The following is a 142,208-nucleotide window of genomic DNA, read 5'->3' as shown; positions in this document are numbered from 1 at the left end:
TCCAATAGTGTAAAGCTTACTACCTGTGATAGCTTGGAGATACTCGATTTTGAACCTATGACTTTTCTGCTGCTAAGGGACGGGATGCACGTGCTGCAACCCAAACCAGTGTAATTAATTTTGGAGGAAAAAGTTATATCTCACTGCGTTTGATTTGTTGGTTTTAAAGTGACAGCTCTTTGAAGCTGCTCAGCAATTTGGAATGCTAGAAATAGTCCCTGGGGAGACAGATTAAAGCGGGCAGAATACAGATGAGGGAAGGATGAACTTTGTCACATGAATATCACTACCATTCTGTCTGGTGTGCATATACGACCGTGGAGCAGTCATGTGACCGTCACATTTTTACACGCTTCGTCTAACGGTGTCAGACCTAAACAACCTAAGAGTGCCCCTTTAAAATATACCATGCAAGTGTTCTAGTCTGAAGGTTATGCTAAAATGAGGCAAGAACTCCTAAAAATCAACAAATCTTCCAACTAGAAATCCCAAGGAAGTTAGAAGGATAAACAAAGGAATTGTTGGTTTTCCTATACATACAATTTATTAAACATTGTGATAGTCAAGGAATGAAATATAAACATCTGAAAAAGTATTTTTTCATATTTAAATATTGTACAGAGTACTACAGCAATAGCCAGAGTTTCCTTCAAAGAACAGCTTTTCACACCTTTCTGAACAGTTGTGTAAATCTGAAGTATTAACTCAATGCTTAAAAGTCAGATTTCTCTTTCAGAGAACTTGCCATTGGCTAAGGATTTCAAAACATCTCTTGGAGGATAGATGGACACTGCCAGGTTGCATAGGTCTATGATGTAGGTTGTTTAAAATGAAATTAAATAATTGGTGAGCAGATTAACAAAAACCTAATGGACCAAATTCATACGTGGTATAACCAGGTACAATTGCTTTGACTTCAAGAGAGCTACATCAATTTATAACAGGTATGAATTTGGTGACTGATATATCAATCACAACATTTTCATGAGGTTTACAAAAACATGTTATTGGGGGCATTTAAACATTTTTCTGCAGTGCTGGGAACCAAAACCCAACAACACTAAATTAATACACAACTAACCAGAAAGTGAAAACGACTACTCCACCTTTAGTTGTCTAAGATGAATGAAATGCAAAATATGAACCAACAGCATAAATGGTAAATAAACTAGATTTTTTTAAAACTTTCTCCCTACTAATAAGCTACTAGTAACGGGGGAAGAAAAAAATATATATGATTTTTATTTTGACAGTGCCCCTCTACAACCACCAGATTTTTCAAGCAATCTAGCATTTAAAGAAGAAATGTAATTATCTGCATGGAATTTAACTTATTGTGACTGTGGCTAAGTATTTTATATACAATAATGACAATTATTTCTTAAAGTAATAATGTGGAAATGCATGACTGGCTTCCTCTATCCATTTATTCAAGTTTTAGTTTTGATATTTAAAAAAAAAAAACAAAACACACAAATATTCAGAGAAGGATTCCTTAATTAGGCATATTTTACAACCAGGCTATTTTCTCTCTTCTTTTGGCATATACACCCTTTACTCATCCACTTGGTCTTGAAAATATTCATCTAAGGTAGCAGGTTTATCTTCTTCATTTTCCTGCCACAAAATAAACGAAGTAAATATTGGTTCAATTTTTTTTCTATGGTTACATCTATTCTATGGCATTTTTATTGCAACAGGAATCACAACATTCCTTAAAACAGGTAACAAGGAATACCAAGAAGCAATCTGGTTTCTGCAGTCCTCTTAGATACTATAGATCCAAGGATTAGAGTGTAACAAATCTGAATCCAGGCATACTGTATATTTCGTTACAGTGTGTATGGTAACACCCATTGTTTCATGTTCTCTGTGTATATAAAATCTCCCCACTGTATTTTCCACTGCATGCGTCCGATGAAGTGAGCTGTAGCTCACGAAAGCTTATGCTCAAATAAATTTGTTAGTCTCTAAGGTGCCATAAGTACTCCTTTTCTTTTTGCAGATACAGACTAACACGGCTGCTACTCTGAAACCTGTATATTTAAAGAGTACTGAACAACTGATTTCAAAATGGAATAAGAAGGGCAGATATTTATTTCTTCAGGATTCATGAATATCTGAATAGTAATAAAACTAAGTATGGCTTTGATCTGAGTTTAATGCATCTGTCTCATTAGAGTCTATATTTTAGATATTATTCTATAGCTCAAACAAAGGGTATGGGCTTGATGCAGAAATTGTTGGGTGGGATCCTTTGGCCAGTGTCATGCAAGAAGTCAAACTAGAAGATCCCAAGGGTCACTTCCGGCTTTAAAAATCTAGGATTCCATTAATTTGAAACCTAGTTTGATGAATAATGCAGCCCACAGAATGCATTTTTCAAACTTGCAGAACTATGCCAAGAGAGCTTTTCCGTACCCATCCATTTTCATTGCAGGGGTTAAATGTCACAGTTAATTCATCAACTAAACTCTGCCCTGCTCAGTGCTGAAAATGCTGGCCAGCTCCTCTTCTGCTGCAGAAATCCTTCTCGGCAGTGTCAGTGCCCATGTTTCAAAGTAACACCAACCCTCTTAAACTCAAAGAATTACATGTAATTGGTTGGGTTGAGTTTTTTTTAAACTTTACATTTTAAAAGACGAAAGTGCTTTACCTTTGGTTCTTTAAATTCTAGGTCTTCCCCGTACTGAATGGCAAAGTCTATGTGCTGCAGCACAATATTTATGCTTTCCTCATCAGAGTGATCATAAGGTAAAAATCGAACCATGCTGTAGTCATCAATCTGCAGGACGGTTTTCAAAAGGATGACTCTTAGAGGATGTGTTAAATAAATAGTAAAGAACACTCAATACTTCAAACAACAAGCATTACTCCACACAAACTAACAAGACAGGGATGCTAACAGATCAGTTGCTTTACCGACGGGGAAAGGAAGATAAAAGGCCACATAGCAAACCCGTGACAGAGTCAAGATTCGAATTCTGGAGCTCCTGGCTGCCTGTCCTCAGTTCAATCCACTACACTGCTTACACATCAGGATCACTTAGATGTTATCTTGACTATATGCTTAACTTATGAGAGAGTCTGAGTTTCAGTCTAGCATCCAGTGATGGTGAGAGACTAGGCTTAAAAAATCCAGTTTGTCAGCATTTTCACTCATAAATCTGAGAATTCCCTAGGTCAGTGGTCTCCAATTGGGGGTCCCCGGACCTTTCGGGGTTCACCATGCATTATTCGGGGGTCAGTCCCTAAAGCTAAGGCTGGAATGCACCGAAATAGCATTCTGGCACTCTTGCAGCATGGAGGATGCCATTTTGTTCTCAAAATAGCATCCTCTGCACAGTGTAACCTCCCATGCAGTGTGTGAGAGAGGTCACGCTGGCAGGTGTGTTCCAGGAGCACTGAAAACGGAAGGGGTTGAGGACATTTAGGGTTGGATGCTAAAGAGGTCCTTGATGGAAAAAAGTTTGGGAACCACTGCTCTAGTTCCCAGCAATACTAGTAAATCAGTTGTATCACAACATCATTTTTGAGAAAGATCTAAATATTTTAGAAACTATAAAAATAAGCATGTTCAGAAAAATTAACCCTGATACTGTAATATTTGTAAATCATAAAGGATTGAATTTCAAAAAGTATATTGCACCAGTTAGGATAAAACACCAACATATCACTTACCAATCCACATATAGCTTTAGTCAGTTTCTTAAACATTGTGCTTTTTAGTATATTTGCAGAATCTTCGATCACAGAATACGTATCAGGATCTAAATATCTGAAAAAACATTAGAAAAACATCTGTCAAGACTTTGAATTATGCATGGTACCTTCAAATCATTGCCACCATTGCTTGTGGTTTTGTACTTTTAATTAATTAATTTTAGGCGGGAATATATTTGCAGATGCTATTTTAAAAATAGAGTTTTCTTACGTGTATAAACATCATGGTTTACAAGATTATGATTTCTAGTACCAAACTCACTAAAGTTTTAATTTTCTACTTATAGGTTAGATGAATATTTAAGTATTAGGGGGTAGCCGTGTTAGTCTGTATCCATAAAAACAACGAGGAGCCTGGTGGCACCTTAAAGACTAGCAGATTTATTTGGGCATAAGCTTTTGTGAGTAAAAAACCCACTTCTTCAGATGCAACAGATTTATTTAGGCTAAAGAAGTGGGTTTTTTTACCCACGAAAGCTCTATGAATATTTAAAACGTTTTTGGAGAGACTATAGGAGAAATGTAGCTCTTGGTATTTGCATATAAAGAAAAGGGACTATATTTTCATTGCTATAAACAGTTACAATATGATGAAGCAGGAGGACCTCTAATTTAGGATTTGAACTACATAGGCAAAATCCTCTGTAAATGGATTCAGAAGGATCTTACAGTTCTCCAAGACAATTCTCTATCCATGTGTATACACACATAGATGCAGAAGATCATCCAACAAAGTTAGCTGCAAATTATCAGAGGCTACATGGTAAATGTCTCAACAATTTAACAACTCCATCTGGCTTCCGCTCCCCACAAGCTGTCCCCAGAGATTCCATTTTCACTTTGGGAGGACATAAGATTGAATTTGTCCTGAATCTTGCCTCATGGTGTCAAAACACAGAATACATATTTTTCAAAACTTACTTTTCAATTTCCGTTTTAGCTTTCTTGCTCAACAAATCCATTTTGGTCATGATGTTGATCTGTGGAATCTCTAACGATATCATTGCACTGAGGGCTGCCAAGACACCAGAAATAAACTGACAAAATAAGAAAAGCGGCTAAATTAAATACAGACAAACAAATATACAGCAATAACTTAAGAGTTTTTAAAAGGTACCCAGTAAACACTGCAGTAAATATACTGCTACTGCATTGCAACAGTGCACTAAACTTCATGATATAAGGAAGCAGGTAGTGATGCTGCCCTCATAGAGCTTTGGTGTCGCAACAAAACCGTAACAACTCCACCTTCCCCAGGTCTAGAATCTTTGAAATAGTTAATAAATGATGAGCACAGGTGTATGCTCTAAATGTTATTTATTTTTAAAAGGGCAAGCTCCTTTGTAAAGCACTTTAATACCTTCTGTCTGAAGATCTTACAAGTGCAGAATGTAAGTGGTATCCTAAGGACTTGAAAAAAATATAGCAGACACCTTCTAGCCAGGATAAAACGACCCTTACTTCTCTAAGCCCCACATATAAAGTGACTATACTATGCTCTCTCTTTTCCTTCCCTAGGATAGATAATTTTGTGTGTTTCCTCTTTTTCTTCTCTTTTCCTACACCCATTAGCCCTCTTTTCCTGCTTTGTATTCTTAGCCTCCTTCCCTATACTTTGGCTACATCTACACTATGAGTTAGGGATGTGATTCCCTTGCTCACATACACATGCTCACCCTAGTTCTCATCAAGCTAGCATGACTATGAACAGAGGCACAGCTGAACAGTGTCAAGTCTAAACCCACCTAAAATTGGTGAGTATGCACTCGGCATGGCTCAGCCATGTCTCCGCTGCTGCTACCTGTGCTACTGAGTTTACACTGCTATTTATACCGGCGTTAACTTGGTGAGAGCTAGCGCGAGTACGTGTACATGAGCAGGGGAATCACATCCTTAGCTTGTAGCGTAGAGACAGCCAGTGTCTCCAGTCCCCAATCTCACTTCCCCGCCATTCTGCACTATACCTTTTTAACTTACCCCGTCAGTCTTTTCCACCCAATCCTATGCATCTCCACACAGCTCACCCCTACACCCTCATTTACAGGAACTGGATATTTTTACCAGAGAGGCAAAACTAGCTACAGATAGATATGAAACTTAGGAGACATTTGTTTGTCCAAGAACAGTGCCAGGTCAGAAGCCAACCCACTCCTGGAGGGGCAGGGGTTCGATTCCTATCTCAGTGTGTCCCTGAACCTTACTTCCACAGCCTCATTTTTCCAAGTGCCAATTTTCCTCATTTTACAGGTTAAGCAAGTGACAGTGTCACACTGCAAGCAATATGAGATCTGGGAAAAAAGACGCAGAATGCCTGACTCCCACTTCCCGCCCCCCCACCCCACCCCCCCCGAACCATTAGGCCATAAACAATATTCAGGTTTACAGAAATGTAACAATGGAGAGTTCCAGATAGGTGAAAAAACATTATGATTGCTTTTGAATATAGTTATTCACTTCCCCAGATTAATTGTTCTTCTATAAATTATAAACTTCATTGTTACAATCCATTTAAAACTGATACCTTAAAAGATTCCACCATAAACTGAGAATCAACAAGAAAAACTCCACAGACACGGAATTCCCACTGCTGTAGCTGCTCCACCAGCTGTTTCATCACTGGCAAATGAGTATAGAGTTCAATCTGACCTAGGACACATCCATAATTAGTCTGTAGGAATGTAAAGCTAATGCAGAGACAGTGCCAGTATGTTAGTTCATAATCAAATATCATTATAACAGATAGACATGGGATATTGCTATTAAAATTAGTGAAATCTAGCACAGAATGTGTGATCTTTCTTTTTAGATAATTCTACTTGATCTTGGATAGATTTATATAAAAATAATAAGTGACTTTTTGGCACTGAACAACACAACAGTACAAAAAAGACTTTATCTGCAAATTACCATTACAAGCAAAAATCATCTAAAGTTACACATCAGATAAGAAAAAATTAGGGCACCAGAGCACAGAATTTTGTTTACCTGGACAATCAAAGAGTATGTAGTCATCCTCCACATGGCCAAGACAATCCTCAAGCCAGTCAAAGTTATTGGCAAAGTATTCCATGCAAAATACTAAACCACCATTGGGGCCAAACCTTAAGGAGTCATCTTCCATAACATCATCCACTTCAATTAATTCTCGAATGTCTACAATAAAAGATGCATGTTGTGTGTGTTTGTTTTTTCAACACTGGGTACATACGTTCCAGAGGTAAATTCCTACAACAAATGTAATTCTCAAAACAAACATGACCAACTAAATTTGTTTCAGGTGCTATACCAGCTCCCCCATCCCCACAAGCCTTTTCACAATTTTTGTGATTTCACAGTCACAAATTCCTACTTTTTTTTTTTTAAAGTGTTTTTCTTTTCCCTTTTGCCATGTGAGAAACCCCTCAAACAAACAAGAGAAACTCACTGAATATACAGGGGAAACAGTAAAGCTGACTATTTCTAAGAAGTTTGTTAAATGCTGCTGTAGATTCAGGAAGAGTATTTTTGTAGGTCCTACTAATACAGTCTCCAAATGCCTAAAATATGTATATATTGCTTCTTGACTTAGATTTAAAAAACAAACAAACAGATTTAGAATCTGGAGAACGCTGTCAATAAAACCAGAACAGCTTTGATATCAAGACAGGTTAAATTTAGACAACTAAATCTGAAAGTATCTTATTAAAAGGTAAGAAAACTCAATCTTCAAGCCTGATTCATCCTGAGTAAGAAGTGTTATATCTTTACCTGTTTTCAGCAGTTCTGAGAGTACGGGAAATTAAGAAAGTGATCCCAAGCACAACTCACCAGCCATCAGAGGATAATTGAAGAATTCTGCTGCAGGGTCTAGGTTAACAACTTGCACAGAGCGGTTTATGGCTGCACAATGCTGGACCATGGTGGAACAGTAAGTGCTCTGCAATTTAAATAGAAACCTTATTACACAGCTGAAAGTACCTACAAGGTGTTGCAATTTTACACCTGAAAGGAGAGGCAACTATAGCAGTCAAAGCAAGGGTCTGGGAATCAGAACTCCCAGGTTCTACTCCCAACTCTGCCTGTCTTACTGCATATGTTGGAAAGTTACTGCCCCTCTATGCCTCAGTTTTCCTGGCTGTGAAATGGGGATAATACCTCCACTGTATAGCACCTTCCAATCCTCAGAAGGAGCGATGCAAGTGCAATGCAAAGGGTTATTTGTAGGTTATTTCAAAGGATTATTTTATCTGAAGAGCCACCACCGCTTTACATCATTTTAAATTGCAACAATCTCCGACAATGGCACATGGCAACTTCCACTTCAGTTACCACAAACCCCGTTACACCCATGCCCCCAATTACCCCAACTACCCCTTACCCCCACACTCCCCAGTTACACCCCCAAATACCCCCCCGGTACAAGGCAGGGAAGGGCCGGTCTCACCTTCCCACTGCCCGCCGGACCCATGACCAGCTGAGCGAAGCGAGGCATGGCTGCCTGCTCCGTTCCCCGAGCCCAGCGCAACGCAGAGACAGCGACCGAGCGGCAGGAATTGGCTATTCCGCGATCCCGTAGCGTGGCAGACAGACGCTGCACACACACGCAGTTCCTAGTATACGGAGGCTCGCAGGGCTCAAGCTTCCTGCAAAGGCTGAATCGCGCTGCTCAGCCCAGTTCGCCCCAGCGGAGGAGCCTGAGGCCCGCTGAACTGATATCTTTGCTGGCAGAGGGGGATAGTTTGGTGACATGCATGGAAGGTGAAACAGCCAAGGCCTTTATGGCTGTTGGCAGAGCCAGCCTTAGCCTCCGAGCTCCTGGGTCCCCGGCCTGTGCTCAGCCCAGTGAGTCACAGGTTTGTTCAGCAAATGTCAGTGTAAACTGACTGCACAGCACTGTATGCTGGATTTGTGCTGGAAATGGCCCACCTTGATTATCATACACATTGTAAGGAGAGTGATCACTTTAGATAAGCTATTACCAGCAGGAGAGTGGGGTGGGGGGAGAGAAAACCTTTTGTAGTGATAAACACCCATTTTTTCACGGTTTGTGTATATAAAAACATCTTCTGTATTTTCCACAGTATGCATCCGATGGAGTGAGCTGTAGCTCACAAAAGCTTATGCTCAAATAAATTGGTTAGTCGCTAAGGTGCCACAAGTACTCCTTTTCTTTTTGCGAATAGACTAACACGGCTGTTACTCTGAAACCTATGCAAGACTGTACATCCCCGTGACTGGGAATCACTGAACATCTAGAGCCCAGGGCCGCGGGGGATAGAGAGCAGGGGATTTCGCCAGGTTCCTCTTATCAATACATCACTAAGTGGTTCCAGTAACTGTGTTATACTGGGGGTATTTGAATGTAGAGAATGGGCCAAATCCCATGGGCTGAGACTCATTGGCTTCAGCAGGACTGCTCACATGAGTTAGGCGAGCCGGATTTGCCTCAGTGTTTTGCCTTGCTTTGATGAATTTCTGATACATCCTTTGGGCAGCTCTCCATGTCATGTCTTCTATATACACACTTGGGACCCAATCCCACAAGGTTTTACTCATCTAAGTAGTTAGTACAATGAAGCGAATTGCCTGGGTAAGGAATGTTCATGTGAGTAAAGATTTACAAGATCAGGCCCCCTAAAACAGACACCTTGACTAGGAAGATCCTTATAGCCTCCTTTGTTCCCATTAGCAATTCTGCTGGGAGCTGGGTCTGCCATCTACCACCCTCCCTTTTAGCTCACGTGCACACTGCTACCGGAGGGAGCTCACTGAACAATCTAGCACGCCAAGCAAGCTTACCTCTGCCCCTTAGCCATGCCCCACCCCGCCACATGCTATATATCTCTCCTATAAAAGAGAGTCAGAGATATACCTTAGTACAGTGGTCTGGCAACGCAGTTGAAGAAAATTGTTGATGCCCACGACCCAACGGAGCTGAGGCTGAGGGGCTTGGGGTGTGGGAAGGGCTCTGGGCTGAGGCAGGGGGTTGGGGTGCGGGTAGGGGTCAGGGCTCTGGGCTGGGGGTGCACGCTGTGGAGGTGGGCTTTGGGGTGCAGGAGGAGACTCCAGGTTTGGGGTGGTCTTAGGACTGGGGTAGGGGATTGGGGCTGGGGCACAGGCTTACTTGCGGTGGCTCCCAATCAGTGGCACAGCGGGGGTGCTAAGGCAGATTTCTGCCTGTCCTGGCACCATGGACCACGCTGTGCCCTGGAAGCGGCCAGCAGGTCTAGTTCCTAGGCAGAGGCACGCAAGCGGCTCTCCGCAGCTCTTGCCTGCAGGCACCGCCCCCCCAGCTCCCATTGGCCAGGAACTGGCCATTGGGAGTGTGGAGCTGGTGCTCAGGGCAGGGGCAGTGCGCTGATTCCAGTGGCCCCCCCACCTGGGAGTGGGACCTGCTGCTGGCCGCTTCCAGGGTGCAGTGTGGTATCAGAACAGGTATGGACTAGCCTTGCCTTAGCTGGACAGCACTGCTGAGGGGACTTTTAACGGCTTTGGGAAAGTCACTTCACCAGCCCCTGCCTCCTTGTGTAAAATGAGGATGACGATACTTTACCTGCTTTGTAAAGTGTATTGAGACCTGTGGACAAAACGTACCAGAGAGAAGTTTTTGTGTATTTGCAAAAAGAAAAGGAGTACTTGTGGCACCTTAGAGACTAACCAATTTATTTGAGCATAAGCTTTCGTGAGCTACAGGAATGAATCATCTATCTATCTATTTAGGATAGATAGATAATCATCTATCTATTCAGGATAAGTGAATCATCTATCGGATGAAGTGAGCTGTAGCTCACGAAAGCTTATGCTCAAATAAATTGGTTAGTCTCTAAGGTGCCACAAGTCCTCCTTTTCTTTTTGCGAATACAGACTAACACGGCTGCTACTCTGAAACCTTTTTGTGTATTGTTTACTATGGCAACACTCTGCTTGACTTTTAAAAGTCTGAGCGGGTCAGACTGTAGTTATCCACACTCACAAGGGAACAGGAGGGTGCAGAGATCACAGGTATGCTGATCCTGTAGGATGCTAGATCCCACTCTTACCCAAGGTGGGGGGCACAGCACACATCCCTTCTCCCGCCTTGAGGTGCCAATAGACCCAGCACTGAAAGAAGCGCCCCCAGCTGACTCCCTCTGGTATCAAGAACTGTCTCCCCTCCAGGTGCCGAACCTAGAGAATGCACCTTAGCTTCCTAGACCGCCCCCACCCAAGTTCACTCTACGGAGGCCCTAGTAGCTCAGTAACTTCCCACGGCGAGCGTCTCACCCTCACGTCGTCCCCTGCAAAACCAGGCTCCTCCCTTCCTTAACGTCACACGGAGCGAAGCTTGGCGGCGCCTGTCCCTCGAGCTCTCGCGATAAGGCGGCGGCGGCGGCGCCCCGGGACGCTCTCGCGGTGCTGGTCGGGAAGCTGCATGTGCTGTTGGGGTCGGAGGCAGCAGCAGGAGGAGGAGCCGCCCCCTCCCCCCGAGACTGCGGCGTGAGGGGCCAACCGGGTAATGAGCCCTGCGAGGCGCGGGGGCTCCCCGCGGGGCCCTTCCCCCAGTCTGCACCGTACTCCTTCCCACCCCGCCCGATATCCGGCACCCTTCCCCGTCTGACCCTCCTCACTCCGTCAGACCCCTCCCGGCACCCCTCACCTCCCGGCACCCCTCACCTCCCGGCACCCCTCACTCCGTCAGACCCCTCCCGGCACCCCTCAGCCTCCCGGCACCCCTGACTCCGTCAGACACCCCTCATCCCTCCCGGCCCCCCTCACTCCCTTTGACCCCTCCCGGCCCCCCTCACCCCGTCAGACACCCCTCACTCCCTCTGACTCCTCCCTTCCCCCAGCACCCCTCACTCCCTCTGACCCCCCCCCCCCCCGGCATCCATCCCTGTCAGATACCCCTCACTCTCTCTGACCCCTCCCGGGACCCCTCCCCTTTAGACACCCCTCACTCTCTCTGACCTCTCCTGGGACCCCTCCCCTTCAGATACCCCTCACTCCCTCTGACGCCCCCCCCCCGGAACACCTGCCCTTCAGACACCCCTCACTCTCTCTGACCTCTCCTGGGACCCCTCCCCTTCAGACACCCCTCACTCCCTCTGACACCCCCCCCCCGGGACCCCTGCCCTTCAGACACCCCTCACTCTCTCTGACCCCTCCCGGGACCCCTGCCCTTCAGACACCCCTCACTCTCTCTGACCCCTCCCGGGACCCCTCCCCTTCAGACACCCCTCACTCTCTCTGACCCCTCCCGGGACCCCTCCCCTTCAGACACCCCTCACTCCCTCTGACACCCCCCCCCCGGGACCCCTCCCCTTCAGACACCCCTCACTCCCTCTGACACCCCCCCCCCGGGACCCCTCCCCTTCAGACACCCCTCACTCTCTCTGACCCCTCCCGGGACCCCTCCCCTTCAGACACCCCTCACTCTCTCTGACCCCTCCCGGGACCCCTCCCCTTCAGACACCCCTCACTCTCTCTGACCCCTCCCGGGACCCCTCCCCTTCAGACACCCCTCACTCTCTCTGACCTCTCCTGGGACCCCTCCCCTTCAGACACCCCTCACTCCCTCTGACACCCCCCCCCGGAACACCTGCCCTTCAGACACCCCTCCCTCTGAGACACCCCTCCTTCCCTCCCTCTGAGACACCCCTCGCTCCCTCTGACGCCCCCCCCGCCACCTCCTCCCCACCCTGACTTTCACCCCTCCGGTATCCCTCCCCACCCTGACTTCCTGTGAGCCCCCCGGCATCACTTCCCTTCAGACGCCTCTGATCACTCCCCCAGCACTTTTGCCCTCCCGGGACCCCTCTCCTTCAGACACCCCTCTGACCTCCTCCCGGGACCCCTCCCCTTCAGACACCCCTCACTCCCACCAGCACCCCTCCCCTTCACCACCACCTCTCACTCCCTCTGACGCCCCCTGGACCCCTCCCCTTCAGACACTCCTCACTCCCTCTGACCCCCCCCCCCGGCATCCATCCCTGTCAGACACCCCTCACTCTCTCTGACCCCTCCCGGGACCCCTCCCCTTCAGACACCCCTCACTCTCTCTGACCCCTCCCGGGACCCCTCCCCTTCAGACACCCCTCACTCTCTCTGACCTCTCCTGGGACCCCTCCCCTTCAGACACCCCTCACTCCCTCTGACACCCCCCCCCCGGAACACCTGCCCTTCAGACACCCCTCACTCTCTCTGACCCCTCCCGGGACCCCTCCCCTTCAGACACCCCTCACTCTCTCTGACCTCTCCTGGGACCCCTCCCCTTCAGACACCCCTCACTCCCTCTGACACACCCCCCCGGAACACCTGCCCTTCAGACACCCCTCCCTCTGAGACACCCCTCCTTCCCTCCCTCTGAGACACCCCTCGCTCCCTCTGACCCCCTCCCGGCACCTCCTCCCCACCCTGACTTTCACCCCTCCGGCATCCCTCCCCACCCTGACTTCCTGTGAGCCCCCCGGCATCACTTCCCTTCAGACGCTTCTGATCACTCCCCCAGCACTTTTGCCCTCCCGGGACCCCTCTCCTTCAGACACCCCTCTGACCTCCTCCCGGGACCCCTCCCCTTCAGACACCCCTCACTCCCACCACCACCCCTCCCCTTCCCCACCACCTTTCACTCCCTCTTACGCCCCCTGGACCCCTCCCCTTCAGACACTCCTCACTCCCTTTGACACCCCCCCCCCGGAACCCCTGCCCTTCAGACACCCCCCTGATGCCCCTCCCTCTGAGACACCCCTCGCTTCCCTCCCTCTGAGACACCCCTCAGTCCCTCTGACCCCCCCTGCCACCTCCTCCCCACCCTGACTCTCACCCCTCCGGCATCCCTCCCCACCCTGACTTCCTGTGAGCCCCCGGCACCACTCCCTTTCAGACGCCTCTGATCACTCCCCAGCACCTTTGACCCTTCAGATGCTCCTCACCCCCTAGCCCCTTCCCACCCTGGTTCGTTCTAACACTCCCCCTCCCCCCAGCACTCTCCACCACTGCCAGCTCTCCCCCTTGACTCCATCTCCACCCCCACATTCATCTGATCTGATCCTGCTTCTGCCCTGTCAGTACCTGACCCTCGGTACTCCGCATCCTGATCTCTCTGATCCTCCCTCTACTGGCACTCCTCACCCCCCCCCCCCCAACTTGGTTTGATCCCCCAGGTATGGCTCATCCTGTCTGCTTAGGGTGACCAGATAGCAAGTGTGAAAAATTGGGACAGGGTAGGGGGTAATAGGTGCCTATATAAGACAAAGCCCCGAATATTGGGACTGTCCCTATAAAATCAGGATATCGGGTCACCCTATGTCTGCTCCACCCTCCCTGGCATGTTCCACATTTCCACCAACGCGCCCAGGCCCCACATTATTTTCCACTGCCCCTCTAACCCATATGCCCTCAATTCCTGGATGCTTCATGTTTCCTACAAGCACCCCGACATTTGTCCCAATCCCTCTAATGCTGACTATAACCACTCCATCTCTTGATGTACCTATAGTCCCCTCAATGCACCCACTATTCATCTCGACTGTCACAGCACAACACCCCACATCTCACTTCACTCCACCCCAGTCTGCATGTTTCACTTCCGCCCCTCTCCTTTATATGCTGTGTATCTATGCCCCTCCTTATATTTCATTCTCTGTGCACCCACAACCTCATGACACCAAGTCCCCATATGTTCCTGTTGTTTGTTGTCCCATTCCACTCTTTCCAATTGCTCCCTCCCCCATCCTTGTAGCTACATGAGCTTTAATCTCTGAGCCTCTGTAGTCCTCTAAAATGGGCACATTAGGGAAGATGACTTACTCTTCATCCTCCAATATTTCAGCAATTTAAAACAAGAATTTGTAGTTATGTTTTTTCCTCTTGTGGCCTGCAGGTTTGTGAGATGGCAACGGATACAGCTGAGTCCACAGTCCCTGACTACAAAGGAGACCTAAGGAGCAACGCCAGGTCAGATGCAGACTATCCCCTCCGGGTCCTCTACTGTGGAGGCAAGTGCTGAGGAGGCACTTACATATGATGCCTCTGGTGTTGTACAAATGATGATAGCTCAGTGCAGGTGATGATAGAGAGATCCACTTCCAAGTCATAAGTCTCAGCTTGCAGAACTGGGGGAAGGGTCTGCTTTTTGCACTGTGCAGTCTCCTCTCTGTAATGCTTCATGCTACAATATCTGTGTGTTTACTCTTAACCTAGCGTTGGTATTCAAAGTACTGTCACCTGGTGTTTACAGAGAGCATTTGTGACAGTACTTTGAATTTGTGGTGGGTTAAACAGGACTTCTCAATTGGCATGTCTGTTTATGGCTTCCTATTCAAGAAGAAGGAGTTGCTCTCTTAAATTAATGGGCATCACACTTGGATTGTATACGCTTCTGGGCTGAGACCCTTTCTGTACAGAGTAAAGTGCCTATTGCAAAGCAGCTCTGATCCTGACTGTGGCATCTAGGTATTACTGTAATACTAGTAATAAAACTAGAACTAAGGGAAGGAAATTCTCTGTACAGTTGGGTCTGCCTGCTTTATCCACTGTTATATGAGATCAGAGTCAAATATTATGGCCAGATTTAAAAAGGGACTGAATAATTTTGAGTTTGTTTATACATATAATTAGCTCATCTTAATTAATTAGTCTCTTACTCCACCTTTTCATGTTTTCTCTGTGTGTGTGTGTGTGTGTGTGTGTGTGTATGTATATATATATGTGTATATATATATATACACACACACACACACAGAAAACATGAAAAGGTGGAGTAAGAGACTAATTAAGATGAGCTATTTTTTATATATATATATATATATATATATATATAATAATATGTGTGTGTGTATGTGTATACTTCTTACTATATGTTCCATTCTGTGCATCCGATGAAGTGGACTTTAGCCCACGAAAGCTTATGCTCAAATAAATTGGTTAGTCTCTCAGGTGCCACAAGTACTCCTGTTCTTTTTGCAGATACAGACTAACACGGCTGCTACTCTGAAACCTATATATATATATATATATATATATATATATATATATATATATATATAAAATAAAATTAAAATAAATTAAAATTAATTTAAAAAAAATCACCTAGTTGACTAGGTATATTTTGGGTCTCTACCCTTCTCCTTGGATATTGGCTTCTCTTTGGGGCAGCAAAATTAAATAGATGATCCAGTAATCTCCTGTGGCAAATATCATCTGCCTCAAGGAGAAGTGGTGTCTCCTTATTTTGCCTGAAAGATCTGGGCACCCTCTGCTCGCTCTTCTCCCTGGCCATAGAAATTACTCTCATGCTGAGCCTTGATTCTAATGCACAGTGTCTGAACAAATGACTAGTAAGAGAAAACTGAAACTCTGGTTGACCTAAACAAAATAAACATCATTTTTGCGGCAAGGGCTTGGTGATTATTTCACTGGCCTTTCATCCTCTGGATCCTGGGTTTAAAAGATGATTTAGTTCTGTAGCACTACAGATGTGTTTATGACTTAACAGGAAAAAGCCCTGTTGAGGTGTTTCCATTTCAAGTAAAACTAAATGATGTCTAAATCTTGACTTTGGTCACAAATTAAAATGTGTTGGACTTCTTAGTTTTCACTCATCTTGGAGTACCTCACAGAATCACTTCCTAGCTTGGCACAGCTCAGGAGGGTCAGGATTGCAATACTAGGGTTGCTTCATGCTAGAGTGGCATTCTTATTGCTAAGCAAGTGAGAAGATTCAAAGTTGTGGTCACTCTGTGCACTCTTGAGTTAAGGAAGTTTTCTTGTCCTCAGGTGCAAACTTCCTGGCTTTTATCTTTTTATGTTACAGCCTCATAATACAGCTATAGGATTTTATATGTAAAGTATCAGATATTAAAGGCTATTAAAAATTGTAGTTGAGACACCAACTGTTCGACTGCAGTAGCTCCAAGAGATCCAACCTCACAATTCTTGATTCTGTATTATGCAGACACCGATGTTATTACTTATTAGTATTAAGAGTACATATGAAGAAAATGCATGGTGTGTATTCTTGAAAGCTGTGTATTATGATGGGCTCGAGGGGCAAACACCCACTGGATCACTTTGTCCATCCCTCTTGCTAGGGCAGGTTTGGTCTCTACAATGCATTGTGGTCTGCCTTTCCTGAAGTTTGAATTTAGGGCATTCAGGCTGAGACAAATTCATTGCCTTAGTGTAAAATAGATGCAGAATTATAGAATATAGATTGTGTATTCACAGTGGCATCTTCATTTTGTTATTTCTGCGTGTCCAGTACTAGGATTATAGGTAGGCAGCATGATCCAGTAGTAAAGAAGGGTAACCACTAGAATGTAATGGATAGGGAAAAACAATAGTGAGAATATTTTGGAGAGTTGATAAGACAGAATATACTTTCTCTTGTTTTTAGGATATGATTTAGTAGATATATTTAGCAGAGAGGTACAACATTTTGGTACTTTTTCAGAACTCAGGGCTGGGTGCTGAGTTGCTAACAGAGCAATGTGGTTAATAGATGTCAACTTAATGGCATAAAAAGTCACCCAAAGATTAAAATGACAGATTGTTCTTGATATGAAATATTAATGGGTGAAGAATTTAAATTTCTTAATAATCTCCTTCTTTTCCTTCCCCAGTCTGTTCATTGCCAACAGAGGTGAGTTCATTTCACATTTGGATTTATTCTCCCCTCCTCCAACCTGGTCCTCCATGTACCAACTATGGGGATTTTTGCTGCCCTTCTCCGCTTGCTATAATTCAACCCTTAAAGTTCTATGCTGCAGCCACTATCTGGCTGAAGAAGAATGTGCAGAGCTCCCTTGGAACCAGTCAGTGTTGATCTAGGAGACACCATTGAGCTATACAGGACAACTTTCCTCCAGCCTCCTGGGTAGCAAACGGACAGTCTTCATAGTTTGTCTTGCCCAGCCCCTGTTGGTCTGAAGAATTGAACATGTCTCCTGTAAGGTGGTGCACAGCACAGTCACTAATCAATTAGTCTGATCATAGAATATCGGGGTTGGAAGGGACCTCAGGAGGTCATCTAGTCCAACCCCCTGCTCAAAGCAGGACCAATCCCCAATTTTTGCCCCAGATCCCTAAATGGCCCCCTCAAGGATTGAACTCACAACCCTAGGTTTAGCAGGCCAATGCTCAAACCACTGAGCTATCCCTCCCCCCATGATCCTATGTTACTTGCTTCTGCTTTTTTTCCTGCACCCCATCCGAACTTCTCCACAAATCCTGCTTATACACCAGCTCCATTTCACTCCATAATCCAGACCTAAAACTTTACTGCCAGTTAACAAATGAAATCAACTGAAGCGCATGTCCCCAAGCAAAATGAAGAAATAGCTTGCATTTTATCTTGCTGCTAATTTGCCTGTTAATCAGATTCTCACTGTGTATTAGTGGTATATTTTGTAATTTCTCAGATAATTTATATGTGGCCTTTCCCCACTAGTACTGTGAATACATGCCTGATGTGGCTAAATGCAGACAATGGTTAGAGAAGAATTTTCCAAATGAATTTGCAAAACTTACTGTAGGTAAGAATCTTTCTGTATTTTTCCAGTTGATTAGGGCTTGTGACCTAAAGACAGAGGGTTGCATGTGTAAACAAAACCCTACATCCTGTGAGAATTATATATTATCGTACACTGCTGAAATTGAACATTCTACTTCTGTCCATTCTCTGATCCATGTAATTGTACTGTAATAATCTTTACCACCCTACTATTCATCTCCCTTCTCTGGTCATGTCAAGTCTAAAATTTAGATTAAGCTGCCTAAGGGAGGTGGTATGATGTTTTACAGCTTCTGTGAAGGCCTTGTATACTTTTGGGTGCTGTGAAATAATAGCTTGACAACATGTGAGAATACGCTATATTCTGTCAAATAATGTTTAACATGACACATACAGCTTCCTCCCAGGGCTACACAGAAATTTCTTATTGTACCCAGTCATCTGTTCAGTTAAGATTACATCTAGAATTGCTATTAACTTGACTGGTGAGTTAGTTCAATGTTAAACTACCCATAGGTGGAAAAGTAATAAATGCTATCTATTGGGATTCTAAACAAGAAGTATTACTGGTGAAAATAAATGTTTAGAGTGGAATACTAATGACAATGTTGATACTAATCTCTCTCCTAAAAACTATTATATGGAGAGGCTACTTTGGAAAGAATGTAGCCTGAGGCTAAGGTTTCTTAATGTTTGATGTCTTATTTGTGCAAATGTGGTGATATAATGCCATGCACAAAACAAACGTCTGCAGATGGGATACTGCATTGATAGAATAGGCATTAAAGTAACATCTTACTAAGCCTGAGAATCACCTTGCAGATGCAATATGTCAGACATGTGGGAGTCCTACTTATTAAACTTTTATTTTTTTTATGTAATAAGAAAATTCACCAAAACAGGAGACTGGATTTGGAGAAGGTCAAGGAACAGCAGGAGAAGAGGAGGAGAAGAAAAAGCAAAAGAGAGGCAAGGTCTAAATAGCTGATTGTGGTATTAATCTAGCCCATAAACTTAGAACCTGTCTTACATATGCAATTTGTAGAATCTTTTTGTCTACTTTGGGACAGTGCACTCTAGCACAACTTCTCAACCTCTTGGATCATTTTATAAAACTAATTTATTAGCTGTTGAGGTAATGGTGCACAGAACAAATCCTGTACGTGAATATTCCTGCAAATTGGTGCAGATATATGGTGCCCAGTGCTGAGAATGTCAGGCAGCCTGGCAAAAGCGTCAAGGTATTAATGATACCAAATGCATATAAAAGATGCAAATTGTATTTCCTGGTCATTCAGATCATTGCTACGTCATCCAAAGGGCCCAGTCAACACTGGGGCTCCCTTGTGCTGGGTGCTGTACAAAGATGTATGTGGCTGACGGTCTCTGGCCCAAATAACTTGGTCTAAAGGCTCCGTGTGTCTGCGTGAGATAAAAGGGCTTCAGTAAAGCTGAAAAACCAGGAAAATTTGTAGTCATGTATTAGACTGCAGGGTTGACTAAATCCACTGTGAGTCCTAGGATAGTGAAAATGTTACCTGCTTATAACTATCAAAGGTTTGCTGTAAATGCTGCATTTTAATACAGGAATTAACTCTCTCTGATTGGCTAGGTGTGTGTGTATATAGTACACAAAACTATTTTAACACTGAGTACTGAAGTCCGGTTTCCTGCATCTGTAATATTTTAACCCTTCTCAGACTTAATGTCCTTTGGTCAATACTGTCATAAGTAGGAATAAGAAATAAAAATTAATGTTTCATCCTTAGCTGACCGTGTATTAATGGTTCTTTGTAATATTGTAACTTTATGGCATGATTAAGACAACTGTGAGATATGTTATATTATCAATATAGCTACAACAACGCTGCAATGTTGTAGCTATATTGATATAACCTATTAGGCAACATATATAATGTTTATTATAATTTAAGTGTTGTATGGGAATGTATAGCTTTACAAATGGAGGTAAGGGTGACAGCAACTTTTTCAAAATTACTAAGTGAAATTTTTTTTGCATATTTCAGGTTCTTATTTTTCTGACGTGCAAGCGCAGTATATGAAATGATTACTTAGATACTGATTTAATTTTGTCCTGTCTCAAAGGTGGAAGGGGTCAGATAAAACAGAAGAAGAAGACTGTACCACAGAAAGTTACAATAGCTAAAATTCCTAGAGCAAAGAAGAAATATGTCACAAGAGTGTGTGGCCTTGCAACTTTTGGTGAGTTTGCCAAGTGAACACTTCGTTATTCTAACTGCATTTGCTTCTGACCGTTGAGTTATATTAACTCAACATTTTTGTTGGTTCATATTAGCAGGAAAAAATTCAGCAACAAACTTCTTTTGACAGGTTTCAGAGTGGTAGCCGTGTTAGTCTGTTTCAGCAAAAACAAGGAGGAGTCCTTGTGGCACCTTAGCGACTAACACATTTATTTGGGCATAAGCTTTCGTGGGCTAGAACCCACTTCCTCAGATGCATGGAGTAGAAAATACAGTAGCAGGTATATTTATACATAGTACATGAAAAGATGGGAGTTGCCTTACCAGGTGGGGGGTCAGTCTAATGAGACAATTCAATTAACAGTAGAATACCAAGGGAGGAAAAATCACTTTTGTAGTGGTAATGAGGGTGGCCCATTTCAAACAGTTGACAAGAAGGTGTGAGTAACAGTAGGGGGAAATTAGTATGGTAAAATTAGGTTTTGTAATGACTCATCCACTCCCAGTCTTTATTCAGGCCTAATTTGATGGTGTCCAGTTTGCAAATTAATTCCAGTTCTGTAGTTCACGTTGGTGAACTGAACTTTGACTTTGTCCTCACCCACAACTATTTCAGATTTGGGGACAATTTATACCTTCAAGTCAGCGGGACTGCTATGGTAGCCCACAAAAGCTTATGCCCAAATAAATTTGTTAAACTTCTTTTGAGTCACTTTCTCTTCCTGCTTTTGATTTCACTCTACTGTCCTGCTATTTCTGTGCTCCTGTCTCTGCTTCTCCAGACCTCTCTCTCCTTAAAAATCAACTTCAAGCAATTTTTTTTTCATCTCTAACCAGAGTTATTTGAGATGGGTTCTGCCCAGGCCCACTTTTGGGATGCCCCAACCATGCAGCATTGTTTCATCCCAAGAGTGGGAACTTGTAGCGACCACTCAGAGAAGAAATATTAGAGAAAATTAAAATGTCCTCTGAAAAGTTATGCCAAATTCAGAGAATAAATGGTCCTGAAATGTTACACACTTACAGATCTGCTTTAACTAGAAACCTTGGCACAACCTTAACTATGATGAAACTAGTTGCTACTGATATCTTCCTAATTAAATCCAGGTTTAAATTTTGTGTGTTTAAGCTAGAGAAGACATTATGATACTGTCTTAATTCTATAAATTTCTTCTATGTAAACAGAAATTGATCTGAAGGAAGCACAAAGGTTTTTTGCTCAGAAATTCTCTTGCGGTGCCTCAGTAACAGGAGAAGATGAAATCATAATTCAGGGGGACTTTACAGATGACATTATTGATGTAATCCAGGAGAAGTGGCCTGAGGTAAATGTGACTTATTTTTATCACATCATAGTCATGAAATTACTAGTTAAGTCATAAGGCTGTAGCCCATGCTCTTCTGATATGATTCTGAAAATTGTTTTAGTTTTCATTTCCATCCTGGCCACAGGTAGAAATGTAAGATACCAAACTAAGAGGGCCAGTGGTCTACCTTGATATGTCCACTCCTAAACAGTACCTAATCCTTCATAAGAACCTGACACCCAAATATCCGTTTATCTTCCAAAAAATTACACAATTATCTGCTGCTAGGTGCTTGGATACTACAGTGATGAAAGACACAAATAGCTGGATAGATATAAACATCTCCATGACTTCTCCCACATTTTTCCTTGTATGTGGAATGTTTCCCCAACAGATCGAGTTCCTTCTCAACCATATGTCTGTTGCTACCTATGAGAAATTAGTTAATGTTTAAGTAGTTGGACTGAGATTCAGATGGTTCAGAAGTGGTTTGAGTTCTATTGATGTAATTATAACCAGACATTTTTATTGGCTTGTATCTGTGTCTCTCTCCTGCCCTTGTATATTGACCATTTGTTGGTGCCCATTATGCAATGGATTCTGTGACTGGCCTTGTTGATTTCAGTGGGGCTCTATATGGACCCAGAGATCCATTCATGTAAAATTCATCACACGGTGAGAGCCTTAAATGGGAAGCTCGTCAGAGAGTGACTTTCTGTAAAGAACCTAGCACAGCAGGGCATAGTGAGGAATGCACACTTTTTTTCCCCCCACTTAAAGTAATATCTGTTTGTTGTAGGTGGATGATGACAGCATTGAAGATCTTGGAGAAGTGAAGAAGTGATTTTGAAAGACTGCCTTTATTTAAATACATGGTTATAGTTGACAGAGCCAAAGCGAGGCTTCTAAATGCATTTACTCTGCAGTAAACTGTAGGGTGTCCTTACCCATGGCATTATCACCATTCTATATAGGCTGCTTGGTTTGTTTTTGTTGTGACTTTTGCCAAAGTTCAACTGGGGGTTCTATCATGCTCATGCATGAAGGTAGGGATTTAATTAAATAAAGTTATTGTTCCTCACTTACCGAGGTTATTGTGTCTTTACAGCTGTTTTTATTTTTGTAACAGAATTTAAAGAGTTTTAAGACCTGATTCAGTAAAAAATAGGGCTGTCAAGCGATTAAAAAAATTAATTGCGATTAATTGCACTGTTAAAACAATAATAGAATACCATGTATTTAAATATTTTTGGATGTTCTCTACATTTTCAAATATTCAATTACAACTCAGAATACAAAGATTACAGTGCTCACTTTATATTTTTTATTACAAATACTTGCACTGTAAAAAACAAAAGAAATAGTATTTTTCAGTTCACCTAATACAAGTACTGTAGTGCAGTCTCTTTATCATGAAAGTTGAACTTACAAATGTAGAATTACAAAAAAAACCTGCATTCAAAAATATTTAAAACTTTAGAGCCTACAAGTCCAATCAGTCCTACTTCTTGTTCAGCCAATCACTCAGACAAACAAACAATTTGTTTACATTTGCAGGAGATAATGCTGCCTGCTTCTTGTTCACAATATCACCTGAAAGTGAGAACAGGTGTTCTCATGGCACTGTAACTGGCGTCGCAAGATATTTACATGCCAGATGTGCTAAAGAGTCATATGTCCCTTCATGCTTCAACCACCATTCTAGAGGACGTGCATCCGTGCTGATGACTGATTCTGCTTGATAACAATCCAAAGCAGAGCAGACCAACGCATTTTCATTTTCATCATCTGAGTCAGATGCCACCAGCAGAAGGTTGATTTTCCTTTTTGGTGGTTTGGGGTCTGTAGTTTCCGCATTGGAGTGTTGCTCTTTTTAGACTTCTGAAAGCATGCTCCACAACTCATCCCTCTCAGATTTTGGAAGGCACTTCAGATTCTTAAACCTTGGGTCAAGAGCTGTAGCTATCTTTGGAAATCTCACATTGGTACCTTCTTTGTGTTTTGTCAAAACTGCAGCAAAGTGTTCTTAAAATGAACAAGTCCTAAGTCGTCATCTGAGACTACTATAACATGAAATATATGGCAAAATGCAGGTAAAATAGAGCTGGAGACATACAATTCTCCCCCACGGAGTTCAGTCACAAAATTAACGCATTATTTTTTTAACAAGTGTCCTCAGCATGGAAGCATGTCCTCTGGAATGGTGGTTGAAGCATGAAGGGGTATATGACACTCTAGCACATGTGGCATGTAAATACCTTGTGACGCCGGTTACAAAAGTCCCATGTGAACACCTGTTTTCACTTTCTGTAAATTGTAAATAAGAAGTGGGCAGCATTACCTCCTGTAAATGTAGACAAACAGGTTTGTCTTCATGATTGGCTGAACAAGAAGTAGGACTGAGTGGACTTGTAGGCTCTAAAGTTTTGCATTGTTTTGTTTTTGAGTGCAGTTATGTAACAAAAAATCTACATTTGTAAATTGCACTTTCATGGTAAAGATTGCACTACAGTACTTGTATGAGGTGAACTGAAAAATACTGTTTTTACAGTGCAAATATTTGTAATAAAAAAGTAAGCAGAGTACACTCTGTATTCTGTGTTGTAACTGAAATCAATATATTTGAAAATGTAGAAAAACATCCAAAAATATTTAATAAATTTCAATTGGTATTCTATTGTTTAACAGTGTGATTAATCAGGATTAATTTTTTTAGTTAATCGTGAGTTAACTGCAATTAATTGACAGCCTAGTAAAACTGTGTTCTCACTTGACCCTTCCCCCTCCCCCCTTTTAGATGATCCAAGTGGAAATCAGTTTGATGCACTTACACGGGTGTAACTCCTCTGACTTTAGTGGAGTTATTTAAATTGGTGTAAATTAAAAGTGAGATCAGAAATGGGCCTCAAGTTCCCAAGATCTGTTAATAGTTTCATATTAAAAGGGTTGATAGAGCAAGGAGCACTGAAAGAATGTAGGACAAGCTTTTTGCAACAAATACTGTAAGATAAGATTTGCATGACTCCTACCAGTCTCATGCGATATTGGCTCATAGGGTTAGTTCACTTAATATGTACGAGTCTGGAATAAACAGTATCTGGAAATCTGACTTATAGTTTGCTGCTAGTATTAAACTGATAGAGTTCAAACCAGGACTATATGCTTAAAGATAAATGTTTGCTGAATTTAAATACAGTGCTAATTAAGAAACTGAATATTAGGAAAAAGTATTGTGAATAAATGTATCAACCTGGCTGAACAACACACCCTAGCTCTTTTTTCAGCTTTATACTATGAAACTGTAACTAGTTCTGTCAATTAAGTAATAAAAGATGAATTATCTTTAGAAAGACTTCAGCTGATTTCTTAGTAGTATTAGCATGTAGCTGGCTTGAGAGAAATTCAAATTGTGGTTAAACCAAACCACCTCTAGGCCTAAGGGCCAAATTTCTTCAATGTAGGCATTATATTGATGTTGAAAGATATTGTTTCATCTGATTGTAGCCACACCTTTGTGACAAATAACTAAGTAACTTCATACCAAAGACTTTTCCTGCTAAATGTTTTAGCATAGGTAGTCTGTAAATTGATGGGCCAAAATTGATGTTGGTACTTGAATATTACGAAATTTCTCTTTGCAACTGTTATGTTCAAATTTTTAATAAAGGGGTGCTACTGTGATGACTTGCAATATATATACAGTAGCAGCTAAAGCTTCTCTGATAAAGTGGTTTTAAATACACCTAACTTCAGTCATCATAGCATATAAACTGATTGTTTTAATTAATCTTATGCCCTGTATCTGACAAGCAACAACTGCCCTGAGATGTTCAGGATATTAGTCACCTTCATAAAAACACCCCTTCTTGTGGCACCTGCATATACGTGCCAGGTTTTGTTAGATATGTCTTATGAATTCAGTTTCGAGCATATATGTTTTCTGTAATTTCACCCATTACACTACTGCATGACAGCAGAAAAGCTCAATCGTTCTAAATCCCTAAAGTGTATTAAAGTACAATAATTTTATCATGACAAGTTTCATGTAATCATAAAATCAGATAAAATGAAGTGCACTTAGAGTGCACAGAAGTACTTATAAGTGCACATAAGTAGCCACTTATACAGTACTTCTAAAAACTAAATACACTTCCTCTTCAAGCTGTGCAAAAACCAGATATTTCAACCCTCTCTCCCCCTCCGCACTAACGAAGGGCAGAAATGGAGTAACTAACCCACTCCGTTCCCGTTCTCCAGGGCAAAAGACTCTGCGTGTCCCCGAAAGGGGGAGAGCTGCACCCCCAGCTCACGCGCCTCTCACCTCACCCCCGGTAGCTGCCGAGCCAAGGGGCGGTGGCCGGCCGGGCAATTAACGCCTATAGGGGGGACTGGAAAAGTGGCCGGCAGGGGGCGGCCGTACCCTAGCCCCGCCCCCCTCCCGCGCTCCTTCGCCGGGCACCGCCCCAAGCCGTAGAGCCGGAGTTCCGAAACCCTCCCCCCCCGAGGTGGCGCTTGCTCGCGACCCAACGGCTTTAACCGCTCGCGCGGCGTTCGAACCTCTCCAGGTAACGGGTCCAGCGCGTGAGCCGAGTGACGCAACCGATAGGGTGGGGCTAATGGAGGCCGGAGGGGGGGGGTCTGTGGGCCGGCTGAGGCGGGAGAGCTGCGATGGAGTTAAGCTAAGCGGGATCGCGGGGGATTCAGCCGCTGGATGGGAGACCACACGTCGGTTGAGGTCCGGGGCTTCGTGTGCTTCAGCTGACGATGGAGTGCAGCCAGGAGCTGCAAAACACGGCACGACCCGGCTGTGGAACTAGAGCCGGCGGGGAGCGGGATTAGGGTTTCCGATCGGCTGGGGCGGGGCCCTAAACTGGAAGCTCAGGACGGGAGCGGCTGCACAGCGCGGACGCCGCCATGGTATAAAACTCGCCAGGTGTCCCCGATACCTTCCCAGCAAGGTGGCGACCCTGCCCAGCAGCCTCCGAACGGGGGCGCCTCTCGGGGGTGGGGCTGAGCTCCCAGCGGTTCCCTCGGATAACGGGCTACAGGCTCTGGAGCCGAGCCCAGCCGCAGGGTCCCTCCGAGCGCACGGAGCTCGGCGGCGGGCGCGGGTTTCCAAGCCGGGCTCCGGCGCTGCCGGGGGGCGCCCGGGCTTCCCCGCCCCTGAGGAGCAGCCCTGGGGGCGACTTGGGACGGAAGCGCTGCCGCGCCCCTCCCCCCCCCCCGCGAGCGGCGGGACGGCCAGGCGGCCCCATCGGCCTGTGGGAGGCGGCAGCGCGAGCTTGGCCTGAGCCCCCGGGGGAGCGTTTCCCCTCAGACCGCCTGGCACCCCCAGCTCTGGGGCTGAGCCCTTAGTGCCGGGGGAGGGGGCGGCGAGTAGCCCCTTCAGTCCCTCTGCCCCTGCGGTGGGGGCTGGGGTTCTAGACCTTGAAGTGTGATTTAGAGAGGAGAATGGAGGCCTGGCAAACTACCGGCAGGGAAGTGGTGCCAGGGACGGGAAGTTGCCCCCCTGGGTGCGGAGAGAGTTAAAAGTCCCTGTGCTACAGGACAGAATTGATTGGCAGCCCGTAAACAGACGTCTCTTACCTAGTGACAGGTTTCAGAGCGGTAGCTGTTAGTCTGTATCAGCAAAAACAAGAGGAGTCTCTTTTATGTTTCCTCTGTTTCACTGGATGACTTCAGAGTATGCTTATACCAGTATTCATTGATGTATTTTTTAAACTCTTTTAGCGACCTCATTGTACAAACATACCTGCCCACCAAGACCTACAACGCTTCAAACTGAATCTTAAAATTGTAGAAAATATTTATCAAGACCCATTAGTAAGTGGTGAACACCTGATCACAGAATACCTATGAGTTCATCATTACCTCTCTCAGCTTCACCCCAGGTAAAAAAACCAAACAAACAACACTTTAAATATGTAGCATATATACAAAAAGAAAAGGAGTACTTGTGGCACCTTAGAGACTAACCAATTTATTTGAGCATAAGCTTTAGTGAGCTACAGCTCACTCCATTGGATGCATAAAATGGAAAATGCAGTGAGGATGTTTTATACACACAGACCATGAAAAAATGGGTGTTTGTCACTCCAAAAGGTTCTCTCTCCCTCTACCCCCCACTCTCTGGCTGGTAATAGCTTATCTAAAGTGATCACACTCACTCGCCATTTCCAGCACCTTGATTATCATACACATTGTAAGGAAGTGATCACTCTCCTTACAATGTGTATGATAATCAAGGAGCTGGAAATGGCGAGTGAGCGTGATCACTTTAGATAAGCTATTACCAGCCGGAAAGTGGGGGTGGGGGGAGAGAGAACCTTTTGGAGTGATAAACACCCATTTTTTCATGGTCTGTGTGTATAAAACATCCTCACTGCATTTTCCACTTTATGCATCCGATGGAGTGAGCTGTAGCTCACGAAAGCTTATGCTCAAATAAATTGGTTAGTCTCTAAGGTGCCACAAGTACTCCTTTTCTTTTTGCGAATACAGACTAACATGGCTGCTACTCTGAAACATAGCATATATAGTTTGTTTAACAGGAAAGCATTCATTGAAGTGCAGAGAGCTTCAATCAAAACTGCTAGGTATTAGTTTTTCTTCAAGTCGTACATCAAAGTAAGATGGAGAATAGGATAAAGCATGCTCTCCTACTTTATACATCTTTGTAAAAAGAAACATTGTAATCTGCTCTAATTTAATGTTAGTAGAATCCTGGAAACCTGTAATGGTACAGAAAGCTGAATATCTCTGGGGATTGTTGTGTAGATTTAGGCCCTGATCTTACAGACACTTACAATTTTTGTATAATTTCTTCAAGGAGATATCCTTAATTTTACTACCAGGAATAAAATTAAGCGTGTGTGTAAATGTTTGCAGATTGAGGCCTGAGGTGGTATAAGAGGCTGAACTGTTGTTTTAAGTTACTTTATTCTTCATCAGATAGTTATCAAGAGTTAATAAATGTCAGTGTAACCAAATAAAAGAAATAAGGTTTGAATACTCCCCCCAAAATGCTAAACTATTTGTGTATTTATCAAAGTGTAAACAAGAGATCTCGGATGATCTGATTTCAGATGTGAAAAGATGATGTTTAATTTTAGATTAAATTTAAAGATGCTAACTAATTAGCGTGGGTGATTATTGCCACATTATCGATTCTTCTTTTAATGTTGGAATTTGGTTATTAAAAGTAAATTACTATTTAGCTTTAAGAGTAGGCTTTAATTGAGCTATAAAAATGCAATTTCTGATTTTTATATTGAAATTTAGGAAGGCTCTAGTGCTCTCCTTGGGTTTATTTTTGGTGATTTTAAATGGCTTATTGAAATGTTTGTTTTAAAAATACAAGTAGCCACCTCACAGCATTATATAATGACATAACATGTTAATTAGATAGTTTTGTGATTAATTTCTTGTTGCTTGTATATGATGGAGCAGTTTCTTTCTGTAGAATCCTCGCACAGACCTTGAGAGCAGCACCATTCAGAAACAGAGGAAAGAACTCCAGCTGTTAATAGCAGAACTGAAAGATCGTGATAAGGAGCTCAATGACATGGTTGCCGTGCATCAGAGACAGCTACTAGCCTGGGAAGATGATCGACAAAAAATACTGACTCTGGCAGAACGATGCAGCAGGCTAGAAAGTAAGTACTGTACAATGTAAGGCCCTGGTCCTGTCAGCAGATTCTTATGGGTAGATGTTTGTGCCCTTGCAGAGCCCCCTCTGTGTGTAATAATGTTACAGCACGTAAAGGATGTTTTTGATTTTTGATTTTTTTTTTTTCCATCTTTCCAAATGTTGTTGTCAGTATTCTTTCAGAGACAACAACTTCCTCAGTGGTACTAAAATTGTCTGATTATTGATTGGAAGGAGATGGACCTGGTAATTTGATAATCTTTTCCTTCTCAAACCGCATGCTGATTCCATGAATCCTTACTAGTGAAAAGTATCATTTAAAAAAATTGCATCATAAAATATGTAGGAAAAAGCACATAATGTTGTAAATCATATCTTAGGAGTGTTGTTTTAATGTAATAATAAACTATAGCAGAGTGTCCTTAACTTGGCTATTTGGGATTGTGTGTTTTTTTTTTTTTTTCTGAACCTCTCTTGTTTTTTAAACATTCCCTGGATTATTTGGATTTTACCATCTCCCTTTCTGTCCCACAGAAATCTAGCTGCTCTTCCTATGATATCCTTATAATCTAACAGCCACTTTTAACCTGATTATAAAAATAATTTGGTCTATTGAGTATTGTGGAGTTTAATTTTCAAGTCACAACCTGCTACTGAAAGGTCAATCTGGTTGGGGTGCCCCTTAAATCGTGACTGTCACTTTTTGTTGTTCATCCCTTTGCTGTCCCCTTATCCTCAATGGTGTGTCTTCTTCTGTCAGCCCCACAGGGTACTTATTTTTTACCTCTTTCCTCACTAACTTTTTCCTCTACATTCTCTGAACATTAAGAGTGTAGGAATTGTTGCGTTATTTTAACAATGAGATTTTAGCTCTGTACCATCAGGAATTAGGGCACAGCTGTGACATCATCAGGAAGGCACTGCCAGCCAATCAGAATGAGACTTTGGGCGATCTGTCCCCTCAGCCATGTTTAAATGGTATCTCACAACAGAATGAATATTCTATGTGTCTTAGATTACCATGGAAATACTAGAATGTCATGGAGGGAAGGATCTCTTTAGAGCTTATTAAAAGATGATTTGTTATAGCAACTCTGAAAGCAGCGAGATCCTTTGCACTTCTGAAAGAAACTATTACCTGAAAACAGTTATAATTTTTTGTTTTAAGGACTGTAAATTTACTTCATTATTATAACCTTTTAACCTGTGTAGAATTTATATAAAATACATATTGATAACTCTCTCTGCAAACTCAAAAATGTACAATTAAGTAGGGAAGAAATATGTCAGGTAAAAATCAATACGTCTACTTCAGGATTATGCCACTGTGCATCCATTTCTAGAAATTAAATGTTTTTTGTACTTTAAAATGCTGTGTTAAAGTACTTCTACTTTTTAAAAGATGGTGTGCGAAAAATCATTTAAACTATTTGCTCACATTAGATACCTGATCTCTTTCCTCAGATGAACTACACAAAAGAAATGAGATGATAAGAACACTAACACAGAGATTAAAGCTCTTAGAATCTCAGCAGAATGATCGTAGGACAACACTTGAAAATACTCAACAGAAGCTTCAGGAGCTGTCTCAAAAAGCAACAGATACAACTCTTCATTGTCAGGCCCTGGAGGTAGGTATTGGTTGTGTTCATGCAACTCCCACTGAAGTCTGCAGGTATTTTCTGTATATAAGGACTGCAGATTTAGGCTTCTATATTGTTCTTGTCTTTGGGTCAAATAACACTAGGTTAAGGTATTATTCTAATAAGGTTTTGTGATTGCAGTCTCTATTTGATTGGTTTCTGGGGAGCGCCACTTACCAGTGAGGGGATGCCAAAACTGCAGCCATTAAACTGACCAACTGCAGTACTTGCCATTTTATTATGAACAGTTTTAGAAAGCCATTGCTATAAATTTAACTTGCTATCATGAATTATAAAATCTTGTCATCAGTTTAAAGATATGTAAGTAATTAAAACTGCAGTTTTTTTCATGTCTTTTTGTTCATTTGGCAATTATAACTTTATCTATCTAAAACACAATTTAAAAATACTATTACAATGTAGTTCAGTAATACTTTGCATTTTCTATATCCTCTCTTACCTGATCTTTTAAACGTTAAGTGTCACACAAGCTCTATAAGGCTGGTTGGTGGTAGCATAACCATTTTACAGATGGATAAGCAGAGGCACGGATTGGGTAAGAGACTTGGCTGTGATCATATGAAAGAGCTGGGAATAGTACCCAGGAGTTCTAACTCCTAATGCCCTGTTCTAACCAGTAGACTATAATACAGAATGGGATATCCATAAGTTTAGCTCTGATATATACTAGCTGAACAATGCAGAGCTGCCTCTGCTGTATCTTGTTTTATCCCCTCATTCTCTGTTCCCTTCCTTGATCTAGAACTCTTTGGAATAGTGTTTCCCAAACTTGGTGTTTCAATACTTAGGAATTTCTGAACCTTGCTGTTAATTCTTTTTTTTTTTTTTTTTTAAAGGTAAGAACAAAAACAAAGTGAGCTGTTAATGGTATTAAGATTTTTTTTTAAGAGTCCTATTTTATCCCTCCAAAACTTGTTGCTATTTAAATAGCGATTTATGTCTTCAAAGCCATTTATAAATTCTTTCACCACCCCTCCTCATTTTACAGATGGATAATCTAATGCACAGAGAGGAGATATGACTTGTCAAAAGTAAGAGTGTAAATTGGAGGACAACCAGGATTAGAATTTAGGAACAACTGGCTCCCAAGCCCCAGTTTCTACTCTCTAAACTATGTTGCCTCCCTCTTGACATTTATTTAAAGTTGTGCATATATTTATCAGAAGAAAGAGCCCCTTGATGTTGCATTACTGAAAGTTTATTTAGTAACAGTGTAACTAGTCACTAGTTGATACTTTTTTCCTTCCTATTTATTAGGAGAAAAATCAAAGTCTCAACTGTTCAGTGTTGGAGCTGTCTGCTAAAATAGGCCAGTTACAAGCTAGAGAACAGGAACTCATTACGATGCTAAAGCTAAAGGTAACATCTGTCATCTTCTCACTGCATGCCAAAGTATCTGAACAAAACTCTAATGCCATTACCTAATGTGGTGTGATCAGATTGCTGGATGGTTGACTTGACTGAAAGTGGAAAAATCTTCAACAAACCAGAAACCCATGTATTCAGAAAGCATAGTGGACTTCTGTAAACACCATTTCTGATTGTCCAGAGTTCAGAGCAAATCGTCTTCAATTCAGCATGAGACTGTTAGTAGAGTGGGAAGCTTTCACTATTGCATCAGCATCTACCAGACAAAATGAGAAGACCTAGAAAAGAAGATAAAAGAAAAAAATATTTAAGTATGCTTTATTTTCTTATTTTTGTAGGACAAAGATATACTTGAAGCAACCAATCACATTACTGAATTTACGTCTAAATTTAAAAAGTTAGAAAGTGCATTGCGTGCAGCTAAGATGGGGGAATCCAGTATCAATAAAGAAAAGCAGGATTTCAAACTGAGACTGAAACAACTAACATTTGAAATGAATAAATTAAAAGGTAAGTAATATAACTGACACCTACTCCACTGTAAATCTGAGTGTATACCTTTCACTCAAGAACACACTTTATTTTAAAGATGACCTCAGTGAAAAGACAAAAGAAAATAATGAACAGCGGGAAGAAATCATACGCCTCAAACAAGAAAACAACTACTTGAAGAATGAGCTTGTACTTAATGGTGAGTGAAGGGCTTTAGTGCCCAATTCTCGATGGGTCAGAGGTTTTCAGATTGTGGTCTTTGCAACACTTGCTGGTGATCTAGAGAGAGCTATCTCATCGTATCCTTCCCTTTATTGGCCCCTGTTAAATTATATTAAAAGAAGCTAAAAGTATATTCATAGTATTGCTTTTCTACTAAAGCAATTTATGTAGTTGCCACAGGGATCTTATGTGAGCATGAATGGGAGGGAAGGTGGTTATTTGGATTGTGAATGGGGGGGATAGGTGGTACAGGGGTCAGTCTCTGTGTTAGTGTTTGAGAACCTCTGATCTAATGTATTAGTAACATAGGTAAACATGAGTGACGTTTTTCCCCTTCTCTCACAACTGCATAGAAAATGGTGAAACAATTAAAAACAAAAAAATGACTCTTAAAGCTAGAGCTAATAAAAAGACAAGAGTCTGTAACATGGCTGAGGCTGAGCTTGTGAGGTGCTGAATGCCTTCAGCTTCTCCCATTAGCAGTAAGCAAATGTTGGGAAGGAGGGAGAGTGTTCATTTGGCTGCTATTCTCCCGTAATGAACTCTTGGTTTAAAATGCCCTAACATGAAGACCTGAATAGCAAAAAGGAGTGAGTGTATGTCTTGGCATGTGCACTTTGCATTTGTGTGTAGATATTGCTGTTACTGCAGCAAAATAGTACTAAGAGAATGCTGCTCTTCCATAGTTCAAAATGTACAATTTGCCAATGGAGGTTGAAGACTAAATAAGAGATTCTGTCCCCTGTTGCGGGGAGCTTTAAGCCACTGACCTCCCCCATCTCATCTGCACCAAGCATTGACCCCTCGTGTGTTTAAAACCATACTTGCAGCTGTTTCCCCCACACAGACACAAAGTTGGAATTTATTTCTGAGTTTGCTTTTTCATAAAGGAATCTTAAAAATATAACAACAAAGATAAGCCAGTGAGTGATGGTAATATGAAATGTATTTTAAAAATATTGCTAAAAGTTGGGTGCCTGTTGAGGTGAAAAACCATACCTGAATGTTTTATTTAGTTGGCCCATGAGTTATAGAAAGAGGTGTCTGTCTTGTTCATGAAAAAGCATTGTGTTGATCTTGAGACTTTTTAGGTTAATATTACTTTTTATGACATTCTCTCTTGTGTGTATTTGAGATTTCTCTTGGCTGTATTTCGTTTTGCACTTTGATTTCTATGGGGAAAATAATTGTTTTAAAACAGTTGAGAAAGCAAATAGACAAGATCAGCTTCTTCAATCTGCCAAGTCTAAACAAGTCCGGACCAACACAGAACTGTCCAATTTGCGGCAGGTATGATCCTCATTGCATTTCTTTTCTGTGTTTATGAAGGCAGTTTTCAGTAATAACATTTGTCTATATAGAACTATATACAAATAAATAGAATTAACAGTTCAATTAAGTAATACATTTTGTTCACTATTGCTAAATCATGGACCCACTGTAGATCTTGAGCTGCTTATGACTAGCAACCTATGGTATAAATCCCTATTTTTTACATACTGATTATAGTAAGTAAAGGTTAGAGCACTGATTTTATGTCAAAATGTTTGGTGTTGTGACAAATATGTTCCATACCCACACAGACTTAGGCATGTGCTCAGCTTCACCCAGTGGGAGGAGTCCCACCTTGCCAGTGTAAAGTTAAGCACATGCATGAGTTTTTGCAGAATTGGGGCCTAAGTCTAGGGGGGGAAATGACCATGAATTAAAATAAACAACTTTACCAAATATGCATTGCTTTGATATTTAATAAGATACATTTTCAGAATAACTTGTCATTATCTGTGGAATTAAATTGTAAAAATTTTGGGCCTTGTTTTCTGAGCACCCACAGTTCCTATTAAAGCAAATGGGAGCTGTGAGTGTTCTACACCTTGGAAAATCAGATCCTTTATGACTGAAGTGAATTCACTTGGTATTAAGGGGCACTGTGTTGCTAGATGTGCTGTCCTTTTTCAGAAGAGAGTTAAAGCCAATATCCTGATGACCTGGAATCTTTAAATGATCACATGGCACTTTTTGTAAGTGTAGCAGTGTTTAGTCTGTGTGTGTTTTGACCATAATCCAACTCTGGTAACTTTTATTCTGTCTATACAATTTCCACACAGTATTAATTGAATATAGTGTTCTGTACTTCTTGCCTTACAGTGTTGTGTGGTATTGTCCTATTTTGCTAAGCAGCTACTGTTTTTTTTTCAATCAGGGATAGCTGCATTTTTAATAGGGTTTAAAGTAATTCCTAGGTAGAGCCAAATCTTACATTCCCATTCACCCCAGACTCCCATTGGAAATGCAGGATCAGACACTTTTTTTTTTCTGTTTGAATATCAGTGTTGGATTGTAAAATGCTCTGGAGATCTTTTGAGATGAAAAGCAGTATATTAAAGTAAGATGGCATAATATTCCTTGTTCTTCAGCGTTTCACTAACTGTTTTATCACTGTCTGGAAGTAGATCTATGTAAAACAGCAGCATGATCTGCAATTTCTTCATTTCAACTTGGAGAGTTCTCAAGAATTTTGGCAGAAACACAAGGGGGAGGCACACGAAACAAAGTAAGCTTGGTGAAGTGGCTTTCATAATTGTTTAAGGAGAGAATCAATCATGTATGACACAGTTAGTATTCTAAAAAAATGTATACTTCAGCACTTTTATACATTAAAATATGACACCTCTGGCCTGTGAGCCACAAATATGCAATACTGTTCTCATGTAGTTTTCGGTTATGTGGTCAAGAGACATAGTGTATGTTAGTCACAGACTAGAGCATCGGCTGAGTCAGACAACAACTACTACTGTGTAAGAAATAAAATTTTATAAAATCAAATTACATAAACTAGTATTAGAGTAAACATAACAAATCTAGTCCTAAATGTTTCTAGTAAAATAAGCCATAGTAAAAATTACTATTATTCACTATACTATCTTTTTATGCCTGCTTAATCATTCTACCTTGTAACATTTCTTTAATGAATTTGATCCTTACTAGTGTTTCAGATTAAGTGCCTGTCAGACTTCTGGGGCTTCCTTGTTTTTTTGTTTTTGTTTTTAATTAGTCAACATTAAGTTACTGTGTCTACAAAAAAGTAGCCGGGAGCACTTTAGAAGAGTATGCTTCTAGTGGATGTACCTTATGCTATTCTTAGCCACGTACTTTTAGCTGCATGCTTTTCCTCAAAAACGGTGTAGAATTCAAACAACTATTTTTTTTTACACCAAATGACTTTTATTCCTAATGCCTGTTGTTTGTACATGTGGTTACATGTACAGTATAAAGCTTATATTTTCTCTCACCTTTAATATTTTTTGTTATTTATATTGAATGTTAGCAGTGGTTCTCAACCTGTGGTCCGCAGACCCCCGGGGGTCTGCAGACTATATCTAAGATTTTTCAAAGGGGTCTGGCACCTCCATTTGAAATTTTTTCAGGGGTCCACGGATGAAAAATTTTTGTTGACCACTGTCCTAGATTAAACTTTCCTTGTTTCCCAGCATGAATTCAATCCTTAGACTGATACGTTGGTGTCCATTTCTCTCTCTCTTGTGAAACTGCTAAAGAGCGGTCTGGAGATATGGAGCATCATGAAACTGGCCTATTAATATAGTGTCTAATTTTTAAAAATTCAAATGGCTTTTGTTTTCAGTCTGGAAAATCGGAGCACAATTTATAGATTCAAGTAGAATTCCTACAGTATATAATATGGGTAAAATATAAAAACTCTCTGTTCCTGATCCTGCAATGTACAATGCATGGATTGACAGCCCCACCAGTGTGCCAGTGGGGTTCTGTGTGGGCACAGCTCTTTGCCTTTGTATCACACATTTAGCACAGGATGAAGCCACAATCCTACAAAGTATGGTTTATTACCAAATACAATTCAAATATTAAATGCAGTATTTATAACTAGAGTTCTTTATCATGCCGTTGTAGTATCGGTTTGGTATTATCAGACCTTGAAAGTAGCAACGAAAAAGACACAGTTAGCAGTGAAGGCACTCAGAAGATACCTAAAGAATATGGGACTACGCAAACTCAGAAATGCAGTCTAAAAAAAATCTGTAATATGTGTGAAGCAAAGAATAGCCAGCTAATTAATGTGTCAGACATGGAGGAAGGTACCTTGGCTCACTTAAATCAGCTTCAGAAAATCTGTAAAGGTTTATCACATGGACAAAAGACTTTGTTTATGGAAGATGAAAAGCAGAATGCTTCAGTAAGCACAGATGAACTAGACAGCAGAACTGTATCTGATAGAAACAGTATGAGGTCTGTGGAAGGCAGGGAAACATCTCAAACTTCACAAGATGTATTTCTAAGCAGAGACCAACAAAACTTCAGAGCATCTTTACCTATACACGAGCATTGGCTCAACTTCAGTCCTCATTTAGATTCATTGAATTGCTGGCATCCTGGGTCAAAGCAGTCTGACAGAACTGATATTGAATGTAATGATCAGACAGAGACAGTGGGAATTTCATGTGACCGAAAAAGCAGAGCGTCTCCTGGTACACTTCCCATAGATGAATCTGGCTTCTGTACTCTTAACTCCATCATAGATAAAGCTGCATGTTATAAGCCACTAACAGATCTGGAATGGATGCAGATTTTCAGACCCATAGAAGGAGATGGAAATGTGTGGTGCAGAGCAATTTGCAACTGTCCCAAGACTGCACATGGAATAAAAAGTACCAGCTTAAAAAGGTTATGTATTGTTACATTTGAAAACCCAAATCTATAGATACAGCTATAATTATGTAGAGGCGAGTGGGATGGAGAATGAGTTTCTGCATATTAAGAAGTTTTAAAGAAATACTGGTATATTTTGCAGGCTTTGGGAGCCCCCTAAGGAAACATTTATGTACGTAGTGTTATGCTGACAATAGGCAAGGAAATTCAAAGCTCTGACTATTCTGATGGATGTACCATGACAGCAGCTGTTCACTGAAGAGCACTTCGCTTCAGTTTCCCTCCTCAGATTGCTTAATTTTTTTCAGTTATCAACATTATTATACAAGGACGTAATCCTTTGGATCACTTTACGAAGAATTCATCCCTGTTCCCACTTAGCTCTCCACTAGACACAGAAGAGGCCCATTTCTTCAGCTGGTGCAAATTAGCTAGCACAATTGATTGCAATAGATTTACACTAGTTGAGGATCTTGCCCAGAGACTATATTCCAACATCCAATTATATGAACTTTATGTAGGGGCACGTTTAAAGTACTGACTCTTTCTTGTTTGTTTAAAACAATACAACAACAAAAGTTGTATAGGTCCATCTCCGTTCAGGGACAAAAGCTTGATGAATAGACATCCGTTTGAAATGGAATGCTGTTCCAGAGCATTCCCACATAGCTTAGTTTTTGCACTTGTAAACCAGCTTTTTCATTTGGTTAGAGTTACTTTGTACTGTCCATAAATCATCTCTCCCCATCTACTCCCCTTTCTTCTACCTCCTCCATCCCACCCATCCCAAAAACCTTGCATCCTTTCCTAGAAACCCTACACTCCCATTCCAGTGAATTCCTGTTTGAGAATTAGTTATAAACTTTGTTAACTTAATCACCTTGCCTCTGCCCCCCAAAAGTCTCACTTGGGAACAGATTCAACCTTGGTAGTGCAGGGAAGAGTAGATGTCACTTCCTTCTGCCAGTGAAGGCCACTCTACCTTGCATGGGATTTGCTCTGTGAGGTGCTTCTACTGTTGCCCTCCCATGAGGATTTTTCTTCATAGGAGCCCAACTGATGGAAGATGTGCTGTCCTGGCCACGTCCATTTCCCAGCCAGTGCTATCCTCTTTTGGAATCTGCACTAAATGCTTATTCGCTCCTTGGATGAGGGGAGGTTGAAGGTACCTTTTGCCACCACAAACCCGCTCAGTGTGAATTTACTGTTGCTTGGGGTCTTTGCTAGGGTTTGCACTCTTATCCAGGGCTTGACTCTTGATTCTGTAGTCTCTTGGTGATAGCTTAATTGGGTATTCAGTCGGCAAAGGAGGGTGCTTCCCTTGTCAGTCCATCTGACATTTTGGCATGAGTCATTGCCGTTTTTGTAATAACTGTCGAGGGATCTTAACTCCGCTGATGAACTGCCATATTTTTATCAGGAGAGAGTGTGAAATTTTATATTGATGGCACAATCTCCATTTTACGGACTACAGTGACTCTTTCTGTTGTACTAACAGTTGCTGCATTTTGTTTAATGGACGTGAATGTGGGTTATATTTTTGAAGTTGGAGCACGAAACTGGCTGGTCACTGTACTGTTGCTGGCCTGCACTCCATTTGGTTTGAACAAGGCCCATTTGTATCTTGAACCAAACCACTAATGCCAAATTCAAGCCTGTTCATTTCCTTTTCCCATTCCGCACGCTGTCATCTTCAAAGCTGGATCACTGTGTGGCATGACCTCCTAAACCAAGAGTGGTAGGCCCTCAACTTCTCCTCATTCATATCCCTCCTAAAGGCTCACAAATGTTAGTGCATGTCAATCAAATGCACTCTGGACCGTACCATTTTATAAGTGGGTAACTAAAATTAAACAAAACAGTTCTGAGATAACTTCTTCCTTTGTGTCTTCCAAAGCATCTTTTTTAGATTGTAAATTCTTTGGGATAGGGACCGTCTGTATTGGCCCTGTAAAGTGTGGTGCTTAATGGTGGTCCTTAATGAATGTCGGGTTGCATGTAAAAATGCATTTGGTATTTGGTAATTCCCTATAGATGCAGAAATGTGTCCAAAAAGGTGATTTTGCTTATTAGAGAGGGAGGATCATAGGAAAACATGCTGAGAGATGGTCAATTCTTAATTTTTAACTTTTTAAAATAAGAATAACACAACATTTAAAAAGCTCCATTAAAGTGAAATTGATTCATTTAGCAGCTGGAAATAAACAAGTGGTTGCACAGCTAGAAACTACTAGTAAACCCCTGAGCACACATGTAAACAACTGTGAATAAGCTGCAGACTACACTAGACATTCTGTGTAAGCAGACCACAGGATGCAGGTGATCCTATTTATTGTTTAGAATCATTGCAACTTGCTGGCTTTCTAGCAATTATCCCAGTTCAGTGTCTCTAACATCTATTTAGAGCACTAGTACAGTGTGTTTCCTGTGCTGCCATATGTGAATAGACTGATTTCTGGTTGGCTGAAGTTTTTATTATTTTTTGTAAAACTTCTAATTAGTATTAGTAAGTGGCTGGTCAAACTACAGAGCAGTCAGAGAGGTTGGCATAGATTCCATGTGGTGTATTGCGACAAGATGTTTGTAGTTTTCCCCCTATCCTTGAGCAATATTCTTATCAAGGGTAGAAAGTAAAATTAACTTTTATTAGAGAAAGAAAGAATATGTGTAACATTCAGTTCCTTGATGGGCATATTTTGGGAGATCCTATTGTTGAACTGAAAGTAAGTGTGCTAGAGAGGGCTTTGTGATGCTATGGTTGAGTATCCTGATAGTAGTGGGTCAGCGTGCTTGGACACTGGTATTGTGTTGGGTGTGACTATTACCTTAACTTACAATTCAATTGCTTTTTTAATATGTGGTGGTGTGAAGAAATATACTTGAGCAACCTGAACCCTAAATTAATCTTTTTTTGTATGTGGAATTATGTATAGGTTGAAGTCCTTTGGCATAAAAAAGCTTTACATACATATTAAAATATTAGCGATATCAACTTTGGAATTTTCTCTCTTCTGAGTATACTACCTGGTCTAAAGTTCAGCAGAGAAAGCTGAAGGTATAAAGAGATGATGCTGTATGTGAAGTTCTAGGCTGAACAGGTCTTGCATGCTGTTGGGTGTGTGTCCAAAGGTCAGGCCTGATCCTACACTGCCTGATGTTTACCTCCTGACATCTGAAACAATACACCTTTAGCTCCACACTCTGAAACCATATCCAGGCAGTTGAGTTTTAGCTGTAGTTACAATTTCATGAGAAATTGTATTTAAATTCTGTCCCCCCTACCCACTGTCACCAAAAAAATCCAGTGTAGAGAAGGGTGGGAGGAAGCTGACCAGTGATGTCCAAAGTGGGCAAATAACTTTTAAACTCTTAACATTTTCGCTTTAATATTTAAAGCTACATTTTTAGACTTGTTTAAAGGAGGTTTTCAATAAGGGAATAGGTGGAGTCAGAGTATGAAAGCATGGGGTGCTGCCTTCATTTAGATATTTTGAGGAACCTTGATACTTTTTGTGCTGTCATTTAAGGTAAACATGCTAAGCATATGGTAGTATATCCGCTTCTTCGTGAAAGTATTTCAGGATTCCTCTCTTGTATTCAGAAAATTAAGGCTGGATCCATCAAAGCACTTAAGCATGTAAATAACTTTAAGAGAGTAATGTCATTAACATAGTTAGTCACATGCTTGACTGCTTTGCTGGATCAAGGCCTAAGTGTATTTATATTGCATTATGACTTTTCTTAGTGAATTTACTGGTGATATTGTTTCAGGAAATATCTTAATTATATTGACAGTGAGGAACGTGTGGATCAGAATTCCTTTTACTCGGACTCTCCCTGTTGTTTGACGTCCACACAGAAGAGAGATGGGCCCCAGAAATGTGAGAAATTCTTCGATGCAGACCTCCCTTCAGAGATCAGTAACTTATCAGTGATTCAGTCAGCAAATAAGTGCACCAGTCCTACTATCAACTATGTCAGTATCTAGCTTCATAATGTGGTACATTTAGTTTTAGGATGGCTAAAGTTAGAGTGAATGTACTTTCACAAAAGAGTGAGTTTGCGTCTGGTTTTTATTCTCTCCCTTCTATATATGAAGTAAATTAGACTTTTAAAAAGGGTTTTAAAGTGTATAGTCAAGTCACAAATCATGTATAAAAAAGCTGATTTATTTTTTTTACACTGAGTTATAGATTATTAAAACTGGAATCACTTTAAAAATCTCACTTGCTTGTCATGTCTTTGCCTTTTAAAAATATTTTAAAATAATAATTAATTTCACTTCCAGTTTCTCACCATGAGTTAGCATGATATTGCGGTATTTAGGTTGCAAATGATGCAGGGCAAATGATGCTGGCCTTATTGATGGTGCCAGCATAGGGGGCAAAGCCAGAGGGTCTCCCCTTTGCATCGGGGACCAGGTAATAGCAAGCATGCTTACATAGCGCTAGTCACCATTACTCAATCCCAGTAAATCTTGGGATCTGAGATTAATTGGGTGCTGCTATTAGAGGTTGATGGGCAGAGGTTGTTCCTTTGTTCTGCTTGCTGACTGGAAACTTCCCTCCTTCCCATCTCTCTATTCATATTCTTCTTAGTCATTACAATATTGCTGTTGCGTGGTTATAATCTGCTTTTGCACTGTCTTGATTCCACTTGTTGCCAGTCTGTGTTTGCTTTTTGGGTTGTGCAGATTGGATTTATTTATAGATTGCAGGAAATGTTGAGCAGATTTCTATTTGCACCTTTTGTGGGTTTTGTTCTGTCCATCTGATGAGGATTGCAACTCAAGTTTGATCCTAGGAGCAGGAGGATAGTTCACCATTCCCACATAGGAGACTTCAAATCAGTCATTAAAACTATTGGGGCAGGCATGAATTGTCTCTTGGTCCCTCTCTGATATGGTATATCCCCAAATTCCCATTCTTTACATTATTAGGCATCAACCCACCATTCTGTTTCAGTATCATTTGGGTCTGTGGGAACCCCGTTGTGTGAGAAAATGAGCAGTAACCCAGCACAGCACCTTTTGCAGTGTCATTTAGGCTAACTGAAGACCTAATAGGCCTAGGATTAGGATCTGGGCCTAAGAATTAAGCATGCCTCTCTAAACCTGGAGATATGCTGCTTGTTTATAAGTATAGAAATGGGGGAAGATCACATTTTCAGTTACCACCAGCTGTCTCTCCTTTCAGCAGCTGCCAGGACAAGTTGCTTTATTGAAGCTAGTAAGAAATTTGCTGCCTTTTCATCTATTTGAAACACTAGCTTTTGTTTCGTCACTGGCACCTGTCTTTAACAGTAATGGAGTGTGTATGTGTATATGCATAGCAAGATGCAAGCTGTTACCCTGCACAGACCTTTCAATGGAAACGGTAGCATTTAAATTTGTAACCATTACAGATTCTGGAATGGCATTGTATGTTACAATGTATTTTCAAAGTTAGGGTTTTTTTTGTTTTGTTAAATAATGCCCAGTGGTAATTCTTCACATTTGCAATCAGTGAACATGTTTTAAAATGATCATTTAATAACTTTGGTTCAATTTCTGTTTCTTCTAGGACTCCTGTTCACCAACAAGTAAGCTCCAGCGTTTGCTGGCTGAGTCTCGACAGATGGTTGCTGATCTGGAGCTTAGCACGCTGCTCCACATTAACCCTTGTTGCAGTCCCAACAGCAGCAGTATTAATATGGTATTTATCACTTTCATATGGCTAGATTTAGAATGTTGGGAAGAGTTACTGTGAACATTCTTTTCCTTTTGTTTGGCTTGTACTATGACATAGACAATGCACTCTTAACACTTTACTGATGGAAAAATGATTGGATATTTATAGTGTCTGAGCTAAACTTGGCTCAGTCTTGCACCCCTCTGTCTTCATATGGTCAGGACAGAATTTGGCTCCTGTGTCTAAACACAGGGAAGGAAGAAGTTGTTTTGGAGCAAGTTGTGGCAGGACAGCAGATAATGAACATAATTCTGATCTTAACTCATCCTTTTCTTATGCTTCGTATCATTTGCGGGGAGGAAGGTGATATCAGAGATTTAATGTGTGGTATATATGATCTGTTCTGGTACAGACATAAATACTCATTTTTAATAGGCTAATTTCTTTAGTTCTTTCATTGCAAGATTAAAGATAATGTATTAAGTCTCAATGGAAGTGCATGAAAATAATCTGTATGCAGTTATCACAAAAGTAGATCTTATCAGCGTGCCCTATTAGGAAGATTCTGTACACAGAATATTGATATATTAAACTTTGAAGTATGAGCTGTCTTCAAACATGAAGATGAAAACTTCGATCTAGTTTCAAAATAGTTTTTAAAAACCATATTTAACAGGGTTTATCTAATCTACACTGGCCAACTAATTTGGTTTGAAACTGAGTTCACTGAGGCTGTTTTTAAATTGGGCTTTATACCATTTAAAGCTTGATTTTAAAGGATCCAACATAAGCCTTTGACAGGTGTATGTTTGTCCCTGCTGGGTTATGCGCTCTCTTAATTTTAGTTATTTTCTGCTGTCAGCTGGGGGGACAGTTATAGATGGATTATAATGATTGAGATTATTTTATTATTCTAGGTGTAAATGAAACTCTTCCCCTACCTCTTTGCCTTATGTACTCATCATCACATTTCAAATCTCATCTGAAAATTTATTTTTCTCCCTAGCCTATACCTATTAATTTCACGCTCCTGCTACAATTTTATTTTTACATCATAACTGTATTTTTTTGCATGAAAGACAATGCTATTTTATAGAGACTATTAGATGCTGTCTTAGTGGTAGATTGCTCAGTTAGGGCAGATAAATGCATATGCATATCCCTGCTTCTCGGGTGAAAAGAAAAAGGTGGGAAAGAATGAGATGAGTTGGAGAGCACATAATTACTTTTCTCCAGTTTTGAACTCAGCAGCTGCATCAATTTTTATGATCTACTATGACGTTTTTAAGTCTGTACTTAATCTTTTTATTTTATATTATAGACAACAGAACTTACAGAAGCTCTTTGCAAAGCGCAGCTGCCAGCTATGGAAGAAAGTGAGACAAAACTTTCGCTGTTTTCTTTATGATCTTGAGTAAGTCTTATTTTTTATTTTGTAATGTTTACAAATGCAGCAATAATATGTATTCTTATACTTAAGATGGGCCTAGTACAAAGCTCTAAGTGCATCTACAATAAAACCCATATACATGAGACATATAGCAGCAAACCGATGTTAGCTAATGCAGCCAGTAACTCCTCAGACATCTCCTTCCAAAAAACCTTGGGCAGTTAAGCCTTGCAACTCAAGCCCTGATCCTGCAATTCAGTCCATGTGGGTGATGGTCTGTGCCGCACAGAGCCCCACTTAAATTAGTGGATCTCTGGGAGGGCACAGCAATTCTTTCCATGTGCAACAGATTACAGGATGAAGGCCTGAGGCATTACTGGACCAAAGAAGTGGGGAGTGAATTCTGGAGTCAGGGGTCCTTTACTGAGAATGCTTTGTCTCCAGCTCCGAGAACTGCAAATCTAGAGATGATCATATGGAGCTGGCCTCAAGGAAATAAGGCTGACTCTAAAGTATTATTTGATAGTATTTTTGTTGTTCCACGCCTCCCCTCCCCAAAAAATTCCCACTGTCCAGCACCACCAATTGGTGTAGGCAAGGGACTTGCAGCCAGCAATTTAAGCACCATGTTGTCTAGATCTATTCTGAGCAGGGTGAGGTGACATGGTTAAATGCTGCTTGGGTATGAACCAGAGTTAGTAACAAAGGAAAAATGCTGAATTAAAAAAAGCCCACGATAGATGCAGCCAAAGATGTATAGAATCTTTAAGCCATTGTGGGCTTTATATATCAATACCAACAGCCTGACTTGCATCTGGAAACCAGTCAGGCATGGAGTGCTGATGTGATATGCTCAGAGGCAACGCACTGCAAAATGCTGAGCAGCCTGAGCCTGATCCAGCAGAGCACTAAGAGACTGTTTAACTTTAAGCTTGCGAGTGATCTCATTTACTTCGGCCAAGAAAGAACTGAAGAAAGGCACTTGTCCACAATTACTCACTGCAAATCCTTAACAAATACTCCTAGAGACTGTTGCATAGTTCCTATTTAAACTCCCTTAAAAATTGATATAACTGAATCCAAAACAATCATCACAAAGTTTATAGCAGACCAGAAATAACTTTTAATGTATGTTTGTACATTTTTATTTAAAGGCATAATCAATTAATATTAACTGCTTTGAAATCCTTAGCTGGAAGGTGCTCTGTCTTAATTTCCTATTTAATTGCCAAAGCTCTGGCCATCTTGGGCTTCATCAGTCTGTCATTTTTCCTCTAGAAAAGAGAGAATAATTTGGAGGGAGTCTAAAAGCCCTAAAACAGGTGAAAGCAATGAGAAAAATGATACTCTAAGGTCTTGGTAGCTATAGCATGCACCATGGCTTGTAAATCCTGACTCTCAGGATTACATAGGGCAAAAAGGAGTAGTCCTTGTGCAATGAGAATTGCAGACCTGTTAAGTGTTTACACAGAAATGAAAAGAATCTATGTAGCGACCCTCCAGTCATGTCCCTGAGGGAGACTGCTCATATGCACTTCACTCTATAAAATAACTTTTTTTTTTTCCCCTTGACATTTCATGTCTTTCCTGGTATTTCTATTTCTATTATGCCATGAAAAAAAAAATTTAGAGTTGTAGTTTCAGTTTGTACTATTAGTAGTAGTAGTCGTCACTTTTCAATATGTTTTTAACTGAGTTTTCCCCCCCTCCTTTAACCAGATTCCTTGCATGTTCTCTGGAAGAAACAAACATGACATCCTGACTATCTGGCAGGAACAAAGAAGATGTTGTCCTTATTAATTAAAATACATTTTGAGAACTGAAGATCATTACCACATTTCCGCTACAATGGACAGTTACTAAACATTTGGCTCTACCTCTCATGAATGTTTGAAAATTTTGCAAGTGCCAAAAAGATGTGACCGTATTCTAGAATGTATTCTATATTTGTGAATAATAACTTAGAATTACGCTAAGATGAAAAACTGCTTTTTTTTATAGATCAGTACTCAGGTTAAATGCTAGGGTTTTTTTTAAAAGTAACAATATAAAATGCGTAATTCTTTACTCCATGAAGATGAGGTTTTTTTAAAATATAGAACTATTATTATTACTACTTCCATAGTTGTGCATAAATATTTGGTATTTACAGTGTATAACAGCAGAGTGTTCACTCTGTTTTAGTTCCGGACATTTTGCCATGTAAATAGATATGAATAATGTTTATAAGAAGTTGCTAATTAGCGAAGTAACAAGGATATACCTCCTACATTGCTGAAATTGATGAGACCCTTCACCCACAAGATGGGCAAAATAACTCTCCCCAGTCATGGGCTATTTAGTCTAACACAAGCGTCTTAAAGATCACGAGTTGATATGGATGTTTTTAGTAGTATATGACATGGATTTAAAGTGTAGTCTTTTTAAATATTTTAACTATGCCTTTTGTATCTGTGACTTATCGGAAAAGTAGAAATGATCCATTATAGCATTTGAAAATATTTTTAACAAAAAAAGGCCATACAACCTAATAAATTCCATTTTTTCACTTCTGAATCTCTTCCTTACATCTTAGTTTTATGACATGTAACCAGTTATTGACCACGAATGTACTAGGTCTCAAATTTAGCATCACAGCTCCTATCATGCATAAACCCTGGCTTGCTCTGTGGCACGGTGGGAGGGAGGGATCCCTGCTCTGAGATTTGCATGACAAGAACTAGTATAAAACAAACTTCCAAAGTAATTTTTAAAGCAGCTGAGACTCAAATTCCCTACCTGTTAATGAGCACTGTGGTTAATATTCTCAAGGTCTACTATTAAGTGTAGCATTGGAGCGCATACACGGTAAGATCATGATGCTAGCACTAAGGCCTGGTCTATCCTCCATCTTTACACCAATTTAACTAAATTGGTACATTTAAAAAAGCTATTTTAAATTAAATCAATGCAATCTCCTACTGTGGATGCGTTTATCAGTTTAAAGGTATTCATATCTAACCAACTCAAGCTAAATAATATAAACTCTTTGAAACTTGTACATGTGTTCATACCAGAGGGGTTGTACTGATTTTCTTTTAATTAAATCAGTACATAAAACTGAGTTTAGTTAAGGTGCAAAAAACTGTGTAGGCAAGTGTAAGAGTTAATGTCCTGGTCATATTATGCATGCTTTATTAGTGCTGCTGTATTTGTTTGGATTCATGTCTGGCATACTCACACACACCACTGTGTCTTAATCTTGTTCTGAATATGGTTTTCTTTAGGCATGAGATGATTTGGAAGATTGCAACTCTCAAACTGAAAGAGAGGTGAAATACTTGGGTGAACTTATTCATGAACTAACACACCTGCAAAACAAACAGATCATGCTCTGAGGCTTTCTATGGAGATTCAAACTAAATCAACTACCTAACAATACGTTTCAGAGTAGCAGCCATGTTAGTCTGTATTTGCAAAAAGAAAAGGAGTACTTGTGGTACCTTAAAGACTAACCAATTTATGCAACTCTTTGAAACTGCATCCGATGAAGTGAGCTGTAGCTCACAAAAGCTTATGCTCAGATAAATTGGTTAGTCTCTAAGGTGCCACAAGTACTCCTTTTCTTTTTACCTAACAATAGGGATCTTTGGAAACATACTATTAAAAGAAATTAGACTTTTATTTAACTGCTTTCAGCTAGAGTGTAGGTGTTTCCAGCTACTTGGCCTTTCTAATTAGAGGTCTGAGAAACAGAAGAAGATAGCAATGAGCTTTTTGAACTAATATATACATTTTCTGTTAATGTAGTTTTGTATAGAGAAACAAGCTTGATTTTAAAATAAAACAAAAACACACCTGGATTCAGGAAAGCTTCATCAAATAGAAAACCTGGAGAGAGTTAACAATTACACAGTACAGACAGAAAAGTTAACATAATTGTCTCAAATATTTTCCTTTTCCCTTAACAGATAAACTGGAACTCTGCTAATTAGGGCAAATCCTGCTAAAGCCCTGAAGGTAAAGTATCTCAACTCCTAAAGAAAGCTGGTATTTAGATGTCTATATTCAAATATCTTACAACACATAACTACACTATTCTTGAACTAATCATAACAGCTCATGGTTTCAAATAATTACTTTTTCTGTATGCATTTAGTTTTGGTGACTAATCTTATGAGAAAACATGTATAGGATCATTCCAATTCAAATACTTTGTTCTATCTATAAATGTTGTAATAGCTTAATATATTATCAGTTAATTTACTCAGCAATTTTTCTATTATAGCTCACTTACAGTGCTTAAATGAACTAGTCTGTTGCAGGAAAAAAATCAATGTCTTAGATAATGAAGAACTTTTAGTGAAACAAAAGAATAAGAAAAATTCCTCTTTTAACTCACTTCAGCTGTGCTGCCTGTGAAAAACACTGCCAGTTGTTAAGACAAGTAGTAAGTTTGTTAGTGTACATCTAGTCTACATGAAAATGTGTTTGTGGTATTGGTATCTCATTCTCCCAATCCCCCACTATTACCCTTTTGTTTGCCTCCCATACCTGTTATATGTTGTTTTTAATGAAACTCTTTAGCAGAGGGACTCTTTTATGACGTGTTTGTACACTGCCTATCACATGGGGCCTTGATCACTGTTTGCATGCTCTATATGCTACAGTAGTATAAATATTTATATAGCTGCATACACAATCAAAGAATCCTAAATGACATCCACATGAATAGTACAGCAGCATTTAAGTTTTTCAAAAAGAATGGAAAAAATCCAGTTTAAAGAACAAAATCTATTCAGGTGTGCCTGCGAAGGTTTTTTGGTTTTTACCAAAACACGGGTTCTATGATGCATTACTATGCGCTGTAAAAGTGATTTAGTACCTTTTATATAGAGATGGGGGCAAGCACAAAAGCAGCCAAAGAATTTGATGGGTTTGAAATCAAACAGCAGTGGCTTCTTAAGCTTTTTCAGTGTGGCCCACTTCTTACTAGACAGAGCATCACGACCATTCCATTGTTTGTCCTTATCTGCATTTGCAATTAACTGTTCAGCAGTGATTCAGTTACTGTTTGTTGGTAGACAGGCTTCTGTGCACAAGTGTCAAAATTGAAATGAACCACCTATACTTTTATTCATTACAACATTTTGTTAAAGCCTTCAGACTTAAAATGATCTCTTGGTGTAATCAGTGTGGTAAGCTGTCCATCAGTATGCTCCAAGTAAGAGGATTCTATTGTATTTATAAGATCACTTTAGCTATTTTTGAGTTACACAAATAGAGACAAAACTGGCTTTAGGATAAACAGGGTGTATTATGGACTAGGGGAGGGTTGCAGTACTAATGCTTATCTTCTGTTTTCATAACAATTTGACATGAGTGAATGCAAGTGAAGGTGGAGTGCTAAATGTTTAGAAACCTGCTTCCTGACCCAAATCCTTCTCTTGAAGTCAAGGAGGTTTGTCATTGATTTAAAGTAGATCAGGATTTGGGCCTCATTGCATAATTCACTCTAAGGAAATCAGAACAGTTACTGCAGTCTCCCTATGAATTCTGTATTACCCTACTGGGGAAGAGGAGTAATTAAATACAAACAATCCTAGTTAGTAAACAGGCACTGATCCCCCTCAGCCTTTCGCTGTTGGTATCATTTCAGGATCTTCCACTACCCTGCGTTGGGCAGAGAGGGATGCTTCATTTCATACCCTGACTGTGATTCTAGAATTCAGACTAAGGCTGGGCCGAGGGGCTGCAGCGGGTGGAGGGAGAGATGGAGACAATACTTTGCAGGGGAGCCGCCGCTGCCTGGGCAAAGCAGGGGAGGATGCTGCCTGAGGAGGGAGGGCGCGCAGCAGCTGCTGGTTGTGAGTGGCTGCCTGGGAGTGGAGAAGGGAGGATTCCCTCGCCTCTGAGTGGCTGCTGCTGCCCCAGCAGTGGCCCGACCCGCCCGCCGGGGGCGCCCTTGCGCTCCCTGGCCGCGGTCTCGCCGGGATGCGAGCAGTTGCGAGGCTGAGCGTGTGGCCGCCGTGGCTGCGGGAGCAGAAGGTTCCGCGCTTCAGCCCTTAGCGGAGCGAGCCGCCGCTTCTCCCTGCCGCCCAGCGGGCTCCCCTGCCCGGCAGCAGCAGCAGCATGAACACCATCAAGAACGTGCCGGCCCGGGTGCTGAGCCGCCGGCCCGGGCACAGCCTGGAGGCGGAGCGGGAGCAGTTTGACAAGACGCAGGCAAGGAGGGGACGGCACCGGGGGAGGAGGAGGGTGCTGCGGGGCAGGGGCAGGGCGGCGGCGGCGGCAGCGTCCACCCTGCACAGTTGGCGGGGGGGCAGCGGGATGGTAGCCGAGCGGGAGGGGGGAGCGTGCAGCCCTCCTGCTGGGGGGACGGGGGGAGAGGAGCATCTCTAGGGCGGGGGGCGGCGTAAGGTGGAGACGGGTCCGTGCTGGGGAAGGGGCGAGAGCGGGGTCCCGCCAAAGAACACCCCAGCGAGGGGGTGAGCAGTCGGTGGATTTTGTTACAGGAAGTAAATCCGTAAAGGGCTTGTGTGTTCACTGGTTGTGCTGGACTCTGACAGAGAAAAGGGGTGTGTGTGTGTCAGGGGTTTATGGGATCTCCGCTGCTTCTTCCCAGGGCAGGCCTGGGCTCTTTACGGCTCGAGGGACTTGTCGTCCCTGGCTCAGGCATTTTATCTCTGGCTTGGCTACCTTTGCTCTTCAATTTTCGTGAATAAAATTCATGAAGTTTAAGACCAAGGGGGGGAAAAAAAGCAGACACATCTGGATGTGAAATGCCCCCTGTTGATTGCATTGATACAGTTTACACTTCCTGTAATAAGGAAACTGTGGCCTGTCTAAATCAGACACCTTCAACCAGGTTATTCATTGGCTGGGCCAGCTGCCAACTCAGCTCTTTCATTTTAGGGACTAAGGGGTGTAGTATGTGTTTGGGTGGGTGTCAAGAAGTGGTATTAGGAAAGATCTGATCAGGCTGGTTTGTTTTGTACAGGTAAAAGTGAATCAGTCTTACTACATTTCTCTCATTTCCTCTGCCTATAAGGGTTTTTTTTTTTTTTTAAAGAAACGTGTTGCAATGGTTGTACTCTTTCTAGTTGTCCTAGTATATCCGGTTTGACACAGTTACAGAAGCCTGATGCAGGAGCAAACCTGTTTTTCTTTCCATTGGCAAAACAGGTCCATTATTATCTAGGAATCTGTGAGGTGAAAAGTTTCACATGTAATTGACTCTGATAATGTTATGTGTATATTAAAACATACACCCTCTTGTTTAAATATCTGTGGTGTGGATTATTTTTAACTTTCTTTAGTATACCTGTTTCTCTGAAAATGAACGAGACTGTTTTTCTAGCAAATGGAAAAAATTGGCTTTTCCATGTGTTGTATACCTTTATAATAGATTTTAAAAATCAGGTGTAGAAATGTCTGTGGGTCTTAAGTTTTGGGAGTTAAAATATGGTATAAAGACGCTTTGAAATAACCTAAAATACAGATATTTAAAGAGAAGACTGAGGAATACAGAATTTGTGGGATGGTGGTTCATTTTATTAGGCGTTCAAGCCCTTCCATAATTGAAAGTCTGTGTTACATTTTTTTAGGAGGCATAAGCAATTAACTGTTGTTTTCACATGGAATAGATAACTCAATTGTCAATTGGCATGAAGCTTAAAATAAGAATGTAGTCAAATAGTTTTCCACAATTTAATAACTTTAGGGAGATTTAAATAACTGTAATTTCTAATGCAGGTGTTTGCTAATATAATACACTAAATAGGCTAATCAAAATTCAGTATCTTGGCTAAATATCAAATACCAAATTATATTTCTATGGCTGACTAGATGTATTAGGTCACTTCCTCAAACAGCAAGTGAACTTAAATTCAAGCAATAGTCATGTGAAATAGCAGCATTAATTGAGATCACGTCATTTTTCTACCCTACTCAACTCCCTTGCGGCAAAATTGAATAATCTCTCCTAATTTGGCCCACAAGATTGTGGAGTCTTGTCTACCTAGTCATGCAGTTCCTATGTATGTGTATTTGGTTGTTTGGGGGAGTCTTAGTTTGGGAGGAGGGCAGTGAATAAGTTACATAGGGCGCCTAAGGCATGATAAAATAAGTCTAAGCCAGTTTATCCAAGAGTTGTATATTGTGAGTTCACTGACATACCAGATACACAATTGCTGAAGTAATTGGTTTTATAGTTTTTCTTTGCTTCTTTCTTACCTGTGTATAAAATATGCACACAGGGTCTGCTTTTTTTCTTTTTCTTTTTCAAAGGTGCTAAGCACCTGCAGATCTCACTGACTTCAAATGGGTGCCCTGCATTCCTGAACATCAAGCCTCTAGCTCTTGAATTGCCTGAGACTGATGCTGCGGGACTATCCCCTTTTAAATGATTGCACTAAAGAACAGTAATAAACCCTTAAGAAAAGGTTTTTTTCCCACAGTGTTGTCTTCTGTTTGAACACTCCAAATATTGGCAAATTATTGAATAGAAAGTTTTATAACTCCAGGCTGATGGACATGAGGGTCCTGCAATCCTTTGGAATTCAGTGGTGCTGCTGAAGGTTAAAGGAATAGCAGCAACAAAGAATGCTGAACAAGTACTCTATCAACACAGAGTGCAGGCCAGTAAACATGCTGCAAGCTGTTCTTTGCTGCCCTTCAGATGACTTTAAGTCTTGCAGTGATAACCTTTTTTAAAATAGAGGTAGTAAAGTCTGTTTGTCCTGGTCCCATATTATCTTCTGTAGATCACAGGTTGTTCTTGTGCATAGACTTAAAAACAAAAAACCAGGTCTGTTTCACTCATGACACTAGTATAGGCTGGACTCTGGGATTGAGAAGTTAAGTACATTAAGTTGACCCATTTGGCTATTGGCAAAGTGTAATAGAAGCAGGTTCACTCCAGGTGCCAAAACAAATGGAGGAGAGAGAAGAGGAAGAATAAAAATAGACATAGTTGACTGTCTTTTAAAAGGACAAAACACTTCCTCACCCAGAAGACAGCTAGAAATAAACACCTGTTTTTCTGATCGCTTACATGCAAGCGACTGCTATAGTTGCCCTAGAGATGTTATGTGCTCTCACATGAAAGGCATAGTGGCCTGCAGCACTGTGAATGGGAGTGCCGGTTGCTCAGGAATATCTTTCTATTTTGATATGGTCACCCTATGGAAAAAAGTGAAATATTTTGGAATGGATAACGCTGAACAAGTTTTTCATCTGTAATTTCTACTGCTATCACATACTGCAAACAGACTCTTATGTCTTGTGGCAATTCTAATGTTTAGTGCATGAAAATTTTCCCTTCTGCTCCCTACTATAAGAATATCTCAAGTGATCATTTGTTTCCCATCTTCTCCTGACAAAAGGGGCAGATAAGTTTCTTCTTGGAATAATACAAAGGGCATCTCCTGTGGCCTACAGTTGAAAGGCTGTGGGGGACCAAGTCTTTAACTCAACCTGCTAATTCAAACACCTGATCACTTCTCCTGTCGCATAGCTGTTGCCCCAGATGTTCTGATAGTTCTTTCTCTCTGCAGAGGGACGGAATCTCACTCCATGTTGCCCTGTCCCACTGGCTAACTAATATGCCCACACTACAGTAATGGGAGCCATATATAGGTATCCAGGTTAGCTAGAACAAAGTGAATGAAAACAGGCCGAGTCTCAGTTTCCTTGTAAACACCACCAAACAGTATAAAAAATTTCTGACTTTACTGCTGCTTTATGTTCCTCTTTTTCAGTTTGTCCAGCTGTGCTGGGAAAGGCAGGTAGCTGATTAATGCCTATTCTGTAGTATAACTGGCATTTACTGAGGAAACTCAGGCTGTCTTTTTGTTGGGAGAACCAAACTTGCAGTTCAGGTTCCCTTTGGACAAGTCAATATAGAAATTTGACAGGCTCTTACTTTAGAGAGAATCAAGGTGGGTGAGGTAACATATTTTATTGGACCAACTTCTGTTGGTGAGAGAGGCGCCCACTTTGTGTCTCTATCATGGGACCAACACGGCTAGAATAGCACTGCAAGCAAAGTTCTTACTTTGTTAGATTTACCTGCTATTGTTACAAGTAACCCTCTGAACAACTGAAAGGAGACTAGAGAGGAAATATTTTTCAGTTTGCTTTGTGCATTTATCACTTTGGGTGTAATTACTGTCAGTTTTTTTCCCATAGTCTCTGTGTGGGTCTTTCACACAGCCACAGAAGGTAGAGAAATTTTTCTAAAATAGGAAAATAGAATTGCAAAAGCATAAATATTGTCAAGAGGTTAGTGTCCAAAACTAGTGTAACTCTTTTGTTTTATATTGGGAAGATTTTCAGACTAATATCTTTTTAAATGAAGTCTTGATCATGCACCTATTTATCTGTCCAAGACCAAATTTCTTAACATCTCGGCAAGTTAGATTGTTTAATTTAAACAAATATCTCTCAAGAGCTTTCACTTTCATGAGCCTCATAGGAGAGTGCAAAGAGTCGCTAGTAGCGCTGTGCACGTAACTAGGGTTTGGGGGTGGGGGGGTTATTCTGAAAAATTAAAATTTTAGCTCAACCTAAAACTATTTTTAAAAAATTGGCAAATTGAAAAGTAAAAAAAAAAAAACATTGTTTCAGATAAAACTAAACAGTTTGTTCAACCTGAAACTAAACATTTTGTTTTGTTGAATTTTTTTAAAAAGCGTTTTAAATAAAACGGAAAGCAATTTTGAAATAAGTCATTATGAATCAGAAAAAATGTCTTGATTTTTTTTTCTGATTTTATTTTAGGACTTTGACTGAAACAATTCAGCGAAATTGACTCGAATTCACAAAATGTTTGTCAACCCAAATCTGCATTTATCATCTGAAGAAAAAAAAATTTATCTGAAAAATTTCATCCAGCTCCCATAATTAGTGCCACAAACAGTCCAGATAGAAATGAGAGGTTTTATTAAAGTTGTGGGTGCACCTTTAAATGTATTTGTGCTACAAATTACTGTGTGCCTGGGCTAGCTGGGGCAGGTGCCTGAATCAGTTAAATACATTTTAGTGAATTCCTGGCTAATAACAGTATGCCTTGTATGAAACAGACCTCTTTTCTTTTTGTACCATCCAAAGACACCTTTAATGTAAGACTGATTCTAATGACTGAGTTGTTGTACTTTTTTGAAACCAACATCACTTTAAAAAACCCTTCAAAGTAGTCGTAAATTATATTGATGGGCATTTTCAATTTAATTAGAGCAGCCCCTTTGGTTGATACAAAGACAATAAGAGAGTATCACATTGAGGTCCAATTGATGCCAGTGCAGAATGAGCACTATTCTCTGATGTATCACAGCTTTGTGATGGTGGTATCTTTACTGTATGGTTGCTTAGGGCAATCTGGTGTACTTCACTGAAGAATATTGTTGTAAGAGTTGGCACTTCAGCCAAGAGACTGAAACTAAAACTGTCATATCAAAGAGCTCATAGTGGGATTTCCTTCCTTGCTTTACAAGTAGTTTCTATTTCCAAATAAAGCATCCCTCACCTGGAATGGTTCCCCTCCCATAGCCACCTTTATGCATCTAAAAAGATTTCCTCATCCACTCAGCCCAGCTGGGAGCAGATGCCAAGGGGGAGATGACACCATCCCAAAGGAAGTGATGCTTGTTGACATGCAGTCACAAAGAGGCCTGGTTGTACATTCCATTCCCAAACAAGAATCGCCATTGAGCAAAGCAGGGCAATGCCTGTCCACATTGCCTCGTGACTGCCTCTGAATAAGCCTAACCTCTTCTTGAGTCACTTCCTTTGGAATGGTGTCAGTTTGCCCTTGCCATCTGCTCCTGGCTGGGCTGGGTGACTGAGGAAGCCTGCTCAGAAGCAGGAAACCTTCTCTAGAGTATGGCACACCGTACCAGCTGAGGGACACTCAATTAGTAGAACAAGTTGTCGGGAGCCATTGGAGAAAGGAGTACGATGGATTCAAGAAACATTTACTGGCCAGCACCTTTTCTTGGCAGTAACCCTTGTGGAACTGTCTAGGGCTATTGTTGGAATACATGATTGGAGAGCTTTAAAATCCTTATTCTGTGTTCACACTTTCATTTGGGTATTACAGCCTGATCCTGAGCTGCTGGGAGCTCTTAACTCCTGTTCTCAAAGTCAGTCGGTGCTGACCATCAGCACCTTGCAGGATTGAGACTCCTCCTCCCCTCCCCCACACATGCTTGAGCACTCTTTGGAACTAGGAGCCAAATTGTGGCACAGCATGAAAATTGCTTCAGAATGACTGCAGTCCAGTTTCTGATCACCAGTAGCTTCATGCCCCCTCCAGCTTATCTTTCCCCATGTAGATCATTTATAGAAATGTGAATAATCCTTTCTTTCATGCTGCTTGTTTTGCTACTTGTGTGTCTATGTGGATGCATATATAAAATGTTCATTTAAATTATTTAAGCATGATTTAATAGGAACACTGGTCTTAAATTTTGTTGTGTCCCCTAACTCTACATTTTGGGGCTGAATTTACCCAGACCGTGTCCCTGTAAGCATGCATACTGGAGGTGTTAGTGAATCCATGACCGATACAGGCATAGAACCCAGGAGTTGTAAAGTGTAGCCTGGAATAAAATCCTGCTGGGTTTTGCGTTCCTTAGGCATTCAAAGATAAACATCTCCACCAGAAATTCAAAGATCAAATGAACCAGGCAGATGCCCAGAACACAATGTATATTTCCACTTGGTATCACTTTCATATTGCATTTGGTTTGTTTAGAAGACGGGGAAATGTTAGTAGGACACTTATCCTTTTAAGCAGCCATTGGGAATTAGGCCAATTTGACAAGCCTTGGGCCAATTACTATAAAAGGTTTACAGTGCACTGTTCTGCTACCAAAAATAAACCATAAGGGTGGCCTTACAGAGAGCATTGTGCGCTGTCATGCAGGAGACTTGGTCCCATCTCTGTGATGGGGAAGATGGTGGCACTTTAGCATCACTTCCTTGTGCAAGACAGTTGGAAGAGCATTGGGTGGAAGTATCTAGCAGTAATTAATGTGGCCTGAAATGAAAGAGTGGGTGAAACACCAGTCTCCATCAGCCGGACTGTGTAATCATGAGGTTTAGTCACTGTATTGGTACGTAAGGGTTTTGAGTAGGAGACTATAGTCTGGCCTAATGGGGAAAAAATCTGGCCACTTGTTGTCCCTTCATAACTCATCAAAAGTCCTGATTCTGGAAATAAATATAGGCAGGGTAGGTGGGTCTGGCTCCAATGAACTATGTATTCAGTGAACGGGAGTGTAGGTTACAGCTCAAGAAAGACATTGAAATGGTCTTAGTTATTCTTTCTCCCATAACATCATTTCAACCTACTTTGCCCTGCTAGACCATCTGCCATCCAAGTATCTCTCAAAGTGCTTTATAAAGACTAAAGAATGAAAAATGTCTGACGCAGGTATTTATTCTCCCCATTTCTCAGCTGGAGGAACTGAGGTGATTTCTTGCCCAGAGGCACACAGAAAATCTGTGGTAGAGTTGGGAGTAGAACCCAGGTGTCTTGACTCCTAGTGCTGTTGTAATGCCTACAGACCCTGGTTGGCGACAGGCGGGATTGAACCTGGGACCTCTGGAGCTTAGTGCATGAGCCTCTACGGCATGAGTTAAAAGCCAACTGTCTGTTAGCTAAGGCTGTAGAGCAAACTTCACTCTTCCCGCCCCCTCACCCACCAGGACAGAAAACCACACCCAGGAGGTATGTGGGTTACACTCTGCCTTACCCCAAGCCCTTCCTTCTAATGTTACTTGATGTATAGTTGTGTCCAAAGTCACTAGAGCATTCACCCTGCCCCTCTATCTTCTTGGAGCACACAGGATACCAAGAGACTGTGAGGGCCATTGCTGACTCTGTTGCATCTTGGATATGCCTGGAACACAAGAGCCAATTTTCCTACATTCTGCACCATAAGGCTAGAGATACTGAAAATGGAGGATGTGGATTATATGCGTGAGGTTCATATATACAAGGTTCAGTGATATGATACAGCCCCCAATACTCTAAATTTCAGTCAAATATTTCCTACTTGGGCTCCAAACAAATCCCACTTTCATCTCTGTACATCTTGTTCTGTCAGACTGAGTGGCTTCCCTTGGGGGCCATTCTACCTAAGCACCATTCACCATCCCAGAGTAGCGGGAGTTTAAATGAGCAACAGTGAAAGAGTTAATCATATTCATATTTAAATTGTCTCCACCGAGCTATGGAGCTAACATCCCAGTCAGATGAATGGGAGGCAGTTCAGAACGTTCAGCGCTATTGCAAGGTTATACTCATAGGCATAAAAAATAAGAGTCTAAATTCAGTCAAAACAAATGGGGTCACTATGTCTGGCATGCCATACGATATTGGCTCAGGCAGAGCCTGACTGGCTCTAGAAATGCCAGAATGGGTACCGTCTGCTCTGTCGTATAGTCACTTCAGCATCTTTTTTTTAATTGCATAAAGGGATCCTTTAAAGAGTTGAGCGATCAGAGTTTGAACACCTATCGACCCCGGGATGTTTTTCCAATGAAGATCAGTCTAGGAATTGCCAATCCTTACCACAATCCTCAGGAAAAGTGAAGGGTGAGCCTTGGACTGGGTGATCATGAGTGTGAATGCGTCAGGGTGGATATTCCAATTGACCTATTTCAAAGACATCCTCCAATCCCTGCATAGTCTGACTTTCCCAAGGCAGCTCAGTGAGTAATGGCCTCTTGCCATGGAAATTAGACATTGACAAGGGGATTGGCAGTACATCCAGATTTGATGATTTATGTCCAGTGGAGAACTGGGACTGAAGAGTCAAAAGGATGAATCTTGGCTGAACACGAGCGACTAGAACTCTGACCCTGCATTATTAGTAAATAGACAGGCATGTGCAGTTGGAGGGCGAGATCCACAGCTGGGGTAAATCAGACACTGAGATTTAAATTTAATAATGATAATTTAATAATACTAATTCCTAGCTTTTATATTGTGTGCTTCCACCATAGATCTCAAAGCACTTCACAAAGGAGGTCAGTATCATCCCCATTTTACAAATGGGAAACTGAGGCACGGAGAGGTGACATGTCTTACCCAAGGTCACTAGCAGCCCAATAGCAGAGCTGGGAAGAGAACCCAGGTCTCCTGAGTCCCAGTGCAGTATTCTGTCCACAAGGCAACACTGCCTCTTTCTACCAGCCGAGGGTCTGGCCCTCCATTTTTAATGCTTTTGTCTCCAGTCCATTTGAATAATTACAGATATTTCTTCTCTTGCTCTAAAACATCTTAATTGATTCAGAGCTTTGACCTTTATAACTTGGGTTATAAGCCTGAGTGACTGTAAAATAAATGTAACATATGGATAATAGATCACTATTGACATTATAGTTCTGTACATAGACTTCAGTTTTTGTACCTCTTATGAGTAAGTTTTAAAAAAAACCCAACAGCACTCCACAAAGTGGAAGGCTCAGGGAATTAGTAATAGAATACACAGCCTCTCCCCTCAGGTCCTTGGACTGAAGCATCCGATGAAGTGAGCTGTAGCTCATGAAAGCTTCTGCTCAAATAAATTGGTTAGTCTCTAAGATGCCACAAGTACTCCTTTTCTTTCAGTACAATCTGAAGCTCACTATAGTCTGACACCTTCTTAGTGAGTTGCATCAAGAAGGTTTGCGTGTTTATGTTCCCAAGAGTCAGGTATCCACATCCCAGTTAGCATCCTGGTCTCAGCAGAGAGAGACCAAAGGCAGAGTGGATTTTGGAAGCTGAACTCCGCTTCTCACTACTGTGGTCTCCCCATAGCCAGGGTGGTGCACGTTGACAGTGGCGTAGCTTGTGTGGCTACTCGCTACGTTCTACCTGTTCTGTGGACAGTAGGTTCCCAAGTTGTCAGTGTGGCCTCATCACAAGCAGTTCAATTATCTTCAACTTTAAATCAAAATCTATATAGTGAGGACTTTGAAGCAGGGAATCGATGGTGTGGGAAATGCGAGGTTCCCTAGTAATGTCATGTCAAAAGGAGAGAGGATTGACACATCAAAATGCCAGATGAAATCCTCTTCCACCCATATCTCTGGACTGAGGAACCTGAGAAGCCAGGATAAACTCCTCAGTTGATTCAGACTAGTGCCCAGCTTGGCAGATATCATCTCCCTTTCCGTTACAGTCTTGCTAAGGCAATGCATCTGGAAGAACAAGCTGCTACTGTTGCTACAGCTGCTTCCTGTGTTCTGGCTCAAGGAGGCTTCTCTGGCCAGCTTTCCGTAGAGCTTGTCTACAACTGGAAATTACCAAGATAGCTGTTCTGGAATGACTCCATGACTCCGCTTACTCTGGAATAAGAGTGTGCATTCAGGGTCTCCTTTGGAAGACGTTATTCCAGAATAAGTTTCAGTAAAGTTTCAAGTGTGGAGAGGTCCTTAATGCCCAGGCCCTGAGGTCTCACACTGCCCTTTGGTTTCAGAGTAACAGCCGTGTTAGTCTGTATTCACAAAAAGAAAAGGAGTACTTGTGGCACCTTAGAGACTAACCAATTTATTTGAGCATAAGCTTTCGTGAGCTACAGCTCACTTCATCGTATGCATCCGATGAAGTGAGCTGTTGCTCACGAAAGCTTATGCTCAAATAAATTGGTTAGTCTCTAAGGTGCCCCAAGTACTGCCCTTTGGGGCACTTTTCCCAGCCTGGCTGCAGAGTCGCACTAAATGCCAATCTCCGGTTATCCCTGCTACAGCGTAGAGTGGAAGCAGGAAGCCAGATGACCTGGAATCCTACTCAACTGCCTTTGGGGCTGGAGCCATCTCATGTGTCCCTGTGCCTTAATTAGTGGAGGCAGCATGACTGTTTGTCAATAGTGCTTGAATGAGCCTCTGTCTCATTGCCTTGTGGTCAGAGCCAATACCTCACATGTTCATCAGGGTTGGGCGACTTCCTGGATAGACAGAAGAAGAATCGAAGCAGAGAACGCAGCTTCCCTGGTTTAAAGCCTATAAATAAAGGAATGAGTTCACTGAACTGGGGAAAAGGGAAGTTCCTCACTGGTCAACATTTGCCAATCTAGCCCTGGGGCACCTCCTGCCTCCCTTGGTGTAAATAGAGGAGCCCCATGGTCCATTATTAGTCATGGAGTTGCAAGTCCCAGAGGGACATGGTGTCATCAGTGACAGCTGCTTGTGGGATGGGAGTCTCATCCTTGCTAGGGAGTAACTAGAAGGGTGCAGTGAGTTCCTTTTTAAAAAAATGTATCCGCATCCTTGCTAATTGCCCTGGGCGCCATATACTCCCAGGGCCAAAGGCAGCTGTACTGTGAGCAGACAATGGCATAACTTCACAGAGGCTTTTGTACCCAGTTACAGCAGGGCTGAAACTGGCCCTTGATATCCCAAGGTAGAGCTACCATTACACATAATGGGATCCCCAGTCAGAGATTTAGTGACGTTAGAAAAAAGCCAGATAAAAGAGCCAATCCTTTTCCTCCCTCCCTCAAATACCTGCTGGTCACCAAAAGAGGTGTCGGCCCCAGCACATGTACAGGGTGTGTACAATGACCTGCTTGTCTATGCTGGCTAGAGTCTGCTGCATTGCATCCATCTCAGAGCTCTTCTCTGCTTCATTCCACATTAGATGTAAAGCAGCCTTACCATCAACCCCAGGACTGTTCTATTTAGTTTCTTTTTAAAAGAGAGTGAATTTAAAGCTTGTGAAATTGATAGCCCTGGTGACCAAAGTTCCCTCTGTCACGCTGTCTGGAGTAGCTCACAACTTTGAGTGCCCACCTCAGGGCAGACACCCCAAACTGTTGTTATGTTCTATAACTGGATTTCACCAAGCCAGTAACTAACTGGATCACTATTCCAGTCTTACCATGGAGTCACAGGCAGTCCTCTTAGACTCTCCAGCCTATCTTGCCACCCACACATCTGGATTTTGTGATAATGATCACTTCAACCAAAAATCACACCAGATCAGGTTTCTCCCAGTGTTACCCCAGATAAATTGGTATTCCAGATCTTACACCAAAGACAACATTGCCAGCCAATTCTATAGTTAACTATAGGTTTACCAGCTAAGAAAAGGAAATGAGAGTTATTGAGAGGTTAAAGCAGGTAAAATATATTAACAGGTGAGTCACAGTTTGTAAGTCCAAATGGTGGCAGAGATGTAATAAACTGCCAGTTTCCCAAGAAAAATTTCAAGGTGCACAGAGGTGTCTCTGGGGATCTCTGCTTTGTATTTGGCCCACTACCCTGTAAGAGTCCAGACAATCTGAGATAAAGGATCTTTGAATCCATATTTATATCTTCTCACAGAAGATAAGCTGACAGTCTCTTTACCCAGTTTTGCTTTTTCTTTGATGATGATGAGGGGTGAGGAATGCACTTTGAGTCTCTGACCTCAGGTCACCACACACAGTGGCCATTTGCTTTGAAATTAGCACCTTTTCTGATAAAGTCCTTCATTAGCCTTCCCCAAGTCGTCTTTGATGTCTGATGAGTTATTTAGTTACAGGGGTATTTCCAATGGAAATGTTAGCTATTACATTATAATGGCAACAGATACGTGAAAACAACAGAAGTAACATTCCACTAGTTTTCATGAAGTTTAAACACCTGAATACACTCTTACATTTACACTTATTTTGACCTATACTAATACATAAGTGAATTGGCCTGAATACACTCGAGCATGACCAGGTCAACCAGCATCACACACACTATCCACACAACTGGTATAGGATGGGCAGTACAAGCTTCCTTGAAGTGAGCACCCCCAGAAGTGAGAGTTTAAGTCTCTGTCTCCATGCCTGTTTAATCCTTACCCTCTCATCACACTGCCAGCAAAGATACCAGTTAGTGGTCAGTGAGGCAGTGATTTATGACATGGACACCTGTCCATTGGAAACTGCACTGAGATCCACCAAATTAAAACCACGTTAGCACTGAAGAGCCATCCATCAGTCAGCATTGTAGATCAGTGTTGGCCTAGGCTTACCTGCATCACCTGAGCATAATTATTTGGAACTAGACTCCAGCTGTGGAACCACTGCCTTCCTTCATTGGCATGTGGGAGAAACTTAGATTTTAGCAATAGCTAAAGAAGTGGTTTTTCTTGAACTCTTGGCTAAAGGAGAAAGCCTTTAGCATATAGCGAGGGGTTTCCACGTCCGGTTTATTTAGTGATGTGAATTCTTACGTCTAAATGAAACTCTCATATCAAAAAGTCAGTGAATGGATTCCATCAATCAGTTCAGAAGAATGGCGTTTCTGGCGAGGACATTTTCACATCACCTTTCCTCTACTCAAAATTATTAAGATCCAAAAGTATCTAACTTCTATTAAGAATCACTTGTTAAAAGTTGTTGTTTAAAACAGGCTTCTCTAGTTCTTCAGTGCTAATACTTTGAGCCTTACTTACAGAATTAGAAATAAGCTCAGTCTTCTGAGTAATAAAAAAAGAAAAATCATAATCATGCTCTAGTCTTATGAAAGACTGCCTGGGACACAGAGCCAACTCTCAGTGGAAGAGAACTGAAAAGCAAGCTCCCGTCCCCCAGAGAAATAAAAACACAACAACTCCGCCCATGGGATTATAAGGGGCTCAAATCCTGCTCTCTTGTTTGTATACATGCATAGGCCCATTGACTTTCTCCTAATGCTTGGCTTCTCAGCAAAGAGGCTACTTATGGGAGTGAGTCACATGATTGTGCAATGAGACACAGAACTGATCTCATCCTCTCTATTCGGTATTGCAGGGTGGAGGTAAACTGAAAGTTTGCACAGCTCGTAAGTGCTTTGTGACCATATGAAAACCACTTGGGAAGGCTCTGAGGACACCCCTGTATGGAATCCTGCTGCAACCCCCTAGGTCTGCCAGATGGGGTTTTAGGCTGACCCTGTAATCGATTTGGGAGGAGAGTATCTTTTTCAGAGTGGTAGCTGTGTTAGTCTGTATCAGCAAAAACAACCAGGAGTCCTTGTGGCACCTTAGAGCAGAGGTGGGCAAACTACGGCCTGTGAGCCACATCCAGCCTGCGGGACTGTCGTGCCCGGCCCCTGAGCTTCCGGGCTGGGGAGGCTAGTTCCCGGCCCTTCCCCCCTGTTCTCCCTCCCCTGTAGTTATGCTGCTGCACGGGCAGTGCAGCTTGTCCCGCCCACCTCCCAGGCTTTCCAATAAGCCTGTCCCGCCGCTCTGAGTGGCCTGGTAAGAGGGCGGGGGGAGAGGGAGGTGGGATAAGGGGCAGAAGGTCCCGGGGGGCAGACAGGGGGCAGTTGGAGGGGGCGGAAGTTCGGTCGGGGGGGTGGTCAGGAGACAGGGAGCAGGAGGGGTTGGATAGGGGGTCGGGAGGTCCCAGGATGGGGGGGACAGGGAGCAGGGGGAGTTGAATAGGGGGTGAGGTCCTGGGGGGGCAGTTAGGGATGGGGTCCTGGGAGGGGGAGGGCAGGAGACAAGGGGGGGTTGGATGCGTCGGCAGGGGCCTGTCAGGGGGTGGGGGTGTGGATAGGGGTCGGGGCAGTCAGGGGACAGGGAGCGGAGGGGTTGGATAGGGGGTGGGATCCCGGGGGGGCAGTTGGGGGTGGGGGGTCCCAGGAGGGGGGTTGGATGGGTCAGGGGTTCTGAGGGGGGCTGTCAGGGGGCAGCAAGAGGGAGGGGGTGGATAGGGGGCAGGGGCCAGGCTGTTTGGGGAGGCACAGCCTTCCCTACCCAGCCCTCCATATCGTTTCACAACCCCGATGTGGCCCTCGGGCCAAAAAGTTTGCCCACCCCTGCCTTAGAGACTAACAAATTTATTTGGGCGTAAGCTTTTGGGGACTGGCTACAGCAGGCTCTTGCAGAGATGGTTTTATGGAGGTGGAAAAACAGGTAGACATTGAGCCCTTGGGTCTAAAAGACAGGCGTGTTCTCATGGGAACACTACAGCGCACTGTAATAATAATTAGATCTTTTCAGTGGCTCTTAAAGCACATCACAAAGGTTCTCAGTACCATTATCCCATTTTTACAGATGGGGAGATAAAGGCACAGGGAAGGGAAGCAACTTGCCCAGGGTCACCCAGCTGGCTAGTGGCCAAGCTGGGCATAGAGCTTCATTTTCCTGAGTCCCAGTCCCATGTTCTATCCACTAGGCCACACTGTCTCCTTGTATCTGGAAGGGTTCCTAACACACTTCCTCCAGGCATACGGTAAACCACCTGTGTGGATATTATGAGACTTTACTGGCTGAATAAATCTAGGAAGAATGAAAATAAAATCCTTAGTGCCTGTTTGATCAGCACAGAAACATTGCTTCCTACTGGCATAGGAATTGCTGATTTCTTGCATCAGTCTGTATCCTGCATTGTAAGTCTTGTTTTTATTAATAAACCATCCTTAATCAAAAAAAGAAAAGGAGTACTTGTGGCACCTTAGAGACTAACCAATTTATTTGAGCATAAGCTTTCGTGAGCTACAGCTCACTTCTGTAGCTCACGAAAGCTTATGCTCAAATAAATTGGTTAGTCTCTAAGGTGCCATAAGTACTCCTTTTCTTTTTGCGAATACAGACTAACACGGCTGTTACTCTGAAACCCATCCTTAATCAGATCATGACAGTTGATGTATCTAAAATTAATTCCCAGTGACATTTGGTCACTTGCAAACCCCCATACTAAGAGCTAGAGTTTAAGGGGGCCCGAGCCTGCAATGTACTGCGAGGTACTAACACCCTCTGTTCCGATAGGACTGAAATGGGGTTGAGGGTGCTCACCCCTGTGAAAGATTAGGCCCTGGGTTAGCAGCTCTGTGAGGGACCTGTGAGTGCATTTTGCTATGCGTTTCAGACTGATGAACTTTAGGGGTTAAGAGGATTAGATCAAATTATTGGCTTAGCTACTTTACTACAATTACAGCCCAAATGTCAGTTTAAACCCACAGGCTTCATTAAATACACTGAAAATAAATCCTGCATCTCTTCTCTCCAAGCCCATAACCTGCCCCTACAGTAGATCCTTCCAGCCATGCAGGCTTGAGTGTGTTTGCACTGTACTGCTGAGCCTCAAATAATCAAGATCTTCTGCAAAAGTAAATTCCGTGCTGAATAAATAACCCGACCGACCTTTCTATAACCACACGCACTGGGCCTCAGACACCGCATCTACCTGTGTTTGGGGGAGCGGGGATTAATTCAAGTGGCCTCCAATAATGAGGGTGGCTGCCACCAGTGCTAAAATTTGTGGAAGTCTATTTTCATGCTTCTAGCCTACATTCGAGAGGGACAGTCAGGCTTCCTGACCTATTTTGTGTGTCACAGCCAGTGCATTGCATTGTATGAAGGAACAACTATTTGAGCAGATTGAGTTTAGGGCCTCCCTAAACCTAATATCATTGGAGTTCCCCTGACTCCTGAAGCCAGACTAATCCCAAACATCACACCTCCTCCCCATTTGGATGCACATGCAGACTGATCAGGTATAATCTGTTTAATTCCTACATTCATTCATTGCTACAGTCTGAATTGGGGTCTGGATCTTACTCAGGGGGATGGGCTATGAGCCAATAGTTCTTCTGTTCTAAATTCTCCAACTGCTTCACTTTGGTAACTTTACACCTCCTCCTAATTTGTCAGTGTTCAATAACTGTGATCTCCTGCTCAGCTGGACGCAGCACCCACTACTTCAGATGTGTACTGGAACCATTGTCCTCCTCACCAGTTCCTATTGGAAATAGCTGCTGCCCATCTGTTTCTGCCACATGGCCACCGGCAGGACCCCAGAAATGAACAAACATCTAATGTCCAAGCAACTAATTCCTAGAGCCTTTGCTAGCTGGAGGCTCCCGACTAATTCCTAGAGCCTTTGCTAGCTGGAGGCTCACGACTAATTCCTGGACCCTTTGCTACCTGGAGGCTCACGACTAATTCCTAGACCCTTTGCTACCTGGAGGCTCACGACTAATTCCTAGACCCTTTGCTACCTGGAGGCTCACGACTAATTCCTAGACCCTTTGTTACCTGGAGGCTCACGACTAATTCCTAGACCCTTTGCTACCTGGAGGCTCACGACTAATTCCTAGACCCTTTGCTACCTGGAGGCTCATGACTAATTCCTAGAGCCTTTGCTAGCTGGAGGCGTGAGCCTGACAAGTGCTAAATGAACAGGTGTCCTCACCACGGGGGCTGACACTGATTGGAGGCTATGCCAGCAGCCGTAGAGGAGGGGCCAATCGTGAAGACTGAATACATGTCAGCGGAGCCCGTATTACTCTGCTCCTGTGCTGCACCTGAGAACGTCCGCTTCCAGGGCTGTTGAAACAGGAGAAAGAAACAATAGACAGTCTCTGCCCCCTGGAGAAGGCCTTGGCCATGGAATGCTCTAAAGAAACCCAAAACTAACAAACAAAGCTGGTAATGGAGTCCTCAGCTTGTCAGACAGTGCGGCGGAGACTCCAAACAATTTAGACGACCTTCTAAAATGGGTCAGCCTCAATGGTTTTTTTTTTTTATAGCTGCATTAATAAGACTGGGTAATGCACCACACTGTTTCAGAGGCATTGGTTAGGAAGAGAAGCCATTAGGTTGCTTGGTAACGGACACAACACCCCTACCCGGGGTAAGTTAGCCCTGAAGCCTGCACACTGTTTGATGCTATGAAAAGCAAAGCAACTGGCAGATGCCAGTACAGTGTCTCTGTGAGACAACTCACTGAAGGGGCCTTAAGGCAAGTAGTAGACCATAAAAAGTCTTGCTGGGAGGGCTGGTATCTTTAGCATCAGACAAGTCTGCATGTGTGTACGCATGTGTGTACACAAATTAAAATTGTAGAAGGAAGGCGCCGGTTGCTACTCAACTGGTTTTCAAAGAGCTGTCAAAGTATTAACCAGTTAATACCAGCAGCTGGTTCTTGCACTCAGCTACAGCCTAGCTGAAGGCCTAATCCTGAAGGGTGCTGAGCGCCCTTTACTACCCATTTAAACCAGCACCTCCTGACTGCCCTCAGTTCCATTTTTAAGTGCAAACATGGATGATGAAGTGCAGTTTCTCAAAGCTAATGCTGACAAAGACAGCAGTGATCTAAGTTAAAATGTGTTGCCATTAGTGCCTACAGATGTTGTGACGTTAATTGGCATTGGGCATTTATCTGGGTCTGTGTAGATCTCCCCATTTAAGTAGCTGAAACAGAAGCTGCTTATTTACATCATTTTTTTCTAGATGTGACCGTCCACTGGATTTTTGCTGTGCTCCAAAGGGAGTGGGGGATGGAACTGAAAAGTGTATTACAATCCCCAATGCACGACTCAGAAAGGCTTTTTAATAGCTCTGTAATTAACACCTGCAAGGCAGTCCCATTCTGCAGAAGAAAGATGCCTTTTCCCTGGTCAAGGAAAACAAACTCACCCTCTCCTCCATCATGGAGGAAATCTTAACTCCAACCTTTGCCTGACAGTGGAGTTTCAGCTGTAGAGTCCAGTAAGCATCAGATCCAAGCGAACAACTGGATGTGTATGAAACGGGTGCATTATATACGTGCTGATCGATAGGAAGCAAATCTTTTTTTTTTCTTTTAAATGCCAGTTGTCTAAGATGTGCAGCTGCATGATGGATGGCAGAAGCATGGGAGAAGCAGGGAATGAATTAAAAGGAGGACCACTTGCATGATGGGGCAAAGATGGCATTTCCTAAGCAGCCTCTCTCTCTCTCTCTCTCTCTGCCCAAATGTCTGGGCAGAGAATTATATCCTGGCCTCCAGCTTCAGGAGGAGTTTTGCAGAAGGCATGTGAAAGCCTCAGTTGTACATCCCTGCCAGAGAAAGCCACCAAAAAATAAAGTTCTCATTCACATGCTGACATTCCAGCTCTGATCACCAGGTTGACACTTTTCCAGAACCTCCTTGCTGCATACAACAGCCTGGCGCATCCCTAGCCTCTCATATATAGATCCTTCCATTATTCACAGCTCTTCCCTTTAAAAACAAGCTCTTGTTAATTTTGCTGGTCACTCATTGTGTGCATAGAAACTAGGTCACTGGAGAGAGAGTGAGATGAATTTGATACCTTCCCTTGCCCGGTGTGGAGGGAAGTGAGGTAGGTAGCTTGCTTGTGCTCTGTTTAACTCCTGCCATGCCATGCAGCTTTTCTCTGAGCAACAGTCCTGCACGGGGATGGATGGGACGGGTTGGTTCAAGCTGCTTTTCCAGCCCCATCAATGGTGATTCCATTGCTACAGAAGAGAGAGAGAGCTCTAAATCCAAGTTGATCTGTATCCATCCTTTTCTTCACCACCAACATCCCTGGGTAGTTATAACTAGCTTAGGAATTATTATGAGAGATTGTCAATATCCTGTCCTTATTCCCCCCCTCCCCATCTCCTAGCCCTGTCCTTGTGATCATCTGTCCTTGTAAACTGGTTGGGGTGGGGACTCCACCTTCACTAACTTTGCCGAGTGGCAGGTGTCTTTATGGAGCTCTATAAATATTTCATACCAGGATCATGACTAGAACAGAGTTTGGCCTCTGCGAGGATGGTACCAGACCATGGTACAAGACGGTTGTGGCTCCATCACATTACAGTAGCCCAATGTGGCTACCTTTTGTAGAGCAGCAGTTATTCTACTGCAGTAGCACCCAGGGTCTCCAGTGAGGATTGGGGCCCATTTTGCTAGGCACTTTACAAACTGGTCCCTGCCCCAAGGAGCTTGTGACCCAGACCCATGTTAAAATGGTTATCCCACTCTGGACTGGGTCATAGATAACCGATGAGCTACTGAAGAGATTCTCTACTAGTGTTTCTGTAAAGTCTCCCTGTTTCAGTACTGAATTCCTGTGCTTGCAATAAAGGCCAGTTCTTTTCCAGGCCTCTCTCTCCGGTGGAGATTCTAGCCCTGTTTGTCACTACAGAAGTGAGACTTGCGAGCTTGACAGAGCAGAATGTAATGAAGCCTCATTGCAGGCCGAAATGCCAATAATTGAATGAATCAAGGCGTTGGTCTCCCCAGATGTGCCAGACATTTAAGGGCCAATGAGTTTAGAAATGATTATAAATAGCATGTAACCTATTAAATGCTTATCATGAAGTTGTGATTTCCCCCCAGCATCCTATGAAATGTAACAGTCTCACTATGCTCAGGACTGAGATGTGTTGTGTAAAGCTTTCGCTCAGAGGCTCTGGGCGTACGGCCTAGGCGTAATGTATGCTGAAGCCGAGCTTTGTTCAGTGCATACTCTGAGCTTGCCCTGTTAAGTTTCCTTGCTGGCTGGCTCTGTGGTATTTGCACTGGCATCTGCTCATTAAACATACAGCCGTGTGTTTATGTTCTGGAGATGGGTGACTGCCTAGGCAGGGCATGTCATGCTCCAGTGAACTCTCTTCCTCAGCCTGTCACTTGGACAAAGAGCTGAGTTTAGTAGGTGCAGTAACTTCAACTCCAGAGGGGCCGTGGCTTCTGGAGCTGGGTCTGAGCCAGCCCCATTCCCTCCCCACCTTCACAGCCAGACACCTCCCCTTTTTGGGTGGGTTCCAATACAAATCTGGACCTATCTTTGCAGTTGAGGCCCTCTGTCTGCCTTCCTAAAACTGAGTGGGAAGATTAGCTATTAAATTAAATGTCCTTGGTGGCTTGAACAAACCAAGTTGAATCCTTAGCTGAAGTGCTTCCTTAGGAGTCCTGGACAGCTGGGTTTTAAGTGCCCCATTGCTAAGCTCTCTGTTTCTAAATCAGTTAATGAATGTCTGTGTCCGGGGCGTGCCTGTCTAAGGAGGAGCTGGGCAGCAGCCTTTAATGGTCCTGTTCTGAAGGAGGACATGGGAGAGAAGTGGGGAGTCAGTGGTCAAATGAGCTTGTTTACCCAACACATCTCACCTTTATATCAGTTGTGGGGGCAGGGGGGATGCGGCCTCCTCCTGACATGGAACAATCCTGTGACAATCCGGACACTTCCCTAGTGAGCTACTTAACTTGGAGACGGGCCCTGACCTGAATGCCCCTGGACTCCGGTAAAATTCAGATCTTTGTGGTTGACTCTCATTTCTCTATTGGGCTGAACCAAAACCTCAGATCCAGAAACCCCCGAAAGTTGGGGAAGTTCTGATCTGGATCCAAACACTGTGGCTCAGGCCTATCTGCTGAGCTGGCTCATTACTCTGGTCAATGTGGTGGAAGGATTGGGTTATACAATTGATATTTCCTTCCACATCAGACGTCCCAGTATGTCTGCCTGGGGCGTTTGACTCATACGTCCCTCCTGACTGCATTCTGGGCTCCCTCTGCTGCTCTTTGCTCTCACCTCTGGAGTCCTGCATGGCCCACTCCACTCCTGGGAGTAGCTGGACAACGCTACAGGCTCCACTGTCACCAGGACCCTGAGGAGTACCTGCCTGGTGTCCTCAGGCAGAGTCCAGGCCTTAGGCTGTTCAGTCTCGGCTGGGAGTAGAGAGGGAAAGGCCCTTCCCTGCCTCTTGGTTCTATAAGGTGGGCAGGTCTTGGAGCCTGGCCTTTCCTGCTGGAATTGAACCCCTTGTCTCCCTGCTCTGGTGTGGAGTATGCACACCCCACTGTGTTCTCCAAGAGAGATGGATGGGAAAACAAGTGGCTGGATGGATGGAGTGTAACCCAGGGCATGCAGAAGGGGTGCTGGGAAGGCATCTGCCGCCTGCTTGTCGAAGTAGTGTCTGCAGCCTTGAGGTGGTGGAGGATTCATCTGTGCCCCTCGATAACCAGAGAGCAATAACAATGTAGCCCTGTCCTGTAATGACAAATGGCCTCCACTGCCTTCAGATGGTCAGAAGATATGGCCGCTCCCCTTGCCCTAGTAGCCATTCCTTCCCTGCTTCAGGACACACTCACTGTAATTCACTCTGCTTAGGCCTGCCAGTCGGCAACTCCATGTTGGGCTGCCACATGCTGCACGTCTCCTGAGCGCTCCTGTCACTGTGCCCTCCGCTGAGTACTACTGTTTGCTGCTGGGCCTAATCCACAGGCCTCAGAGTCACCTCTGTGACCCACTAAGACAGCTGTGTTTATTGAGAACGCAGAAAGCAGGATGAAACGTTCACAGACCAGGCGTTCTTGGTGCTGCAGCCTACCCTGTGGTTTTGAGGACTTCAATAGCACAGATATAGGTGTGAGGTTTTTTGCAGGAGTGGGTGGGTGAAATTCTGTGGCCTGCGTTGTGCAGGAGGTCAGACTAGATGATCATAATGGTCCCTTCTGACCTAAATATCTATGAATCTATGAATCTATATCCTGACAGGAGACTGGAATGAGCTCTAGTCCATCTGGCTTCTTGCCCTTTTGCAAAAGCTTTCCCCCTCGTGCCCAGATACTGTGGTGATGGGTACAGCACAAGAACTTGAATAGAACAAAACAGCTGGGCAGGAGGCAAACTCAGTTTCACTGGCTGAACTCCAGGATGACGAGCAGAATCCATTCTGATCCCTTTTTGTGCTTTGGTCTGCCCCTAGACACTAAGATGATTGGTGTCTATTAAAAACTTACATGAGAGAGATTTCCTCTTTTCTAGAAAAGTAAACAGAGGTCCATCTTTTCACCTTCAGAAGGATACCTTTTTGGTGTGTGCTCTGTAAGCAGAGAGATTCTCACTGTCTTGTCTTATGGTATGTGTACTCTTAAAGTGCTGAAGCGGCACTGCGATGGGAGGGACATACCTATGTCCATGTCAATTTTCAGTGTAGAGCAGCCCTTCAGCTCACTGGTTGCATTGTATAGTGCGTGTTTGAAAGATCAGAGGCTGGGTTTCTCAGTCATTAGCAAAGAGCATTTTATAATCCAGAAAGAAAAGAAGTACTTGTGGCACCTTAGAGACTACTCTTAGTACTCCTTTTCTTTTTGCGAATACAGACTAACATGGCTGCTACTCTGAAACCTTTTATAATCCAGGTTTCACAGGCAGGATGGAGTAGTGCATAGTGATACCGGACAAAGCAAAGCACAACTGTTTTGGAATATGTACAAATGAGACGTCTAGGATGACCATAACATCCAGGGATTTTTTTTTAATTGTATATGGCAGTCTTACAGATTGTTGTACTATTAAACATGAAGAACAATTAACCATCAGTATATCATTCTGAGTAGCGATGTCTTCGTTCATTTATACAGTTCAGCTGCAGCACTGGTTCTTTGAATGTAAATGAATTGATGGCACAATAGACTTCTGTATGAAATGAGGTCAGGCATGTAGAAATTGAATGAGGACTCTGCATGGTGGGAGCTGTGGGACAATAATAACTTCAAACACCATATGTTTCCTTGAGACCTTCAAACATGCAGATCCAACCGTACGGGGTGCGGAATGTAACATCATAGACTTACAGGTAGAGCCAGCTTTGGAGATGAATTCTGTTCCCCCTGGGAGGAAATTGTGTGCCCTGTGAGGGACATACAAAGATTAGTATTAGCAAGCCTCTAAAAGCATCCAAACAGTCAACTTGAGTCTTCTCTTGGGTTCTACAGCCTTTTGGGGAAACTGGCCCATATTTGGGGTTTTTATCTAAGCTTGTTTAACCCACTAGTCAGGGTCTGTGTGTATACTTCTCCGCCCTCTGTGCCCCATCCACAGGGGATACAGGTCTGTTATAGCACTTGGCTTGAAGGTCTGTTTTTTAGCTCGAGCTGTAGACTCATGCTTTTAGCCCTGGAGTTCCCTGCTTCAGTTCCCAGGGTTGGCCAATATGGCACCCATCACATGACTGAGGTTCTTCTGGGATGTGAACTGTTGTGGGAATGCATGGGGTAAGTTTCCTCCATCCAGAGGGGGTGTGTGACCCATTGGTCTGGGTCAGTGTGTTACACATCTCCCTCTGTAGAGATGCGAAGGGTCTCATCTCTCTAGCTGAGCAGTAAGGTCACGTGCCACCTCTCAATGTATCACATTTGTCCTGTGGTTTTCTGGTTCTCCTTTCTGCATCATGGAATGGCCACTTTAGAGATCGAGTGTTTCTGTGTGTTGTAGCAGGGCTCCTCTCCTCTCTCAGTGCATTTTCCCAGCCCCCATTACAAGTAAGAGGAGGTGTGTGTGTTGGGGGCAAGGAGGTAGGGCTGTGTGTGTCGGGGGCAGGGAGGGTGTGTTTGTGTAGGCTTGGAGTGTGGTTTTAGGACTCCTAGAGCAGCCTTTCTCTTACAGCACTGATGTGAGAAACTTAAGGGTTGTCTTCACTGCAGAGTTAATTTGGACTTTTCCTTGGGTGTTACCCCCTAGCCCCGCTCCCGTTCACACATAACGCTCTCTTACCTGAGTCTGGTGGTCCTTTCGAACCAGACTAGCTCGCCTGCCTGGATTATAGGCTAACACTCAAATGCTGGTTACACTTGAGCTGGTAATCTGACAGCTCTGTGGTGAGGACACAGGCTAACCCATCTGAGAGCTGATATTCCTCCAGTGCCTTCCCGCAGTTCACCTCCCCACCCTGTGTGCCCAGAAAGATAGACACGTTCTCCCACAAGTCGCTGGGAAAGAATCACAGAGCTACCCATCTTACTGCAGTGCTAAGAACCATGAGCTCTGACCCCAGAAATCCTAGGGCCTTGCACAGTGAGCGCAGTGCCAGCGTGGACACAGTAATTTGAGTCTGGTTGGCAGCGTGGCCACTCACACCCAGGCTAGACTTGAGCACAGATCACCTGAGTGAACTCTGAGGGAAGACATGTCCTAAGGCTAGAAGCCAGTTAACAAGGACAGATCTTATCAGGTGTCTCTCCATGTCCTAGAAGTCATTGCCCCAGTTCACACAAACAAAAGTTCTTGTTGTCCGTTTCAGCACAGCCTAGAGACTGAATGGCCACAGAGGCTGCCCCCGTTCGGTCTCTCCAGGGCAGGAGAGAATCCAGTTGGTGGGATATTGTGGTGAAGCCTGTAGAGCTGCTCTTCCCGCACTTACATCTTGTCAGGCCCCAAATCTGCAGCACATTGAAATGTTTAATGTTGGGAGGCTGAGAAATAGGGTTTAGGACCAAACTAAATGGCTCAAGAAATGCTGTTCAGGGGGTGGGGTTGTGAGTGGGGCACTGGACTGAGCCTTGGCTTTGACTAGATTTCTCAAAGCTATGCTGAGTGTTTCAGGCTTTGCAGTGGATGGTGCATCTGATGCTTCTCCTGACAAGTATTTCACCTCTTCATCTTGTTAGCCAGATTCCCCATTCACATTCCTTCTTCCCCAGACACAAAATAACCTTTTGCCTTTGCAGGGCGAAGGGCTGGAGAATGCAGTGTGTGTTGAGATGCCGCTCTCTCATTTTGGGATCCTAGCTCAAGTTGTAGGTGTCTTGACGCTAGATCAATGCGCCTCCTTTCCTGAAAATCCATCCGTGGTGCAAAACCACAGCCTAGCGTTTGCTGTTGTGTTGAAGCTCTGAGGCAACAGGCAGAAACTCCCAGAGTAAACAGGAGGAAACTCTGATAAGAATCAAAGTTACAGGAATGTTTTCAATCTGGCCGTTTGATTGCTGCTCTACTTATGACTAGAAAGCTTGTTCTTTATGTGATCAGCCCCTTAGGATCATAATGCATTTAAACTGCAACTCTCCCCTGACAATGTAAAATTGGCATCTTAATATTCACCAGGCCTACTCCTGGTGAGTCTTCAGGATCCTGTCTGCGTACTGTGGATGGTATAACAAGTCTTTACCGCTGTTAGCCCTGCAAAGTTAATGTAGCATTGAGAGAGAGCAGGAGTCTGTTCTGGTATATGCACCATTGGGAGGATTGTTCACCAAGATCTAATTACAGGGTTGGGCGGTTACACCTATACAAATCCACTGAAGACAATGTGGTTACACAGATAAGGTTGAGGCTGGAATTCAGCCTGCTGACCCTTTTATTGGTCATGCAAGAGGGAAGAAAGCCCAGGTTGCATGCTCGGATCCGTGGATGAGTTGCAGGACTAGGAATTAGGGGGGAAAAATCTTTAGTTGTAGACTGAGTATATCTTGATTTGGAGTCACTGAGACCCAATGCAAATGGATGGCATTGTTTATAGGGTCAGTCTTCAGAGTAGAACTGTGTGATTTAGATTGGGGCATGTTGAAAGTGTTTAGACCCTAAAGGTGTAGTTTATCCACCTAATAAAGATTGCAGTCAGCATCACTCTCATAGCATTTTGCTGCTACTTTCATCATGTTGCCCTGTACTTTGAGTTCTTTGGAATGGGTGTGGCAGAGGCTAATCCCATATTTATTTGTGGCCTCTTTTCTAAATTTTAGGAGTTCAAACTACAAAAGGAGGTCTGACAAGAGATTGATTTAAGGAGACATAAAGGCAAATGCCATCAAAGCTGTGAAAAGAAGAGCTTTGTGTAGCTCGAAAGCTTGTCTCTTTCACCAACAGAAGGTGATCCAATAAAATATCACCTACTGTGTGAAAAGAAATAAACATTTCAAAGGCTTGTTATGGTTAGATAAACAGCTCTGAAATTGGCATTTTGCTGTTATGCGTGTTTGCTCTGTAGACACCTCTCTGAGTTATTGCTGAGAAAATGCAGTCTGTGTATTTACTATGATCATAGCAGCCATGGAGAATGTCAATTGCTCTCGTCAACTTGACTCCCAAATTCAAAAGCTAGAATCTCTCTGGTCGGTGATGTACAAGGCAAGACTCAAGATGGTTGTCAGATACAAAGACAAGGCTGTATTGCTAGCAGGTACAGAAGAAATCGTTTGATGTCCTGAGCAATTCTTGGCATCAAGTCATTGATAAAGGGAACACTGAGAACTTAGTGCTTGGATGTCAAGGCATGAGGCGTCTTGGGCTTCAGGTTTGAGAGACTAGCTTTTCAGACTGTAACCAAGGAACTCATTAAACGTGAGACCATACAGGAGTCTGAGCACTGGGTTGGGAGCCGGGAGCTGCTGAGTTCTAATCCTGGCTCTATCTCTTAACATGGCCTGGGCCTTCGGACAAGTCACTTGCCTGCTCTGACCTTCCATCTCTCCATCTGCACAGTGGGGTGAGGATACTCCTTGCCCAGAGATAGTCTAAGGCTGAATAGTTGGAATGCAGGCTGTATAAACTGAGAGCATTATCAAACACTCCATATGGCCAGGCAGTGCCTACTGAATGACAAGAAGGATCCAGAAACAGACCTGGTGCCTGAGTTTTTTATGGACTAACAATGTTTGGCAGTAAAGGATTGTGCTGATTCTGCCTCTGACATCTCTTCTTTTCTCCCCGCACAGGCTATGAGCATCAGCAAAGCCATCAATACACAAGAAGCGCCAGTGAAAGAGAAACATGCCCGCAGTATCCTTTTCCTTCGCAATGACGGTGACCCCTGCTTCTCAGAGCCCAGTACTGTGGCCAGGTTTCAAAAGGAGCTTTGTAATCTCATGGTCAGATTTCCCTACACATCATCACCCAATTCCCAATGAGATCTCATACTTCAGGGTGTCTTTCTTTTAATTGCCCCAGAGATCAGAAAGGAATTTGCCAATAGATAATGGGGTATTTTGGGGAGTGGGGCAGGTGGGGAGGAGATTGGCCTTCCTTTGAGTCATAGGTTGCAGCTGGGGGTAGGACACTGGACTTGACAGACCACTGGTTTGATGTGGGATGGCGTGTTGTATGTTCCAGTGTCTTTGCTGCGATCAGTAAATGTGCAGCACCGGGAGAAATATAACACAAAAAATAATTTTCAAACGCTCGCTGACGAAGAGCAGGAGCTGGGTACAAAGTGGGGTGAGGCAGTTCTGCTCTTTCCGTTGCTTGCAGGGACAATGGGCTGTACTTGGATGTCCCACTGCTGGCAACACAGTCCATTCCCAGGCCGTCGTTTTGGTGTGCCGTCACACCAGAGTCCAGCTTGAGGCCTTTTGTAAAAAGTAAATGTAACATAAATTGGTGATTAGTCACCCGAACCCTGGCTCTTTTGATGAGGCGAGAGTCGTAATGAGAAGCTGATTGCGATAAAGAAAACACAGATAATGAGCGTGTCTGATTGGAATGGCTGCCCTGAGTTTCTAGCTGTTCAGTTAGCCTTGACGTCTGAAAAGGAATTATCTTGGGAACTCACCATGAGAAAGGAGCATTTACTTTCTGGTCCTACGCTATTGGCCTCCCCCTGCCCAGCAGCTCCATCCTCAGCTGGAAGTTCTGCCATGTTGTGCACAAAGTCCTGAGAGATGGCCATCCCAATGTAAGTGGCTCCTTCCCTTCCGCTTAATAATCGTGTACTGTGCATTCATAGAGCGTGTCTCATCCGTAGCTTTCAAAGCCCGTCATAAAGGAGGCTCCCGCTTCCTGCTCCCCATCTGGCAGAGAGGGAAACTGAGGCACAGAAAGATGAAGTGACTTGCCTGAGGGCACGTGGCAAGTCAGTGGGAGATCCAGTAGTAGAACCCAGGACTCTTGGCTCCCAGTTGGTGGGGCTGTAGGTTAGACTCTGAGCTTGTAGGAGAGGGTGACCGCTACTCTCTGCTGCCTCTTGCTTGCTGATGGGAGGGAAATACTTCCCCAACTTCACCAGTCTGCCCTACTTCACCATCCTGGTGGAAAGATCCTGGAGAGGCATTTAAAAAGTCAGAGGGAAGAGAGGTATCGGAAATAGGAGAAAGTGTGTCTGGCTGGCCCAGCAACATTTTACCGTCTGGGCAGCAGGTGCAAGGTCTTCCGTGCTTAAGGAAGCCTTCGTGGGCTGCAGCATTTACTGGTGTGTTTCTGCTGCTGAACTCCCTTCATTTCCTCTGCTGTGTATTAACACGCTCCTCCAGTGAGGATCATTAATGTTCACCTCACATATATTCCAGAGCTCTCCTCCCTCGCTGTTCCATGCGCCGCTTCCTGGAGATCGGCGCCTGGCCCTCCAGCGAATACAAGGCTACAATTCACTGGCGAGGCCTGGCTGCGATCAGCTGTGCCGTCTGTGAATGCCGAGGGCCTTGCTGGGGTCTCCAGTACCACCCCTCTGTTTTTAACGTTTAATGCAAGGGGTTTGGGATGCAGCAGTGAGCTTGGGGAGGCTTCTTCCTGTCAGCTTGTAGGCTAACCACAGAGGCTGATACAGACGTTAGTGTTAGGCTGATTGTGTTGAGAGAGAGTCGAGCTTTGGGTTTTAAATACATAGATCACTAGCTCAGCACTTGGATACCAAGGTGAAAGGCACCTAGGAAAAGCCTTAGCTAGATAACAGTTCAGTGAAGCTTCCAAAAATGTTAATTTTCACTACATTCAATTTAGTAAATACTGAGTAAAGCAGTCACCCAACTTAATGATTATACATAGGCACTTGCCTAGTGCTTTTAACTTGTAGATTTCAAAGCACTTCTTGAAAGTGGGTGTCATTTTTCTTGCCTCATAGTTGGGAAAACTGAGTCACAGTGAGTTTGTGACTGGCCCAAAGTCACAGAAGCAGAAGGGGGACTAGCACCTGGTCTCCTGACTCCTAGTTCCCTACTCTAATTACTTAAGCTTGTGGTCAAATAAATTGGTTAGTCTCTAAGGTGCCACAAGTACTCCTTTTCTTTTTTCGAATACAGACTAACACAGCTGTTACTCTGAAACTCTAATGACTAGATCTGCTTCCCAAAATGCAGCATTGTGTTTAAAGTGCTCTGTTCTAAGACGTCCTTTAAGAATGTACACATCTCTTTCTTGAACAGCCCCATTGTTTTTAGACTGAAACTTCAGCTCAGTCTCCACCTTCTGTGGACAAATGGGATCCATTTCTGGTTTCTGCTAGAGGACCAGGAACCATTAGATCCATCCCTCCATTCAAAAATCTTGTTGCCACTTTGAACCAGTTAAAATTTCCCCTTGGAATTTCCTTGTGTTCCTTCCTTGCAATAGGCCAGTAAAGGGGGAACTGACAAATCCAGATCTGTACGGTGCAACAGACGGGGCTGAGAGGGGGTTGTAGACTGAAGCTTGGGTGGGGCAGTTCAGGTCAGGCTTGTCTTGATCCTGTTTTTTTCCCCCGCCCCCATACTCTTGAGCACACAGGCTGCATATCTGATCCCTCTGCATTTTCCCCCAGGTTCTTCAAGACTGTCAAAGATATCGGAGTAATATCCGAGAGACAGGAGACCTGTGGGTGAGTTGCAGCAATGGACTGTGCTGGCCACTGAAAGCCTTGCATTGAAACGGGGGTAGAGCTGTCAGGCCTTTGGTGAAGTGCGGGGGGTGAGGGTGTTTGTTAGTGAATGCTTTGTTTCTGAGTGGGGTGTTGAAGGTTTCTGTGTTATGATACGAAGGCTTCTGGGTGGTAGTTGGATACTATGGAAATCACTAACCATCACCTTAATGCCCAGCTCTAATCCCTAAGTAGCAAGGATCTGTTGAAGTGTGGCCATCTTGAGTGAATGGAGTGCAGGAGCTTTGTGTTACACAGCAACTCTAGGGGAGTTTAGGAGAGGAGGTGGGAGAGACTGTTGCATCTAACTGACACTGCAAAGCAGGGTAGGAGGGGATGGGAGAGGGTAGATAGGCAATTACATTTATAGCTTAAACTGGAATTTGTCCATATTCTTCTCGTGTTTGGATCATGAATAAAAGGAAAGTCTTTTCCACCTTCGTCAGGGGATTGGAAGTGATTTACCCTTTGGAACTGAGCCAGCGATTTCTTCTTCCTGATGGGACTAGCAATGTGGTTCTGTGTTTGTGAATGAGAGCTGTATTTAGAGGCGTGTGAGGTCCCACCCTACTATGCCCACAATTACATTTTTCTTCCTGGTCCTTTGGAGGCCAGATCCTCGGGTGGCAGAAATCAGTGGCACTCCTTTGACTTTAGTGGAGCTGTGCCTGTTTATACCAAGGGAAAGTCTGGGCCAGAGTTTGGAGACACTCCTCTCTTTGATGGCTGAGTCCTGTTCAGCTGGGTGGGAAGATGAATGTTTAGTGTCACCCAGAAGTTTTGTAACGTTTTCCTGATATTCCTTGGCAGGGGCACTTGCACGACAGATATGGGCAGCTTGTGAATATTTATACCAAACTTCTACTCACCAAGATATCCTTTCACCTAAAGGTAATTCCATCTCCCCCCCTACCCCCCCCCCCTCTGAAATTTTGACAGATTTTTGCTACAAGCTGTTGTTCTTTTTCTCTTATTTGTTGAATTCACACTGTTCTGAGAGCGGGTGTGAATATTAGATTAGAAAGAGCCATGATTCAGCAGGGATCTTAGCCTGAAATGTACCTATGTGTCTGGAGTGGAGGTGTGGGACCTGCCATAAAAAATGCTACTGAATTTATGAAGACTTTTCTTTTTGAAGCATCCTGACTTTCCCCCAGGCCTAGAAGTGACGGATGAGGTGCTAGAAAAGGCTGCTGGGACAGATGTGAATAACATGTAAGTTTCCTTTTAGGTATTTAAAACCTTCTACAAAGCATAATGACTCTCTTTTTCCTGAGCACCATTAATGTAAATGGTGCATCCTGCTAATGAAGTACCCCACATTAAAGTTCACGGTGCTCTGTGTGGGAGACAGAGGCCAGCTTATTTTATTAGATTAATATAGCCATAAAATGCATCATAAATCTGAGTGAGGCAAACAGCATCTTTGCACAGAAGCACCTTTGCGGAGTGCTGCGTGAGCTGTGGGTGAGACTGTTGTTCATCGTTTATAAGTGGCAAGATGGTGCTGAGTGTAAAGGTAAGTGCATGCTGATGATACTCCTCCTGCAGGGAACTTCAGCCTGTAACCACATCAGCCGACCCTTCCAGCCATGGGCCAAAGTGCAAATAAGCAAAGGCCTGATTTTCAGAGGACCTGAGTACCTGCAGCTCTCATTGGAGTCCTGGGTGTTCAACACCTCTGAAAAGCGGGCCCCAAAGTTCTGTCATCTTAAGCAGCGCATCAGGAAACAGTTAGATCTGTTAGATTCTTTCCAAAGGGAGGCGGTGGAAGCCCCTTTCCTTGTCTCTTAAGACTGGACAGAGCTGTGGAGAAGACCCTGTCAGGAACAAGCTGGGTTGGGAGGGTTTGCCTAGATGGCCCAATAGGGACATTCCATCTATCTACCTCTGACTTCTGTGATCCCGATACCAAAGTCCATCTGTTAAGGAGATGGCAGCCAGGACCCCGTGGTAAGAATGCCCAGATAGCTGCTTCCCAGAAGTCCCTAGGGGTCAATGGCTGACTTTCTCTTATTCTGTGTGCACCAGAATGCAACGAAAAATAGCCCAGTGGCTCCACTCCCAACCTCATCCCATTCTGTTTGGGAACCCTCAGGAAGTGACTTGCATACTGTAAGGAGGGAGCTGACCCTGTTGCACAGCAGGGGGTCTGACAGTCCAATCCACAAGCAGGATGGGGTAAGGGGGGAGAATCTGCTTTTCCCTCCGTGGACCTATTGGCCCTCTGCAGCATCTTGGGTCCTAATGGCAATGTCTAAAGGTGATAATAGAACAGGACTGTGCACCGATGCTGGGGGAAAGAGATGACAACGTTCTATGGTCCTGGCCCCAAACATGCACCTTCCTCTGCGTTACCACCGTGGTTGATAGCCTTTACTGTAGAGTGCTTTAGTACTTTTTGACGAAAGGGCACCCAGTGCCATAGTAATAACTGCTTCTCCAGGGATGAGGGAGGAAGAAAGTTTTGTGTGTTAGCACTGCAGGAATGCTTTCCATCCCAATGACAAAACTGCAGTACTAAACGTAAGACAGCACCCTACAGTCATGGCCCCCAAACACAGTGGGAACCCAATGCAAGTAGTATCGCTTTGCACTGTTACTGCAGTATTACCAAGGGTATATCTAGTACTGTAGTAATCCTCTCACTTGCTGAGTGGCAGTTAGGTTTGTATTTATGGCCTGCTTGCTACCCCTGCCACCGTGTGCCGATAGTAAAAATAAACGACTGGAGCTGTGGTCTGAACAGTGCAGCTGACAGTGTTGTGAAGGTGTCTTACAATACTGTGCTGTACAAGACTTCAGCATCTTTTTAAATAAGGGTTTCTGTGTTGATCCTGACCTTGCTCTTCGTGTAACATGATGGGGGGGATTTTGTTTTTTCAGCTTTCAGCTCACAGTCGAGATGTTTGATTACATGGACTGTGAACTCAGACTCACAGAGTCAGGTAAGCAATGTGAAGCCGTCCCCTACTGTTTGGGGTATTTTCTCCAGGCCCCAGGCTGATAGATGTTAGGTTCTCATCTCGGTCAGTAATCTAGTTAAAATCTAGTCTTTCCTCATCTAATAATGAGATGCACAGGTTTTTAAAGTAGTCTTTCAGCTTTGTTTGCTTATAACCACAGCTGTCTAAACAGGCCAATTTGGGGAAGATATTTAACAATCTGACTGCTTGTAGCAAACCCATATTGGCTCTGAACGATCACAAACCATGTGTGGTAGTGCTGGGAAAGGATGTATTTTTATTGCTCATTGATACAGAGATGTTAATTACATGCATTACACAAGGCTTTTATTCCCATAAACCGGAGACTGCATCAGTAATGTATTCTTTATAAATATTCATTTCCCTTTCTGAAATGTCCTCTTTGAAAGCTGAAGGACTCGGCCTGTGGAAACAGCGAGGCCGCTTTTAGTTACTTGCCTAGTCTCATTCTGAAAGAATTTTTGATGATTTAAAATTTTTGTTTTTTATTTTTTTAACCAGCCAGGAACGTGCAGCTGGAGAGGGGGCAGGAAACGTAATATATTCTAATGGTCTTCACTTCCCGAGTGACTAAAAACACTTGATTCTCTTACTGTCTCCTCCAAGATGGCTGGGGGCGGAATTAAAACTGCCATTTTATAGTCACAAATACTTGAATCTGAACACAGAGGAGGTGGAAGTTGAATATTCTGTAAAAGAAATGAATAATTTTCTGACCATTGATGACATGGAGTTACAAAATCGACAATAATGGCAATCCAGTTTCATGGTCAGGGCGTTAGACAATTCCAGCATGGAGCAGGAGGGAATCTTATACCCCCTTTGTCTTCATCGCCCTTCACAATTGCTTACCTGCCCCCTCTTCCTTTTGTGGCATCAAATATTGGCTGCTGCTTGAGGCGAGATATCTGAGCAGGTGGATCAGTGTGTGACAGAACAGGTGTCTTACATTGAGAATAAAAGCTAGGGAAGTTCCGCCCATCTCGGTCTCAGTCTCTTTAACCTCAAGTGCTCAGTGCCAGCCAGCCCCTGGAGAGAACCCAGGTAGTTCATAAGTGACTCTGACTAGCAGGAAGAACTCTGAAAGTTCTGATCACAAGGAGGGCGGCTGCTTTGCCCCACTGGTGTAGTTGAGCTGCACTGGCCTTGCATGTGAACCAAGAGTTCATTCCACTTGTGGTAGGTAGAGACATGGACTTCGTAGTTAATTATAAAGCTTTGTAATCCCGGTAGCACGCTCCACTCCACCCAATGGAAGTTGAGTAAACAAAGACAGTAGGGCTCCAGCTGCAGGCTCAGTCAGGGTTCCCGTATGCTGCTTCCCCAGAAAGACACCAAGTGTGTACCTATCTGATCCAAGATCTCGCTAGCCACCCCAGCTGCACTGAACTGGCTTTTAACTTGTCTCTCTGTAACCTGACACTAGGTAAAGACTTCATTTGTGCAGGTCTCGCCCTCTGGTCCCGATTCTGCCCGGTAGCAGTAGATAGACGCAGGCAGGAGTTGTCTGTGATCGGCCCAGGATTAGAAGCCAGATCTCCTGCGTCCCAGGAGGCCGTTCTTCCTCTCTTGGGAGCAGCCTGTCAGTGAGACCCTTCCATCCTGCCTGAACATGCCCCCGGGCAGCCTGTATTTAACTGCACCTCTTACCAGATGAAACCCTTGCAGAGTGCTAACCCCGCTTCCTCCTGCAGTTCTCAGACAGCTCAACACCGCCATGGCTGTGTCTCAGATGTCGTCTGTTCAGTGCAGGCTGGCTCCTCTCATCCAGGTGATCCAGGACTGCAGCCACCTCTATCACTACACCGTCCAGTTAATGTTCAAGCTCCACGCATGTGAGTCACCCCCCCGTGCATGATTTCCTGAAGCTCTGCCCCTCTGGCCTCTGAACTCACGGTCGCGTCTGCCACTTGCAGCCACCACTGCACCTGTGGCAGTTCAGCTTCCTGGGTGCCAGGTTAAAGCCATTAACAGGTGCCAACCTGCAACAGCTTCCTGTTTATACCACTGAGCTGGCTTTATCTGCGGCACTGAAATGTCTTCAGTAGCTTGGCACCCTTCACCTCACGACAGTGATAAACACTTTCAGGCCCCTGCTCCCTCCTCCGCCCCAGGCTTTCTGACTGTGCCGGACACTGTGTGGCTTAATATCTAATTCAGTGCACTACCCACGGGACAGGGGAGCCATGCGGCTGTGCAAGCAGGGGACATGGGTAACTGGGTGCAGTTCTGTGGAGGTCAGACTAGGTGAGCTAATGGTCCCTTCTGCCCTTGGAATCTATGAATCTGTTCTTTCAATATCCAGTTGTTTCAGGGCCTGTCCATTGTGAGACCAGACCCAGGCTGGCCGACAGCCAAGGTGTTAGCAGGGCTCTCGCATGAATTTTCTGGCTGGTGGGGACAGGCACTCTCTTTTCTGTGCTGTAGACTTAACCCTGCAGGGTATCTATTGCATGGTGTTAGAATATGATTCTGGAAATAAAAAATCCCGGTGCACCATAGTCAGGAAACAGCTGGAACACTTCTAGCAATGACTGCATTTAAAAATGGTGCTAGGTTGGAGCGGACTCCGGTCCGTGAATGCAGCTGGTTGTCACTGAGTGTTGGTAGGTGATTGCTAATATACAATTCCTTACATGAGCCATTAATCTATCCTTTTATCTCTGTGTCTGGGTGCCAGCTACACTATTAAACCCCAAGTGTTGGCTTAAGATAACTAATGTGAGCCATGTGCATGGTGCCCCATGGTGCATTTTGCAAACATCTCCCTTCATGATGGTCTCTCACCTGAGGCCATTCGCTTGATTTCAGGGGCCAAGCTTCACTTTCCTCTTGCTGGAAGAGTTAAAGCAGGGATCTGCATGTGACGGTTCTGAGCTGAGCAGTAATTCCTGTGCCTGGGTTTCTGATGCCTTTTAAAGGCCCTTCCCCCACTGTAAAGATACACTTTAATCCCAGAGCACCTTCCCCTGCAATCAGCTTTCAGTTTTCATATCCCTGCAGCTCAGTAACACTATCAGGCTTGTCTGTGTGTACGGAAGGTTTATAAAGTATGCGCTCTGATTGTGGACTATAGTCCACTTGTTTCCATTGCTGACTTTTTGACTAGTTCCCTTGTTTGCAGTACATGCTTTGTTACTGGTTCCCCAGGGAGCCGCGAGGAAGGGTTTGATTTCACCTGGAGGTTGGGAACCTGAGTACTCCACATTCCCAGGAAATGTGAGAGGGTCAAAGCCCCGTCTCCTTTCAGCATTATGCTTCCCACTTGGATTAAAAGATCAAATCGAGCTTGGCTGAAACACAAATGGCCGTCTCCCACCCTGCATTCCCAATTTCCAGGCCAAGCTTTTATGGACAAACTTAATGAAATGTACATTTCTTGAACACTTTGGACTCTGAGAGTAACTTCCCCCTGAATAGCGCAAAATGATTCACAAGCACTCGCTAGCTAAGCCTTCCAGTGCCCCATGAGACGTAAAAGAGATATAGCAGCAGCTGCAGCCACAGCTGGGGTAGAACACAGTAGAATTCCAGTGTCACTTTCATCTGACAGGCAATAGGTTGGATTCCCATTGGGGCACTAGTAACTAAACTGCATCTCCAAACGTGAAAACTTCTGGGGACTGGCTTTAGCACCTTGAGCCTACCTGGATTTTTTTTAAAAGTAGTTTGTGGTCAGATCACATTTTAGTACATTTTCTCCGGAGTGTTCAGAGGTCTCTTTCTCACCCAGTATTTCATGGGCAGTTTCTTCCAGCTAGCTGGATCAGGTGTATGGAAAGATCCTTTCCCAGCTGAAGCACTGAGTGGTACTGTGCTCTGTGCACTGCCTTAGCACCTGCTGTGTTGATCAGGCTGGGCTGGTAATTCCTTTATCTCCTCGACTGTTCTAGGTCTGCCGGCTGATACACTGCAAGGTCACCGAGACCGGTTCCATGAGCAGTTCCGCAGGTAACGAAGGGCGCTCTAGTGCGGGGTAGTGACTCGCAGCTGTTCCGAATGCTCCATTCACCAAGGCTCCCACTACTCCCATTTTAATGATTTCCGTTTTCTTCTCTCTAGCCTCAAAAACTTCTTTAAAAGGGCTTCAGACATGTTGTACTTCAAGCGGCTCATCCAGATCCCCAGGCTGCCAGAGGTACCATCCACTTTCCTTACTGCGTGCTGATGTCTTTAGCCACAGAACCAGAAACATACACTACACTTTACAGAATACCCTGCCCCAAAGGCCTTGCAGTCTATTAAGTGCGTGCGGTGCATGGAAAGCAGAGTGCTGTAGTGAGGTCTCTGAAACAAGAAGGTGTGCCGGCAACCCAAGCCAGGCGCTTCAGGGTAGAAAATGGGTAACCCTGTTGATCTCAGTTGCCATGGGGCAACTCATGGCTCTCCAGGTGTCCAAATGCACCTCAGAGTCCAAGAGCAAGGGAATTCAGAGCTAGAGGTGCCTCGCTTGAGCTTTAATTCTCCCTGTAACGACTGCCTATCGCAAGGTGCCCACAGCAATGCAGGGAGTGTGTCCTGCAGTCTCTTTATTTCAATGGTCTGAAGTCTTCAGCTTCAGCAATGAATTTTCTTGATTGTTGCGATGGCCAGCTGGCTCCATGTTCAGAGAGAGGGAACGTTGGCTGATCCGATGCCGGAACGATGCCAGACATTGAAAGTGTGTCTTGTTCCCATCAACTTTCAAAGGAAGGCAGCAGTGCCTGTTGCACCGTGGACGATCAGCGGTGGGGGGAGGTTGGTTGTCCATGTCAGGGGTTCCCTCCTTTTTTCACTCTGCAGGCCACTCTGTCAGGGAGAGCAAAACGCTCGTTGGATCTGCCCCTGCTGCCTGGCTCTCAAAGTGTTCAATTCCAGAGATCGCCAGGAATGGCTCTGTGGGTGCCAGTGGCCCAGGGGCCATAGTGTGAGAACCACTGGACTATCTTGTTCTCTCCCATACCCTGAGGTGCAGAAGGCCTAACAGAACATAATCATGGTGGTACCCAGTACCCTTCTGATCTAGCAATGTGCTCACCCCCCCTGGGGCTGTACTCTGGGTGCACTGTTCAGTTCATTTAACCACAACCAGGTGAAACATGTCTGATTTTCTGTTGTCTTGACAGAGCCCCCCTAACTTCTTGCGGGCGTCTGCCCTGGCAGAGCATGTGAAACCGGTGGTTGTCATCCCCGAGGAGGCCCCTGAAGACGAAGAACCAGAAAACTTAATTGAGATCAGTACGGCTCCTCCAGTGGACAGTACAGCTCCTCCAGGGGAACAGCAGGTGAGAGCTCAGAGATTCTTCTCAGGAGTGTGTTGGAAAGGCAAGAAAACCAAAGTCTCTCTAGGGTGCTAACGGTCTGTGTTACTCTCCGTTCCAAGGCACTGAAAACTAGGAGTGCTGCTTAAAAATGGAATTGGAGCGAGCCACATGCTCTTCTTTGCACTATGTACAGAAACTTCTGCAGCATTTCTGGCAATCCATGTAGCTGTGCTGAAGGACAAGATGTTTGGTCTTGGCCTTGTTAGTCTCCCTGGACAACCACCTTGGTCGGGACACTTCCTCTCCTTCCACATGGTTGCCTCTTCCTTGTTTTGAACAGCTGGTTACAGCTGAGGCCAGGCATCATTCTGTATAATATGGCTGGGTTGGGTGTGAGGATTCGGGAAGGGCAGGGAAGTTGATGGCAGCATGGGACGCAGACCCAGTGATTTAGGAAGCTCCTTGCCTTCTAATTTGGAAGGACACTGATGTTTAACAATGTTTTCAAGGACCATGGTGGTAGAAAGGGGCTATTTTTTTCACATCATTGCAATCTGAGTGGCTGGCAGGAGGCTGAGAGCCTTGGTTTGTCATGGAGGCTGTTGGGGTGGATGAGCCCCAGTTGGGAGTAAGTGGCATGAATAGTGCTCTCTCCTGTAGCCAAGGTATTGAGCTTCTTGCAACTGTTGTCTCTGGCTTTACTGACAGCTTGTGTGCAAAACAGATTAACCTGGCCGCCTTCCCAGACTTTCTGTGACTGGTTTCCAGGCAATCGAGGCCCAATCAGACTTAGGCCAACCCTGTCAGACACTTTGAAGGGCTGAGCCTAACTCGGGTGCCATTTTTCTTTTGCAGAACATGTCGGATATATTTGAACAGACTTTCGGCCCCCCCAATGGCGTTCGGGATGACAGGTGAGGGGGACCGCGGTCAGCTGACGTTAGGAGGGTGCTGCTGCTTTCGGGGCTAGTAATGAGGCTCATTGTTTATTCCCAGGGATCTCCAAATCGAAAACCTAAAGAAAGAAGTGGACTTGCTTCGAGCTGAGCTAGAGAAAATTAAACTGGAGGTAAAGCCTGGCACTGCGGTGAGCTGGGGTGGAGGAGGAAGAGGATGGTGTGGCTTGTATCACATGATAGCTCAGAGCCTGACTTGCCCAAAGTCTCTCAGAGATGGGAACAGAACCCAGTTCCTGTCCTCTGCCACTGCACTGTGTCCTCTCATGTTAGAACTTTCCGGATTACCACAGCTGGGTGACAGGCCTGAAATCCATTCGCTGAATGTGTCACCAGTTGGGCGGCTCAGTGTACTGGGGAGAGGACAATTTTGCAGTTAGAAAAATATATTCCTCTCCAGTTGGATCTAGTGGCCATTCCCAGAGATCCCGTGTCAGATTGGGTGTGTTAGCATATTCGCTGAGGATTTCACAGGCCAATGTAGACTCTGGGGAATCCAGAGCAGGCCATTGTCAGAGTCTTTGTCAAAGCCACCCCTAGCACTCAGGAGTGCCTGGCCCCCAGCCCTGTGCTCACTCCGTGCCAGGCTCGCTGAGTCGGGTGGGTAACTGCAGTTGGCTGTGTCTGTAGGCTCAGCGGTACATCACGCAGCTCAAGGCCCAGATCAACAGCCTGGAGGCTGAGCTGGAGGAGCAACGGAAACAAAAGCAGAAAGCTTTGGTGGATAATGAACAACTCCGGGATGAGGTGGAGCGACTGCAGAGGGCACAGCTGGAGAGCAGCCGGACGCAGGGGCTTTATGTTGAAGCTGAAAGTAGGTGACATCTTCAGGGACTTGAGGGAGAGAAGGAGAGCATGAGCCGAGGGGCCTAGAACTAAAATAAACCTTTGGTGCCCATGGGCGGCTGAATTCAGGGCTGCGGTGTTGGGTCTGTCCCTTGTGGAGAGGATGTTCCATGTAGCCATTCACTGTTTCGTCAGGAACAGCTCCAAACCCTGCAGTATCGCTTTTGGGAGCTGCAGTGTGTTTGACCAGATATTTGTAAGGGAAATGCCGTTAGCTGCTTATGTAAAAGTGGTGGGAACAAACTGGATCAAACTGCTTAAGAGGATGCCCCTGTGTTTAGCAACTAGTCTCTGCTGTTCTTTTCTCCTGTGTTTTCCTTGTGTGTGAGCAGCTGTGGGTTAGAGAAGGCTGGTTAGTACTGAATCGCTGGGGTGGAGTTCTTGGGTGTAACTGACACTGGGAATGTTCTTGCCTCTGCCAGAGAAAGCCAGCGCCACGGAAATGCGCTATGCCAAGCTGAAAGAGAAACACAGCGAGCTCATCAACACGCATGCAGAGCTGCTGCGAAAGGTGAGGGCTGGTTAGTGTGGCTACAGGCTGGCTGGGGCTTTAGTGGAGCCAGAGGGTGTCACAGAAATCAGCTTGTATATTTTTCTCTCCCTGTTCCACTCCCCTGCTGCCGCTGCCTGTCTAACCCTGGCCTCTTTTCTATCCGTCCCTGCAGTCTCGGCACTGTTAATTCAAGAGTCCCTTCCTGCCATCTGCAGCCTTTCTATGTCTCTCCATGACCCCCTTTATCTTTGCCTGGGCCTGTCAATTTCTTTCTTTCTGCTACCCGCAGTATTTTGGGATATGTACTTTGTATGCAAAGTGCTGTCCAAAATACAGCTCCTGCCAGGGCTCATTGGCCTGACTAAAGAGGCGAAGGATCAAATGAGGAATTTGGAAATTGGCATTTGAATCGACTGGATTGAATGAGCCATGAAACGCTTTCAACCCTAGCAGTGGTGCTTGGATGTTCCGCATCCCCACCCCTCACACACACGCCCCCCGATATACTGAAACAACTCTCCAGTCCTCCTCTCTTGTGCTCAGAATGCAGATACTGCCAAGCAACTGACAGTCACCCAGCAGAGCCAGGAAGAAGTGGCTCTTGTCAAAGAGCAGCTGGCTTTTCAGATGGAGCAGGTGAAGCGGGAGTCGGAGATGAAGGTATGTCTGCTGCTGCCCAAAGCTCTGCCTTGCTTTTGACCAAAATAGCCTCGAGGGCTGGTCTTGTTCCTGCAGGAATGCGTGTGCACGTGTTTGTACCTGAAAAAATGGTGCATAGAGCCGTGTTGCTCCTGCACATGCAGGTGTCTTCCCTGGTTTGGCAGCCACAAAATAAGAGGCTGCTTTGAGATCGAGTGATCATCTCTGGCCTGATTTCTCTGAGGTGCTGAGCACCTGCAGCACCAAGGCAGCCTTCCCTGAACATTGAGGTCAGTGGAAGCTGGGAGCGCTCAGCATCTCTGAAAAATCAGCCCTTGCCTTGGCGTTTGTGTTTTCCAGCACAGCTGCCTGAACGAATGGGACTGAAATGCTCCAAGCAGAGAGCAGTCCCCCGACTAGCCCATTGCGTGTGTGATCGAGACACGGTCTAGTACTCTTCCTTGTGTCCAGTACATAGCCTGCCCTCTGCCTTCAAGGGCAATTAGTGATTCAAACCCTTCCTAACAACCAGATTGTCGCTGCCCAGATTCCTCGGCAGTCAGGTGGTTTATAGGCACATTTCACCCACATCTCCTTCAGATTCATTGTCCGTCTGTCCATGAAATCTCCAGGGTGGGTCGACATTTTCAGACGTGACTAAAGATTATGGGAGCCTGGTATTCAGAATGTGCCGAGCACCCGCCTGCTGAAAATTGGGCCCTTTAAGGTGTCTCAAATAAAATCCCTAGTCACTTGTGGAAAATGTAAGCTCCTGTTTCTTTAAGCAGTTAGGCTGCCCTGCCCTGCCTTGCCTGTGGCCCCCTGGGTTGCAGAGCTGTAGAAAGCCTTTGTATAAATGGGCACAGAAGTAAAACTGGAGAGCTATCCTGATGCCTTCTCTGATTCCCATCTGTCTGTCTGTCTGCAAATGTAGCTTGAAGACCAGACCTTGCAGATGGAGCAGCTGAAGAGAGAACTGGAAGCCAAGAAAGAAGAGCTGACCCAGATTCAGAGTGCACTCAGCAATTCCAAGCAGGTACATGGCCCAGATGGTAGGAACGCACCCATGAAGGGGATTGCTTTTTCGAGGTGCTAAGCAGTGGGCCAGGGCTGCTTAGCAGCTCTGGAAATTGGACTCCAGGCAGAATCCTGCCTGTAAGAGAGTTCCCGGTGATGCATTTCAACTGTGGGGGACTTTCTGGCATCCGTGTGACTCGCTGGAAAAGGAAATGAAGGATGCCCTGCCCCTGTGTGTTTGTGTAGATGGCCACACAATATGTTGGCAGACTTCCTGCTCTTTCTTAGGCAGCATTTCAGACCCACAGGGCGCCAGGCAACTGCTCCCACTAAGATCCTGAAGATCTCCTCTCCCACTCCCCACGCTCATTAAAACCAGGTTCTCTGAGTGCGCGAGCCACCAGGTGGCAACCTGAATATAATGCAGAGGCTGTGCAGGCTGTAGATGGACCTCAGCTTGGAGAACTGGAGTTATAAGGAACATGGGATAAACGCCGAGAGCGTCACCCTGGTGCCAACCCCTCTATTGCGAATACAAGGGCTGGAGTGGCACAAAGGGGCCCTAAAAGGTCCCTCTCTCTCCAGGGGCACAGGTCCTGTGTAAGACAGCCGTACAGCTGCCTCGTGAGCCCCCCTTTGCAAGTCTCAGCAGAGGGGGCGGGGTTGGGGTACAGCAAGCAGCACTGCAGAGATTCCGGGCAGAGCTGTGGCTCATGAGGCAGCCCTGGGAGTCTGCTGTAACTTAGACAGACCGCCCGGGACCACCCCAAGCTACCGCGGAGGCCAGTCCAGCCCTGGAGCAGGAGGTCACAGAGGCGGCTTAAAGCCACTGTAGGCCCACTCGCCCAGGGCTGGGAGTCCTGTGCTGCGCCTCTGAGACAAGCAGCACAGAATCTCACCCCAGATGCTGCATGGGGATGGGCTGTCTCAGGGGATTCATCATGGGCTGTAAATCTTTCATGTCTAGGGCACTGACTCCAGTGGCTGTGGCTGGCTGTCCAGCGGCTTGTGTGTAAATGAATTCGGTGGGTCCCAGGCCCGTTCCCACTTGGTGCATGTCCTCTTCGCAGAAGCCACCACTGGACTAGGTGCTAACTAGTTGAGAGGCCAAGGCCATGGTGATCTCATGCCACTCCCTGTGCTGGTCTCTCCAGGAGAACAGTGTGAGGGAAGCTTGCCCTGCTGCTGGATAACGGGAGGGGTCTCTGTGTCTGGGGCTGTCCCTCATCACTTTCTAAGAGCACTGAATTCCTTCCCAGATCTTTAGAAAGCCAAGAATCCCCCATGGCTGGCTGTCATTGGCTGTCATGGGGGTTAGTTGGTACCTGGTGCATAGTGGAGCAGGCAGAGATTTATGCTGAGGGCTTGGATTGTGTGAGAGCAGTTTTGAGACCCTGGATCTTCCTGCTTTGTTTTCAGGCTGGCTCCGAGCTCCACTCCCAAGTGGAAGCCCTGCATGCTGAGAAGGACTCGCTGAGAAAGTCGGTGAGCGAGAAGGAGTGTGAGCTGCTGTCCGTAAAGGGCCTGATTCAGGAGAAGGAGCTGCTGTTGAACCAGGAGGCAGAGAGGAGTGCTAAAGAAATCAGGGAGCTGCAGGGGAAACTCATGGAAAAGGTACTGGGGAGAAATGTTTAGGATCTCAAGGCAGAAGCCCCTTTCCCGAGCATCCCTCAGAACCTGCTGGGGCCCCGAGTGATGCGCAGGCAGAGAAAAGAGCCAGGCAGGAGGCTTAGCCAATGTGGAATGAATTTACCTAATGCCAAAGAAACCACCTTTGTGGCCAGACTGCGAAGGTCACGTGGCTGGCACGGTGAACCCCTTACAACCTGAATGGTCACTCGCAGTGACTCAGCTTCTCTCATGGGCAGATCTCCAGGTGATTTGGAGCCAGGAATAAACCAAGCCCCTCCACATCTCTGCCCTTCTGGGAGGGAGTATTGCCCAGTGGTCAGAGCAGTGAGCTGAGAATCTCTTCTTGACTCTGCCATTAATTTGGGCTTTGTACGATCTTGCAGCGAAACGCCTCCTCAGCATCCCCAAGATTCACTCTGGCCTCGTGCCGGATAACCCCCTGGCTTGCCGAAGCCCGTTTCTCATTCCCTCTCCTGGACTGGAGTGTAGTGTGGCTGCGTGGTGAAGGCTGGCCTTGTGGGTGAGGCACAGGAGTGGGAGAGAAGAGGGCTCCAGCCTGAGCCGAATGTCTGCGCTGCAATTAAACAGCCCCGTAGCCTGAACCCTGTGAGCCCGAGTCAGCTGGCACGGGCCAGCCACGGGTTTTTAATTGCAGTGTAGACATACCCTAGATTCTCTTTTGGCTCTGCTAGAGACTCCCTATGTGGCTTTGGGCAAGTCACTTTACCTCTTCTCAGTTTCCCCATCTGTGAAATGGAGGTAATACTTCCCACCAGCCTCTGGAGCAATGTCTGTAGAGCCCACTGAGACCCTGGGAGGAAGGGCACTGCTGAGGGGAAATGATTATTGCAGAGGTGGAGAAAGCAGTTCCTGCAACTGCAGGCTGGGAGGGACTCTGAGACCCTACAGCATGTGTAATGTCTTTTGTTTACAACCTACAGAAAAACCAGGAGCAGAGCCTCCAGCAGAAGCTTCTGGATGACCAGTTCGGTATGCTCCAGGGGATGGTGAAGGAGGCAGAGAACATCATCCAAGATGCCATTGCCAAGCTGGACGACCCCTTGCACGTCCAATGCACCAGCTCTCCAGGTAGGGAGCTGTTCGGCTGATGGCCGTTGGCAGCCAGGGAGACCCGAGCTTTGCAGATGAGAGCTGGCTCTGTGCCTTCTCCCTGGCAGGTGGGTGACACTGCCCCATAAGCCTCCCCAACACCGTCTTCTTGGCTAAATATTGAGCCTGAGGGGTTCTGGGCTCCTTGGCTTTCCCTGAGGTGAATTATCTGCGACACAGAATTTTCCTCCTTTCGTGAGTCAGACCCTAATCCTGCTTGAACCACCCTTTGGCTTAGTCAACTGGACACCTGATGCTGGAGTGCGAGGAGAGGGAAGATCCCCTCAGGGAGGGATAGGTAATGCTGATCCCACCCTCCGCCCCCATCTGGCCAGCCAAGCCTCGGCAGAATGTTTGTTAGCTCCACTTTCCGTGCTAATGTCTGTGCCCTTCTGGGTGCCCAGGCTTAGATGCCTGGCTCAGATGCAGGTCTGGAAATGGCTCTTGGTGCCGAATAGCTGCAGGGCCTTCCGAACCAGGGGGCTCAGGTCAGCAGCAGCTCGGTCACAGCTGAAGGAGTGTTGGGCTTCAGTAAACAGGAGGCATCTCAAAATCACTGTAGCACTCAAAAGGGTTTGTGGCAAAATAAAGGCTCAGCCCCCGATGGGATTGCGACTCCTTGCTCAGTATGCGGAGGTATGGTCTTACTAATGCAGTCAGGGTAGGACAGTGTGGACCGTAAAGCCAAGAACAGGTTAATTCTCCTGATGGGGGCCTAGCTGCAACATCCAAACCCTCCAAAGTGTTGGGCTGTTCAGACAGGTACGTGGCCTAGTTCAGACTCCTTCTCGCTCACCTTCACTTGACCCTTGGTGTCTTTGCAGATTACCTCATCAGCCAGGCGCAGGCAGCCCTGGAGTCCATGAACTCCTTGGTGAATGGGCACGCGCAGTATATGACCAGCATGACAGGTAAAGGTGCCTGGGCGCTGTGTGCCTGGATTGGAAGCTGGCACCGAGGCCAGTCCCGCGGGAGGGCGCGTCTGAGATGGGCAGACAAGGAAGTTTGGGCGTGGTCACTGCGATTTGGTCCAGACTTGAACAATTCCGTGTGCTTAATGTGTTTGTGAAATCCGTGCGGTGTACATAAATCGCACGGCAACGGGCCACGTTCAATACCCTGTAACTTTGCCCCAGTGCCGAGAGGCTGGGCTCCCGCCGGGAAGCAGCAATAGTCATGCAGGGAGGAGGTGGGGGATTTGGGCAGTGAGAGCGCTGGAAACTTTCTGGTTGTGGATGGGTTGGGGAGCATGGGGTGTGCTACCCCTGGGCTGTCATTTCTATGGAAAGTGCCTGCAAGCCCAGAGCTGTGACGGGCGCATTTTAATACATGCACGTGAATTAACTAATGAGGCTCTTCTTGTGTTCAGGGTATTCAAGTCCCAACCTCTCTATCTGGGAGCTAAGGATTATTGTTCCCAGGTGGGGGAACGCTGAGACTTGGAGGGATTAAGGCCAAAATAGTTCAGCCTCCTAAATCCATATTTAGGCTCCCCCGAGTGGAATTTCCAAAGGGAGCCAAGTGACTTAGGTGCAGACGTCCCTTTGGCCTCAACATCAGGCTCCTGTTTGTGCAAAGGTTGGCCAGGGTGATTTTACTCAGGGTCGCCCAGTGAGTCAATGTTGGGGCTCGGACTAGGGTGCAGGAGTCCCTGGCTCCCAGGCCTGTGCGTGGACAGCTCTGCGCTTGCCATGCAGTTACCGATTCACCGTGTGTCCCAGCTCTGAGCATTGGTGCTTCGGACACTAGCCTTCGCTCTCTGCTCTGGGGGTTGCTGACAAACGTTTGGTGTAGGGGAGGAAAAGGGCGAGCCAATGGCCACCAAGCAGGCAACTTCCCGCCTAGAATGGTCCCCGAAACGTTTCTGTGGTGCAGGGACCTTTGTGTGAGAGCATCGGTGTCCAGTGCTCACCCTGTGGCCTGTCTCTCTTTGTTTTGATAGATGCCACTGGGTTGGTAGCAGCCCTGGCCCAGTTTGCTCACTTGACCGCTGACACCATCGTGAATGGCAGTGCCACGTCCCACATGGCACCCACTGACCATGCTGACAGTGAGTAATTAACCCAAAGCCTGCTTTAGGCGCTTTCAAAAATCCTGGTGCAGTGAGGACTGGCATCAGCCAGGCAGCCCTGCGTCCTGTCCACTCCCAGGGCAGCCACGGTGTAGCCCGGGCCAATGCAGGATCCCCCACACTACCCTGCTGAGGTGCCTCCAACCTGATATGAGAGATCGCCCTGGTGGGAGCAGGGGACTTTGGTCTCAATGGTCCAGGCAGGCCTTGGTCTCTCTGCCAGCATGGTGCCCTTTAGTACCAAATGTGCTGGTAACTTGTGTGATGCAGACACTGGACTGAGATCCAACCAGCTAATACATCTAATGCCTTGTAGTGACTAGTTCATGGGCTCTCCCCTGCTCTCAAACATGCCCAGATCTCCAGCTCCACGTAATCAGCAGATGCCAGAGGTTGGTGCAGGTTTGAAAACAACCCGCCCTCCATTTGCCTAGTGCATTGGGCCTCTGGGGGCCCCCCAACCCACATGGAATGTGGGAGGGTGGCAGGACCCACTGTTGCTGTCGGCGCCTGGCTGATGGAAAGAGGACATGCATGTGCAGCCGGTACTTTCTCGTGCCGCTGCAGCCCTAGCCCCGTAAGGGGCACATCTGACGATGAGCAGGAAGGTTTTAGCAGATCTTCCTTTCTGTTGTCTGGACATGCACTAATTGAATGTTACGGGCAATCTTCCTTCTTTGCTGGGAATGAATGCAAAGCCGTCCCTGAAGCAGGCTCTCCTTTATTTTTTATGACACTAGCACCTTGCTGTATCAGCTAAGATCAGGGCTGCACTGTGCAAACACGTAGTGAGAGAATCCCTGCCCCAGAGAGCTTCCATTTGAACTAGACAAGATAGACAAAGAGTGGGCAGGGACACAGACCCAGAGAGACAATGTGACTTGCCGAAGGGCATGCAATGAGTTAGTGGCACAGCCACCCATGTCTCCCAAGCGCCAGTCCAGTGCTCTGGCCACTAGGCCACGCTGCCTCCCTATTTCTTGCCTCGTCTTGTTTGTTCACCTGACTCTCTCCTATGGCTGGTGGTCTTTCCTGTTGTTTAATTTCTCTTCTCAACTGTAATACGTGGCACCAAGATCACACTCTTCAAAGCATTTTATAAACATTGCTAAATCCACCCAATGTGTCTGAGGCAGATGCCACAGAGGGAGTCTGTGTGTCAATGCCAGGATTGGAACTCAGGAGCTCCTGGCCCCCAGTCCTGTGCTTGGTCCACTAGACCATACCCCCCTCGCACAAAGGAAACAAACTGCCTGCATTCTTTTTTAATCCGTTGCTGTAACTGAGATTCTTTCTCCTGTCAGAATTAACTGAAACCTGCAGGGACTGTGGGCATCGGAGTCTGGAGTATCTGAACGAGCTGAAGGATAAGCAGTTGCTGAGACAGGCAAACCCGGAGGAAGTGAGGAGAACTCTACAGGGCATTCTTCAACTGGGCCAGGTAGGGAACGATTCTCGGAAGTGGGGCTACTCTCGTGGAGGAGCACTTCGTCTTAGACACACATCATTGTCTTGGGACAAATCCACCCTTGGTGTAACTCCATCCTCTGCAGAGGAGCCACACCAGGAATGGATTTAACCCACCGGGGCTGAGACATGCAAGTAAGCGGATGCTCAGATGATTCAGATGCAAACGAAATACAGTGTCTGCAAGTGGCGCCCCCTGGCTTCCTCTGCCATCGGTGACGTGCATGGCGGAGCCTGGTGGTTTCCTGCTTTCTATTTATAGTGGCAAAGTTAAGCCTTTGCTCTGCAAGGATGTGGCTTCTGCTGGCTAGTGATGAATGCAGATTAGTGCTTAGCAGCAAGGAGCTTAACACCTTTCACTTTTTTCTCTTGCTGGAAAGACTGTCGGATCCTTCCAGCTTGTTATACCCGAGGCTGGGGACTGGCTTGGGTTTTAGACATGGCATTTTTACCTTCTTCAGAAATGACTATTCCAGGTCCCAGAACATCTCCCTCCTTGAGTCTCGTCCTGATGGGCGTTTGCTCTTGGTACTACCAGCAGGCCCCCAAAGGACCCCACCATTGTGTCTTAGACTGGTAGGCAATGATGCATTCGCTGTGGTGAGTGCTAGCATGAGGGACTTGCTCCGCTTCCATCCATGGCTGCCCCTCCCTCCTCACTGTTCTACACCATAAATCCAGAGCTGTGATGTATTCCAGCCTCCCTTAGTCCGTCACCTCTTTCCTCTTGCTCTGTATTTAAACCCCCCTCTAATTTCTTTTTCTTGCAATCACGGGGCGGGAGTTCTGTGTTTGTATTTGGTAACACTTTAAAATCTAAGTGTGTATTGAATTCTCATCCAGCATTCCAAGCCCCCGCTGGAAAAAGGAAACCTTCTTTTGGAATTGGTTTCATGTCTTACTCTTTATGATCTTGTCTAGATATTAATGTGGAGCAAATGCCTATTTTTTCTTTTTAGATTAAAAGAGCAAATCCCAAATGAACGTAATATTGGTGAAGGCGTCACTGAGAGCCTGGAGCCTTCACACATTAATTCTGTTTGTATTTTTGTAGCACCCACCCTCCTTATGTAGGAGCAGGCTCCATTGTGCTGGGGGCTGTACAAACGCAGATTGGGGGACAATCCTGATCTAAGATCTAATTTGAATCTCTCTCTCCTGTGCATTTGAGTTCTGCAGGAACCTGATCAAAGTCCAATATCTCAATTTTTGTATTTGGTGTTTTTTTTTACTCCCCGTGTGCTTTATTTTAATTCTAGGAGCCATTTATAGAGGTTGAAATAACATGATCGTAGATAGCATTTCAGTGGAAATACCCTTAGACCAGATCAAGTTATTTTAGCCCAGTAAGTGGCTCCCTGAAACTGTGAAAAACTTGCAAAGCCACATACACCCTCCTGCCCCCAAATCCCCATTAGCATTATACATTAATATGCTGCTAACTTATAGAACAATGAGCTGTTCTGCCTTCTGTGTACTCTGGAAAGCTATTGCAGCACTCCTGCTGGCTGAGAATGGCACCATTGTGAAGTGTAGTTCTGTCCCTGTTTTCAGAGTGTTTTCTTTAAATAGAAAACCAAACTTCCTTTATGACCCTTTGAATCTCTGTGAGCTTCCTCTGATATATGTACTGCAAGAATCTAGTTCACCTGGATCATTCCCAGCTCTTCATCTTTGTGGAGACTTTTGTTCTTGGGGTTTTGCTCTTTCCAGGCCAAAGAGAGATTCTTGCTAGTTGTTTGTTTGAAATCTTTAGGAAAGTTTTTATCCTGGCGCCTGATTTCACACTGGCTCGTCGCTTTCTTCCCTTTGCCAGGAATTAAGACCTAAAAGCTTAGACATCAAGCAAGAAGAGCTGGGTGATTTGGTTGATAAGGAAATGTCCTCCACCTCAGCAGCGATTGAAGATGCTGTCAGAAGAATAGAGGTGAGATGAAGACCGTGGACTCTGTGTCTAGCAGAGAAAAAATTGCAAATCTGTGTGTGACAGACTTCTGGCCTGAGTCCCAGTAAAGCTGAGTGTCTGTCAAGGCCCCCGAGGCAGACAGGGATCCAGAATTCTCAGACCTGACCACGTCAGTTCGTTTGGCAGGATCTCATGAAGGGAAACCCTCTTCCTTTATTTTTCCTACCACAGCCAATCAGGTGGCAGTTTTTAAGCACCTCTTCCTGTCTTCTCAACAGGAAATGATGAATCAGGCCAGAAATAAAAGCTCTGGTGTTAAACTGGAAGTGAACGAGAGGTGAGTAAAAAGCATCAACTAAGGGAGAGTCAGCTCTTGTGGAATCTGGAGCTTCTGTTTTTGAGGGGAAGAGCTATTAATGAGGACATAGCTCTCTTTAAATGAAGCCGTCTGTGTAGTGGTTTCTCTATTGACAAGCCTGCCTTTCATGTGCCTTGTAGAATCACCACTTACTGTACAACAGCAATGCTGGATTCTTAGTTCAAGCAAAAGGTTACCTCACGCAGAGTATATAAGATGCTGGGCTCAAATGTATTTTACTGCAAAACTACACGTACTGTACATCGCTGCATCTGTTTTGAAGCTGTTTTCTGGGGTCCCTCAAACCGGGTTCCCCTTGATCCAGTTTCATTTCCATTTTATTTTAATCACACGGAAGATGTTCCCTGAATCAAACTTGCTAAATATTTTCTCCTTGTTTCCAACAGAATTTTGAACTCCTGCACTGATCTGATGAAGGTCGGTACTTCTGATATTAAACCTACGTTAAAATTCCTGGAAATATGTGGTGTAACTTAAAATGGATGGCTGAGCAATTGCTCTTTATAAAATCCTTGTAAAACAATTGTCTGCTTTGATTTGTTTCAGGCAATTAGGCTTCTCGTAATAACATCTACCAACTTACAGAAGGAGATTGTCGAAAGTGGAAGGGTAAGGCTCACTTTGGGACCATACAGACACTCCTCTTTGTGGGTTGACATGAAATACTGGAGGAATTTTTTTCAAAAATTGCTCGACTTGTGCAAACATTAACCCAGCGTCACAGTTTCTAAAGCAGACTGTACACCATGAAATGTGCGGTGTTTATTGAAAAAGGCATCCATAACTTGTGCTTTTAGGAGATGTTTGCTCTCATCTTAACAAGCTTGGTCAAGGTACAGAGGATGCTGATGACTCAATCCGGTCTATTTTAAACAGAAGTCAAAATTTTCAATCCTGGGGGGGCCTAAAATTATAGATTTAGATATTTAAGTGAATGTGACCTGATTTGTCAGAGATGTGGAGTGCCTGCAGCTCCCATTGACTTTGGGCACAGTGCTTCTGCAAACTGGGCCACTTCTGGGTAGGTGCCTGGATATGGATTTAGGAGCCTCACAGGGTTGGGAAAATTTCACCTGCATGTTCTATGGTTTTGGTCGCATACGTTTGTTTGACCACGGTGCCCTGGGGCATGCTGTGTATGATGTATTCAGGGGAGCTGAAACTTTGAAGAACAATTTGAAAATGTGACATCTATTTTGATATGTTGATCGCTTATTTAGAAACTGGTGCAAAGTGTGTCCTATTAAATGCAACCTAACATTTTTGTGACAACAGGGGGCAGCAACGACACAAGAATTTTATGCCAAGAACTCCCGTTGGACAGAAGGCTTGATCTCTGCTTCCAAAGCTGTGGGATGGGGAGCCACGCAGCTTGTGTAGGTATCTGCAGTGCCTGTCGGTTTTAAATAGTCACCGATTGGAAATGTTTCTCATGCACTGCACAGGAGGTTACTCTCAGTAGGTGCTGCACTGTGGGTGTACAGAACCTCTGTATATGCTGTAACCTGTAATCAGCGTGAGCTCCAGTTTCCTAGCAACTGAATTTAGAGCTGACCAAATCGACTATATGCCCTAGGAGCCCAGTTCTCTGTACCCAAGCCCCTCAGTCAGTTGAACAGCTAGTGTTGTCTCCCTGTCTGCTGCCTCACCTCCCCCAGGTCACTGACCCTAATAATACAGATGTTGGATTGTAAGCTTTGTCCCATGGGGAAGGATTTTTGCTTCCTCTTGTTAGCAAATACTGAATACATTTTGGGTGTTACCACAATCAAAACAGTAGTAATAATGTAGGGCTCAGTCCTGCCAGGAGCTGACCTCCATTCTGATTGGCGTGAATGGTAGGATTGGATCTGTGGGAGAATATTCCACAGCCTAATACATTTCACAGCAAGGAAGTTTCGTTTTCTGATAGCCTGAATCCAAGACCACTCTAATCATCCCCTTCCTCCTTGGTTTTTACACCCTTCAAGTACTTCTAGACTCTGGGGTTTTAGCATGTTTCCTCTATACATGAGCCCTTTCAAAGAAAAGCTTTGCAAGCAATTATTTAAAGCCACATGCAGAGTTCTAAGGATAAATAGCTTTGCACTTCCCTACTTTAAATTTATGTCAGGCTTCTCTAATCAGACTTCACTGTTGGTCTATATTCTAGAGAATCTGCAGACAGAGTGGTCCTGCATATGGGCAAATATGAAGAACTTATTGTCTGCTCCCGTGAGATTGCAGCCAGCACAGCCCAGTTGGTGGCTGCATCCAAGGTAAACTTTTGAACAGAAAGAGGTGTAAAGCTGTGACAAGTGTCTCTCTCCTCTGTTGTTCTGGTGGGGACACCTCTAGGTGTCAATGTGGTGGGGGGATCTGCCTCCCCTTCAGAATCAGTGCAGGCTAAGCAAAACTCTCTCTTGGAGAGGAATTATTACTTTTCAATTTAACTATGGGTTTTTTTAAGTGCGATGTTGAATCCTTCATCTCCAGAAGCGCTGGCCTCTGAAAAGAGGATACAAAACCTTCTTGCCTCTCCTTGTGAGCTGACTCTGTAGCAAGATTTCTGATACCAACACAAAACCCCAGAATAAATAACTGTAGACATAACTGGAATTATATATATTCCATTTTCTGCCACCTTTCCAATATATATGGACAAAAGAGGTTTATAAAGGTTAAAAATGATTGCTAGGTCGATAGATATTGGGTCCTTTTATCTGCCTTGCAACGTTAGTTGATTAAAACTAAAAATATGTTAAAAGCTTATTTTATTTTTCACCACTGATGCTTTGTTAGTTCACTTATTTTGGTCACATTGGACAATGAAAATAAACTAGTCAGTTTCACGTTTGCTTCTAGTCCATTTAATCTTCAGGTTCTTATGGACTAGCAGCATGCTGCTGCAGTAATGTTTAAATTTAAAAAATTAAAAAACATTTCTAATAACCTTTTAAAAACAAAACCTAGAGGTTGGGCCTAACCTGCTTGATGCCGTGTCTCTTAAAAATAACCAGATTCTTTCAAATAAAAGCAAATGATATCTTGCCCCATTTCTGGAGTTTAGCTGTGTCTCATTTAGCTCTGAGTAGAATCTAAAGAGTTCAGGTTTCCATTCACACAAACATTTGGAAGTGTGTTTACATATATACAAAAGACTGGCCTCCCTTTGCATTTCCCTTGTAGCTAAGTAACTCTGAAAGCACCTGGTTGATCTTTGCAGGTGAAAGCCGATAAGAACAGCAGGAACCTGGTCAAGCTCCAGGAGTGCTCACGCAATGTAAATGAAATGGCTGCCAATGTTGTGGCTTCCACTAAGTCCGGACAAGAGCAGATTGAAGACAAAGGTGAGGTGTAAACAGAGCCTTGTCTATTTCTGCACTGAAACCCCCATGACTCTCACACTGAACTTTAAGCTCTCCAAGTGTCAGTACATGTGCATTTCAAATGAGCAGATAATTTATATGCTTTCTGCTAAGCACACATACAGGGTTGTTGGGAGGAGACGAGAGTCACAGAATCATAGAATATCAGGGTTGGAAGGGACCTCAGGAGGTCATCTAGTCCAACCCCCTGCTCAAAGCAGGACCGATCCCCGACTAAATCATCCCAGCCAGGGCTTTGTCAAGCCTGACCTTAAAAACTTCTAGGGAAGGAGATTCCACCACCTCCCTAGGTAACGCATTCCAGTGTTTAACCACCCTCCTAGTGAAAAAGTTTTTCCTAATATCCAACCTAAATCTCCCCCACTGCAACTTGAGACCATTACTCCTTGTTCTGTCATCTGCTACCACTGAGAACAGTCTAGCGCCATCCTCTTTGGAATCCCCTTTCAGGTAGTTGAAAGCAGCTATCAAATCCCCCCTCATTCTTTTCTTCTGAAGACTAAACATCCCCAGTTCCCTCAGCCTCTCCTCATAAGTCATGTGTTCCAGTCCCCTAATCATTTTTGTTGCCCTCCGCTGGACTCTTTCCAATTTTTCCACATCCTTCTTGTAGTGTGGGGCCCAAAACTGGACACTGTACTCCAGATGAGGCCTCACCAATGTCGAATAGAGGGGAACGATCACGTCCCTCGATCTGCTGGCAATGCCCCTACTTATACACCCCAAAATGCCATTGGCCTTCTTGGCAACAAGGGCACACTGTTGACTCATATCCAACTTCTCATCCACTGTAACCCCTAGGTCCTTTTCTGCAGAACTGCTGCCGAGCCATTCGGTCCCTAGTCTGTAGCTGTGCATTGAATTCTTCCGTCCTAAGTGCAGGACTCTGCACTTGTCCTTGTTGAACCTCATCAGATTTCTTTTGGCCCAATCCTCCAATTTGTCTAGGTCCCTCTGTATCCTATCCTTACCCTCCAGCGTATCTACCACTCCTCCCAGTTTAGTGTCATCTGCAGACTTGCTGAGGGTGCAATCCACACCATCCTCCAGATCATTTATGAAGATATTGAACAAAACCCCTGGGGCACTCCACTTGATACCGGCTGCCAACTAGACATGGAGTGATAGATCAGTGTTAAGTGCTATGGGATTCCCACATTCTGGGGTTTTGGGCTCTTGGCCTGCAGAGTCCTTCATTTTTACCACCGTCTACACCACTGCTCTTATTACAGCCTCCACAGGGCCATCTTAGGGACTTTGTCTAGGCACCAACCGTTCAGGCCTGCCTGAACTACTGACGGTGAATTACAGGACCAAATTGCAATGCAGCCAGGATGAGATGTGTCGTTATCCTGCAGTCTCACGCCAACTACCAGCTGCAATTGTTTCTTACAACTTTTCAGCGATTGACCATTAAAAGTAATTTTTGTAATAGTTTAGCATTCATTTAATGTGAAATATTCCATAATGGAGACACAATATAGGAAGGGATTTCTAATAACTTCCACAGGGACTAAGAGAAAATTAGCTGTTACAGGATCAGACTTTTCAGTCTTTTCCCATAAATATTTGGGTCCCTGTTTATAAGGTTTCCAGGGAAGTAGTGTGACAACAGCCATCCTCGCTGACACACCGGGGCTCGAACAAGGGAACTCCAAAGCTGAAAAAGGTTGATCTAGCTAGAGTCATCATGACTCTGCACCTGGGGTGGAGACATACTTGCATCACCTGTGGATTGGGCACAGAGAGAGGGTCAGTAACACACTCACCAGTGGGTTACACTAGCACTTTCCACACCTGTTTGAAGTGTGGGTATGTGTGTCCGTCCGTCCAGCTGGCTCTGTTCTGTATCATTGTTGGGACATGATCCTTGTAAACTACAGGATAAACCCCCCTCTCTCTCCCTCTCCCCCCACAAGATACTATGGACTTCTCTGGCATGTCGCTGATCAAACTGAAGAAGGAAGAAATGGAGACGCAGGTATGGCACCCCTTGCTGAGAATAGGCAAACAGGGCTGGGTTCGTTTTACAATCTAGCAAATGGAGTGCTCCCAGCCATCCTCTCAGAACTAGTCTCTGAGAATCTCTGGTGTGGATTTAAGCAGACGCTGTTGTGTATCCAGTCTCAGCAACAAAACAGAACATAGATGACCTTGGCCGGTTGTTGCCAAAGAGTTCAGTCTCTTAGAATAGGAGTACATGGCAGACTGTATTAGCCAAGATTGAATTTGGATGGGATACTGAAGCTGCCTAAAATTCAGCTTGTGGTTCAACAGCAGAAATGTCTTCATCACATCCCCTCCTAAAGCTAACCTCATTGTATGGTGAGCCTGGTGCAGAATGGCTGCCCCGTTCTACCCCAGACGTGGCTGCATTTCTGGGGCAGGAGATCCCTATGATACTGTTAAGTGCTTTAGGCCCCATTACAGACCTGGAAAAGAACATAGCCATGATCGAGAGCTTCATAAACCATAATGTGATGGGAGAACAGTCCCCTTCTCTGACTCTTGTTGCCTACGACTAGAGGGATCATAGTGGTGTGCACCCAGCAGATTGGGGTTAGAGAGTAAAGGGCTTCTTGTTATGCAGGTGAAGGTGCTGGAACTAGAGAAGAAGCTAGAGAATGAGCGAATTCGTCTTGGCGAGCTGAGGAAGAAGCATTACGCTTTGGCTGGGGTGTACGAAGACCCAGATGAGGGGGACGGGAAACCAGCTATGGCTCCAAAGCAGAGCATCTTGAAGAAGCCACCACTGGCTCAGAAACCTGCCTACCCCCTAAAACAGGACTGTGAGGTACTCTCTCTGATCCATTCCCCTTCAGCAGTGCTAACTAAACACCCCTGGTGGTTGCTGTGTCTTATTTATCCTTTGATGGGGAAACTGAGGCACAGTGAGGGAAGCAACAGGCTTGGGACTACACAGCGAGTCAGTGGCAGAACTGGAATTAGAACATGGGAATTGCAGTTCCCAGGGCTGAGCCCAGTCCAACCCCATGTCTGCTGCATGCACTCAGTGTTTTCAGCATGAATAGTTCCTAATACACTTCAGTCAATAAACTGGTGGGATTCCTACAAATGAAGGCCAGGGGGTGTCTCAATTTGCCTGGTCACAGTCCTGCCACTCAGCCAGGAATTCTTAAGCAGGGCCGGCGGGAGGCGGGGGAGAGAGGAATGGAGGAGCAGTGCACCTGTCCTCTGGGGGCTAGGTAGGTCCCTGCCCCAAACAACCTACAGTCAAGTTCCAGACAAAGGGCGGGGAGTTCCCCTTGTGATGATGGTTACTGTGGTTCAGAGAATGGGGCAGGAGGGCACTCTGACAGCTTTCACCACTGCTTTGTTGAAAGGACCCAGCTGCGGCGGTTGCTGTTCGCGCTGGTGATGATGATGCCTTTTACCAATGGAACTGATTAATGGGTTTTTTCCACATTGCATTTTTAGGTGGAGCAGCAGGACGGCATTTTTCAGGCCCACATGGTAAATTTCTAGGGGGATACGGAAGTTGATTCAGCACAAAAGGAAGAGGAGGAGTGGGCTGCTGCAGTCGCCTTCCAGCCACAGTACACTTCGTCTCGGTGGAGGGGGCTAGGATTCCTGCCCCTCCTGTTCCTGCAGGCACGTACCATGATGTAGACATTCCAAAGCTGTTATATCTGTGTTTTTAACAGATCCTAACTGGATTAACCCGAGAATTGCCTTCAAGCTGGCACACCTGTGGTGTTCGGCTGGTTCTCCTGACAGCCACGTGTGAAGAACAACATGACTTTACACTTCCTTTCTATCGCTAGAACAGTTGGGTTACCGTCGTTTACTACAGCAATGCTGACGCTGCCACGTGGCACATCGGTTATACAGAAAGAGATTGGAGCAGCTCAGTGATTGACTTTTTATTTATCAGCAATAGGAATCTTAAGTAAATGTAGGTGGGTCTCAGTACTGTCGTGCACAAACTTTAAGGAACTGTGAAACATTTTTAAAGTAGGGAGTTGATCTTTTCTTGCAGCCATTTGAGTTAAACAATGTGGCAGGTTGAGAAAGGGTAACTGATGTCTCTCCATGGGTAAGTACTCAAAGGAAGAGGCATAATTTAGTTTTAAACTGTCAATGTTTAGATGTCTTTAAAGGAACAGGGCTCATACATGGGAGAACAAGTTAATATATATGATGGCAATAAGGGTGCAAACTTTTTTCTTATTAATGGATCAACGTCAGGGGAATAGTTTCACTGTGTTTATAGTTAAGATAATTAAACAATCTTGGTGTACAATAACCATGTAATAATTATTGCAAAAAAGTCTACAGCAATAAGAAATTTTGGGGAGATGTTAATTAATTTAGAGAGACACTGTTTGTTTAAATACTATAAAATTCCTTCCCCTGAGTCACTAGTAACATTTAAATTTGAGAACACTATTTAAATAATGTATTTTTTCCCCCTTTCTTGCTGTTTTTGGACAATAGTCACTTTCATTGTAGATCTCTTAAGTCCAGTCAGTTTCAGGTCCTAGGTCTCCCCTGCTGCACTGGTGGGAATGTTTTAGACCTACACAGTCTCTCTCTGTCACTAGGAAGTGTAGTATATAGGAATATGTGACTGCTCTTCAGTACAGAATGCTTAGGGAATTGGCTCCAACTCCCACTCCCCATCCTGTTTATTCTCTACTGCGGGGGGGGAAGGGCACTGGGCACACTGCCACATCAGGCTTTCAAACGGGAAGTGGGGTTGTCTTCAGGCATTGTTTGATCAGCAGCCTTTTTCCCCCCTACACCAGTGATTTTGTACTTAGCCTCCTCCACTGCTGAGAGCATGGCACAGGCTATATACTGTAGGGGGAGCCAATAGGCAAACCACCAACCAAATCTGAACTGCCAGACACTTTTGAACAGACCTTGAAATCTTCTTTCCTTGTTATGGTTATTGCAGTGTGAAAATATGTCTCTGGAGTCTGGACCTTGACTATACTTCGACAAAAAATAATGGACTCCCCCTGCTGTATGTTAGAATGAATTGTCTCACGCTCAGAGCTTAAATTCAGCTGGAGCAGAGCAGCTCCTGTAAATATTTTCAGACCCAGCACCTCCCGCAGGGCTCCAGGAAATACTCTATGAGAATTTAAGTCCTGCTCACTGTGCAAAGAGCCCTGTACTCAGCATTTCAAATGTGGATGCACAAGGTTAATTTATGCAGCAATACACCCCAGATTGAAAATGGTGGCTGATACGTCTTCTGAAACCACATTTTGCTTCCAGGGTAGTGATTTTTGTCGCTTCAGGATTTCAAATAAGAAATCTGGTACCTTTATTTTCTGACCACTCAGAACCAAGATTTCTGTTAATTGAAGTGAATGCAGGTGACAACGTAGCCTGTCACTGCACCCCTCCCCAGTTAATTGAAGGTATTTCCATGTAGACAACCACACCACAAATCACTTCTAAAAGTAGTACTGACGGGTAGTCTACAGCAGTTGCTTGCAATCAACTTTTCAGTGTGAAGACAAGACTACATGATGGATAACTGAAGACTTGTAACTGTTTTTATACTGAAATCTGTTTGTTATATTTTAGTAGCAGGAAAGCTTGGTTTTGTATTCTTTTGTAAATCTCAAACAAGCAATAAAATGTGTTCATGGGTTTAATAGCTTTATTATAAATTGTAGCCGGTAAGGGGAGACAATTTAACAAATAGGCAGGTTCTGCTAATGAGTCAAATTAATCCAGACCATAGCTAAGGTTTGGGTTTTTTATGATTAAGGAAGTGTTCTTGAATGCCAAGTTTTTGTTCACACTTTTCCCCACACTGTTCAATTTTTTTTAGCATTGGAAATGGAAATTGGCCTTTCTTAAGACTGTTTGGTTTGCACAGAAAGACCGCACCTGATCACATGCCCCTAAATAACCACTAATGTTTAGTAAATATTCATATCCCTCAAAATAGGCGAGCCCATCCCCGTCCCCCAGATGAGTATCCGTCTCTTCCTCACCTTGCCCTAAACTTTTGTCTGGGTGGAGGTGAGGCAGCACCAGGACAGACTAGCTCATTTCCTTGCTTTTCCTAGCTGGACATGTCTCCTCTATGCTTCTGGCTCAGGGACTGACAGCTTAGGAGCATCTTTGAAGGGCAAATATTTAGGGAGACACAACCAAGGGTTTTCAGGAAATGGAGAGAATATGGTTAAGGGAGAGGGGAAGGGTAGTTGTAGGGGAGAAGAGTTATTGCTGGAAATCTCACATGGAGGGGCTCTCAGCCTGTTCCCTAACATCCCCGTTGATATAAGGGGCACTGGCAACGGGTCAGCCCCTCACAGTGTAAACAGGGAACTGGTGGGCATCTTTAGGTGACAGTGAGGCTGCGCACAGAGCTCAAAGGGAGACGGCAGCCTGTGGCTTTAGTCCATCTGGCAGCAAGGGACAATATCCTTCCATCTCATAGCTGCTAAAGTTAGCAATTAATGAGAATCTTAGGGAAAAACAAACCAACCCTGGGAGACTTGGTCTAAAACTGACCCAGTGTTGCCAGGTTACTGTCGTCGTTCTAAAGCATGCCAACATGCACCTTGCCACATACAGCTAGTACACTCGCACTATTCGTGTTTTAGAAGATGGGGAGAGTCGAGCTGCATTTCTGCAACTATTCAACCAAAACTCTAAATAAATACTAATGGCAGGGTCCATCTCATTCTGTTAACCTCAGAAAGTTTACACCACTCCCTTACATCATCCCTTCTTATTCTTCCCCCTCTAGAACTGTTTGGCTTATTCAGAGTTAGGAAAAAAGTTCATGCCATCGCTATTTAATAACTATGCACAATGGACCTTGGTCTTTATAGATTCAAAATGTTGCACAATTAAAATCCTCAACCAGTGCTGTCTCATTTGCAAGGAAAACAACGGCAGACGCGAAACAGCTTGCTGAATGCTAAAACAAATTAGTTGTATGCAGTGCTGTTGTAGCCATTTTGGTCCCAGGATATCAGAGCTTTGTGTAAGCTCAAAAGCTTCTCTCTCACCTACAGGACTTGGTCCAATAAAAGATTTTACGTCACCCACCTTGTCTCACAGCAGATTAGTAGCAGGGCCAGGATTAGAACTCAGGCCTTCAGTTCCCAACACCATGCTTATTCCCTTCACGCATTCAAATCCACATGTGTAGCCTGCAACACGGAAGGACCTTAGGAAAAGCAATTAAACATGCTGGAATTCAGATCATATCCACATCTCAGAATCTGTAATGTAAGGGGCCAGCCTTCAGACTGGCTTGTATAAATTACAAGTTACATTTTTACATCAGTGAAGAAAATGATCAAAGTTCAAGCCATTTAAGAAAACCCTTAAATGGAAAGCCTTTTAGCGCTTATGTCAGGGCTGGACTGGGCTGCAGCAGTTTGGTTACACCACCACTTGTAGAGCCAAAACAGTCGTAGCTACCATGAGAAATGTTTGGCAAAAAAAGTCTAGTTGAGGTAATGGGACCGACACAGCTGTAACAACCCTGCATATAGTAGACTATAACCATTCCTGTCTGAGGCATTGGTTCCTTTCCTTACCTGTGTCTGCAGGATTCAGCACTGGAAGGCAGCCAGAGAGCTATTGCCCCTGGTTTTATTTATTCAAATCATTCACAGAACCCTTCTGCAGGACTGAGATCTATCCTGAAGCCACACATCAGGGATGAAAGCGAGCCAAGGAAAGACTGAACACATATTCAGAACAGATTTGGTTCCCACAGAACTATCACAAAATTAGATGGATATAATAGAAGTGACTTTGCTTCATGTGTAAGAGGATATTGCACTGTTTCCTCTAATTATCTAAATTATTAATATTTTCACCTGATTAAACTGTAATCGTATTTTTTTCAGGAAAAAAATAATCACCCAACAAATACTCAAGTCATTAAAGGAGAAATTTGCACAAAGCAGAGCCCACTCTATTCATTTACTGAATGTACTCTTGAAACTGTTAATTACAGATCGCCAACTCCAAAGAAAAAGTAAACACCAAAGGAATTTGGTTTATCATTTATTGAAATGTACTAGTGGTCTCTTAACCACTAACAATTCCATTCTTATACAGCACAAATAAAACCTTTATAGTATTATGTTACATTAGAAACAAATACCACTGTAAGCGTAGTGAGAGTTTAAACCTGCTTAGAGACTCTTCTGATTTCCAGCTGCCCCGGTCTGATTTCCCTGTATGAAATGCATACAGATTTTGAAATAGGGGTTTTGGTGTTAATCTTGTGTGTCATTTGACAAAGCAAGTAACATGTCTAATGCATCAAGCTATACTGAGTACCCTCCACCCCGCCTGGAAGATTTACATCCTTCCTAACCTCTACATTAAAGTGCGCGTGGAGGGGGAGATATTTACATACCAGTTTATTATTTTAATATGCTAAGTAGTGTTGACAGATTAGACATAATTATAGGGTTCTCAGCACTATGTCAGGTAAGTCCAATACCTCTTAGCTTTCTTCAGTTTCACTCCATCCTGAATTTCATCCTTTAAGCTCTGAGAAATAATACGTAGTGGACTTGTCACACTATGCACAAAAAGGGGAAGGTAGTTCTTCAGTTTCATTGACGTTTCCAGCATATGTACAAACAGTGCTAATGATTTATTCATAGGAAGAGCAAAGCCAATTAACACAGTGAGTTCCATGATGGAAGTACCACCACGGAATAAACACTTTGGCTAACGCAGAACTATAACCACTAACAACTCATCACCATTCGTCTATCCACAGCTCATTTAGCTGAATGTTTATAGAACTACGATAACGTATACAAATGAGATTTTTAAAGAACCCTATGGATAAACATGGCACGTCCATCTTCATTGCTGTAGTACTTTTATAATCTTTTTTTAAAAAACCCCTAACTACACGGTACAGGTAAAGTGAACAAGGTCACTGTTTACAAAGTTTCATACAAATGTCAGCAGAAGTAAAAACCATCCAAAACGGGCATTTTAAATGCTACCTACGTTCTAAAATCAAGTTACACCTCTCAATTTAAGCTCAGTGCCCACTCTAAGTTATAAAGACATTTCCTTAACTTAGATTATTTTTAGGAAGTATTTGCCATTTGTAGCAAAAAAAAATCACACCACACTGTATATTAAAGAACATTTTGGCAAGTGAATTGAGCCATCCCTTTATATAGGATCCTACTGGCCAATGGTATTTTAATCTCTCTTTCATTATAAGGAGTACAGATTAGTATAGTTCTAAACAGCCTATCTACAACAAACTACTCGTTTTTTAACAAAAATAGTTGGGAGCTGTCACATGGGGATAGGCCTGAAATATCACCTGCATCTCTCATCCCACCTAGACAGATTAATATGGTGTCAACTGGGTTTCTGAAAGCAGGATTCAACCTTCCAAAGCTCTCTTCCTCCTCCCCCCTCAAACACTGCTAACTGTCAAGCATATTAGTAACCACAAACCAGTCTGAACACACACACTTTATGAAAGAACATTTTCCATGAACAGCTAGAGTTCAGTTACAAGATTGTTAGAACTGACTTAATACAAGATTCCTTGACAGTGTATTTTAAATAAAAAAATCAAATCCATCATCTATTGAGGGCAATTAAGCATACAAATAGCAGATACCACCCTTTAATCTTCGAGTACTAGCTGAAAAATCTTTTATAAAAAAGGATGCCTTTTAGAGCCCTTAATCAAAGGAGTTAAGCAATGGCCACTGATTTGAAAGGTATGTTCATAGTCTTACTGGCCCAATTGCAAATAGTGATTTTTAAGGCACATCAGCCACATACATATGTGATAACGCATTGTTTTCCAGACAGCTAATTGCATCAGCTTAATTTGTATTTAATTTGCACAGTACAGGTTTGTTTTTTTACACAAAGTATCCCTGAATGGTCCTGTCATCGTTATACAAATTACTTTAAAAAGAGGAAAATTTAACAAGTAAAAATATTTTGGACTATTCTTAACAGAAATTTTTACATGAATTTTACTTGGTCTATTTCTTACTAGAAATAGTTGGGCAATACCACTCCCCCCATGAAGGTAGGTAGATAGTATTCAGTACAAAATTCAGACCACACCTTCTTATCCCCTCCATCACTGAACTTTTCATAGCTCAAAATAAACTGGCACTTGCTAAGTGTGCAATCTACCTGGTTGATTTTACTATCCTTTTCAGAATCTGATTAGGGACATATTTACCACACAAACCCCCTAAATTCCCTGTACACAACCTCTTGTGGCCTAGCTCATTTTCACTGCAGCTTTGTGCTTTGCATTCAGATACTACAATTAACATCCGAATGGCATCACCAAAAAAATTATTTTGAAACATTAGTAGTTCACAATTAACCATGCTTAAAGCGAGCCATAATGGGAACACAATACCAAGAAAAGAGTATGCTATTCTATTTTAAATCATTTACCATCAGCAAGAGTACTGAGACACCATACTTGCAAACATGTTCACCACACATTGTTTCATAACTTGCTAGGCTTACCAAGTCCCTTCTCATCACTTTCCAGGCTTTCAGGGAGCTGTTCAGATGCCTTTGATCTTCTAGGAGCAGAGTTAGCCCAACAGCCTTCCTTCCAGACTAGAAGCTATTATGCTAATGTTAGCATGTAGCAACTACCAAATTCTAGGGGAGAAATAACTAGATGAGTTATGGTTTGTGTAGAGAAAAAATATTTTATATTGACCTTTAAGGGAAAGAAGTCCCTGGACCATTCCTGATGGAAAATTATTTCAACCACTTCTAAACAGTGGGAGATGGTAGTTTAAAGACCGGTGCCTCTAGATGAGAGATGGAAAAGATTTTGGGCCTTGCATTTTCGTGGGTGTCATTGTTTTAGGCTGCACTGGTGAGAGATCTGGGGTCAAAGGGAGTTTAGAATATGAGCTAGGCTGCCCAGCGGTGGATTAAAAATGTAGGCTTGTGACCTTGGCTCCAGTTTCTTGAATCACCACAATGAAATACAAGCTTCCAAAGTCATGTAAAAATACATTCTAACCCACATACTTAGACAAATTAAGCAAACACACAGTCCGCCCCTGCACAGCAAGTGTGGGAGAAAACCGAGATTGGGGTGGGAGGTGTTTTGAACTTTAAATTGATACTAGCAGTTTTCTTTACATAGGCCAAAAGAATTGATCATCTAGTAACAAAAGTGGTGAATCTATAATAATTTCTGGTGAAAAAGGATATGGAGAGCTGAACAGTGCATACACACAAACTTCTCACGACTGTGAACATTCATGATAGATCACAACTCCTAGCTGGAAACAGAAGCTCTATAATATCCGCAGGGTTGCCAGTATGCCAATGACATGTTGATCTCAGTTTTAATGGTATTACACCTTTGTTTTATATTTAAGATAAGCCTGAGTTAGGCAACCAATTTGTCTCCCCCCCACCTCCAGGAGTTAACATAAGGCATTTTTCACCATACTGAAAGGCTAAAGGTTACCACCATTTGGACAATAATCTACATAAGAAACATTTGCCCATGCAGAATAAATATCGCTTTCAGCTTACCAAACATTTGACAACTTCCTGGATGGCCTATTTGGATCTCAGAGTAAATGCTTTTAACAGACTTCTTTAGAAGTTACATATGAACAGTCTTCAAACGCAGCCATTGTCCCAACTTCCTAGAAAACCAATGCTCAGGAACTGCAACTTCTTGATTCTGTCTTCCCCCACAGGCCACATCATTTAAAGGCACAGTAAGAAAGCCTTTTATATTCCCAGCTTTCAACATTGCCAGTTTCCTGCAACACAGGGGGAAGTGTGTTCAAATCCTGTCCCTAATCCTTGCACACCCAAGATGCAGCTAACGGAACAATATTATAGAGGAAAGATTTCTTAACCATAGCGGGTGATCAGTCTAATTGTGCTCGAGTTTCTGCTTAATACTGCTTTTAAAGTGGCAGATATTTTTGGGGCATATCCCCAGGTATCTCTTCTGCCCTTCCTATGGCTCAGGTGCCTAAGTAGACTTGGTAGTTTTATTTCTCCATATTTAAATTGTCTTAACTACGTTCAGTGTAAAGTTTTTCTGCATGAAAACAGGAGCAATGTGTAGGTTTTTCTCCACACAGTCAGTCTTCAAGAGTTTAGTATCTAGGATGTGCAAGCTCTATCTTCCTAGCCAGGTTATGTAGCAGGAAACTGAAACCAAAGGAAACAAACTTAAGAGCTCTTCTGTAAGTTGGCACTTGGTAAGCGTAAAATCTACCTGGTTGCTTTTTCTAAAACTTCAGAAAATCTAATGCAAGAGTTCAGAGTAGCAGCCATGTTAGTCTGTAGTCGCAAAAGAATGCATCTGATGAAGTGAGCTGTAGCTCAAGAAAACTTATTCTCAAATACATTTGTTAGTCTAAGATGCCACAAGTACTCCTTTTCTTAATGCAAGAGTGTCTGTTTAGAGTTTTTGCACCTCTGATTCTAAGAGCAAATTTACTGTACACAACCACCAACACTGTAGCCTAGACTTGGGGTTAGTTTTTCAAGCAATGCACACTTCCATTGCAGATTTATGCTTACCATTCAAATACAGTTACCACACATCAAATACCAGCACAGATGGTATAGAACATTATTTTGAGACAAGCGGTTTACAATTGTCCATGCTTAAATCAGGCTGCAATGGGAACATAATACTAAGACAAACAAATATGCTAGTTTATTAAAATCATGTACCACCACTAGATTACAGAGACACCATACTTATTGTGCAAACAAAAATACTGCACATTGTTTCACAACCTGCTAGGCTTTTAAAATGACCCTCTATTAGTGCTTTCAGAGTTTATCTAAGGGACTGTTCAGGTGCCAAGAACTTTGACCAATCTGCTGCCTCTGAACTCCTAGGGGGAGGGCTAGCCAAAAGTCCTATTTTTAGACCAAAGGATTTCCTGATAAGATTTCCTAGTAATTGCTAGCAACTACCAAGTGTTAGGAGGAAAACAGCCTATTGAAAAATCATGGTTTGGATAGAGAAAAATATTATTTTATGTTCTATATTCTATTATGCTAAAAAGTTCTATTATCACCTTTAGAAGAAGACAGCTCATGAATCATTCCAGCCAAAGAGAAATTACAGAAGCTTCAGGACACTGGGAGATGAGGGACTGAACACAGAAACCCCCAGACAAGAGAGAGAGAGACAGCGCGAGACAAACACATTTTGGACTCTGCTTCGATATCACTGATCCAGTTTGGAGTGGGAAGGTTCAGAAGGGATTGCGAATATGAGGTTGTGGTGCTTTAATTGGGCACCAAACGATATAGCTACCAAGGACTGGATTAAGACATAGGCTTGGGCTCAGTATCCTGCCTCCTGGAGTCACATGATGTAAGATTACTCTAAACAGTGACTCTATTTGTATCACAGGGGTTGCCAGTACAACCTTTCTAAACAACTGATTGGTTGGTCCCCTTGGAGATGGCTTTCCAGGGCAGCGAAACTGTTCTTAAATTATTACTATTCAACACTAATTACCCAGTACAGGTAAAGTGAATAAAGTCATCATTTAAAAGTGGCATACAAAAGGTTAGCAGATGCAAAAACCATTCAAAATGGGCATTTAAAATGCTACCTGCATTCTAAAACCATGTTACACCTCGCCATTTGAGCTCCAAGTCCACTTTTATGTTATAAAAATGTTTCCTTAACTCTGATTCTTTTTAGGAAGTATTTGCCATTTGTAGCACACATTTCAAATCAAACCACACTGTATATTAAAGAACATTTTGGCAAGAGAATGGAGCTATTCCCTTATATAGGAGCCAACTTGCCAATAGCATTTTAACAACACTTTCAGTATACACAGTACAGATTTATATGGTTCTAAACATCCTTTCTATAGCACAGTTTACTCTTTACCTCTAACAGGTGTAGTTCGAAACAGTGTCAGCTAGTGGTAGGCGTGAAATAGCCCCTGCATCTCTCACCCTACCCAGCCAGATTAGCGTGGTGTAATTTGTGTTTCTGAAAATAAGACTCAAAAAGCTTTCCAAAGCTCTCTTCTTCCTCCACCCACCAAACACTGCCATCAAGCAAGCACATAAGTAACTAGAAACCAGTTTGCACATACACCAATACTCATTAATGGCCAAGCATTTTCCATGAACATCTGGAGATCAGTTTTGAGACTGTTATAACAACTGAAACAGTCAGTCATTGTGACAGTGTCTAAAAACCAAACTAATCATCCACTGAAAGCAATTAAGCATACAAATAGCAGATACTGTCTTAGTCCAAAGTACTAGGTAAAAAAATCTTTCATAAAAGAAAGTGTCCCTACATCAAAAGGGTTAAGCAATGGCCATTGATTTGAAAGATATGCTAATAGTCTAGTAAGAATATTACAATCACAAGTAGTGATCCTAAGGCACAGAGACATGCATATGTGATAATGCATTGTTTTCAGATAATTGCATCAAATTAATCTGTATTTAGTTTGCACAATACAGTGGGGGGTTTTTTAAACAAAGTATCCCTGAATGATCCTGTTATCACTAAAGGTACTAAAACCAGACAAATTTAACAAGTAATAAAAAATATTTTGGACTATTTCTCAGTAATACCAATAATGGGCTATACCATTCGAAAAAGAGTTAGGTATATAAAATGCAGTGTAAAGTTCAAAATACCCTTATCTCATCCCCACCGTCATTTCTGAGGAATTCTTTAACTCAGAAAATAAGTTGGCAATTGATAAGCATAAAATCTACCTGGTTATTTTTACAAAGCTTTAGCAAATCTAATCTGTGAGTATCTGTTTAGAGTTTTTGTACCCATCTATCAATCTTGTAGCTCTAGACCTGGCTTTATTATTTCTACAGCAGCTTTATGCTCAGCATTCAGAATGAATGGTTACTATCCAGATCCTAGCACTGGTAGCACAGAACTTATTTTGAAAGACTAACAGTTCACAATTAATCATGCATATATGAAGCCTCAATGGGAACACAATACCAAGAAAAGACACTTTAAAAAATCATGTACCACCACTTGATTACAGAGAGACCATACCTATGCAACCAAATCCACTGCACATTGGTTCACAACTTGCTAGGCTTACAAAATTCCCCCTCTTTCCAGATTTATGTAGGGGGAGCTATTCAGGTACCAATCTGCATTCTCTGATCTTCAAATGGGAGAGTTAGCCATGTAGTCCTATTTTCAGACCAAAGGGTTTCCTGTTATGAGATTTATTATTAGCAACTACCAAACTTCAGGGGGAAATAACTAATTGGGAGTCAGAGGGTTTACACAGAAGGGGGGGGAGGGGCGTCAAATAATCTGGTTTTGACCTTTATCAGAAAAAAGGCACTGCAGCCTTCCAGGAGTCACACAATGACACTGAAAGCTAAACTTGTGTAGAGATCCCCCTTCTGCCCCCAAATGGCATGGGAATGGGAGGACAAATTAAGCAAGATGCAAACAGCCATCCTAGAGTGTTTTGACTATTGGAGGGAAGGTTAATTGTACATTTCAGATTAAAAAGAATTTCAAACACTGCAGGACAGAAGATGATGATGTCTAGTGGCAAGGAGTGCCTCTAAATAAGAGACAGAGCAGAGAGGTTGAGAATATGTGTTTGTGGACTTTGAATGGGCACCAAATGAGATGACTGCCCAGTGCTGGATTAAGACAAATTTAGGCCTAGCACTCTGGCTCCTAAAATCACAAGACAACATCAAAAGTTACACTTGTGTAAAAAAAATTGCTTCTCAACCCCATGGCATGGGAAGAACAAATTAAGCAAAAAGTAAGTAGCTACCCTAACAGGCAAGGCAGGAAAGTGGGGAAAACAGAAGGAGGCTGGTGAGACTAGGTTCAAGAGGGTGTGACCGGTGCAGTTTGTATAAAAATTTGAATTGGCACTACGAATAGTTTTCTTTACATGGCTTCCAGGATCAATCACCTAATAGAAAAAGATATTCGGTTACTTATTTCAAAAGACCAGGACTTTCAGGAAATTAACAATGTACAGAAGTGAAAGGTGTGAATATTTATTGTGAAAAACCCAAAGCAACAATAAATTTAGGAGTTAAAAATATTTTAAGAATTAATGGTTTTCAAAATAAGCTACTGAACATTTTCTGATTACCAGGCTCTGAGAACAAAGTTAGTGAACCCAGCCACCAATGTGGAGCCTTGGGTTTATTTCAAAGAATGCAGGTCATTTCCACTGCAGCTTTATGCTTAGCATTTAGATACAATGGTTACCATCCAAATACCAGAACTGACAGCACAGAAAATTCTTTTGAGATATAAATAGCTCACAATTAACCATGCTTAAAATCCAGTCGCAATGAGAACACAATACCACATCAGACAAGTATGCTATTTTCCTTAAAATCATTTACCATCACTGAAGTATTGAGTCTATACTTAGAATGCAAACAAATCCACTGCGTTGTTTCACAACTTGCCAGAGTTACAAAATTCAGCCCCACCACCTTCCTACAAAAAAATAGTTTACATAGTCACTGATTTTAAGAAACAGAAAAGAAAAGGATTACATTTACTGAGTGCAATTTCCCAACCCCATGTTGCAGCCCAAACTTTGTGTTCCATTGTGCAAAGCACAGAGGTTTTCCATTGCCTATATTAAGTCTCTGGGAGGGAGAGATAAAGAACAAAAATTTAAGCACCAATACATGAGTTAGGCGTACTGATGTATTCACTGTAGGATAAAGCCAGGATGTGGTGGAAGACGAGGTGGTGGTCTTTGGGGCAGTGCTGGAGGGTACTGTGATACAAACTGAGATGGGTATCCTGGCTGTGGCATTTGACCTGCAGATTGAACTCCCACTCGTGGGGGAAGGGGAGGGTATGGAGCTCCTGGATAAGGAAAAGCTGGTCCTGAATCCATTGCTGCAGTAAATGGAGTGGGGAGGCGTCCTGCTGGGACTGATGGAGGAGGTGGGGGTGGTATTCGCCGGGGCAAAACTGCGGGAGGAGTGTTTGCATCTGAAGAGTAGGAAGTTTGAGGTGCTGGTGTTGTCTCAGGTGCTTTTGGCTGAGGCTGCTGCTGAACCTGTGGAAGTCTCTGTCCCTTCAGCACCATCTCCTGGAGTTTCTCGATTTTTACACGTCGTAAGTGAGCCAGTTTACGTTTGCTCTGGTATTCATCAATGAATGAATCCAGGGATACTTCACCATCAAGAAACTTTTCTGCCATATTCTGTCAAACATTGAATAACCCTGTTAGAAAGTAATATGTTCTGAAGGAACCAGAAATAGCTTATATCCTAACAGCATTGTGTCTCCTTTCCTGTCATTTGTTCCAGCTTAGACATGGAAGACGGTTACTTTACAATTCCAAGCAATGTTTTTCTCAGTTATTTCTCAGATGTATTTGAGTTCATCTCTGTTCAGCTATCATTTTGTACCCAAGTCATGGTAGCAAGAAACATTTAAACCTAGCTCTTGCTTAGCAGGGCTCTCGTGTTTCCCTGACCTCTGGAAACATGTATGAATCACATTCAACAGTCTTCCAGATGGCTGGCCAAACCTGTCATTTTATGATTTAGCACTGCCAACACTGACCAGAAAACCACTTAGAACCCTGCAAGCAAGAACTGGTTCCAGCATCGGTAGAGAGTCAGAGATCAGTATTAAGCCATGTTTTTAGTCTACTCATTCGCACTGCTTGGACAAAGTGAGGCTTTGGTAAATGCTACTTTAATCAAGACAGGCGACAATACATTTCAATATAACCGATTATCATTTGCCCTGAAAATGACTTTTTAAGATTACAAGTCAGTTTTAAAAGGTTTGGTTATTACCCTTAACAAGCAATGTAGTAAAAACAAGCCAATGTCCCACACGCAATTCACAAATAGCGCCAACCACATCAATGCCTCTAAAAACTTGAGCACAGTGAGGGGTGACCAGAGACTAGACAGATATGGAAGAATCGTAATGGAATATTCCATTGCTGCTGAGGTGGCTTTCCTCCTCCCCTAGAACACTGCGCACTCTGTATCTTCATTACTGATATTACATTTTCAGTTTGAGCAAGACAGAATGGCTCACCTCTGTTTTTCATCTCGCCCAGACTCCAAGAGCGACTGACATTTTGTGTTAGATTAATACATGCACCTGGCAAACAACATTCCACCTGGATGTTTATTTAAAGAGTTCTATACAGATATGCTATTAGGTTGAAAACAACCTGAGGGCACATCTACACTACGGGGACTATAGCAACACAGCTACGGCACCTTACCTATGCCAGCGTAACCCCATAGCACAGACAGCCTATAGTGATGGAAGGGCTTTTCCCGTCGCTGTAGGAACACCACCTCCCTGAGTGATGATAGCTAAGTCAACAGAAGGATTTTTCTGTTCACCTATCTGCATCTACACCAGGGATTAGATTGACATAGCTACGGAACTCAGGGGTGTGAATTTTTCACACACACCCCTGAGGCCCGTAGCTATGTGCCTATGGCCTGAGCATGCTTTTCACATGCAAGCTAGAGAAGAATTATAGTATTTATGTTAAAAATCTTTAAAGTAAGCTTGCAATCCTTACTCAGACAAAATAATTCCCAGTGAACTCAACTTGCAAAAGTCTGAAGTGATGGTTTGGGCCCTATTCTTTGAAAATCCCTTAGATCTATGATATCTTTATTTAATAGTATGTTACAACTGTGTCTGTTCGAAGCCTTGTGTAACTGAGATGAGTAGCAGAATCTCTTATTTGCACTACATATGTACTGCCGTTACCTCAGTGTCTTCTTCAATCTTAGCCCCCTCTGTTTGAAGTAGTGCTAATAGTGTCTCCAGGGAAGCATTGCTGGATTGTTTATCTGTAATAATATGAAAAGAATAGTTAATGGAACAGCTGCTACAAGCGATAATTTCTGACTGAAATTATACACTTCCGGTAAGTATAAGGCTTCTTTTAAAGGCCAAACATACTATTTGATTATTTATTCTTTGTTCTACTCCAGACAGGAGGATTCTAAGTAGAAAATTTTAATGTGTTTTCTGAGAATTTCATTTAAAAATTACTCACTACAGTAAACTGAAAAAAAATCAAATGAACTTAAGTTGGTAAATGTGTTAAGATAAAATGCTTCATAACGAAGTATGACACAAGAATATATTAAATGCAATATTATATTCAGTCAGTCTGAATTGTCATTGGTTGGACAACTCAGGAAAAAAAAATTGTGGTTTTTTTAAACATCAAGTGAAATTTGATCATATTCAGACAAAAGATCAACAGTAGTTAGATATGTATGTTCTTTTAATCATAGAAAGGAATGTGTATTCCAATAATACATGCTCGTCTCTTTAGTTCTTTTTACTAGGTGGCAGAATATGTACTTAATAATTAAGGCTATGTTTTAGTTACGGGTACGTTTAGTAAAAGTCACGGACAGGTCACGAGCTCTGCGCACTGCCTCCACCCAGAGTGCTGGCTTTGCAGCTTCCACTGGCTGGGAACTGTGGCCAATGGGAGCTGTGGGGGCAGTATCTGCAGGTGGAGGCAGTAAACATAGCTACCTGGCCACTCTTCCGCCTAGCAGCTGAGCGACAGGGGTGTCACCTCTTCCAGGGAGCCCTCCAGGTAAGCGCCACCCAGAGCCTGCCTCACCCCGTCCCGTGCCCCAACCCCCTGCCCCCTCCCACACCCAAACTCTGTTGCTGTTGGGGGGAGGGGGGAGCAGGTGGTGGCCCAAGACTGCCCCAGCAGCGGTTGGTACGACTGGCACAGGGGCTGTGTGAGCTGCTGCTGAGCCAGGCACACAGGCCACTGAAGAAGTCATGGAGGGAATCCGTGAATTCTGTGACAAACTCGCAGCCTTATTAATTAATCATCTCTGAGAACAGTAAAAAGAAAAGGAGTACTTGTGGCACCTTAGAGACTAACCAATTTATTTGAGCATAAGCTTTCGTGAGCTACAGCTCACTTCATCGGATGCATCCGATGGATGCACGAAAGCTCATGCTCAAATAAATTGGTTAGTCTCTAAGGTGCCACAAGTACTCCTTTTCTTTTTGCGAATACAGACTAACACGGCTGTTACTCTGAAATCTGAGAACAGTGGTATTTTCCAGACCTACTATCGACTGTGAGCTCGTCAGGGGCAAGGATGATTTTTTTTGTTCTGTGCTTGTAGAGTGCCTAACACAATGAAGTCCAGATCTATGACTAGGGCTCCTAGGTGCTATGGTAGTACACCGGACCCTCACTAGAACGTGGGATTTGGGATCCATGTGCGGGACCACGTTAAAATGAAATGCAATTAAAGTAATTAAATTGGGATCCATGGCCGCGACCGCATTATATGTGAATTTGCACTATACAGACGCGCGTTCTAGTGAGGGTCCAGTGCACAAATAATAAATAATAATATAGAATGATCTATAATCCAAACATTACTATTTTGACACTTCAGTTCTTTTACACATACAGATACTCTATATGCACACAGCTAAGAATTAGGGAATGCATCAGAAAAGAGTATATCTATCCATATTTTAGAATAATAGAGAAAAGTACAGGAAAATAGGAGACATATAACCACAAGAACATGTTATACCTAGCTTGGTTTTCTTGATCTGATAGGCTTCAAAAACAACCTGCAGCTCCTGATATTTTTGGGTCAAACTTGCTTTCAGAGTGTCCAGTTTTGGTTGGTACAAAAGGTTGCCCTCAGCCAGACTACGGTTGCTGGCAAGAGTCATTTCCTTGCTAAGCTGAACATTTTGGGCCTGCAAAAGAAAGATGTGTAAGGTATAATGGGACAATGATATATTAGATAAATATTGATATAGATGCACACAACACAAGACTTCTATAAATTCAACGGAGCAGCAAAATCCAAACTGAGTCATCCTCATCACCACTGAATCAGATCCTAAAACACATGCTGATATTTTTGGACAATGCATAGTAAGCCAAAAAACTAAAGATGGGAAAGACCTATTCGGTCATCTTGTACATCCCTTATTCCAACCATTGTAGATTTGTTTCCTACCATATCTTCTGTGCTCTGTCCAGTCTAGTATGAAAATCCGTTTAAAAAAACTGTGCTTTAGCCTTATGATAAAAAAAGTAACAAAGCAGCTCTAGAAGACACAGGTAAGATATATATGGCAAGGAGCATATTAGAAATGCCTACAATAGAAAGGACTATTCTGGGAGAGGCACATGAATGCTGGAGACAAACTTAAAAGGAACTGGAGTACTTGTGGCACCTTAGAGACTAACAAATTTATTTGAGCAAAAGCTTCCGTGAGCTACAGCTCACTTCATCGGATGCATTCAGTGGAAAATACAGTGGGGAGATTTATATACATAGAGAACATGAAACAATGGGTGTTACCATACACACTGTAACCAGAGTGATCACTTAAGGTGAGCTACTGCCGGGGGGGGGGAGGGGGGGAGAGTGTGTGTGTGTGTGTGTGTGTGTGTGTGTGTGTGTGTGTGTGTGTGTGTGTGTGTGTGTGTGTGTGTGTGTGTGTCTTTGTAGTGATAATCAAAGTGGGCCATTTCCAGCAGTAAGTGATCACTCTCATTACAGTGTGTATGGTAACACCCATTGTTTCATGTTCTCTATGTATATAAATCTCCCCACTGTATTTTCCTCTGAATGCATCCGATGAAGTGAGCTGTAGCTCACGAAAGCTTATGCTCAAATAAATTTGTTAGTCTCTAAGGTGCCACGAGTACTCCTTTTCTTTTTGCGAATACAGAGTAACACAGCTGCTACTCTGAAACCTGTTAAAAGGAACTGCACCTCAACTATGGAAATCTCTACCACAGGAAATAAGAGTGGAATCAATCACTTTCAGAATGAAATTAAAGACTCATTTCTTTGATTTTGCTTTCATTTCCTCCACACATAAGCAGAAAGCTTATGAAATAGTTGTCTCTGGCACGAAGTGGAAATGATGCAAAAGACATCCCCTCTCTCCTCCCCCCAGTTTAATCCTTCCAGTTGACACATCCTAGTTTGAATGACACTGTTCTCAAAGAATGAATGGCCAGTTCTCAAAAAGCAAGAAACAAAGACCACTGTAGGAGATATTCCAAGTTTGTCCAAAAACAGTAATTTTTCAAGAAAGTCTTCATGAGACTTTGGGAAAGCAGAGCATTGTGGGAAAGGCTACCTTGGCAGGATTTCAATTTAGACTTCAAAACAAGATTTAGACATCAAAGGGGAAAAATGTAAGAGATTTTATTTCAGCTGTTCAGTCTGAATCAACACCATGGTACTATTTCCCCATGGCCTGCTAGGGGGACTGATTCTCTGAAGCTTGCCTTTATTATTTAATCCAATGAAAGATCTTTACAACTTTCAGTAGTTTGTGTTCTTTGCCTGATGGACTAACACAGTGTCTACCCTCCCGCTCTATTTAGTCTCACAAGAAATTTTATTTATTTCTTCATCCTCTTGTGCCTTTTGATAGGAAGATTTTGCTTCCGTGGTAAATTTGGGAGTGCAGTGGTACACCAGTGTCCCTTGTGAAATGATCCCTGGTAACATGCCTCAAGGTGCATCACGCCTCACGCAAACACTGTAGGCAATTCAGGGCTAAGGCTCTATCAGCCTACGTCTGCTCTCCAACAGCTTTCAGCATTATGCTCCTCCTAGGGCCTGCCTCTGTGACCCCTCCTCCAACTGCCACAGAACCATGAGCTAGTCGCTCCACAGCATGAGGAGAAGAGCAGTAGCAGATTCACCACACTGCACTTTGTTGACTAATCAATGCTCTAGGTGACTCTCCACACTATCAATGTGCTCCCTGATTAAATTCAAACCAACAATGATTAATTCCTCCCTCAAAAATCTCCAATCAGCTTTATACTAGAGACCTGCACACTTTGTTACTTCTATAGGCTAAGTGTGAGCGCACCGCAAACACCAGGAGCTCCTTGCATCTCTGCATTCTCCCCACCCGACAAGTGACCTGTGTGCCACTCTCCTATCCCTTCAGTTTCAGACCCCCTGCAGCCTTCACTCCCCCTCCCTCATACCACGGGATCTGTGTGCCCCAGCTGTCCCCTCCCCATGTCAGGGGCTCTGTCTCCCCTCATTCACTCCAGCAGATCACAGGGGCTCTGTCTCTCCCCATTCTCCATTCCCCCACCATGCCAGGAACTCATTCCCTCAACCCCTTGGCCCCCATTCATTCTTTTGCCACATGCCAGGGGCTCTGTGTTCCCCATGTCTACCTTCCTCCAAACTACTGTCTTATCTCCTCTCACTAGGGGTTTTGTGTACTCCCCTTTCATCCATGCCAAGGGCTCCATGTGTTCCCATTCCCCCTCCCCCGCCCATGCAAGGGCCTCACTCTCCTCTGTATCAGGAGCTCTCTGTGTCCCATTCCCCCATATTTTTCCTTTCTTTCAGGGTGTCAACATTTTAAAACTATATTGGTAGAACGGGCAGAGCTAAGATGGGGGTATTGTGATGCTGGAACATGTTAATGGCTGCCATTAAGCGATTCGTGGATCCATGGTCAACTATAGAAGTGATTGAAGTGGCTGGCTTTGTTAACCAGATGCCAGGGGCTGCAAGTGTCCTCCCTTGTCCCCTTTCCCCCAAATCAATAGGGTTCTGGCCACTGATGCCTGGAATACTCCCTGAAATTCTGGAATTGATCAGCTGCAACACACAGAGATCAACAAGCTGAGCATTAAACCTCCCTTTGCGTACCCAATAAAGATAGATTTAATAATCAAATTACAACTTCCACTTCTGTTACCTAAAAGGTCTAAATATATTAGCCCCCATTAGTGTCTGCGTTCCTAAAATGTTTGGTTAAGTCAAAACTGCCAAAAAATCTCTCTGCATACATGACTTCTGGTTTCCCTTCTCCTTGAATTAAATTCAATTGTAATTCACTGTCCCCAGAGTGACCTTATTAATGAATTATTTGTTTTTTGTTTTTTAATTATGCAAGTTTTTCCATTTTGTTTATTGTTCTCTCCCTAACCCTCCCTGTGTTATCAGTTTTACTCCTTAATATTTCCGCCTTGTCCACCCCCATCTGTTTATTTTAGCTGCTGCTTCCTTCCTCTCATCTGCCTTTTGTATAGACTCTATGCCAACGTCTGCCCATTTCCTAGTTTAACATTTAATTCTCCAATATGCCAGTGTGCATGCAGATTAAAACTTGGTATTTTTGATTAAATTGGTAGAGGGACTAAATCTTTCAAGACCAACAAATACAATGCCAATGTTTTGTAAGGTGCTGTAGACACACCTACATGTAGTATTTTGTGCAGTCATGTTATACAGAGATAGACAGATACTTTTAACAGTCAGGCCAAAGGACTCCTTCCAGTACAGAATGCCAATGACTACTAAGAACATGTCATGCCCAGCACCAAGACCAAAACCACCTTTTATCATTAAAAATACAGATTATACCAATATTATTCACGGATAGTAGTACCTTAATTGAGATGTATCCCATTTAATTCAGTAAGGACGCTTGTGGAGTACAATACTACTAAACATTAGAAAGGATGGAAGAATCTGGCCCACAGTACTTTGCATTTATATACCACTGTCTATCTTCAAAGCATTGTCTATATGTTAATGAATCCTCAGAAACATCTCTGAAGTTGGTATGTATGTATGAAATTCCCTATTTCTGAGACGGGAAAGCTGGGGGTTCAAGTGACCTGTTCCATGCCACAGAGGGAGCGAAGATCAGAAGCCAAGTGTTCCTAGTTTCCAGTCCTGTGCTCAGACTGCATCAAAATAAAAATAATGTTTATTTGCAAAGTACTAAGGGCAGTGTCAACAATATCTTTAGAAGTAATTGTTACCTTTTGAAAGGTTCTGAATTGTGCGTAATGCTTTAATCTGCCAACTTCAAACACAGCCTAATGCTATATTTAAAATGCATATCATCCTTAGTACTTGAGGTATAGTAAGAGCTTTATTTTGCCTTTGTTTTTTGTACTCCTCTACCTGACCCATCTCATCCACTCAGCACACCAGTAAGTCAACGGTGATATGGATCCAAAACTCTAAGTTATTTCTTTCAATTTAGGACAAACTGAATTTGCTATTTTGTTTTACTTTCACAGGATTTTCCCCAGAATAAAGGGCAGCAAGAACCAACCACATATTTTCAACCTCATTCACTCCATTCCCTGAAGGGAAAAAAAAAAAAAAAAAAAAAAAAATCACTCCTACCCAAATCCAATGCTATAAAGACTGTCTAATATTTCATGGTTGCTCCCATTTGTTCGTCCTCATCTTGCCACCTAAAGCACTGAAAAAAACTCCTGCAATGGTTTGTCATTCTTAAAAGCTTGAAAATAAGTTCTCTCCCGCAATTTTGCCAGATTCCATTTGCTCAACATCATTCCACCCTCTTTGCCCTTTCCTGGGTTTTGAATAGAACTGAAAAAACCATGCCTGTTCATAGTTAACCACCTAATTTATACATCACCAGCTTCCCATCAACACATCTACCATCAGCACAACTTTTAACAGCTTAGATATCTGCTGAAGAAACAGGAGATGCACATTGTATATACAGGGACTAAAAAAAAATCTAAAATGCTTCTCTCCCTCACCTCACCAATGGAATATTAGACAAAGGCTTTCCCCATCACACCAATTTACAATCAAATCTAGGGACTGTAGATCTGTAAGGGTGGCTATAATTCTCAATTTATGAGTGGACTCTGATCTTCCTCAGGTTGGTCGAGCTGTTAAATACATATAACATAGCTAAGCAACACCCACTGGGATAAAGGAGACAAAAATCTACAAATAGCTGAGAAGTGTAAACACCAGGAGGAAAAGGGATTATTTAATGTAATAAAGGGTGTAAAATTAGGAAAAGGAAAAAACTTAGAAGGGAAGAAAACCTTCTTAGCGAGAGGAGATGTAAAACGGTTTCTCAAGGAGTAGAGGCTCCATCTTTGGCATGTTTAACACTAGACAAAACTATAGTAAATGTACAAAAGGAAACAAACTGGTTTTGACACGCAGATGACAGACTGGATAACCTAACAGGTCTTTTCTAGCTCTATTCTATGATTTCATTACCTGAGCCTCACAGGCTGCCCTACCACTGTTGTGTAATGAAGGAATATTCCCTATTTCAAAACCTGCCCCATTCCCAACAACTGACACACAAGCCAATTAAAGTAACAGTAGTTTGGCAATTCAGTCAATTGACCAGTCAAATATTCCAACAACCGCACTCTGATGTAGGTGGCGGACTCCATTTCTGATTGCATCATGGTGTCATTGTTTCATTTTTTAGAGCTTCATTTCATTGTGCTTCATATTTTTCTGAGTTAAAATAACACGTTAAGTAACTTGGTTTTTGTGATTAGGCAGAAATATCTGAAGTTAAGCCTACTGGAGAACAAAGTCTTCCTCGTTTTTGTCACTGTTCTCATAAATTAGTACTTTAAAATATTTGACCAATAATTTTTGGACAGGTCAAGTGCCCAACCCCCCAATAGCCTTTAAGTTACCTTGGAGAACACATTTAAATTATTATTGCTGGGAGGAAGCATGGTCTGAAGGAAGGAGTCGGGTGACAGAGCTGGAGGGCCCCCGGTTCTAATCCTGGCTTTGGCACCGATTCACTTAGAATATGTCTACACAGCCAATGGCAACAAGTTCCCGAGCCCAGGTCGACAGACTCAGGCTTCCAGGGCTCACGCTATAGTGCTAAAAATAGCTATGAAAACATTGGGGCTTGGCCTTGAGGTCTGAAGTCCAGGGAGAGGGCTGGCTTCAGAGCCTAAGCTGCAAGTTAAAAATGCATTTTTTAGAGCAATAGCATGAGCCCCAAGAGCTTGAGTCAGTCAACCTGAGCTTGGAGGCTTGATGCTGTGGGCTGCCACTGGCTGTGTAGATGTACCCTGCGTGGCAACCTTAATTTTGTCCGCCTCCAAAGAATGTAAAGTAAGTTAAACAATTTTACAATTAAGATTAAAAACACGGTTTTGGTCAAAATATTGCAATTTGTTATTTAATTCAGAAGAAACAGATTCAAGAACTGCATTGTTCAGCATTATAAAAAATCAGGCCTCCAATATTACAATTAAGCTGTGAATGTTCTAAACTAACAACAGAACACTCATCTTCTTCCAATTAGTCTTCACAATTAAGCTTTGTCTACACTAGAAAGGGTCTGCCAATATAGCTGTACTAGAAAAGTCTCCTAGATGGAGACAGTTATTGCCGCTACAGCTTATACCAGTTCCTCAAACAAAATAAGCTATACTACGCCCAGACTAGAACTTTTGGGGCATATCTAAGTAGGTCAGCGGTGTGATTTTTCCACACCCATAACGGACATAGATAAGCCAGCAAAACTTAAGTATAGACCAAGCCTTAGTAAATCTAGATATGAAATCTAAACCAAAAACTGTCTCAAGCAATCTCCCTCAGATCCCTTTCCAGCCAGCAGGGAGGAATGCTTTTTTCAGCTACTTGTATGTGAGACTTCCCTCTGAGACTTGCTCAGAAGAGATCAAATCTGGAAATTAAAACACAAACTACAAGCATTAGTTTTCAAGTACATAATCCAAGTACAGACAAATAGTTAAATCCAAATGAAACAAACCAGCAGCTCATAAAACAATTGCAGAATTGCCCATGGGATTGGTAGAGTACCTTAATGAAAGTTAGATAAAAATTTCAACATGCAATTTGAAACACAGATGCAGAGCACTGGTCAGAATTGGCAACAAGACAGTGTCGCCTTAGAGGAGGGATCTAAACTCATCTTTCTAATTTAACTACTTGAGCTTTCACCAAATCCCACTGAATGTTCAATGCAACAATACTGAGCTAATCAGAAGAGGGACCTAATGACAGAGGGATTGCTTAATGCTGAGTGGGTCATTCTGAAACTAAATATATATAATTATAAAGGCAAAAGACTATGCGGCAAGAAATTGAAACCATGGTCACACATACCTAGGCATATATTTTTTAAGAGCGCAAAACCCTGATTTTGCTGTCTTGCCAAAGAACCTTGTTCAACACTTAAAAACATTGGTTTACATAAGAGATTCTCCAAGACTCATTTGTGTGGCGCAATGGTGGTCAGTTACTGTGTAGTTTAGTTTTAGAATGTGTGTTCCTAAGGGAACAATTCCAAACCAGATACCTATTGTAATGCAAGGTCTGAATGAGACTAACCCCAACTAGCCACAAAGTCTGGCAAATCCTACCATAATTATAATCTTGCATTGGCAGGCAATACAGTAAATATACTGTCAGCATTTCCATTAAAAATCCTTATTTTAAGTGAATTATAAATTCAAAAAAAAATGTTCCAAGTTGCATCCCTTAACCTGCTTTAGATTTAACTATCACACACAGTAATTTCAGGCTTCCCTTCCCAACCCCACATACCCTAATACACCCACCTTTTGTCCTCTCTTTTCTTTTGCCACTATTGTATAAACACAAAAGAAAACAGCCAAAATAAGAAGCTATGTTAAGAGTGCTAAGTCTTCCTTAAAGCAGGACAGCAAATTTTTAATATTTGATTAGTAAAATATTCTTACAGTAATTGTTTAAATGGTCAAGGAATTTTAGTGTCTGGAAATTTGGTTAAAACTTGGTTAAAAGGCAGTGTTTATACATACACAACACAGTTCCTTGTGTTTTAAGTATGTTAGAAAACAAGAGACGCTTATCAAATAGGTATGTAGATTAAACTGTGTAAAAGAAAATTGCCCAAATGTCACAATTTCTTATTTGAAAATTATTTTCATTGCAACATACTTAACCTTAGATGCAAGGAGGTTCTGTCTACACTGGAGACATTTAGCAAAGTAACTCCCATTCTGCTACCTCCAGACCTGATGGTATCACTGGTAGGAGATCTAGTGTAGACAAAGCTCTAGCTGCTGCTGGCATTTATTACGAGAGGGAAATTTTTGCAAAAATTCTTTAGTGTAAACACAGGGAGTATTTCAGAAAAGCTTCCCAAGAGCAAAGTTTGTACTTATGAACAAGTTGGTAGTCCACATTTCTAAGATACATGTTGGTACTTTGGCAGGTTTCCTTTATTTTTACCAACTGAAGTCCATTGAACCAGCACCGAATACCAGTTCTGCACCCTCTGTCTTTTCATAATACCAGTGTTTCAGTGCATGAGTACACTTAGGACTTGTGGCATAAAGTGAAACTGATATGATCATAGTTTTACTTGCTCTAAAATGCCGCACGTGCAGCATACTGCAAGACTAACCATGATTACTCTCACTTTTCAAATTTGAACCTAAAAGATGAGAACTTTCCTCAATAGTTTTTCCTCCTCATTTTGTATCCCTCACTACTTTCACATCTATTAAGTTGAGTTCCAGAGAGTCTAGCTTTAGATAATCTACTGAAAGCAACAAATTAATATGTTCCTCTGAGTCCATGCTAAACAAAAACCCTTCGTCATGTATTCATTGTCAGGTGGAGGAAAAATGTTAACTTAAATTTACGCACTGAAATATATCACTGAAGTGCTTTTTTATTAAACTTGTTGATTAAGTTAATAGGAGGCACATTTTCCCTTAACATCAGACTCAGATTTTATACTCTGCACATACTGTATTTAAAGCTACAAAACCCCCCCCTCTCTCTGTGCACTCAAAACCCTTGTTCCAAAAGATTGAATATACTAGATTTTAGGGCCCTGTGGGAAAGGCAGACTGAAGCCGTCTCCCTCAGCTTCTACACATTACAACATTTATTCACTTTGTTTCAGTGGTAGTGTATGAACTCTATCATGTAGCACAGAATCCAAGCATTCACTCAAATACGTAGGATGGGATGAGATGCATGGATCAAAAACCTACAACAGCAGAGTCTGGCTGATTCAGTCCAAGTTCTTAATATTTAACATTTACACTGCTGTTGCACTGCGGGGCCAACCAGGTCAGGAACCTATTGGGCTAGGTGCTGTAGAAATAGATAATAAATGGCAGTACCTGTCCTATAGAACTAAATCATCAGGTTATTGTGGATATTTAGCATATATTTTCTCTGGGTTGTTTTTGACATCTTATTTAGATTTAGTACTGATTTATTTATAGTATATGGAACTATCCCAAATATACCAATTTGAGTTTTAAACTTTGATACCTCTCTCTCCAGAATTGCAAAGATTAGCTGTTGAAGAAACAGTGAGGCCATCTGATCTTCTGCCTCCTGTCTTTCAGGGTGGTATATTAAGGCCCAAGTTCTGCCGAAAGAGCAGTAACAGCAGCCTGAAGATATGAACCGGAAGGATGGCATTGTTGGTTAAGGCACTGGACTAGAACTCAAGAGACCCAGGCTCAATTCCTGGCTCTGTCACTGACTTCCTGGGTGACCAAGAACAAATTACATAAACCCATCATTCCTTATGCATAGAGTGGGGATAACTACCTCATTGGAGTGTTGCAGGAGTTAAAATATATGTAAGACAATATTATGGCAATGAGCACCGTAAAGCAGACTATAAATAAGTGCAGAGGCACGCCACTCTTCCCTCCTGGCTAGTGTTTCAATGATCTGACGACAGTGGTAGAAATATCTGCTGCCAGTCTTCACTAGTGTTTCCACTGGCACAACTGCACTGATGATAGTACAGTGAAGAGCAGTACAAAGTCTTCAGGGCAAGTACACTATCTTATTTGTCTGTGATGCAACCAGCACATTTTGGGGTACACTATAACTGAATGAGAAAATTTATAAACTGCCTGTTAGCAGTTCTATAAACAAAACCCAGAACAAAAGAGAAAACTATTTTACTTAGCAACTGATAAACAGATTAACGGAAGCTGAAACCATTATTGTATTTGTGGACATTTTAATCCACTTTGCTTGAGCTTGTTGGTAGATTAATTTATGAATTTCAGGGGGGAAAAACATTATATAGTTATGAGAATTGGAACAGATTTACATACTATGTATATTTTAAAATTAGGAACAAAATGTACAGCAACAATGCAAGAGGTCAACCATCAGAGTGATGCTCAACAAACATGGAGGGATGGATCAATCCTGGAACAGTAAAAGAGAGAACTAGAACAGAGGAGGAAAGGGTTCAGCCTTCTTACAGAATAGCCTTTATAAGAGAGTCCATCAGTGTTGGTGAGTTATATGTACACTATAAAACTGGATGGTTTATAAAATATGTATTTATAACTAGAGCTGTTGATTAATCGCAATTAACTCACACGATTAACTCAAAAAAAATTAATTGCGATTTTAAAAATTAATCTTGCGATGCCAGCTACAACAGTGTCATGAGAATACCCGTTCTCACTTTCAGGTGACATTGTAAACAAGAAGCGGGCAGCATTATCTCCTGCAAATGTAACCAAACTTGTTTGTTTGAGCGATTGGCTGAACAAGAAGTAGGACTAAGTGGACTTGTAGGCTCTAAAATTTTACATTGTTTTATTTTTGAATGCAGTTTTTTGGTACCTAATTCTACATTTTCAAGTTCAACTTTCATGATAAAGAGATTGCACTACAGTACTTGTATTAGGTGAACAGAAAAATAATCTCTCTCGTTTTTTTATCGTTGTGACAAAGTCAGGCTGGACGACTGCAAGAGTGTGTGGGAAGGCAGATATGTTAGCCCTATAATGTTAAAGGCCCTCTTCCCTATAAACTGAGAAGGGGTTACCTCAGGTCAATTAGGAACACCTGGACCCAGTTAAGGGCTGCCTGAGACCTTTTAAAACCAGGAGGGAGAGAGAGAGACAAGCTGCTACCAGGCTAGTAGCAGCAGGGAAGTAAGCTTCTCCAGGAGGGGAGGCTGTGCTCCTCCCCATAGGGGAAGCAGACAAGCCTGAGTGCCTGCTCAAGGAAGGACTGACACCCCGGGACAGGCTACCCATTGAGGAGGCAGGGGAAGGTATCACCCTTTGTTTGTATGTGTATGGGACCATTCCGCTTTTTTCTGGTGGAGGATCACCCTGTAGGCCTACCCAGGAAATACAGCCGGGGGGGGGGGGAGAGACCAACACTGCCCAGAGTGGGGTTGGGCTGATTTACCCCAGGCCCGTCATCGCCAGAGGGGGAAGTTCTTGGTCTGGCGAGACGAAGGAGGTGCCTTGCCACACAGTGCAAATATTTATAATAGAAAATAAATATAAAATGAACACTGTACCCTTTGTATTCTGTGTTGTAACTGAAATCAGTATATTTGAAAAAGAAGAAAACATCCAAAAATATTTAAATAAATGGTATTCTATTATTAACAGTGCAATTAATCACACGATTAATTGAGATTATTTTTTTTAATTGCTTGACAGCCCTCTTGATAACATGTAATTCACCTTTCAAAATAAGACCTTTAATAAAGTTTAAATTATTTATTTTCTTGTGGTAACTATAATTACATTAAAGATGACAATATACAGGGCAGTAATTATGGTATAAAGAAAACATTTTTACATCAGAAGAAAGCACAAAACAGTAATTTGTGCTTGTTAGATGTAGGCAATTTATTAACTTGACACTTAAGAAAAAATAATCTGTAGTTGTAGGCATATTTAATTCCTAACGTTGTAACCAAGTTTCATGTTGGCCAATCAGTACATAACCACATACACAATGTGGTTTTAAAACAGGATTACAGGTTTCAGAGTAGCAGCCGTGTTAGTCTGTATCCGCAAAAAGAAAAGGAGTACTTGTGGCACCTTAGAGATTAACAAATTTATTTGAGCATACGCTTTCGTGAGCTACAGCTCACTTCATCGGATGCATGTCATGCAATAAATTTGTTAGTCTCTAAGGTGCCACAAGTAAAACAGGATTAGGGATCCAAGAAATCTGGGCATCTATTTACTTGGTTTAAGCTTGAGTTTTATCACCAGTTCTTTTCAAGCAGCTTTTGAGAAAAAGACTACACTTGAAAACTTTCCTGTGCTTACTGCTGTACTTTGAAGTCATGGGGACGATGAGGAAATTACATTTTTGGCTTCTTGATTTTACATATTTAAATGCATAGACAGTGTATGCTTTTGCCAATTGTATTTTGTAACATTTTAAAGAACTGCAGAGTTCAATATCATGATGGTTCACTGTTACTAATGTATAGTTCCAACACATGTACCAAGGGAAAAATCCATATTCACATGGAACCTGAGAAGGTTTCTGGATCTTCTATTACTCAGATCACACATATACTGCCATTAGCTGCTCAACTCAGTTCAGAATCTGTCACGCTGAGATTCTCTGATTTATGTAAACACAGTACTATTATTCCATGAAGATTAATATTGTAGATTTCTTATGTACTAAAAGATTAAACCCAAAGGCTTATAAAATTCAGAAGAACTTTAACAGATTAGGAGCCCAGTTAGAAAATTGGCTTCCTTCCTCATTCTAACAGATAAGATGTTCTCTGTTCAAGTGTTAAAAGCCTACAGGCTTCAAAAACAACCTTACAAAGGATATGTCTACACTGCCCACATTACAACACAGCCACATTCCCTTTAATATAGAGGCTGGTTAATTTTAGCTTTCAGAAAAAAATCCAAATGGCTTCCCAAATCTTTCTCCTTGTTGTGAGCAAAATATTGTTCTATGATGAGCTGGGTTCTTCTTACAATAAGGACAACAAAGGATTTGTCAATTGTGGAATAATTAGCTCCAGTCAATTTTGCCAGTGAAAAAACTAAGTGACCTCAAAATTATGTTCCTGGAAGCATGACTTATGAGCATGCTCAATTAAAATTATTCCTTGTAGGGACTTGGGGCTTAACCCAGCACCATGATGTATATGAATGGATCCCACCTGGTCTCCTCATGGGTATAGGGGTCCACCCATGTGCACAACATTGCTGGATCAGGACCCTGTATTGCAAATACAATTATACTCAAAAAAGTTTAAGTAAATAACTGGAGGAAGACAAATTTTACCAGAACATTAGAAAACTTTAAACAAACAATGTGATAGCTGGCACACAGTTAAATCCAAATTATTAAAATTTGTGATTTCACCATTTTTAGGACTGCGCTGAGAACAGAGAAGGGACATCTCACAGCACTCATTAGTAAGAGTTAACCACTCCAGAATTGGGCAAATATGTTTTTAATTGAATGGACTCTGGTAAAGCCTCTATACACACAATAAAAAAAAGGACTATACTATAGTAGACAGTAACATAGTTGTGTTTTGGCCCAACACTGAATACCTTCAAACCTAGCCACACATACCATACACCACAAAATATTCCCTCAGGCCTGAGGAACTTTACTCTACAATTTAAAACGTTTCTCTTGCCAACTAAAGAGGAAAACCATAGGATCAGCTTTAGAATACCATCTAGTTCTACAGACTGAAAAGGGTTTCTACCATTTTTATCTCATGCTAGTCTCCCACAACACACATCCAGTTTTGACCTGTACATCCTGAAAAAAATTACACACCCTATGGGCTGGATCCTCAACTGGCATAGATTGTCAGATTCCACTGAAAGGTGCAACACCAATTTATGCCATCTGAGAATCTGGCCCATTATCTCAGACTGAAGAATAACCCTGTTGAATTCACTTCACATTTAGTAACAGGATTTCATTAGACTGTCAATGTTCTCATATGATCTATTACAATCTCTAAGTTCTCTGCACACCCAAGTTATTACAGCAATAAAGATAAATAAATACTGTTTCTTTAACATTAAACTGAGTGGCAAACCTACAGGAGAAAGGAAATTCACTTATGTCTGGCACTCCCCAAATCACCTACTTATTTCCATATTTCGCATTTTGCAATATGTAATGCAACAGGTAATCACAAAAGGTGCACTACAGTAGTTATTTCAGACTCATCTTTGAACATTTTTCAATTTGCGTTACTTCCTTAACAGAATGATATAACAAGACTCAGTGTCAGCCCCGTATGATTGCATAAGGATAAGTGCATAAGGATATGAGTTCATGCAGATAAACTAAGAAAAACTTTAAGTTGCTTTCTTTAAAGCAGATCTCCCAACTGCCACCAACTTTCCTCCCATGGCTTTACACTGCATTTAAAACAGCACTATCCTAAATCTAGTGAGGAACACAACGGTCTCTGGTACATCTATGCTTCTTTAATAATTTTATGTACGAAGAGGCTTTCTCTCATGTTATGCACATAATTGAAACATCTGTGAAATTTTGAGGGAGGACCTGTGATCTTGTAAAACTGAATTAGCCTTATATCAGACTACAGCATACAGTATTCACACAGATATTAACAATTAACAGACACTAATTTTAAGAGTATACCCAGTCCAAATTTACTAAGGATCTAATACACTAACAAAACAAATATGTAAAAAGCAGCACCAAAACTCAACTAATTTTTTCTTCTGCATTCAGCATACACACAGCGCCACATGGAATTCTCTTTCCTGTTAGCTTGAAAAAACAGTTGCTCTCAGTCTAAGAGCATAAACATGTTTTATTCTAGAGCACAATTTTTTTTTATGCCCAAGGCACAAAAACCATGGAAACAAGAGGTGTATTAATGGAAAGACTGATACAATCTCAGCTACAGTGGTGTCTCTATAGTTGAGTACAGTGATCTGTTGAGTACTTTCCACATTTCAAACCCATAGCCTAGGCTGGCTTTGCGCTTTATGTACTAGCCAGGAACAACAGAGCAGAAACGCTCCCTTGTAGACAACCAACAAACAAAAGAGAATATGATAGGGGACAGAAAAGAGTCAACACCCACAGGTACCTTATTTGATCCGCTGCTGGGACACAGCAACTCAAATAAAGAGGAAAAAGGTCACCTGCTTTTAAGTGAAAATGGCGGGGGGCGGGGAGCTACACCCAAGACTGGAAGCTGTGACCCCAGGAGCTCATCACATTTACCAAGTTATAATGGAGAGCACCAAATGCAAAGGGGAGGTGGGACCCCGCAATCCCTGGGTCGGGGAGGGGGGGCAGTAGGTTTCTTTAACCTGCCCCATCGATCACTCTCCTTGGTGGAGGGGCCTAACCCTACCTCGCTCCCCGCCCCCCCAAATCAGCCAGGAGCCAGTGTGAGCTCAGGGAGCTCCGAGCCGGTCCGGTGGGGGGGGGGGTCACTATCTCCCCTCGGCTGCGGCGAGGCCCGGGGCAGACGCCCCCCAACAGGCGGGATTTCCTGGCGACAGGACGAGAAGTAGCCCGAAGAGGGGCCCCCCACCCCGCACCAGGCCCGCGCCCCCCACCATCACGTCCCTTCCGCCCGCCCCACCCCCGGAGTGTCAGCCCCCCCCCAGCCGGCTCGCGCCCACTGCCCCGGGCCCGTCGCCCCAGCGCCCCGCTCACCTCGTCCATCCCCAGGGCCATGCCCTGCAGCTGCTCCTCGTCCTCCAGCAGTTCGTTGAGCTGACACAGGGTCAGACCCTCCAGGAGCCGCGTGTCCACCGCCATCCCGGCCGCGCCGCTCCGAGCCGCCGCCGCCGCCGCCTGCTCCGCCCGGGCCCTGCTCCGGCAGCCGCCACCAAACCGGAAGTGCCGCTGCGGTTGCTCCCCGTGCGGGTGGGTAGAGGGTGACGCCCCGGGACCCGCAGCGCCCCCTGCAGGAGAGGGACGGTTAGGGCGCGCGCGGAGGTGAGGAAGGGAGACTCTGGGGCTCACTGAGGGGGAGCTGAGGGTCATTGAGGGGGAGATATTAGATGGGGAGCTGGGGGGGTCACTGGGAAGGGTCACTGAGGGGAGACACGAGGAGGGGATCTGGGGGGGTCACTGAGAGGGAGACAGGAGGAGGGGAGCAGGGGGTCCCTGGGAGAGGAGCAGGGGTCACTGAGGAGAGACACGAGGAGGGGAGCTGGGGTTCACTGAGCGGGAGACATGAGGAGGGGAGCTGGAGGGGTCACTGAGAGGGAGACACGAGGAGGGGAGCAGGGGTCACTGAGGGGGAGACACTAGGAAGGGAGCTGGGGTCGCTGAGGGGAGACACTAGGAGGCAAGCTGGGTGGGTCACTGGCAATGTTCCCTCTAATTTTTGACAGGCTGTGTGTGCAAAAAAAAGCTTGGGGGGGGGTCACTGGGAAGGGTCACTGAGGGGAGACACGAGGAGGGGAGCAGGGGTCACTGAGGGGGAGACACTAGCAGGGGAGCTGGGGGGGTCACTGAGAGGGAGACAGGAGGAGGGGAGCAGGGGGTCCCTGGGAGAGGAGCAGGGGTCACTGAGGAGAGACACTAGGAGGGGAGCTGGGATTCACTGAGCGGGA

At 43.5% G+C, this 142,208-nt stretch overlaps 5 protein-coding genes and 2 long non-coding RNA genes across 22 annotated transcripts; 3 read left to right on the top strand and 4 right to left on the bottom strand.

Moving 5' to 3' along the window:
* Positions 1-525: 525 nt before the first annotated feature.
* On the bottom strand, positions 526-10,765 carry GPN3 (GPN-loop GTPase 3). Of its 3 annotated transcripts, none has more exons than XM_043529224.1 (8): positions 10,743-10,765; positions 7,531-7,639; positions 6,709-6,876; positions 6,245-6,369; positions 4,645-4,760; positions 3,682-3,778; positions 2,657-2,785; positions 526-1,617 (listed from the first exon to the last, which is right to left on the bottom strand). In XM_043529224.1, the coding sequence occupies exons 2-8, from the start codon at positions 7,619-7,621 to the stop codon at positions 1,555-1,557; spliced, it is 789 nt and encodes a 262-aa protein (XP_043385159.1). In that variant the 5' UTR covers positions 7,622-7,639; positions 10,743-10,765; the 3' UTR covers positions 526-1,554. The 3 variants fall into 3 exon arrangements, with proteins under 3 accessions (XP_043385159.1, XP_007058343.2, XP_043385158.1); XM_007058281.4 differs by lacking the exon at positions 10,743-10,765 and adding an exon at positions 8,147-8,453; XM_043529223.1 differs by lacking the exon at positions 10,743-10,765 and adding an exon at positions 7,858-8,000.
* Positions 10,766-11,009: 244 nt separating this feature from the next.
* Positions 11,010-22,812, top strand: DENR (density regulated re-initiation and release factor). Its single transcript, XM_007058280.4, has 8 exons — positions 11,010-11,194; positions 14,564-14,678; positions 17,304-17,323; positions 18,131-18,215; positions 19,079-19,162; positions 20,300-20,416; positions 21,601-21,740; positions 22,522-22,812. Exons 2-8 carry the CDS (start codon positions 14,573-14,575, stop codon positions 22,564-22,566), a joined length of 597 nt encoding a protein of 198 aa, XP_007058342.1. The 5' UTR covers positions 11,010-11,194; positions 14,564-14,572; the 3' UTR covers positions 22,567-22,812.
* Positions 22,813-26,177: 3,365 nt separating this feature from the next.
* Positions 26,178-47,417, top strand: CCDC62 (coiled-coil domain containing 62). Of its 14 annotated transcripts, none has more exons than XM_037878747.2 (13): positions 26,178-26,287; positions 27,453-27,613; positions 29,185-29,377; positions 30,835-31,001; positions 32,292-32,393; positions 32,741-32,912; positions 32,992-33,093; positions 34,318-34,406; positions 35,570-35,670; positions 41,574-41,778; positions 43,364-43,495; positions 44,793-44,885; positions 46,581-47,417. In XM_037878747.2, the coding sequence occupies exons 2-12, from the start codon at positions 27,578-27,580 to the stop codon at positions 44,877-44,879; spliced, it is 1,386 nt and encodes a 461-aa protein (XP_037734675.1). In that variant the 5' UTR covers positions 26,178-26,287; positions 27,453-27,577; the 3' UTR covers positions 44,880-44,885; positions 46,581-47,417. The 14 variants fall into 14 exon arrangements, with proteins under 14 accessions (XP_037734675.1, XP_037734682.1, XP_043385147.1 ...); XM_043529212.1 differs by having other exon boundaries at positions 26,265-26,287; positions 27,405-27,613; XM_043529217.1 differs by having other exon boundaries at positions 26,286-26,447; positions 27,405-27,613; positions 41,598-41,778.
* LOC119563772 lies at positions 32,217-34,534 on the bottom strand. Its single transcript, XR_006285959.1, has 2 exons — positions 34,116-34,534; positions 32,217-32,680 (listed from the first exon to the last, which is right to left on the bottom strand). It is a non-coding gene; the product is annotated as an uncharacterized LOC119563772 (long non-coding RNA).
* A 3,372-nt stretch (positions 47,418-50,789) lies between the features above and the next one.
* Positions 50,790-110,638, top strand: HIP1R (huntingtin interacting protein 1 related). Its single transcript, XM_037878745.2, has 32 exons — positions 50,790-51,065; positions 78,008-78,071; positions 78,821-78,963; positions 80,800-80,856; positions 81,706-81,786; positions 82,034-82,110; positions 83,782-83,843; positions 85,577-85,717; positions 87,776-87,833; positions 87,945-88,020; positions 88,988-89,146; positions 89,981-90,039; positions 90,122-90,194; positions 90,712-90,895; positions 91,350-91,438; positions 91,964-92,080; positions 92,994-93,095; positions 94,496-94,690; positions 95,650-95,797; positions 96,643-96,729; positions 97,761-97,868; positions 99,194-99,330; positions 101,173-101,283; positions 101,541-101,599; positions 102,028-102,058; positions 102,188-102,250; positions 102,917-103,017; positions 103,794-103,899; positions 104,847-104,970; positions 106,929-106,990; positions 107,600-107,803; positions 108,448-110,638. Exons 1-32 carry the CDS (start codon positions 50,973-50,975, stop codon positions 108,493-108,495), a joined length of 3,219 nt encoding a protein of 1,072 aa, XP_037734673.1. The 5' UTR covers positions 50,790-50,972; the 3' UTR covers positions 108,496-110,638.
* LOC122463019 lies at positions 51,559-60,191 on the bottom strand. Its single transcript, XR_006285960.1, has 3 exons — positions 59,422-60,191; positions 58,601-58,747; positions 51,559-54,023 (listed from the first exon to the last, which is right to left on the bottom strand). It is a non-coding gene; the product is annotated as an uncharacterized LOC122463019 (long non-coding RNA).
* A 2,374-nt stretch (positions 110,639-113,012) lies between the features above and the next one.
* VPS37B (VPS37B subunit of ESCRT-I) lies at positions 113,013-141,503 on the bottom strand. Its single transcript, XM_037878755.2, has 4 exons — positions 141,301-141,503; positions 125,590-125,761; positions 123,764-123,846; positions 113,013-122,213 (listed from the first exon to the last, which is right to left on the bottom strand). Exons 1-4 carry the CDS (start codon positions 141,403-141,405, stop codon positions 121,710-121,712), a joined length of 864 nt encoding a protein of 287 aa, XP_037734683.1. The 5' UTR covers positions 141,406-141,503; the 3' UTR covers positions 113,013-121,709.
* Positions 141,504-142,208: the final 705 nt, after the last annotated feature.

The sequence above is a fragment of the Chelonia mydas genome, chromosome 15 (genome assembly GCF_015237465.2).
Source record: "Chelonia mydas isolate rCheMyd1 chromosome 15, rCheMyd1.pri.v2, whole genome shotgun sequence".
NCBI lineage: Eukaryota > Metazoa > Chordata > Testudines > Cheloniidae > Chelonia > Chelonia mydas.
The sequence above is the reverse complement of the archived record's forward strand: the minus strand, read 5'-3'. Positions and strand labels throughout refer to the sequence as shown.

Excerpts from the sequence above, each read along its gene's own strand:
- GPN3 (XM_007058281.4), bottom strand. The coding sequence starts at position 8,194 with ATGCCTCGCTTCGCTCAGCTGGTCATGGGTCCGGCGGGCAGTGGGAAG. Across the intron at positions 3,779-4,644 it reads GCTAAAACGGAAATTGAAAA|ATATTTAGATCCTGATACGT; the intron begins GTAAGTTTTGAA and ends ATGTTTTTTCAG. Across the intron at positions 1,618-2,656 it reads TAGAATTTAAAGAACCAAAG|GAAAATGAAGAAGATAAACC; the intron begins GTAAAGCACTTT and ends ATTTTGTGGCAG.
- DENR (XM_007058280.4), top strand. The coding sequence starts at position 14,573 with ATGGCAACGGATACAGCTGAGTCCACAGTCCCTGACTACAAAGGAGAC. Across the intron at positions 20,417-21,600 it reads GTGTGGCCTTGCAACTTTTG|AAATTGATCTGAAGGAAGCA; the intron begins GTGAGTTTGCCA and ends CTATGTAAACAG. Across the intron at positions 21,741-22,521 it reads TCCAGGAGAAGTGGCCTGAG|GTGGATGATGACAGCATTGA; the intron begins GTAAATGTGACT and ends TGTTTGTTGTAG.
- CCDC62 (XM_037878747.2), top strand. The coding sequence starts at position 27,578 with ATGAGTTCATCATTACCTCTCTCAGCTTCACCCCAG. Across the intron at positions 31,002-32,291 it reads TTCATTGTCAGGCCCTGGAG|GAGAAAAATCAAAGTCTCAA; the intron begins GTAGGTATTGGT and ends CCTATTTATTAG. Across the intron at positions 43,496-44,792 it reads ACAGCAGCAGTATTAATATG|ACAACAGAACTTACAGAAGC; the intron begins GTATTTATCACT and ends TTTATATTATAG.
- HIP1R (XM_037878745.2), top strand. The coding sequence starts at position 50,973 with ATGAACACCATCAAGAACGTGCCGGCCCGGGTGCTGAGCCGCCGGCCC. Across the intron at positions 92,081-92,993 it reads AGCGGGAGTCGGAGATGAAG|CTTGAAGACCAGACCTTGCA; the intron begins GTATGTCTGCTG and ends CTGCAAATGTAG. Across the intron at positions 102,251-102,916 it reads AGATTGTCGAAAGTGGAAGG|GGGGCAGCAACGACACAAGA; the intron begins GTAAGGCTCACT and ends TTGTGACAACAG.
- VPS37B (XM_037878755.2), bottom strand. The coding sequence starts at position 141,405 with ATGGCGGTGGACACGCGGCTCCTGGAGGGTCTGACCCTGTGTCAGCTC. Across the intron at positions 125,762-141,300 it reads TGGCCCTGGGGATGGACGAG|GCCCAAAATGTTCAGCTTAG; the intron begins GTGAGCGGGGCG and ends TTTCTTTTGCAG. Across the intron at positions 123,847-125,589 it reads GATCAAGAAAACCAAGCTAG|ATAAACAATCCAGCAATGCT; the intron begins GTATAACATGTT and ends ATATTATTACAG.